This window comes from Strongylocentrotus purpuratus, unplaced genomic scaffold (assembly GCF_000002235.5).
Source record: "Strongylocentrotus purpuratus isolate Spur 01 unplaced genomic scaffold, Spur_5.0 spur5_scaffold_9, whole genome shotgun sequence".
Lineage (NCBI taxonomy): Eukaryota > Metazoa > Echinodermata > Echinoidea > Camarodonta > Strongylocentrotidae > Strongylocentrotus > Strongylocentrotus purpuratus.
In genome coordinates, this window is record NW_022145615.1 from 15844635 (window position 1) to 15988813 (window position 144179).

General features: G+C 38.0%; 4 protein-coding genes across 5 annotated transcripts; 2 read left to right on the forward strand and 2 right to left on the reverse strand.

Annotated features, from left to right (window-relative positions):
- The first annotated feature begins 8601 nt into the window (after positions 1–8601).
- On the forward strand, positions 8602–55869 carry LOC100890175. 2 transcript variants are annotated; one of them, XM_030976484.1, is made up of 11 exons: positions 8602–8741; positions 19058–19162; positions 20200–20352; positions 28979–29114; positions 29932–30144; positions 38422–38517; positions 39107–39336; positions 44821–44989; positions 47300–47545; positions 50300–50467; positions 51059–55869. In XM_030976484.1, the coding sequence occupies exons 2-11, from the start codon at positions 19091–19093 to the stop codon at positions 54313–54315; spliced, it is 4740 nt and encodes a 1579-aa protein (XP_030832344.1). In that variant the 5' UTR covers positions 8602–8741; positions 19058–19090; the 3' UTR covers positions 54316–55869. The 2 variants fall into 2 exon arrangements, with proteins under 2 accessions (XP_030832344.1, XP_030832343.1); XM_030976483.1 differs by lacking the exon at positions 8602–8741 and adding an exon at positions 8785–8836.
- Positions 55870–78126: 22257 nt separating this feature from the next.
- Positions 78127–108092, forward strand: LOC583162 (GPI mannosyltransferase 3). Its single transcript, XM_030976599.1, has 14 exons — positions 78127–78278; positions 85546–85793; positions 86442–86559; positions 87419–87523; positions 88149–88297; positions 89793–89942; positions 91421–91480; positions 92472–92523; positions 93564–93775; positions 101946–102010; positions 102540–102756; positions 103335–103515; positions 105992–106030; positions 106950–108092. Exons 2-14 carry the CDS (start codon positions 85564–85566, stop codon positions 107076–107078), a joined length of 1707 nt encoding a protein of 568 aa, XP_030832459.1. The 5' UTR covers positions 78127–78278; positions 85546–85563; the 3' UTR covers positions 107079–108092.
- LOC115920515 lies at positions 80243–83749 on the reverse strand. Its single transcript, XM_030976348.1, has 3 exons — positions 83708–83749; positions 81332–82274; positions 80243–81216 (listed from the first exon to the last, which is right to left on the reverse strand). Exons 1-3 carry the CDS (start codon positions 83747–83749, stop codon positions 80243–80245), a joined length of 1959 nt encoding a protein of 652 aa, XP_030832208.1.
- On the reverse strand, positions 98072–100519 carry LOC115920581. Its single transcript, XM_030976600.1, has one exon. The coding sequence runs from the start codon at positions 99916–99918 to the stop codon at positions 99343–99345; it is 576 nt and encodes a 191-aa protein (XP_030832460.1). The 5' UTR covers positions 99919–100519; the 3' UTR covers positions 98072–99342.
- Positions 108093–144179: the final 36087 nt, after the last annotated feature.

Sequence of the window (144179 nt, forward strand, 5' to 3'; positions counted from 1 at the left end):
TCGCAGCTACCATTGTATGGCCTTAGGCGCTACCGGTATCTGAAATTATCAAATTTACCAGGCGCACCGGTAAATTTTGATATTCAATTTTTCTCGAAACCAGAAGTGTTTTAGGGCTAAATTTTCTAGTGCTTATAATGCATCCACAGGGGCATCCAAATATATCAAAATTGTAAAGAATCACTATCCAGCCAATTTTAAAAACTTTGATGGGACTGCCAAGAGCCCTATAGACGAACTGTAAGTTTCATAACATTTATTTCTTCTTGGGTTCCCAAAAGTTAGTGGGATATGCCAGCTCATACACCACCATTTGCAGTTTTGTGGACCCACCCCTCTCTCTTTTGTCCGCAAGAACTTGGGGGATCCCGTTTAGTAACAGCATTACCTTTTCTTTCACTCTCTTTCTCTCTTGTTTAGTCTTCTCGATCAGCCATTTCTCCCACGGGGTCAACTGCGGGACTTTGTTGGATGTCGTTTGAGAGGTGGATGTTGAATGGGAGTCACTGGTCTTTGGCAGGGAGTACCTGGACGAATTGCTGCAACACTCCATCTGAGACTTTGAGCGAGAGGTCGATGAAGACCTCGATCGTGACCTTGTAGTTGAGGTCTGTGATCTAACAATAGAAGACCGTGAGCTACAAGTTCATGGAATACATTCCAAGATTTTAAAAGAGAAAAAGAAAATGTCAGTTGCGAGCAGATTTGATTTGATTTGGTTTACTGTTCTGGCATAATTTTGTTTAAATTATGCACATATTGAGCTTAGAACACATTTTTTTACGATTTATAAAAAGAAATCATGAAAATCTCAGAAATTAAGTCCACTATTGGCTTGAAATGAGGCCCAAGCATAAATTATTATATAAATAAGATATTCAATTTTCAAAGTACATTATTTATTATTTCATATTTTGTTAAGCAGTTATTAAAGTATGCGAGTTACATTAGGTTCCTTTTGGCTCTCAACAGACAACATTAGGTATTAGAGGTCTACCTTTTTGGATGATGATGATGATGAAGAAGTGGATATGTCTTCTCATCTTCTGATTGGTTTCCCAACACATCTGGTAAATCCTTGATGCTGCTATGGGATAGGATGGAGAGAAGGGAACGTGTCGATTCACCAGTCTCGTCTAGGGACAGGGATGTGGTAGCGTGTTTGCCATGATCTCCCTGGCCATCTGAACTTTGACCTCTGTTACCCTTAGGAGTCGAGTGGGATCTCTGGTGGATGTAGTCCCCCATAATAATCTTCATCCGGTATCTTTACACAACAAGAAAGAAGGTTTATTACAAGGCAACGATTTACAATAAGTATGCTTTTTAATATAGCTCCGCAAACCGTAGTAGCAGCGTGCGGTATACCAGTTGAGATCACACGTCATGGCGATCTCAACCGCACGCTCGCACGCTATGTGATGTGGGATGCTAAATGTTAGCGTGCTAGCTAAGGTTGTGCACAACAGTGTAATGATGTACCCGAGTACACTCTCAGGCTTACAAGCGAATACTTGGATATTCGGACGCCATGTTTTTTTATTTTTAAAATTTTTTTTTGAATTTTTTTGAATTTTTTTTTGTTTTTGTTTTTTGCCACCACCATACCTTTGGAGCAGTATTCCAGTTCTGTTGCTGAAACGCATTCAATTTTACTTCGACTTGCAGATTTAATAATAATAATAACAGTAAATAATGCTGTTTTAAAAACCAAAGATGGTAGAATAATTTTCCTACAAGACCAAACAGAAATCCAGACATTTGGTCCCAGTTTCTGAGTGGTGAGTTTGACAGTGCTTGAGTTGGGAAACATTTTTACCAACGGCACCATGCTAGCGCCGCCGCTCACCCAGGCATGGCTAAGCGTCGGCCTGGACAGATTTTTATTTTATTTTTTTTGCGGCCGAATATTCAGGTACGAGAATCGTACCAGAGTAGTTGTCAACCGTGCGGGTACTCGAGCATTCGACTACACGTCGCAGCCGTAGTGCTAGTGTGCAGTTGAGATCACCATGACATGCGATCTCAACTGGTATACCTCACGCTAATATTTAGCATCCCACATCACAACCATCAGAACATCCCAGTGTCGCACTGCATGCATTTCATCTATATACAGCACATTCAACGGAAACAGCTCTAACACAAGTCAGAGGTCAGCGCCATTGTAATGTAAAAAGGCGATTCGCATGGTACATGTGGACTTCTACCCAAGCTCCATCGATCTGGTAAGAAATTTGCTATTATTTCGTTATTTTTACCTCCGATTTTGAAATTCCGGAGTATGGAGTAAAGGCCCATAAAATTCATCAGGCCACTGTCCAATATTGGTCGGGTGCGGGAAAGTGTGATTTGGACACATTTTAGGTTTTTTTTACCTGCCTCTCCATGCGGTGGTATGGGAGCCGGTTCCAGAGAGCCCATAAGGCTAGTCTAGACCCTAGCAAAACTATGAGCTAATGAAGAGGCATAAATAGTAACTTTCACGAGAACACATATATATCAAATTTACTATACCCGAGGCTTGTCGAGGGTATAGTAAATTTGATATAAAATTTGCCTTGAGGAAGTTTGCTAGAGCCAAGATAGACATTTTATATCTGTTTTAATTTATATCCCTCATGAGTACTCACTTTTTAAAGAAAATATACAAAGCCTGCATGCATTGTTTTCTTGCTGTAGTATTCACCGTTTTGATTCTAAGCTCCAGCATAGACGAACTGCGTGAGAATGAGGTCTAGGGCCTTGTTATCCACAAGATCATCAAAATCAGCTTTTATTTCCTTACAAAGATCCTGAAACATATAAAGTCTGTACCTGATCTGTTTCTTCTTGTTTCTGCTGTCATTTCCTTCTTTAATTTCAACAATTCTTCCACATTTAACAGATGTGAACAGGGAAAGAAATATAACTTCACACATGTGCACGCCCTACAACCCACCATTGGTATGCACTTGTATTGTGCAGCAGTTTGCTGTGAAACCTGTGAAAAGTGTGTATACTAATATCAATGTTTTTCCGAAAAATACTCCAAAAATGACAAGAAAATTGACACGAAACAGGTAATAATAGGGAGGCCAATGCCCGGGCGTAAGGCTTCTACACCTATGATTTGTGCACTCGTCGTCCACTTCAAAAAATTAGCAGAGAGAAAAAAATGATGTAAAAATAAAAATTGATGAAAATAAGAAAAGAAAATACAATTATATATTCACAACATACCTATAATCACGGATCTGTAACGGCCTTTCACCATTTGTTGATGATCTTGCAGATTTTGACGTATTTGAATCCAATAATTGTGGTAGCAGAAGAACATGACGCGCACGCACCACCGACTAAGAAAATCCTAGAGGGCGTAGAGGTTTGCTCACTAAAAGCCTTCTCATTGGCAGAAGGTCTACACCTTAAAAATATGGGATCTGTTTTGAGTAAAGAACTTTTGATAGAGATCAACATTTCAGATGTTCACAATTGCCACTTCTAACAACTAGAAAATATAAAGAAAAAGATTATATCTTTTTAAATACAGGGTTTTACAAACTGAACAATCGAAGGTAGATAGAGTACGATGTTTCTGTCATTCTTGCGTTGGTTTGAGGCCGATAGCTACAGCCATCTCAAATTGAGAAGGAAAACTGTGAACAGAGATGTCATTGTTCCAGCTCCAAAAACAGGTCTTGCGACATCATAATATGAATATGTATCAGCTTTGGTCACATCGCGCGCAAAACAAATTTGACGTAGTCTCACACATAGTACCTTATTCTCAGCACTAGATACCAGTGTCGTGCAGTAATGTATGAGAAGTGTTAAAAAAGACATTTCAGTAAAAAAAAAAAATCTACGTGAGCAGTCTATACTTCAATTGAGAAGTGGAATGAATGCCATGATTTGAAGGTGTGTGTTTTAGTGTACGATATGATTAGTGAGAGAGAGAGAGAGTCAGAGAGAGGGAGAGAAATATCTCTGTTAGTACATACATGTCTACGTATGCAGTCTGTATTGTGTTCGCTGCAAGTTGGACTTATCGATTGCGATCGTTGATAATGCAGTGTCAGATTGATCTTTACTCATGAGGAAATAGTAATGGAATACTCTCGAAACTAAGGTAGGCCTATTTATTTATTAGGTGGTCTGTCGTTTTTGACAGATAACCTATTGTTTTCATCAGAATTTTCTTTCTTCTTTATTTATTATTATTATTATTTTTTTTATTTATTTCTCCCCCTTTTTTGTGCCAAGGATAGCTCAAGTTCGTTCTAGTCAATTTCATTCAATTTTGGCACAGTCATAGGTCATTGTCATGAGACGTGACAGAAACATTTTCAAGGTCATCAAGTTTTCATGACGTCATCCAGGCGCCATTTTGTGTTTTTTTTGGTACTTTCAACTCATGACCATATCTTCATAACGAAAAGGCATTTCTTATTCATATTTGTCATGATTAAGGTCAATATCCGTCCGGTCAATTTCAGGTCAGAAAACGCGCGTGCATGCGTACGTCCGCGCATCAGCGCGCGCGGCAAAAAATAAAAATGCTCCAAATCGTCTCAAATTCATTTTGCATACGTTTCAGGCCATTTTAAGCGTTTCGCAAAAAAAAGTTCGCACGCGCATGCGCGCGCGTTTTCGCGCGCGTACTGGTATTTTCCAACATAGAATCGCCAAATTTTCTCTGTCATCATATTTGGCACATTTTTTTCAAGCATTTTGATACCTTGTTCACCCTTTTCTGCCAATTAATAACGGAATGAGCGTCCGTTTAAGATAATTTCCGTGCGTGCGAGCTTTTGTATACATAGCATACATGGGCAAAACATGCCTTTACAAAATCCATTGTAGCTCTTTAGCATGCAAGGTTACCCCAATTTTTTTTCCATATCTTGATAAAGTGTGAGTCGAAGATATGATTTCATGTCTCATTTGACCCTCACTTAACTCATGACGTCATCATAATGGCCTCCGAACTCAAAATTTCAATTTGCATATTATGACGTTAGCATATTTTTGGAAAATTGACTGTATCTCTGTAAATATTGATCAATTTCCTTCCAAATTTTGATATGATCTAGCTTACACAATTCTCTACAAATGCAGTATCCATTGCGTATTTTTGCGATTAAAGGTGGAATGTCAATTTTTCACATTTTGCGTGTATTCTCTATGGGACATGACTTTTTCTCAAAACTGGATTCTACATCCTGTCTTTTGCGAGCAATATCTCCGTCGTTTTAGCTTTGTTTTCGCTGAGCTTTGAGTATGTTGTAGCTGAGACAATAAGCTATCACAAATGTGCCCTTTATTTTTCGATCAGATGCCGGGATCATGCTCATATCTCACTTGCAAAGTGGGATTTGATAATTCCATCTTCCGTTTACGTGTAATCTCTATGGGAAATGTTTTGGTATATCGGTAACGCACTTGACTTCCGACCTCGAGGTCCCTGGTTCGAGTCCGGGCATCTCCAACAATTTTTTTTTCTCACTTTTTTTCTTTTGACCTTTCACTGTACCATCTCCTTTGAATATTAAAACTCATAGAATCGCAAATAATATAATAAACAACCATATTTACTTAATTATTACCCTATTATCACTTGATCTATTACTTTTTGCGTGTAATCCTTATGGGAGATGACTTTTTCTCAATCTGGATTCTACATTCATGTCTTTTGCGAGCAATATCGCCGTTATTTCAGCTCGATTTTTGTTCGATTTTTGAGTATCTTGTAGCTGAGACTATACGCTATCTAAATGTCCCCTCATTTTTTCAATCAGATGTCATCATGGTCTGTTGATGATGATCATCAACATCACCATGATCATCATCATCGTCATCACCATTACTATCAAGATCATCATCATCATGATCATCATCATGATCATCATTGTTTACATGTCTATATAACTTCTACCTTTTTCAATATAGTACATATTATAATCTATCATAAGACTTGAATACAGACCACCTTATTCGTCCTCGTGACGAATTAAATTCTAGTTTTTTACTTTACTTTTATTTTCATTTCGGAGTTTGCAATGAGTGGCTTTCAAGCTTTCTCTCTATGTTTTGACCCTCCATGCCATGGCTGCTACCATGGCTCTATTTTAGGATTGCGTCTTGCATGCAATTACCGTACCTGGCCTGTAGTACTGTGTCGGTGTGTGCGACCGATTCAAGGCTAGCCGGTGATGATGAATGTACTTTCGCGCGAAGCTTTGGACTTGTTGTCCGGGCAATGACAAGCCTATTCCCTCGGGCCTGTCTAATTCTCAACGTAATGAAATTGATTGTTTCAAGGCTCTTACGTACGGCCAGGCGTAGAAGGAAAGACATAGAAAAGCGCTGGATATCTCCTATTTTATGGAACTTCTGGAGTCGGCAGATGGGTGAGTTGTCTTAGTGAAAGAAAATGCTTTCTTTTAATCTTTGTTTTATAATAAAAAAATTAGTAATTAAAAAGTTAGATTTTAGCATTGGCCTCCCTAATATCTCATTCATCGCGGTCCTGCTTTTTGGTTCCGTACAGTCCCGATAGGACAAACTTCAGTCTCTATAATCGGAGGTCTAGTGGAGCCAGACGTAGTCTCAGTGGAACAACCGACGATTAGAGAGACTGAAGCTTTTGGTCTACTCCCAAGTGTACTCTTCCTCCTCCTTCACCGCACCAGCAAAGAATTGGAACTCTTTGAAGAAAGACCCAAGACTAGAGAGTTTGTCTCACTCGATGCCTTCAATAAAGTGGCATTGAGGAATGGCACCGTCTAGCATGCAGACAAGCTACTTTTTATTTTTAGGCCTAGGCCTAAGATCTAGGCCTAGGCCTATAATATATCTGCGTAATATTGACTGTGCGCTTCAACCCACTCTAGTGCAGGCCTCGAATTACATCAAATTTAGGTCAAGGCCACTTTTTGATAGGGCACAAATCCACTGAAATGGGCACAAATCTATCCTAAGGGGCACTAAGGCCAAAGTGGAAAGTGTGCGTAAAATCACCTCCCGCCATTTTCATCATGGGGGAGGGGGGGGGGGGGGGCTGGGGCCCCCCCCCCCACTCCCAACTGAGCAACGTTTCTTTACACAAAGCGTGAGCACTAAAGCGTATAAGGCTGTTCTGTCTCTAAAGAGAGAGCCGACCCTACCCAAATCAGAGGCTAACGAACGAAAGAGACAAACAAATTCGGTCTAAGTCAGTTGGTGTATATTATGTACTAGACTACAAGTAGACCGAATTTTCCGTCTCTTTCGTTCGTTAAGCCTCTTATTTGGGTAGGGTCGGCTCTTTCTTTAGAGACGGAAGCCGACTATATACGCATTCCCTTGCTAACACCATGGCCATTTATTATGGCCATATTTTTATGCCCCGAAATCCCTCCAAATGTCATTTTACCTTGTGCATGTTATATTGTAAATTAGGCCTAGATCTAGGCTATAATAAATCGGTTCGACTTACCAACTTGACTGAAATAATCTGTTTAATGGTCCCTTTTTACCATTTTAGGAAATTATGGGTCAAAATCGAAGTTCATGTTGAAAATCTTGCAAGACATGGATTTCGATTTTGACCCATAATTTCCTAAAAAGGGACCATTAAACGGATTATTTCAGTCAAGTTGGTAAGTGGAACCGATTTATCGGCTCTCTCTTTAGAGACAGAACAGCCTTTTAGGCCTATACGCTTTAGTGCTCACGCTTTGTGTAAAGAAACGTTAGGGATCTACACCAAACTTGGCAAAACTACCGGCCAAATTCCATATTTCACAGGATGCATATCCGGTGCATTTCATTTTGACGATTAGGTCTAGGCTTAACTACTTCGGTTCCACTTACCTACTTGACGTTCTGCTTAGGGTTAGTCTAGCAGCAAAGAAAAAAGCTCGGCACTCCGCCTAGATTATAGGCTACTCCCGGGGAGACTTTTCTTTTTCTTTACTTTACTTCTTTTTGTTCTCTCTCTCTCTCTCTCTTTCTTTTTTTTTTTTTTTTTCTTTTCTCTTCTCTTTTCTTTTCTCTTCTCCTTTCTTTTCTCTTCTCCCTTTTTATATCTTCTTCTTTTTGTCCCCTCTTCTTTTTTTTCTCCCCCGCCACTGCATTGTCAGAAAAATATTCATTGTAGAATCTAGTTTAGGGCCTAACAGTTAGACCTAGACCCCTATGTTATTATTTTTATCGAAAAAATGTACCGGTATACTTACATGAATGCAAAAGAAAAGAAAAGAAAAATATGTGAGCCAGAGAAAAAGAAACAGCGCCATCTAATAATAGGGTCTAATCATTGATGATGAAGTCGCCCTGACCTACAGATTATAGACTACAATGTATTACGTATTAAATACTACAAAAGACAAAGAAGGCACTTACCGATATCTTTATGCTCGGATGTACTCTCAAGTCGTGTATCAGTGTACAGTGTCTTGTGTTCTCCGTCTGTCTTGCCAGTGGACGAAGACCAATGGCGCCCTCTTGTGTTAGGAGCTTGTCTGCCTTGCCATTGCACGAAGACCCATGGCGCCCCCTTGTGTTAGGAGCTTAATATAAGCTAGCTTGTAGGAGGGTGGGGGCAATTCCTATATACTAGGCCTAAACGAATTACTCGAAGAACTGTGGACTTTTCAGATGAAACAAACCCGACACCAATAACAACAACAAGCCAAAGTGCGCGACGGGCATTGGGGCGACGGTGCGCGAGTCGTATAGCTCGCGTAGCTCAGCAGACGGGCCAGGATCAACAACATGTTAACATAAATAATTTCTTCAGGTTTTGAGCTGTTTTACTACTAGGTACTACTAGACTAGAGTCTAGAATCTATGCCTGGGCTTGTTGACGCAGGTAATTTATTGTAGCATTCTCACTCATATTCATGTGACATTCGGGAGCTTCGTGTCGACGTCGGCGTCGGAGCTTCCTGGATCGAGTTACCATACCATTATATTCGTGAAGATTTCCTTTTGCGACAGCTACCCAAATTCACATAGATCTAGGCTAGTGATCTGGTGATATAGACTAGGTGCATTGTCCTGGCTGTGTATAAAAGCTGTGCTATTGAGTATTGACGTGATTCTCAACATATCAAACACCACTGTAATAATGACAAAACTCAACTGATTTCACTCAAGATCGGTACCGTACTTTAGTGACAATTTCGGCTTGCCACATTTTAGAACGAACGAAAGGCACCCCACTTCTAGACTAAATGTTATTTCAATTTACATGATTAAAGAGCTTTAGTTTAAATTAGACTATTTTCCTTCATCAAAATATCAAGGGTAGGTCTAGGTCTAGATCTAGGTCTAAACCATTATGTTGTGGATATATTTTGACAATTAAATTAATGCTTATTACTATTAGTATTACGATTTAATTGTAATATCCTTATCAACATTTTAGTCTTGTGTGTGGGACTTTCTTAACTTGCTCAGTCTTCATTGGGTCATATTTCCACATTCGTTTCTGATCGAACGCACTCGGTACCACGAAGCGTCATTCCATTCTTGCAGCCTCATTTTTAGAGCGATAAAATGCACATAGACTACCATCAACTGAAACGATATCCATTTACTTCTAAAGCATATTTATTTAATTGAATCTTGAATCTTGAATCTTGAATTTGTTGCACCCAAAAAGCTACGTTGACAGCTGTCCAGGGTGGAATAGTGGTAGTGTGTGAGTGCGTGATGCGTGCAAGTAAAAGAAGCCAGACATTGTGCAGAAGAAGACATGTAAACTGGAGAGTACGAAGAAGTAGGGTGCATCTGGTGAGAACATTAATGTCGGCTTCATGGCTTCCCTCCCTACAGGGCCCTGGTGGGCATGCCCATCATGGCTATGATGGACGGGACTGCGGAGGTCTGAAAACCAGCAATCGAGCTAGATGTTACAGCTACTGCTGGGAGTCTGTTCCATATGGGAATAACTCGGGGGAAAAAACTGTACTTATAGCAGTCCACTCTGCAGGGAAGCTGGTGAAAAATAAATGGGTGTGTGGTGTGTCCACGTAGCTCTCTCTGGTGCAAGACTGGGTGAATACCAGGTGTAAGTGGGATGTTCACCATGTTCTTGTGGATTTTGAAGAACATTCCACACTGGGCAAAGATTCTTCGTTGTTCAAGAGTATTCCAGGCCAGTAGAGAAATCATGTCTGAGACGCTCGATGTCCTTCTAAAGTCTTGGGTGAATTGAAATAGACTAGTCTATAAGTTTGTGAATTGCATATTTTTTTATTTTTTTTATTTCAAAATATCAGTGGGAAATTTAATTTTGAAAAACCTGAAAATCGAATTTCCAAACCCGGGTTTCGGCGCCACGGGCGGGGAACCGTTTTGACTCGGGCCTATTCTATTTCTAAAGAGAACCTGAACCACAAGGCAGTGGTTACAACCAAGCATGGCAATAACAATTAACATTTATTAAAAGAATGAGGCGATTACAATTACTCTTATGATACTAATCTAATTGAACCCTCCAAATTTAAGTACTTTATTGGTTTTTCGGCCACTTAAGACAAAATCCTATTTTTGGACTCTTTACTTCCTATCATTTCTTGTTCAAATCATGAAGCAAATATTATTATTATTGAAACAAAAAAAAGAATCCCAGAAAAAAATCACGAATTGCCATGACAATATTCATTTCAATTTTCACTGTTTCGGAACCAGTTATCGACCTAGCGAGGCAGTTTTCGACCGCATGTACAAAGTCAATAGGAAGCATGCGCGCTGCGCGTTTCCACGGAGCAGGTATCCCACGCCGGAGCTCCCCGGTGCTCGCCAAGTCGAAAACTAGCACTGCTGTGATCGGATATTGGAATCTGAATTAAACAGAGATAGTGTGTGTGCGTTGCGGTGTCCGGCTGCATTGATTTAATACATGCAATGAGATACTTTTGAGCTTGCGACTCGCACAAAATCGGGCTCTAAATCTGAAAAATACTTGAAATAAAGCTCATTTTATGGTACCCATATGTCTTACAGACACGCGTAAGATACTTGATTTTTCAGATTCGGGTACAGGATTGCCGATTACATCGCTAAAATATGATATTTTAGGATATATTTTCCATTGCAAATGTGGTTCTTCAGTGACTCTGGCATGGTATGGTACATGTGGGATATGTGAAATGCTATCATGCAATGTATTTTAAAGGGCTTTTACCATGCATCCAACGGATCGGCCGAAAACTGGAGATAGTCGATTACCCCTCCTTTACTCTACATGTATGTCTATTCAGTGCTGTGATAAAAACACTGATTATAGTAGAGAACAAAGATTTTTTTCTAGAAATAAGTGCAAAAATATTAAGGAGATTAAGAGCAGATCGGATTACCTTACGATATCAAATTAATTTGATTAATAAATTGAGTAACTGATTATAATATATTATGAATCAATTGATTCAGTTGATCCAGTTCGATGGCACTAACACGACACTACTAGACAGAAATCCTAACAATAATTACAGAGCTTTGTCTTGTTGCTCTGTTTGCCAGCAATTTGAGGATATGGAATCCCACGGCACATTACTCACAAGAGCTCTAACAATCCAAGTTTAAACAAAACCTATGATAAGTAATTTTGTGCCTGTACCACCCACCTGATCAATCTACAAACAATTATTATATAACAAAGAACAACAACAAAGTCGAAACATCAACATTCACATTCAAGAAAAGGATATGTGCACTTGGCTGAAAGAGAAGTAGACAATCTACAGTCTCCTATTATGACGTCACACTCGGCTGAGATGAAAAGTGCGCACTGTACTGTTGTTGTGCGTATATTGATACTGCGTTGCAGGTGCTTCTCCGCGTCATCAGTCAAAACAAAAACCCAGGAATACGCGAAGAAGCGCAAATTTGAAAATAAAGTCCTATAAATAGTGAAAAGTTTTGGAATGTTTTGTTATAAAATTAGGTCCATCGATGATATAAAATTCCAGATTTTCTCAAGATCGCCTTCCCAGTGCTGTTATCCACAGTCCGATATAAATTTAATTCTTTTTGTGCGCCCTAACCCGAGTTACGCCTGAAAGTTCGGGAGCCCACAGAAAACACGTCCTCCCCTCCCAACCGTTTATAAGTGTACGTACATTAGTAAAGGTCAATAAATCAGTGCATGCGTGGATGTCGGACTATGCTATAACAAAGTGATTGTCTGACCAAAAAGAAACCAAGCTGTGTTTAAATGAGTTGATGCTGGTAGCAGTTACTAGAGACACTGGTAAACTGTTCCAAGACTGGATGACCCGATTGCTAAAAAAGTTACTCCTGACATTCAAATGCTGCCTATTATTTAGTGCAGTGCTAGAGGTCAATACACATTGGCATTGACTCTCTTAGACAGAAAGAACCGTCTGATATGGGTCATTCTTTAATTTAACTGACATTTCGTCGCTGTTTTCACGAAGTGACGGTAGTGAAAAAAAATTGCATTCACCTTGCGTGGCGATTTTCCTCACTACCGTCACTTCGTGAAAATAGGGACGATTTGTGCGGTCAGAGGAGCCAGATGCAATCTCAGCGACTGAAGCTTTCGGTCTATACTAATTACTATGACTCTCTATGCTTTGCTGGAGTGCCCAAATTGAAAAACAATAATAATAATAATAATAATAATAATATAATAATAATAGCCTAATAGTCCACTCCAAATTTTATTAACCGAAACGGAAATTCTTTTTGCCCAATTGATCGTGAGCCCGGCAGCCACTGAGCAGCACAAGATCGACGTTGTTCTATCCCTTATTGTTGAACGCCAAACAAGGTACAACACTCCCTCTTTTAACTCTTTTGGTATGACGCGGCCGGGGTTCGAACCCACGACCTCCCGGTTGTGAGGCGGACGCTCTACTGACTGAGCCAAACACAAGGGGTCGACTATCTGGCGCTTGTTAAGAAATGTATCCAAAATTTGACCTGTAACTACGGCGTGGAGATGCCCTACTAAAACATACCCAAAATGAAGTAAATATTCATTAAATGTCCAAATAAAGATCATGAGTTTAAAGTTGTTATGTTTATTACCTGTTTCGTGCCAATTTACTTGTTATTTTTTGAGTATTTTTCGGATAAACGTTGATATTAGTATACACTTTTTCACAGGTTTCACGGCAAACCACGCTGCTGCACAATACAAGTACATACCGATGGTGGGTTGCGGGCGGGCGCGCGCCTGTGTGAAGTTATCTACCGTAATGAGGATATGAGACATTACGGTCTTACGATCTTCAGTCTATGTATAGAGGCGATCAGAGGAGCCAGATGCAATCTCAGCGGAACAACCATCGATTTCAGAGACTGAAGCTTTCGGTCTAATCTATGAGTACTTTATGAGTTGAATTTATTCTATTTTAATACAATGTAGGTGTCATCAAATGACACTAAAGGGCCGATTTTGAGTGAATTCTGGTGTATTTTGTCATTTGTATTTTGCCTAGTCCTTTATCATGAAACAAAAATGAACGAAACTTTAACACATCGTTCACCTCTACCTGCAGAAAATCCAATCCTTTTCTCTTACAAAAGTTTTTCCTTGACTTGATATAGGAACTATATGGTTTCTTTGTACCATCACACCTAGCTGCCGTAATTACGTCAATTGTTCTCCCGGCAAGCCCTCTAATTTCAAATGGCGTCCGGAGGTCCTGCAAAGCAAAGAGAGAAGGAGCAATAAAAAATGCTTATCCAGAAAGTATGCAGCACAAAAGATCAAGGCGTTCGTGCAAAGGGTGAGGAGTGTTCGAGATTGGTTGAGTTAGGAGGTTTATGTGCCTCTTCAATATTATTGGATCACCCTTCATCAAAGTCTGCAGTCTAGGGTACCACGACTGCGTTGGCCAATTGGGGGCTATAAAGAGTCCCTCTGCCCTGTCAGCCTTGATCTTTTGTAGGCATTGTGAAACTAAGCAGAATGGTGGGAAGGCATAGAATTCATATGTACTCCAGTCTAGAGTAAAAGCATCAACAGATTCTGCATATGGATCAGGGAACCAAGATACATAACGATCTAATTGAGTATTGAGCCTGGATGCAAAAGGTCTATTTCTGGGCGACCGAAATGAGCAATAGGTTTTCAAATTCTCTTTTATCAAGCATCCATTCTGTTCTGTCATTGAACTTTCTAGACCTCTCATCTGCTTCTACATTGTGCTTGCCTGGCAGATGAGCTGCTGTGATTCAAATGTCAAGCTCAATACACCAATTCCATATGGTCCTAGCCATGGTGTTACAATCTAGTGATTTTGTCCCGCCCATGGCATTTATATATGCAACAGCGGTGGTGTTATCCGATCTCAATAGTATGTGGCAATTATTCATATCTGAACACAAGGATTTTAGTCCCAGGAAGGCAGCTAGATTCTCAAGATAGTTTATTCCATTATTTCTAGCCTAACTTAATTCCTGTTCATTCCATCTTCCCCCTGTGTGGGTATTCATGTTTGAAGCTCCCCAGCCGATGCTGCTAGCATCGGTTCTAATTTCTAAGGTGGCATTTTTGCGTCTAATTGGTGAGGAAGCCTGCTTAACATTATCCACCATTAAAGATCTTCCCTTGACCCATTTGATAAGGTCATGGGCGTGTCAAAGTGCCCATGATTCAATTTTAGAGCTAGAATTTTGTCTCTTTCTAGGGTTCTGTAAAAGAGAGGGCCGTGCTGTACTGCTGGGAAGGTTGAAATTAGTTTCCCTATAACATGTGCAACCTGCCTTGTACAAGGCTTGTGGTTTTGTAAGAGGTCTGCACAAACTGCAGCAAAATCTTTAGCCTTCTCATTAGGCAAAGTAATTGTGATATCTACGGTGTTCAAGGTGAAACCAAGGAAGGTCAACTTTGAGTGGGTTTCAAAACTGATTTATCAGGATGCACAATAAATTCTAAATCAAATAATATCTGAGTGGTGGCTTGTAATGCACTTATTACAACAGCTTCATCATCTCCTACAATGATGGTATCATCCAAATAACCCAGCACTGTATGTCCTGCTTCCCTCAAATGTGCAAAGACTGGTTTTAAGACTTTTGTAAACAACCTCGGGGCAATGCTCAACCCATTTGGTAGGCATTTGAATTGCCACAATTTCCCTTGCCACATAAATCTCAGGTACTTCCTGAATTTGAGATTTATTGGGATATAATAATAAGCATCACGGAGGTCGACTGAGGCTAGGTAGCAACCTTGAGAGAGCAGGAGAGCAGCATCATAGATATTATCCATCTTGGAATGCTGACCCAAAAGATTTTTGTTCAGTTCAGAGAGATAATTAAGCGCACTCTCCTGATTTCTTGGGTCGAGTAAAAATATTTGACAAGAATTCCCCTTCTTCATGCTTAATGCAGGGTTCAATAACATTCTTACTAGCCAATTTTATGATCTCTGAATTGATGCTATCTTCTTCTTATGAGCTTTTCCTGAAAGGAAAGGATGGCTTGGTGCGGACTGGGGGCATGAGTGCCTGGTCAAATTCTATTTTATAGCCCTTTATAGCTTGGAGAATGATAGTGTCAGAAGTGATTGTGCACCAGTTCTGATAAAATAGCCTCAGTCGACCTCCAACAGGACGGTCATTGTGTATACTACTACCTACCTCATTCGTGGTAGTGTGAGTAGTTAAGTCCTCCACTGGAACGTCCCTGGCTTCGAGCGTCTCTGGTTCTGTGCTTGTACTGGCCTCGTTGATGTCGAGGCAGGCGGCAGGCTTCTCTGATTCTGAGCCGCCGAGAGCGCTGGCCTAAAAAAGGACGGCTGGGTGCAGAGCTTGAAGGGTATCTGTTGGTAGAGTTAGAGGTCCAACCTGCACTTCGGTATTGTCGCCGAGAGAAGCCGGCCTCAGGAAGTTTCTTGTAAGGATGGTAATGGCACAAGAAAATGTCGCTGAGACTGTCCTTTCACTACCTCTGAAGCAGCTCTTTGCTCATCTTTGAGATCATCCCCAAATAGAAAGTTAGTAATGGGGGCAGAAGGCTTACACAAATGCGTACACGCTGGATTCATGTCAGGTTTGATGCATTCATTGTGTAAGCAGTTCATCTCAAACAGAGAGTTGCATAGGAGGGCAAGCGCATCCTCCTTTTTATCAGTAATTGTCCGCTGGCAAGGATTGAACAAAAGCACTAAGTCCTCTCGATAGGGATTTCTGCTCTCTTTGCAGTTTCAAGTCCCTTCCACGTGTAGTTGGAGATAAGTTATCCCAAATAATCTGGTTAACTTTAGACGTGTCTGAGGAGCGACAGTTGCTTGGTAGGAAATATTTTGAGGATGTATCTTCCAAAGTTTTTTCCTCCAATTGATGGATAGTCATATAGGTGACTGAATTGGCAAGATCTTCCTCTACTGGTTCTCCAATACCAGTAGGCAAGGCAAACTAGGCTGCAATAGCTGGTAAAGTATCTGAGGCTGAGCTAGTAGTATTTGTTTGTTGGCCCATGTAATCTGATTGAATGTCATCGTAATCGTAGCAAGGGCCCAACTCCTCATCTCGTTCATCAACTTGATCAAGATGGCCGCCGTGGCCGTGAAAAACTTGGCTCTCCGTTTCCACGTGAGCAGACTTTCCGCCAACATCAACACGTGCTGGTTGGTTCGACATAGCCTCCATTTTGTTCATGACACGGGCAAACATATTTTCCAATTTATTGAGTCTGTCCCCAAAGTTATGCTCCTGGCTATCCGGTGCTTTGGAGACTGTGGATGAAGCGGGAACAGCCTCCGCTTTCTTCATTTTTGCGGGAACAACCTCTGCTTTTCTCTTTTTTGCAGGAAAAACTTCCGCTGATTTCATAGATTTTTCCTGCCCATCTGAGTGGACGAGCCAGCAGAGCGCTTTCGCTCCTCCAGTGCGCCGCCAGGGTTTTTTGTCGAAGGGACGGCTGGGCGGTCAGACACAGCCACTCGATCTTCGATCGACGACATAATCAAAAGAAGTTTCGGAGCTCAAAATTGCTCTTGAAGAAGTCGAAACAGATAAATCCAGATAACAACCTATAAACAAGCTTTGTTTCTCAAAGAAACAATTGTCTATGACAAAGAAAAAGTGTATTTTTCATGTAAAATTTGACTGCTCTGAGAAGTTACTTCTCAGTAAAACCATGCAAAGAAGTGAAATGACTGCGCATGCGCGAGGTAGGTTCTCATGTGAGCTCTTATGGAGACTCATGAAATAAAATAACTCCACACAACTTACCAACAATATATGTTGCATTGTTGACATGAAGACGAAAATAAACACCATAACTTATTTTTCTAATAAAATCTGCTATAGATCAAGATCTAAAGTCTGTACCATTGCATCGCCAAAAAGTAAAAGAAGGGACAGACCGTTACTTACGGAGCTAGCTGCCGCGCAACTCAACTGCGCAGATCGAAGTCCCAATTCCGGATTACACCGCACAACGTGGTATGGGTATGATACCAACTCTGCGTGCAATACAGTACTAGCTTAACAATCGACAAAGATCTGCTGAATTACGATCATTTTTTAGGTAAAATTCTTGGTCATTTATAAAGATTGATGAATTTGGTATCACTTTGTAGGAAAAATAGTGTTGTACAAGAAAATTACGATTATTTTGTTTTGTCCATTTGTTGTTTTTTTCTCTTTTTTCCTCTACGAAATGTCAAATTTTGGGGTGCGGCCTATGCGGTGCTGCGGCCTTATTGCCGGCAAATACGGTATATAGAATGATCCGTAAGCCACCCGACCTCAAGATTAGTTCAATCTATCAATTAATAAGAGAGAGTTACCGGTATACATTCAATTAAATCTAACCAATGACAAAGAACAATAAATAGAGTGGTTCTGACTGCGTACTGGAGAAAGTAAGAGGAGCCTAGAGCCCCGCAAGAATGTTCAATCCCCAGAAAAACAGTCTATTGTCTAACGTGTTTATCAAAAATTAACACCTGTAAATCTAATGCAGAAATTCAAGTCCATGGGGTGTTTCCCTTACCTGGCATACTATCGGGGACATAACTAATTCTGTTTAACTTTAGATGTATACAAATTAACTCAAACTAATAACCATGCAAATGATCAACTGAACCCAACATCTCTATTGCTATAGCCCCCTCCCCCCCCCCCCCGGTCAATGTTTTGCCCAAATCAGCGTGCCACTACAATACTAATAACATTGGACACCCCATAAGAACTACCGAAACTTATTTCTTTCTACTGAGAGCATGAATGCAATCAGAATTAGGGGATTCTGCTCTCAAAATGTGGTGTCTCAAATGTATACGTTGAAAACATATAATTAAAATGTTGATCATGAATAATATTAATAATATTGTCCAACATACATGTACATGTAAGTCTTAGATGAAATTATGAAATATTGCTCGTAAACTTCTTTAAATTGCTTTTTTAAAACAACTGTCTCAGAGACGCCAAGTTCAAAGATCGGCAATGCGTGACAATTTAATGATTCGGCACGCGCGTGCGAGGGTATAAGGTATAGCGTTTTTTTCAAAATCTAGCGCGCGCGTCGTGCGTAAGAGCCATTTCAGACCCTCAAAATGCATGATGTCACGCCTAATGCGTGATACTTGGTAGCTCTGCTGTCTGTGTATATGAAAAGTGTATTGTCTATAATTAACAGTGGCTTGTGAATTGTGTTGGCTTGTGCCTGATGCCATGAGGTAAGAAATTTTTCTGAGATTATGTTGCAGGGAATCAAGTATTAAAACAGATTTCCTGACAATTCTGAATCACTCACAATCCATACATGTACATTGTATGTGGCGCTGTGTCAATCTCGAGCAACTTCTATGTTGATGATCAAGGTAAAAAGTAAAAACATCCAAATATCCTGCTCATACCGGTACTTCATAGAGCCTACTGGTAGCCTTTTTTTTCTTCTCCCAAAAAGTGAAAGTCAGAATTAAATTTTCTATGACAACTCATTCAAAACAGCAATCTCTTCCCATAATTTGACATTTAAATGCTTAATTGCTCAAGAAACAATAATGACATGATAGTGATTATTGCTACATGTAATGTAGTGTTATAACTTTTGGACTCTAGACCAACTACTGTTTGTTTTAATATTGTGGTTTCAGAAGTAGAAGCTTTCACTTGATGCCTTTCTCAAGATGGCTGCATCAGATGATGCAGTTAAACATGGAGGAAGATGGACATTGATTGATGAAGAGGGAAATGTCCAGGTTGGTTGAAATAATCTTGTGATTTCAGTTCAATTAATTTAGTATGTACCAGTATTTCCAAAGTGTTCGATTGCATGTCCTTGTGATTGATATTGTTTGGCTCCAAAGAGCTGGAGATACGGAATTCATTCTTCTGACCTACTTACAAGTATGTGATAATAACAGATATACTATTGCAACCAACTTGGAGAAGACGATAAGTAAAATGTTGACAAGTGGCAACAAATTGTTAGAAATTCATGAAAGATGTGTTCAAGTTGTTGAAGATAGACAGTATTCATTTAAAAAAGATTCAAATAATCTTTTGGGGGGATTGAATTCAGGATCGTTTAGTGGATAGCAAAATAATAGCTATATTTAAATTGCACACACAACCATCCCAGGACATGCTCAAGGTCCCTACAAAGTATTGCCCTGTCTTTAGCCCAGATGCCTTAAAGGTAATACAAAGTTTTGGTAATATTTCAACAGGATTGAATTATTAAATTTAAAATTTGCATTACCATTGTGAAACCTAATGTTAGAATTTTTTTTAAAATGGGCTCTAAAACGCTTCAGATTTCGAGATATTAAAATATCAAATTTATCTGTGCTCTTGATGAATTTCAAATAGCGCCTACAGCCAGACGATGGTAGCTGCGACCATGAAAATCTCAGAATATGCAGTTCTGATATATAATTTCTAAAAACGGGAATAGAAAATCGGTCGATTTTGGTCAAGAAACATTGTTTTGAAGCTCAAGTAATATCAAACTTGAGGGGACTAAACAACATGAAGAGTTTATTATTCACAATTTTATCCCTTTAGACTTGTTTCCAACTGCGACAATGATCACTGAATATTGTACGTAGGATCGCTTATGCTTCCAATATGTTCATTTGAACCAAATTCATGATCCAATACCTTGTATTACCTTTTAGGCACTCAAAGCAGTCAAGGACTAAATTTCTATCAGGTACCGATTTATATGTACTACACCTGGGTGGAGACTGGAGAGTGGCAAATGTATAAAAGCTTTTCTCCTATGTGATTTCAGGGTTCTGACAGTGACATTGGGTCTGTATCTTCATCAGACTGTGTTGCTGTGGAAGAGGATGCAGTCTCCTACCATGCTAAGAGGACTAACAGCCAGAGCAGCACAGGCAGCCTACCATGGAACCAGAGAGAGCATTCCATAGACCAGGCACAGGTAAAGAACTTTTTCAGAACAGGCATAGATTACTTTGGGGCAAATAAAGTACAGGACAATTCATCCAGATAGTAGGTTAAACATGAACAAATGAAAAAACAAAAACACGATCATACTTTCATGTCTGAGCTAATTTGCATGAGCTTTTATATTTGCTGGTAACTCACCCAGATATTAGCCAAAGTTTGAGTTATTGCATCAATATTGATATAATTTGAAAGGCCTTGATTGGAATAGAAGGGTGTTTCCCATGAGCTGATGACTGATTTCAAGAGTTTGAATGACAAGTTAAATATCCTGAAAGTGAGTGCGATATATACCCTTACACATAAGAATAAAAAACTTATTTCTTCCTTATCCCAGTGTATAGCTAGGCTGCGTGCATACATCTGTTGTCGTAACTGTCTGCATTTTAACGCGTATTCACCTATTTACGCATTCACGCACCCCAAACCATGATATATTGAAAATTTACTGCACAGTCATGCAGGAACAATTTGCAGAACATGAGATACAGGGGAAACTTGATATAACGAGGTAAATAACGAGGATATCGCATGGGCCTGATCTAATTTACGTGTAATTCTGTGGTTGCAGGAACCTCTTATAACAAGATCGGCTATAGCAAGATTTTGGCTATGATGAGCTAAATCCTGTGTCCCTTTATCAAGGAAAAACATTGTTAATCATTCCTGTTTCACTGCTCGTCATGCATATGACAGTTCATTGGAGCTTAACTTTCTTTTGCCCCGAAATCATTCCACACAGCCTGCAAGCACGTATAGTGAATGATGTCGGACCTAAATGCTGGCTATGCGCTTGAAGCAGGAAGCTCTCATAGGGCGTGTTCACACCGCAAGGGGGACCCTGGGCGTGTTCACACCCAAGGGTAGCGCGACCCACGGTACGCCCATTGGCATTGGCCGGATCCACACCGCAGTGAGATCGTAGCACCCCCTTTTTTGAGAGGTCCTGTTGCCATGACGCGTGACGTCATGAGGTCAGAGCGGTCAAAGATTTCGCATGCTATTACGAACCCGGAGTGTTAAGTTGTACCGATTCAGATTCAGATCGCACCAAAATAGAATGAGTATAAAATTCCCCGCGTGTAGAACGATGACTTCCGGCGTGCTATCGTAGCTCGGGTTCACACTGGCAGAGATAGCGTGGTCTAGCTAGACCGCGCTATCTCTGCCGGTGTGAACAGCCTCATAGACTTGCGTACAGTGTACTGTAAACATACGTGGTACCTTAATTTTTCCAAATTTTAGAACTCATGAAAATATAAGCATGACTTCTTATGCATGTTTCGAACGGGTTGAATTGCTTGCGAATTTAAGAACCTGCAAATATGTTTTGGGGTCGCTCAGCATGTAAAATGAATCATTCGCAAATATCAGCGTTTACAGTTCTTACACTTCAAAGACACTGGCTATCTAAGCATGCTTGCTCTTGTTCTATCGAGCGGGTGCATGAGAAAGAGTGGTGGTGTGTCTGGGACAAAGATTATGATTGGACAGTCAATTGGGGAAGATTACAGCATGCACAAGACAAGCACGCGAGAAAGAGTGGAGCTGTGACTAGAATAAAGAGAATGATTAGACAGTCGATTAGGGACGACGGCAGCGTACACAAGACAGGAATCCAGTTACACATTTATCAGAGATGCAGATATGATTGGCTTAGACAAAGTCAGTCTTACTCGGAGGTGATTCATTTTAATTATGTACTGGGAGTAGCATGTGTGGGGGCACATGCCTCCGGGGCAACAGTGATGAACTTCACTTTTGTGCACCCTGACCCACTTGCTGCTCCCTTATCTCTTTGCATGTGTTTGTTTATTCTTATTATGTACTCGTCTCTTGCCATGCTGTATTGTATTTGTGCTTTTTATATGAATGGTCAAATAAATAATAATAATAATAATAATAACAATTATTCATGAGCAGGGGCAAAAATGGACAGGGGCCGGTTCATGAAATATTACGTCAGGTTTTTGCCTTTTGGATGATGTTTCTCTAAACTCAAAAACACAAGTGATGGGTGGATGTAAACAAAAATTAGAACAACAGTTGGCTGAGAGGCAATTTATCTATGCAAATGAGATTCCAATTTTCCCACTTCCTGATCAGTACTATTTACAAGGGTCTGAGGGCATTTAATTGTTTTATTTGATAAGATCATTATTATTTAAAATCATTTTTTAATGAATACTAGATCTTATTGATGAAATAATAAATTATGGTCAATATTTGGGCATGGGCAAAAAAGAATTAAGACTTTACCAGCTAAATTCTCGTTGATGTGCTTCTCCAATATTCTCTACCATGCATATTCTCATGGACTCTTCCGGATATTTCCACCAATCAGATCATTGTGGATAGGTAGTAATTAATCATGTTCAGCAAACAACCCAAAGTCTCTGTCCCGTCACCACTACCCGAACCATCTTATCTTAACCCGAACCAGCTTACGTAAGCACCATTACGATGTTTGTACAGAGGAGTTTTTAAGAAGAAAAAAAAAATCATCACCACGCCGTTACATCACACTCGCATTATGTATTTGTATCACACTCTCAAACTTCAGAGGCACAAAGGCTATCGCAAGCATAGTATACCCCCCCCCCCCCTCCCTCAATTAAGCCTATTGAGCCTATTATTTTGCCAGCCACAAAAATTACATATGCATTACATTATCCCCATCCACATGTCGCTTCTCTTTAATTCTTTGCATTGATTTTAAACACTTATTTACTCAAAATCAAATTTCCACTAATTTTCTATCATATGTGCATTGTTACGATTTCACAATGCACACTCCTGTTAAAAACACTATTTTTATAATTTTATTTAGATTTAAATATACAAATATGAAGGAATATGATGGAGAAAAAAAAACGAATTTTCTGTAAAATATCTAAATTTTCTACAAAATTGACTTATAAAACATAACGTATTGAAGCCACACTTTGTGATACAATGCATGGCTGGCTGCTTTAGTATATCCTTAATTGTAATTTAACCCCAAAAATCTCAATACAAGTTGCTCATAAAAAATATTCAGCCATTTTAACAGCACATTCTGGTATGCTGTTAGCATGTTTCGGACGTTACATTAAACTGTTAACAGACATTTTTATACTTTAACTAGTTCAAATGAGGGGCAAAGATAGATGTGAGAATAGCAAATTTCAATTTTTCAACCTCTCCTCTTGCTATTTACATTGCTGTGTGTTTGCAAATCATCAGGTTTTCATTTTTATAGAGGTTGTTCCAAATGATGTCATATAACCAAAGATTGTATGGTCAATTTAAACTATTAAGTAGGTTACAAAAGCTAAAGATCACCCACTTAACTGAGAATACCCAGTGTGTACATGACATGGGTATGATACAGGTATATAAAGTTGATGAAATCAATTAAATTAAAATGTTTTTCTAAAAATTTATGGGAAATATGGCTTTTTCATCTGAAAATACATTTTAAAAAGGGCACTCAGCACATGTAACTAATCTGTGTACAAAGGATTACTACTGCCATTATCCAATACTGAAAAGAGCATTAATACCTTATCTAATGATCCTAAACATACAGTATCTTCCTCAAATGTATGCATTTATTTATTTATTTATTTAAAATGGTTTATTTCATTCAAAAACATTCGCGGCCCGAGAGCCGAATTGCAGTTTCTTTTACAAAGTATACATCAATGACAGAGTAAAATTACACGTAAAACATTATGCATGGTAAAATTATGGTAGTAAAATTGGAATTCTTTTGTACATATGATATATAATTGTAATTGTGCTTTAACGACCTTGGCAAATTGCTTGGTACATGTACAGAAATTCGAATTGTATTACCATATTTGCAATAAAATTATATATTGAAATTATACAATATATGAATAGTAATACATTTTTTATATTAAAAAAAATTAAATGCTTTGGTTTGAAAATGCATAGCCAGATGGGTAAGGTATGGTTATGGTGTTTTCTTCAATAACAGAAACAGAGACAACAACAGAAACCAAATCCAGGAATCATAAAATCAAATAGATGCTACAATGATTTAAACAAGTATACATTGTAGTTAAAATGCAGAAAATTTTGTATTTGGGCCAATTTAGTAAAAGGTACATGTAGAATATTGCATAAAAATAAGATAAGTTTCGCATAAAAAACATGGTTAAAAGGTTGCCATTGTAATATTCGATATAATGTGCATCATCTTGGGAATTGTTAAAAAGTCAAACAGAAATTTTGTACAATTAAATCTGATTTAGTTTAAAAAAGTAAAATTCTATAGTAACATTATTCAAAAATGCATTCACATGTCACCCTTTTATTTAGGAAGTTATATCAGAGAAATAGACAGAGAGAGATGGAGAAAGAGAGAAAGAAGGAGAGTGAGAAAAGTAAGAGAGAGGGGGGAGGGTGGGAGAGAGATAGGGAGAGAAAGAGAGATAGAGAGAGAGGAGAGAGAGGGAGAGCGAGAGAGAGAGAGAGAGAGAGAGAGAGAGAGAGAAAGAGAGAGAGAGAGAGAGAGAGAGAGGGGAGACAAAGAGTGAGAGTAACAAGACAGAGAGCTAGAGAACAAGGAAGCCATGAAGAGGGTCTCCTCGCTCCGCAGCACAGCACTGACATAGAGGAGAAAATAGGGGTAATGAGAGAGTGAAAGTAGTAGAGAACAATGAATGTGTTCGTCGAAGGTGAAACTAGTAATTATTCAGTACTATGAACGTTTAACAATCTGACTAGATATGGCAACGGACTGTTTCTATACCGTGTCGTTTTGCATGGCATTTCAGTGAGCTTGCTTTTATTTCTCAGATTTCGAGAATGGGAGTCCCCACGTGTTTGGGGTAGCCAATGACTAAACTTTGACCCAGGCTCGAGCAGCTTCTTTGCAAATTTGAGGCACAGACATTCTCTGCGGTCACTCAAAGAGGACACTTTACACAGTTGAAGAGCGTTTTGATACGAGACAAAACGTGGCCCTAACATGAGGCGGCACGCTCGCTTTTGAATTCTCTCTATTTGTTCATTTTGTTTGGCAGACAAGCCGGAGTTCCAAACGGGCGCACAATATTCCAACACTGGCCTTATGTATGAACAGTAAATGAGCACTAGATCATCTAAGGGCAATCGAAATTTAGTGAGAACTCTCAGCATATGCAGCCTCATGTTTGCCTTCTTAACAATTTCATTGACATGAGAAGTCCATTTTAGATCTTTTTGGATGAAAACCCCTAGTAATTTGACACAATCTACTCGGCTAATGTCATGTCCATCAATTTGGATGACAGGCGGTGGGGGTGGTTCACGCATGAAAGTTACTGTCATCACAGAACACTTTTTGTGGTTCAGTTTCATGTTGTTGTCTACAGTCCATTCTTGTAGGTTGCTCACGCTTGACTGGATATTCGGTGGCGATGGGGATTTCCTGCAATCTAGCATGGTTAGGTCATCCACATATTTCCAGTAAGACGACGGTGACCTCCGGCATGCCTCATTGATGATAGCCAGGAAGATAATAGGACCGAGTCTAGTCCCTTGTGGAGCCCCTGCAGAAACTTCCAGCCAATCAGAGAGCGTCGTTCGATATTTCACGCTCTGTTGTCGTTTGGTGAGAAAGTTCGCTATCCATGCTACAGCACTCGGACGGACGTTCATCTGGAGCAGTTTGAGGACAGCTATATTGTGGTCTATCCTATCGAACGCTTTACTGAAGTCCGTTGTCACCATTGTAGTAATGATTTTGGGCTTGTCAGCGTTGCTGTGAATCATTTGTAGGAGATCAATCAAGTAGTGAGAGGTGGATACAGCCCTCATGTTCCCGAATTGTGCTGGGTCTATGTTGTTCTCCATGTCGCTGAAAGTCCACTTAGCAATGAACTTTTCGGCTATCTTGGCAAAATGATCAGTCAAAGATACTGGTCTGAGGTTATCGATAGATGCTCGAGATGTCTTGGGAATGGGAACAACATGCGCTCTCTTCCAACGCTCTGGTACAATGGACTGACTAAAAGATGCGTTTAGAATATCAGTAAGCGGAGAGCAAAGCTCATAAGAGAATTTCTTGACAAGTCTGGCCGAAATGCCGTCCGGTCCAGGAGCTTTCCGTTGTTTTATGGCTTTCAACTCGCGATAAACTTCCCATGGTTGAACAAGGGGAAGTGGTTGGTCAGCCGGTAGATATGACGGCAAACTAGAAGGGTCCAATCTAGGAATGTCGTTTGCAATGTTCACGAAGAAGTTGTTGATTCGCCGTTGCATCGAAGTCAGTAGGAGAAGTCCCTTGCATACATACATGTATATAAGCTAGTGTGAAATATAAATGGGCTTTAATACTGCTTGTCCCTTTTCTCTTGCCTATTCATTAACCATCGTTTATCGTTAAACCAGGCCTGATAAAAACTTGATTTAAATCGGTTTCCAGATTTTTTAAAAAAATTTCCCCGATTTTTTCCCGATTTTATTTTTCTTCCCTATTTTATCCTGATTTTCCTGATTCCCCCTTATTTTCTCTATTCTTCCCTATTTTGCCAAATTTTCTTACTCGAAAGGGGGAAATGTTCTTTTTTAGATGCCATACTTTCCCCGCGAATCCTCTTCTTTTTTTTTTTACTCAAGGGGGGCGTGGTTGAGGGGAAAACAAAAAACTTTTTTTTTTTAGTGCTCACTATCACCCCTGTTAAACAGAGACATTTGAAGGATCCTGTAAAAAAGTTTTATTCTATGAATCTATAATGTTTCACAGATAACTAGAATACTTGATTTACGCTCCGAACATCTAATTGGTATCCACATACCTGTTGGAGCAATGTGCAAGCTAAGATACATGTTTAACCTATACTGTTTGTCACCTGTGATATCGGCACAGCAAGAGTTAAGATCAATCAACCAACCCAACCAATCAATCCATCCACCCATCCATCCACCCATCCATCCATCAATCGGTCATCAAGTAAATAAATAGATACTTATTTAAGAGCATTTTCAAGTGTTGTCTTTTGAAACAGCCTCCTAATACAAATCGTGGTAAAGGATGATTCTTACTAGTATTACAATTTAAAACATACACAATTTTAAAATACATGTAAAATGTCTCATTCTCGGGATGTACAATGGAAAAGAATTCCCTTATTAGGTGGTCTGTCGTAGACAGATCACCTATTGATTTCGTCAGAATTTTCTTTCTTTTTTTATTTATTTATTATTCTTTATTTTTTTTTATTTCTCCCCCTTTTTTGTTCCGAGGATAACTCAAGATCAGTTTAGTCAATTCCTTTCAATTTTGGCACAGTCATAGGTCATTGTCATGAGACGTGACATGAACATTTTAAAGGTCATCAAGTCTTAAATGACGTCATCCAGGTGCCATTTTGTGAAATCACATTATCCATCATATCTTCATGATGCGTCATCAAAGGTCATTCATATTCATATCACATATACTTCAGGTCAAGGGTCAACAGGTCATGTCAGCAAAGGTCAATTAAGGTCATGACACACGCCTACGCGCGCGTCAAAATTTAAAAATGCTCAAAATCACTTAACTATTAAAAGAGAGTACGAATCAGGCCATTTTTTGCAATTCGCAACATAGAATTGCCAAATTTTCTGGGTCATCATATTTGACAAATTTTCTCTTTGAAATTCAGATACCGTCCGCCAAATGACTTTTTGGTTTCCTCTCTTCAAATTCATTTTAATCACTCATGCATGAAATATGCATTATATGAATTACATCAAATGAAAGAGGAGTATTTAAGCTTTCCAAATATGTGTCATTTATCAATTATAATTGTGATTAAGTTATGACAAAACATTGATAATTCTCGGTTTCGTTTTTTCTGGGACGCACTGTACATGTACCTGTATTTACCATGTTGACATGGTTGTGGAATTATTTGAATTGTTACTTAATTTGTCTTATAATTTATATATTTTTTTAAAAACCCTTTAAGTTTAACAAAAATTAGCTTTATGTACGGAAGAACCGAAAAAGGTTACTTTCAATAAGAATTAATATCCCAATAACATTAGAACCATCCATATTGGAACAACATGTAGAGGAATTATTCAGTAGGAAGTCAATACTATATTTTTCACCTGTTTAATCTTAAAAACATTTCAAACTTATTTTAAACATATACCAGTATTTAACCACCTAGTACATTACCTTTGATATGCATGTAATTTATTGACATTTTTAATCATACCATGATGACATACCTGTACACCTAAACAAAGAGAAAAAATGGTTGTATTATATCATGGTAAACCATGATTTTAATCCATTTCTCATTGAAATTACCATGTACAAGTGTAGCTTAATAATATGATTGAAAACTTTTATTTATTATGATACATTAATTTACATGTGAAATAAACACATTGAAAATGATAGATAATGGACCTCTAGAAGAACATGATTACAAATAACATCCAATCAAAATAATCATTACTCATTAAATCCACAATTTAATGCAATGTCCAAAAAATCCAAACAGATGTCCACGTTTCCTTATTCCTATCATTACTGTTCCTTATCCAGCATAGTTATTTATTCATGTCTTTTTTTCTTCCTTTGGTATTTTGTTTGTGTCCTTGCTCAGAATGTCCCATCTTCATCATGGTTAGGTGGAATAGGTGGTTTTTGGAGTCAGGGCAGGTCTCCAGCTGACTCAAACTCTCGACTCAATGAATCTGGAGAGAATGAATGCTTCTCACCTATATTCCAGCAGGAGAAGGGTAGGCTGTGCAAATTTGCGTTTGAAATTGTAATATGATATTTTTTAGTTCTCAATTTGAACTCTTCTTACAAAAAAAAACAAAAAAATGTTTCCATAGTTGACGATAAGTAGGGAAACGATGAGGGTAGTAGTATTCATTTCTGAGTAAGAATTATGAAGTGATATAATATGATTTTGCATGAATCTGAATTGAAATGCTTCTCGAAAGAGCATTATAGAAATTTTCAAGAAAAACAATTGTTCTTGTGTGTATTGTACATGCATGGGGGGGGGGGGTACCCATATTACTGTCTACCTTCATTGTTTATAGACAAATGTATGTCATGTTTTTGTTGATGCCTAAATGAAAAATTGCATCATAATCCTTTTTTTTGGTATAGATTTAGAAATGTAATGAGAGAAATCATCAGTTAGGCTTTGTATGCACAATATACAGTATCCCTTCTCCCCCGTGTAAAGGATAGAAGAAGAAGAAAGAAAAAAACAATCACAGCAAAATAACCATATTATGTTTACCCTATTGCACACTGGAACCAGGTGGGTCTTAATTGAAGTAAGCCTATGGGATTGAGAGAATGCAGAAATCAAAGGGCAAAACGAAGGGCGAAGGGCAAGTGGGGGTAAATTTAAGTACATGCAAGGCCCCTAATATCTCTGTATCTTTAAAGGCACAAAAATGTGACACTTCCTAGTACTACCTTTTTGACAGTTTAATTTCACTGCTGTTTTTTTTTCCTCTTCTTTTCTTGGGAGGTTTACTGTGTCATAGAGGGTTAGGAGAACATGATAATTCAAATTTTTCATTTTTATTTCAGATACCCTAGACACAGAATCACTCGAAAGTATAGAGGTATTATCCATGACATGTGATAATCACAGTGACAAAGACATCCATCCCCACAATCACCACAAGGAGACTCCTGATGCCTTTGACCCACAGGGAGTAGTAGGTCTAGGAACGGGCTGGAATCGTCATAGCGACGTCGCCAAGCCAATGTGCTCAAACAATGTGGTCTCCCCTGTGGAAGGTAAGTTCCTCCTAAATTAATTAATGTTTCACTTCAAGCCAAGATTTGATAAGATATTCAGTTGTTAATAAATAATGGTTGTATCATATCTATGTAAAACTTGATACTACACATGCAAGAGGTTTACATTCATGTATGTGTAACTAAATACCTTTTGACTTAATTAATTTCATGCACGTTTACATGTACCTATTTACCAGATTTTCTGTGTTAGTTTATTAATTAGTGTCTTAAATATGGTATTACAGTCAAACCTAGATTAGCGACCACCTGTCCATAATGACCACTTAAATCACCCCGTGAGATTTCATGTATAGAACCTGTCCACAATTACCACCTGTCTAACGCGACCAGCGGCCACTCATTTTGCTTCCGCATGCCACCAAAGTTTCCTACACAACGACCGCCAGGGCCAGCCGTATAGTGAACAACGGCAGCCATGTAGCGACCAGCCACAGCAGCGTTTGAGCTCACACAGAGCGGCTAACTATAAAGCTAGATCTAACTATTCAATCCTAAGCTTTTATTAAAACTTCAATCAGAACATTTAATTACCGACAGGATACTGTTTCTTGCACTATTCATTATGGGCTGTTTCTATTGAAAACATAACAATCCAGAGTCAGTGTCATATGAACTTCGCAATCGATGGCTTGCTTGTTTGTCATGCACAAGTACAGGCACTGCTGGCCTAGCTAGCCTGCAATCTAAGAGGCATAGTAAGTGGGCCCGGCCTGTCCGTCAATCAAATTTTCAGACTCATTCATATCATTTCTTTTAAATAATTTTTGATATGCGTTTTTTTATAAATGCCGGACAATTTCAAAGAGAGAAAATCATGTTTAATCATTTTGTATTTTTATTTTGACTAAAAAACATACCACTTTTTCTTTATTTAATTTTTAAACACCAAAAAATAAACTTGCGTTTGTTAGATTCATCGATCAGCTCTCCGCCTTGTTTTCGCCAGACTGAGCCCTAATTAAGCCACGGCGAATTATTTTTTTTTTTATCTTTTAAAACTTTTATTTTCTCAAGTAATTCTTACATACATCATGATAACAATAATCATAACAATCACTGCACAATAATTACAAAAGGTAAGAACAGATGAAAAACGTCCAACAATAGTCAGAAATAGTGGGTAACAATTTGTTTTCTACAGTATATATCATAGGATTAAAATCAAAATAATTCTTCCACAGGGGACCATTTCTTATAGTGCATTCCTTCAATCTTCTTCTGTTCTGCAATGTTAAGTTCTTTGTATTTCGTGTTACTGATAAAAGACATTAGCCCACTTAAACATGGTTTTGCGTTTTTGCATTTTTGGATATAAATATATCTTTTAAACATAAGCAACAAGTGATACAATAGCATCATATTGGGCCCTTTCCAATCTTTGATGAATCCAAACATTATCCTTTTCTTACTGAGATCTTCAAACTTCAAGATTTGTGTTTTGCCAATCAATGTTAGTGCTCTGTTTTTCCATTTAGCAAGTATATTTCTCATTTCTTTAATTTGAGTTTCAAAGTTTATTTTCCTTGCTTCTTCAAAGTCATATGAGAAATATATCCCCAGAACTTTTATGCCATTCTCAGGCCATGTATAAGCACTGTCCTTTTCACCTATATGCCTATTCTTACCGATCCACATGCCTTCAGTTTTAGATTTATTTATACAAAGACCAGACATTTTTGAAAATTCCTCAAACTCTGAAAATACAATTTTTTAGGGACTCATTACTTTTGCAAAAACATGTTATGTCATCAGCATAAGCTGTGTATTTTATTTTCTTTCCCCCTACTTCATAACCCACAATATTGCCATTATTTCTTACTCTATTCAAATATACTTCCAATCCCAAAATGAATAACAGAGGTGCAAGATGATCACCCTGCCTTACTCCTCTGCTAACTTTGAAGTAACCTGTAGTGAACCCATTTAACAGAACACAGCTACTGATATCTTTATATAGAATTTTAACCCACTGTATTAGTGAGGGCCCAAAGTTATAGGCTTCCATACATTGGAAAATAAATGAATGGCTTAATGATTCGAATGCCTTGGTGAGATCCAATGCCATTATTATACCTTGTAAATCCTCTTTATCTGCATAAAACATGAGATCTGATATTAATCAAATCCCTGCTCCAATATATCTCCCTTTAACAAAGGCAGTCTGTTGACTGTTGATCAAATTTTCTATAATTTTAGATATCCTTTTGGCTAAACATTTAGAAAGGATTTTTGCGTCAACATTTATCAGAGTGATTGGTCACCAGTTACCAAGTTTAAGTTTGCCCTTGTTGGGCTTAGGAATTAATTTTTATTACTCCCTGCCTTTGTGAAACTGACATACACTCATCATTGTATGAAGCATTAAAAGAATCAATCATATATTTTGAAACCAAAGGCCAAAATACCTCATAAAACTCTACTGTGATGCCATCATTTCCTGGAGTTTTATCTTTTGCCATTTTCATCAATTCCTCTTTTGCCTCATTGCATGATATGCAACCTTCACACGAGGCCTTTTCTGATTCTGTTAACTGCTCAAGTCTACTTTGACAAATATATTCCATACAATCCTCTTGATATACCATATCTCTATTCTCAAAAAATGGTTGAAAGGATTCTTTAATAAACATTTGGATGTTTGCTTGTTTTCGAATAAGCCCATCCTTTGTATCCAACACATCAATACATGTATTTTCAGCCAGGCTTTTCTCTAATGATAAAAAAATACTTGTTACTTTTCTCACCCTTTTCATACCAAGTGCACTTTGACCTCAAAATTGCCCCATCCGCAAAATAGTCGTAAATTTTATGTAATTTCTCTTCAATTTGTTTCTTTCTAATTAAAGTTTCTTCTTTCAAACTGTCCCCTTCCATTTCATATATTTTTTTCAGCTCTTCCTCTAGCTCTTGTCTCAGCTTTTCCTTTCACATTTTTTCTTTTTTAGAAAATGGGATAGTAAACTCTCGTATTTTATATTTTAGCCAGTCCCACAGCATTTTTTTTGTCATATTTATGTTCATATTCATCAACCCATAAAGGGACATTGTCACTAAGAGCCTTAACAAACTCCTCATTGTTTAATAAACTGTTGTTGAATTTCCAGTATGAAGGCCCCATTCTCTGTTTCTTAACATGTAAGTGCAATGTAACATAATCATGGTCTGACAGCACACATGGAAATATATCATTTCTGTGATTAGCCAGAAGTCTAGTCTTGATTGGACATATGGTGTATACCTCCTCCAAGTGAATCTTTTAGTTGTTTGGTTTCTTACTCTCCAATTATCGATAAGATTAAAATAATCTTTCAAACTGTCTACCAGGGTACAAGAATGCTTCCAAATTGTTTTCATAGCACCCCCTTCTCTATCCATGGCCAAATCCTGAATAAGATTAAAATCACCACCTATTATACATGTATGACCTTCATTATTAAATTCTTGCAGTATTGAATTAAAACCATTAAAAAAATCTACATGCTCTTTTTCATTGTTGGATGCATAAATATTGGCTATAACAAAAATGTTCTTGTATATTTCAACTTTGATACATAAAAAGCGTCCTACTTTATCTTAGTGCTGTAGCCCGGAAGGCTTACCGGGTTCCAACCCGCCGGGTTGAGCATTTCGGGCCGGACCAGTTCTGGGCAGAACTGTAGCCAGAATTAGATCTAGATCAACTCGGTAACAAAACCCGGCAGTAAAAAAGAGTTTTTAAATAGCTCATTGTTCGTTATTACATCATTACCTTATTCGTTAATTCCATCACCAAAATACTTCCTGACAAGCGGATTTAATTAGCAAACAAGATAATTATTGGGGTCCATTCTCTCTCTTATTCCCATGTCTCTCTCTGCCTTAATTCTTAACCAAAATTGAACAAAAAGATTTAGCCCAGATTAGAAGAAAAAAAGAAGAAAAAATGATAAGTTTGTGAAATGTTGATAGTCTTTAGAGATGAGAAGGAAAAAGTTATCTTCATCATCATTCATCATCATTCTTCCTTCCATCTTAACCTTTTTGTGTTTTAAACCTTTTTCCCCCCTCAAATCAATTTGATCTTCTTTCTTTAAAAAAAATAAAAGTACAGAATTATTTACGTAATGTAGCTTTTCTCATGTTTTCTTTTCTTTCTTAAGTTTCTTTCATTGAGTCTCTCGATCCCCCCAAAAATTCATTCACATCTGATATATCTCTTTCACTATCATGTCACAGAAATTTAGAATACTGTCAAAGATTAATGCATGCCAGACAGCTTGGGCCCAGCTGGGTGTAACATTACACCGCGGTTTCTTTGAACAGGGTTCAAAGGTTCAAAGGATCAACAAGCAGCCTTTGTCCTGCTATGCGCACATTGCAAAATATATGTAAATATTGGTTAAGCTATATCATGTGCCTTACATGTGATTATTGTTTTTAATTGGCAGACAAACGGACCAATCATAGTAGAGCATGTTGTATGGGCACTCTGACAGGGAAATGAGCTATTTTTAGGATGCCTACATACATGTAGCTAGCCTTACATGTATGCTTCATCTTTTTAGGGAGTGGATTAAGGGTGATAATTTATGCTGACCTGGGACTTATGTCTGGACTCACAGACAGCATGATAAACAAAATAAAGCGATGTGCCATCCATTCAGGACAAGGTTGGTAGATCACACAAGATGTGTTTGTAGTAGCTTTCAAATAGAATCTAGTCAATATTATTTCAGTCCAACTCTCACCGGGTTACCGGACCTTTCCAGGTCCCGTTAAGAAATGTGGAAAATTGCCGGGTCGGGCCGGGTCCGGGTTTTGGGTTCCGAGCTACAGGACTCCTTTATCTTTGACTGAGTCAATAAGTTTAACGTCCGAAGTTCTTCTCAATATTATACACACTCCTCTGCTCATGGATGTTCCGTGGCTGAATATTATGTTTTATCTGATTTGATTTCTCCACAAGATTTCGTCCTTTTCGGTGGAATGTGTTTCCTGTAGTAAAGTTACATCCTTTTTTAATTTTAACAGGAAATTGAAGTATCGCTTCCTAGCCTTGAAGTCCCCTAATCCATTTACATTATGCGTCATTAATTTCAAATCCATTGTCCATCATGTAAGCATCAAATGTTGGTCCCACTATTTCAAACAAAAAACATAAACAGTTACAATAGGAAAAAATGCACACAAAAGGTGTGCATGAGGTTGTTCCACCAGCCTCTTTCATCGTAGCTCCAGCGACGCATCGCGCTGTGAAAAAATGGTCTGATATAACCCTCCTTGTTCAACAAACTTAATCAAAAGTGCCTTTTGTTGCTTTATCATCTTGCTCTTTCCTTACTTGTTGCTTTAATTCTTCTTCTTTCTGTTGACGGTGTCTTTAATTTTCAACCTTTCTTATACTCCACTTCCTTCTGTGTTTGCTTGTCACGGTAGAAGAGCCTTGCTGGATATTTGAAGTAAGCCCTTCCGTGCTCTTCCTTCAGCTTCTGTCTGGTATGTGACATCTTCTTGCGTAGGTCTCTTATCTCCTTAGGTAGCATTTCATCAATTAAAATGGGGTTTTCCTTGTCCTCATACACAAAAGGTTTGTTTTTTAGGAGTTTTCTGGCACTTGCGAGGATGGCACTTCTGACCGTATACCGATTGAAAGCCACCATTATGGGGCGAGGAGCCTCTCTTTTACGTGCCTGCCCGGAGCGATGCGCTCTCTCTATATGTAGGTCTTGCCCCTGCATATCCAGATGTGACTCTGCAAAGGACTGGATTAGCCCTTCACAATTTCCTTTCTCACAGCCCTCAGGGAAGCCAAAGTAAACAGCTGTGCATCTCATTTCTCTAGCTGCAAGATCAACAAAACGTTCCTTCATTCTTTGATTTTCTTTCTCAAGCTCTTTTACTCTGTCTTTTGTTTCATTTATCTCAAAATCATTGTGCTGTTGTTTGTCTTTCAATTCGTCGATGTCTTTCCTGTTTTCGCCTATCTTCTGCAGAGCCACATCTAGTCTGTATGTCAAGTTATTATTCATTTTGTCCACTTTACTGTTTGTATATTGTCTATTTTGTTAATAATCCTGATAAGCAATTCCTTTGTATCATTAGCTGCGGTGTTACTTGCCTGATCTCCATTGCTGTTTGTTCGTCGTTTCTTGTCAACATGGTCCATCATACTTTTGGCAGATTCCACGCCCAGAGCTTCGGGGATAGATTTATCGATGTGACCGGCAGGTACTTCACTCATACTTTGAGTATCCATTTTGTCCCCGCTACTGTCCATAATTTCTGCTTCTTTATCTGATTTGTCTCCAGGTTGTTCAAAGTATTTAGCGATGGTATTTGGGTTCTCTAAGATCCTTTTCCTAGCAGACATTTCTGCTTTTTTTCCTCGGGGTTTTCTCACATCGCAAAAATGCATGTTGTCTCTAGAAGTGCGCCATCTTGAGCCCACGGCGAATTATTTGCGCACTGGCGGAGGCCTTGCGAGTGCTGTTAATCAGTTATTCAAAATCAAAATGGCCGCCAACGCATACCTGTCTACAATGGCCACTATTTGAGTATTTTGAATATAGAACCTTGAAACCACCAACGAAGCAAAATAATTATAAGCTCTCAAAATGAAAACTGATGTTAATATGTGATTGAATATCAGCTGTTCAGGTTTAGTGATTTTCTAGTGTGCTTTGTATTTCTTTTTGTTTGCACCCCCAAACCAATGAATAACTCCCTCGTGCATGAGGCGGGATCATGTGAATTACCCTTGTATTTTAGCTTTTGACATTTAATCTTCTGTTTGTTCTTTGGAGAGATCTCATTTTAGGATTTCTTTATAGAAATCTAGACTTCTTATGTGTAAGTATGTGAATGGCACAGAGTTTATGTTACCGCATTGATTTATAGTCATTCATGAACTACATGTACTTGTGCAAACATATAGAGAGAGATTAGTGAATGTTATGTATCCAAATTGCCTTCCATGAGTGCTGGTTCATGCATTGTGAAAGAAACGTTGTGGAATCGATCAGAAAAGGTTGATCAGCTAGCATATAAGTATTGTGTGTACTGCAAGGTTCTCGAATCATCAAAATGATAAGAAATTTGTCCCAGTCTTCGTAAAGTTACAAGCACTGTACACAGAAAGATGTATATGGGACTACACACAAGTGCACGACACATGCGTTTATCTCTCACAGTCCAATAGATAAACTAATTTACCAAATATATCAATTAGTAGGCGGTTTCCCAGCAAATTTTTTATCATCATGTATTAGTCAAAACATATTCTTTCACATGATTGGTAATGAGAGCTTCCATTTCATTTTTTGAAATTGGGGCGTTTCCAATACTGGTCTTTACCTTTACAGCAGTGATGAGGAAAACTGTTAATGATGCATTAACCAAGTATGCAGAGCTGCCAACATTGGAAACAGTTGAGAGTGAGATTATACGAGAAGTGTTAGCACGAGGGAGCGAAGCGACCAAGCCCGACCGAGCGCAGCGAGGGAATGGGGGAGGGGGCGTCCCCCCTCCCACAGTGTGGAGCTTTTTTTATTTTTCAAGGTGAAATTGTGTGATCTGGTGCATACTTTATAGAGTATTTTAACATTATAGCTAAAGGCAATATGGAGAGAGAAAATCATAAAGACTAACAGAAGGATAAAGAAAATTATTAACATGGAATACCTGATTGTTAGCCCACGAACGTGGGCCGCTGGGCTAGGTGTAGATCGAGGTGCTGGGGCCCCACGCGCTCACTCTCTGAGACAAAGCCACAGGCAAGTTTTCGTTCAACGTTACATAATCACAAGTCATTTTTCACTCTCAAAACTCACTTTATATTTTTATAATCCCTCTCATTCTATTCTAATGTATGAAGTAATAGTAGGCCCTCTTTAAAAACAAAACACAGAACCTTGAAATCTTTGCTGTTCTCGATCAATTGAATTGTTAACTGTTACCGTGAGGATGTACTCGAGCTCGCTGCTGGTTCGTCCAATCCATATTCGGGGTTGGGGCAGGCTCGCGCTGACCCGGCTAGCTGCTAATGATTATGGGTATGGTGCGAGGGTACATCATCAGGCTAGCTAGCTATATAGGCGCCGATCTTACACATCACGCACACGTGTGCGTGAGGAAAATCATTGAGAGCGTGAGAATTGAGTTAAATGCCTGAGTCTCACGCTCAATGCGTGAGTGTTGGCAGCCCTGAAGTATGTGAATAAATATGTCATTAATATTTTATATGAAATATCCTTCGTATTTTTTATACTGTTGTAGGTTTATCACCATCATCTCGTGTTGAAGATTTAACCAGTTCTTCAAACTCCTCTCAGTTAGATTTCCTGATAGTGGATCACCATGGACCAAAGAATGGTAAGAGGCCAAGAAATGTAATTGTCATTTATTATATCCGTATTGATTTGATTTAATTTGTTTGTCTGCTAGCCACAACTGTAGTAACAAGTAAGTTTCAATGAGCCCTTCCCAATAATAACTCTTGTAAAGCAACAATTTCTTGAATAAGATATAATTTTTTTTATAGAAGTAATTATTAAATTTGGTACATGTATATTTTATTTATCTTTGTAATTTTTATTGTAAAATGTTTTCTTGGTAATCCTGTAATCTTCTTGTAATGCAGACAATTGATCATATCTGATTATTTTGATATTGGTGCATTGTTATTAATTTTGTGTTTATCTATTTTTTCAAATGTTAGTTGTAACTGTGAATTCAACTGGTCAGGAACTACAAGTCTATTTTTTGTCACTCAGTTATGTTCACCAAGTTTCAGGATTCAAGTTTTGGGAAGATGTAACATAAGTTCTGTTGACTTCACTCATTGATCATCACTTGAGTGATTAATTGATGATTAAAGTGCTTATGTTGCTGTACTAAAATATACCATATATTTGTATCATGTATCATGTTAATTAATCCAATAATCTTCTCTTATGTATAGTTGAAGATGTAAAGGCAGCTGCCAATGAGTTGCCCAGAGGCGCTGTTGGTGGTATTGTTAATGATGAGGATCACCAGATGGAGCATTCTATTGGGATTCCAGGACCTCTCCCTATGATGCCTCCTGGACAGCTTCCATTGTCTTCTGTCTCTGTGGATAACATCCCTAAAGGAATGGAGGCTGGGTGTTCACCTAGGAGAGCTCAGTCAGAGGGCTGCATAACACATCAGGTCAGTTAATCTCATAATACTTCTTTACAAAATAACTACAGTCAAACCTGTCTATAGCCGACCTCGTGATATCAAGTTTCCCTGTAGTATAGTTCATTGCCATTTGCTAGGCTCCTTGTAATTTAATCTTTCTGACCCATTCATACATCAACAATCCTCCTCTAGGACAAATTTATAGGATCATCGATCACTGGCTGCAATGAGCAGTAAGCTGTGCTGCTAGGTACTCTTGAACGAAATTATGATTGATTTTTTGTTGTTGATCCATATAAACATATGCATCCTTTGGAAATATCTTTTATATTCTGTAGAATGAAATTCTTCTGATTACAAATTACATTATCTGTTGGATATGAACTTTTTAATGCTGATGGACATGTGTACCTAGCCTTGTGGATTAATTTATAGGGCAAAAAACATGCAGTAATTGTAGTATTTACTGTAAAATTAACTGTTTCTCCTGGAGGACTCAACTTGGTATTGGACTCCTATCTTCACAACTGGTCCCATATATTCACTTGTATGGTTGTTAAGTTTGCTTATATGCCAACCAGTACAATATATGCGCCTGGAAAATCTTCTTTAACAACCTTTTGAGAGCTTATTTTGTGACTAATCACCCATTGATATCAGCTTATACAGACACCAAAGACTCTGAGCTCTATTCAAGCTAAGGTGCTTGGGTTGAATAACCCTATTGAAAGTAAGTGTCCCGTCCATTGACTTCTAGCTTTATTCCATAAGCTGAAGTATTAAGAGCCATGCCACCTAAAGGGAAGAAATCTGAGAGAATCATGGCTGCTGCTTCTTCTGATGTATACCCTACTGATCATTGTGACCAGATCGGCGAGGAAGTTAAGGACTACTTCAGAAGTCTCGAGTTTCGGGACCTGTTCCAGGCATCGCTTACTGATGCAATCATGAAGCAGATGACGGAGCTTCGGGACAAGCTGGAGAAGGCTGAGGGAAATATACTCAAGCTAGAAAACGATGTCAGGGAAAAGGCAGCCATCATAGATCATCTCCAGGAGAAACAGTCGCGCATCATCGGAGACATCCGTGCACTTCATCAAGGACTGAATGATGCAGAGCAATACTCACGCAGGAACTGTGTAAGACTCTATGGAATCCCAGAGCAGTCCCATGAGAATACCGATGCCTTGACGCTTGACCTCGCCATCAACGATCTCCAACTCAATCTGAGAGCTGAGGACATCGATCGTTCGCATCGAGTAGGTCTTCCGCATCAACCTACGAGAGGGAAAGACAGCAAGTCACTCCCACCAAGACCCATCATAGTGAAATTCACCTCTTATCGCGCCCGCAATCTCATGATCAGGAATCGCAAACTGCTGAAAGGAAAAAGAAAGGGGGTTGAGGAGGACCTGACAGCAGCAAATAGACTTCTGTTGAAGGAAGCGAAAAAGGAGGTTGAACAGAACAATAGGCTGAATGCCGCATGGTCATCAGATGGAAGGATAATTGTATTGACCAAAGCTACCAATGGGAAGACGACAAGAAAGATAATACATTCCGTGAGTGAACTGGCAAACTTGTGAAAACTGATATACATTAAACTGACTACATGCAAATATGATATTTTTCATATTCTATGCCTATGCCCTTTGATTAATTACAGATCTTTTTGTAATTATCTTCGTTATTTTTACTGTATTTATGTTTTATTAACTACTTATTGAAAGTTAATTTGTGAATGTGCGAATGAGTGTATGTGTTCATTGTGGTATCTCTTCTTCCTTCTTTCCAACTCATTCATGGTTATGCACTCAATGTATTTCTAATATTTTTCCATTCAACCATATAGATGATGATAATGAATTTTATTGGACTATGTACGACTTTTTCCATTTAAATAGGAGAATTGATATTGACAAGTTATTACAATTGAAATTAAACCCATTTTGTATGAATAAATATGATGTGCATAGCCTTTTTGATTTAGATCTTGAACTTAAAAATTCATGTCAATACACATTTTGTGAAGAATTTAGTCTAAAATTTAGTAAATTGAATTCTAAACTGTCACTTCTCCATTTGAATGCTAGAAGCCTAAAGAAACATTTTGATGAATTACAGATTGTTCTGTCATCTCTTCAATTTGAATTTGATATCATTGCCATAACTGAAACTTGGTTCAATTCTTCTACAAATATTAATATGTATAACCTAGACGGATATTTTCTTGTTTCTAAGTGTAGACCCTCAAAATCTGGTGGCGGAGTTGCACTATATTTGAAAAATAATCTCAATTACAAAGTACTACCCGAATTTACTTATTCTGAATGCAATTATGAAACTATATTTGTTGAAATAAGTAAGAAACCTAAACCTATAGTTGTTGGTTGCGTTTATCGTCCACCAGATTCTGACATATCTTGTTTCAATGAGAAAATACAAAGTGTTCTTGAAATACTGGAAAGTGAGAAGAAAGACTTATATATTTTAGGGGACTTTAACGTAAACTTGCTTAATTATGGTATCCATAATAAAACAAATGACTTTTTAGATATGATGCTTTCTTTTAATTTACTTCCCTTAATAACAAAGCCAACTCGCATTACTGAAAATAAAGCATCCTTGATAGATAACATATTTTCAAATACCATACAGGAAGAAAAATATACAGGACTCATTTATAGTGATCTATCTGATCATTTTCCAGTATTTTCAATTGCAAGTGAAAGAATTGTAAAGAATGGTAACAAATACATAAAAAGACGCATTATTAATGATTCATCAATGTCAATGTTTAAAGAAAGTTTATCAACCATTGACTGGTCAGAGGTCTATACTTGTGAAAGTGCAAATGACTCTTATGATATCTTCTTTACAAAATTCTATTCCAATTATAATAACTGTTTTCCTATTCAATTAGTCAAACAACTCAATGGTAATTTACGGAAACCTTGGATTACGCAAGTAATATTGAATTCAGTGAAACGTAAACATAGATTATATGAAAATAGCTTAAAAAGACCTAGTGTCAATCATAAAAGAAAATATTTAGATTATAAAAATAAATTAACAAATATCATAAGAGCGTCAAAGAGGAAATATTACGAGTCTTTGTTTTATAACTTAAAGAATGATATGAAAAAAACATGGTCGCAGATCAATATGATACTTGGCAAAAAGAAACAGAATAAACTACCTCAAAATATGTATCACGGAAATATAAAAATGAGTAGTAGGAAAGATATTGCAAAAGAGTTTAATACATTTTTTATTGACATAGGTAAACAACTATCAAAATCGATTCAAACACCTAATTACTCTTATGATAAATACCTTGTTAACCCAAATTTAAATTCATTTTATGTTAAATCAACAAGTATTCATGAAATTATCAAACTGTCTTCTCTGTTAAAAATAGATAAGTCAAGTGGACCTGACTGCATTTCACCTAAAGTTGTTAAAAATTGTATTCATTTTTTTGTTAATCCATTGTGTGACATATTTAATAAATCTTTAAATAGTGGAATCGTCCCAGATAAATTAAAAGTTGCCAAAATTGTACCCTTATACAAAAAAAATGATGTTAAAAATATAGAAAATTATAGACCCATAGCCTTGCTTTCTGTTTTTGCAAAACTGTTGGAAAAAGTAATGCATAAAAGGTTATATGATTATTTACTGAAATATAATGTTCTTATTTCAGAACAGTTTGGTTTTCGTAAAAACCATAGCACTGATCTGAGTATTGTGAATTTTACTAAAAATATTCTACATGAAATTAATAATGGAATGTTTTGTTATGGATTGTTTATGGATCTATCTAAGGCATTTGACACCATCGACCACCATATTTTACTTAAAAAACTGTACCATTACGGTATACGCGGTATACCTCATCAGTGGTTTTCTGATTATTTGTTTAATAGAAAACAATATGTGGTGGTCGATGGTGTCGAATCTGATTATATGGATGTAAATACTGGAGTTCCGCAAGGATCGGTTCTCGGACCACTTTTATTTATCATATATATTAACGATATAATCAGTTCATCCAAATTACTTATGTTTTCATTATTTGCTGATGATACGGTTGTATATTATTCTCATTCTAATGTAGCATGCTTAGTTTCTAATTTAAATGAAGAGTTAATAAAATTGAATGATTGGTTTAAATGTAATAAATTATTTTTGAATTATGAAAAAACAAAATATGTAATTTTTCACACAAAGAAAAAGAAAGTTCCAAATGTCACCAATCCTGTTAAAATAGCGAATGTAAATATTGAACGAGAACTAAGTGTTATTTTTTTAGGTACTAATATTGAAGAAACTCTAGATTGGAAATGTCATATTGATTATGTTTGTTCTAAAATTTCTAGAAGTATTGGTGTTTTATCTAGACTAAAGAATTTTCTCCCAAGGAAGATATTAATGAATATTTACAATGCAACACTTCTTCCCCACTTAAATTATTGCAATATCATTTGGGGTAATACTTACAAAACAAAACTGTTCAAGATTTATATGTTACAGAAACGTGCAGCTCGGTTAATAACAAATAGTCATTATATGTCTCCAAGTTTACCATTATTTATTAAACTGAAAATTATTCCTGTATATGATTTGATCAAACTTAATACATGTATATTTATGTTTAAATTTCATAAAAACCTGTTACCATCTGTTTTTAATAATATGTTCCAAACAAATTCTTCTGTTCACAATTACACCACTCGTCAACGTCTAAAATTACATCACCCACTCTGTCGTTCAACTTTAATGTATAATTCTATATCATTTGTTGGGGTACGGGAGTGGAATTCCTTGAATTATGACCTAAGATCCAGTTCTACAATTACCAGATTTAAATCAATGTATAAAAAAATTATTTTTCAATCCATGCTTGAGTAAGTACTTCTCTTTCCCATCTTTTTTCTACTTTTATCTCTTTCTGCCCTATTTTCGCTTCCTTCTATTCTTTCTCTGTAACCTTTATGAACGTGCGTGTGTGTTGATGTACGGGTGCGTACTTGTATTATTTAAGTCCTTTACTTTGTATTGTTAATTTATGTGCATTATCTTGTTATTGTTTGTTTGCAGGGCCCCGATTACAAGCAGATTTCTGCTTCTTAGGGGTCCTAACCATTATATTGTATATTGTATATTGTATTTTCATTGTAAATTGTTTTTATACTGGTTAAATAAATGAAATGAAATGAAATGAAATGAAAAGGTATTATGCTTGAGATACCATTTACCTCAGCTTTGGGTCTACAGTCAATCAAATAGAATTTTGTTCAGTGGATTTAAGGGAATGATATGATAAAAATAAACACAATGGATCACTCCTTGGGTTGAATACAGAAGAAAAAAAGGCCTTTGTTTTTAAAACAGTCTATATGAAATTTGATATATGTGTACAATACATACATGTATATGAGTGACCACAAAATGACTATCAGCTATATATCTTTAACATTCCAATTATGCTTTGATTTGTTTATTCAGTCTGAGGGTTCATCAGGTGTTGGTGTCCCCATAATGACCCAGCGATGGCCTACAGAGGATGGTGGCTTCTTACTAGTTCAGCAGTTCCGTGGTGATGGAGAGCCCGCCATGTCAAGGTCATCTAGCTTCTCTGACCTCTCCTCTAGCTTATCATACCCTGGTGGACGAAGTAAGTTCAAGTGTACCGATGGCCTAAAAACATAATTTGTGTACATGTAGAATGAATCAAATCAGCTTCATAAAACTTTACCTGGCATTCTACAGGTAACCATTTAAGGACTATGAAGGAAAGAAAGGCAGTCTACTCAAGAAGATGCACTTGAACTGCATTTTCTCTTGTAGAAGAACTATTTGAAGCTCATAGTTAGACTTCAGTATATCAACATGGAAACCCTTACATCAAGAGCAAAACATGTTTTGTGGTTGGTACTCTTTTAAATTTTTCATCCACTAATCTCTCATTAGACTTCTATTCCAAACCCACCATTATCTCCCAGGGGGTTTCCCATACAACAGGACACCTGAAGTGTAGGGAAAGGAGGCACCTTGTATTGTTTATTCTAATTAATCAGTATAGCCGCTATTTTTTATGAATTTTTTTCAGATTTTTTCTGACTTCTGCTATTACCATTGTTTTGAACAATACTGAGTTAATTAGTTTGTTGCCATATATCTAAAGAACAATGACAGAGATCATCAACAGATACGCAAAGGTGGTATTTAAGATAATGTTGATGCAAACTAGTTTACTGACTATCCAATGCTGTACTTATTTTGATGAAAATAGTCTGTCTCTTTAAATGTTTTCAGTTCTTAATACAGACAAGTGATGCCAATGCCTACCCAGGTCAAAATTCCTTCAAATTGAGCAAGCCCTCTTTGACATCTATAAAGAGAGTGGTTACTACAATCTTATATACAGAGAGAAAAAAAAGATTTTGTGAAACAATGTTGCTTTGAAGGTTTTCATACTGAAGACATCTTTTATGTCTTGTAATGTACATCTTGTAACTCCCTAGCTAGGAAGTTCCAGTTATATTGCAAAGGTTCTACTTTGTGAGAAATGGGTCAATGGATTGAAAGATGGTCCTTGAACAGGAATGTCCTAGGCTTGAAACTGTTTTGATGCAACTAGGACCTTAGAACAAGCATTAACCCTCTATTTCTAAATCCCATTGACAGGACTTAAAGCTATATGTCCACTAGTTACTTACCTAGAGGCTTATACTTGTACTTGCTTTCTATTAGCAGTTGGTAAAGTTAAAGATAACAGCAGATATCATGACTTACACATACCTGCCAACTACTATGATTTTGGCGTAATTATTACGATTTTTTGTTTTAAATTACGCCTTACGATTTTGTGTCACAAAATTAAGATTTTTAAAATATTTTTTAATTTTAATTTTTATTTTATTTTTATTTTATTTATTTATTTATTTATTTTTTATTTTTTTTGCCCGTTCACCTGGCACTGTCCAGGCTGACACTTAACTGTGCCCGGGAGAGCACCGGCATGGTACCATGGATAAAAATGTTTCACAGCTCGATCACTGTCAGCTCACCACTCAGAAAGTGAGACTAAATGTTCGGATTTCTGTTTGGACTCAGAGGAAAATTAGTCTGTCATCTTTGGTTTTAAAAACAGCATTGTTTACTATTATTATTATTATAAAATCAGCGCCTTCAACTGCAACTCAAAGTAAAATCACATGAGTTTTCGGTGACGGACCTGGGACACATTATTATTCAAGTATTATTCGAGTATTCGCCATTAAAGCTTAAGACCAGTTATGGTCATGCAATTGCATAGTGAAAGAAACGTTGTGAAAAATCGATCAGAAAAGGTTGATCATCTAGCTTTGATGTACTGCAAGGTTCTGGAATCATCAAAATTATAAGAAATTTGGCCAAGTCTTCATAAAGTTAGAAGCACTGTACACAGAAAGATGTATATGGGACTACACACATGTGCGTGACACGTACATTTGTATCTCTCAACAGTATATAGATATACTAATTTACTAAATATATCAATTAGTAGGCGGTTTCCCGTCAAAATTGTTATCGTCATGTAATATTCAAAACATATTCTTTCACATGATTGGTAATAAGAGCTTCCATTTCATTTTTTGAAATTGGGGCATTTCCAATACTGGTCTTTACCTTTAAGCCTGGGAGTTTACTTGAGTACATCATTACACGCTTATGCACAGCCCTTTATTTTTCTCCTCCAGGGTCTATTTCATCAGGGGAATTTTGAGCTCTTAGTCCTTGTTTTGGTGTTTTTTTTGTGGGAAGGGGGTTGCATAAGTGTTGAAAAATGAGTTTAAAGTGAAGGAAAAGGGCATTCCTACATGTTGAAAATACAAAAAGCTCCCTACCATGGGAGGGGGGACAGCCCTCTCCCACACCCACCCCCCACTCGGAGCTACAGAGCTTACAGAGACAATCCTTCTTTCGGTCACACTTCCCCCAGGAATCCCCACCAACAGCATCTCAAGCCTACATCATCATAGCAGTGAGTCATCCTCCAGTGAAGCCTCCCATTACAACAGTGATACTTCTAATGATGCCCTCCCAGCTAACATGACAGTCAGTGGGATCAAGCCTGGTATCAGACAGTATCTTCATCAGCGGGATGAGACTCTGAACAGCAAACTTACAATGGGAGCTATGATCGTTATAGCTACAGCCTTTGCTCTCGTCCTGGGACACTACATAGGTATGTGTGTACATACGCACAAAAAAAATATTGGAAAAGTAGGTACTGTATTTATTAAAAAGTTCTGAAATTCAAGATTGAGCATTGTTATGTCTCTTGTTACTATTTTATCATATTTGATGTTTTTGACATATTTGATGTCCCCTTTACAATAATGCCCCATTCGTAATGATTGTGTAATCATGGACTGTGTAGTATACCTGAATATAGGGCCAAGTCAAAAAGTAAAATGTTGCAAAATGCATTCTGTGTTACTCCTTCAAAACACAATCCGTCTTCCAAACAAATGAAGAATTCACTATTGACATTATCAATGCATTTTGCAATGTTTCATGTGTGACTTGTCCCCATATTCAGGTGTACTACACATTCCATGATAACATAATCATTATAAAGGAAAATAAACAGGCTTTTTAATGTTACTAACCTCACGTGCGATGATATAATAACGATTTATCAACCCTAAAACTTGAATTGCAGAACCTTTTTATTAGGGATTTATTTCAATATTCATGTCAGTTTATCATACAATGCAAATAAAAGGTTGAACTTTGCTGAGGCATAATTAGATTTAATTAAATTAGATTCAAGGTTTTCAGAAGGTTGAATATATGTGTACCGGTAGTATCATGTATTATACAGTATATGCTGTAAATTTCAGCTTGAAAAGTAAACACCATCAGTTTTTAGGTCAAGTTTAAGAGTAAAAAATCTTCTCTTTTATCAAATTATAAAAACTCATAGAGGTCAACAATTTTGTTTTGTTGATTTTGCTGTCGATATAATACTGAGTGAATTACAGATAACCTTGCGTAAGTCAATCTCGACGGGGACTTAGTAAAATCGACTTAGGCGATCTTTAACTTGTGCGTAAGTCTTAGAAATTTGCTTAATGCATAATTATGTAATAAGTATGCAATACGAAGCCTAGCCAGTCTGCAGCAAGCAACATAATAATGCACTTCGTTGTATAAATCCATGCAAACAAAGTTCCTTTATCTGTGTGTGTGTGTGTTGTGTGTACATCGCGGGAAATAGCGCATATAGCAGTGATTATATATGCTAAAGCAGGAGTCCCAAGATATAAACAATGGAAAATTTGCAGCACGAGAACCGACAAGACAGAGGGAGAGACGAGGGAGCTACATGTACATGCTATATGTAGATAAAATAGGAAGGGTGCTCGGATTAAACACGATCCTATCATAGTATTTTTTTTAATTAAGAAACAAAACCAGCAATGTCGACTCGAAAATGATGGACTAGTTGCTTAAATAAATATTTTACAATATTCATGAACATGAAAGTCTAATCAGTCAATGAATCATAAATAATTAAATACCAAAAAGGTAGAAGAATGAAACCAAATATGAAAAAGGAGCACAAAGTTATTCAATTTTAAAGTGCATGATCATCCAAAAAATATTCTCTTTAAGATCGAGGGAGTACCAAAAAAAAAAGTCAGACTGAACGAGAATGAGTCTTAACTTACTCTCATTTAAATATAGAAAATTATAATAGTAAAATATAATAAACTCAGGAGAAGTGCCCATGAAAATATTGTGAGCTTTAAAAATAGAAAGCTTGTTGTAAATATTCATGCCATAAAATATTAGAAATCCGGCCAAGCTAAGATTTCGTAACATTCCTTACCTTTTTCATTACCAAAGAAATATCCTGAATATTGCTCAATCGGAGCACGTGTAAAAAATATAAGACCATGCCGTAACGCCACCTCGTGGCCAAACATCAGCCACTTAACAAGCCCTGGTAAATTTCCATGCAGCAGCCACCTCAAGAAACTCTGAAATTGTGATCTATTTCCATCATGATTGCCACAATTTGTTAATGGTTTCTGTGAATAGAGGTGTGAAATCAAAGATAGGATTGTGATTATTCTGGCCATACCCGGTATACTGAATTTCGATAATCATTTTGAAAGTAAATTTTTTACAAGAAAATCTGAGAAAATCATTAAGATAATTCAGTTACACGCGGCCCTGAGACCACACACAGCGCTTACAGTGTAACTGCTGTCAGAACCGCGAGAGTCAAAAAGACGTGGAATCGACTCCAGCCTAGCTTAGCTCTAAGTGCCTTGCAAAACTGTGTGAAACTGCTATCTGGTTTCATCATTATTGCTGCGATTTCAATTTAGTTTCAGGAATAGAGGTATATAATCGAAGCTTGGATTGATTATTCTGGCCATGTATATCGAATTTTGATAATCGTTTTGCAAAGTAAATTTTTCACAATGAAGTCTAACTTTGAGACGGTGTGAAAGATATCGGGGGGGGGGGCAGAGTGAGAGGGAGATAGAGAGAGGCAGGTACGAGAGAGAGAGAGGGAGAGAGGTGGATACGAGAGAGATGGAGAGAGAAGAACAGAGGAGCCCGCGCCAGCAAGTCTGGAAAAACTAGGGCATCAAGGGCGTATTGTGTAAACAATATTGTGTGCAATGCGTGATTTAACAGTGATTGATTTTGTTAGACTTTGGTAATGTGAATTTAGTGTTTTTTCATTGGAACGGTCCTGAGAATTTGAATTATGATTTATGAAAGATTGTGGCTTTTTATTCTTGTCGACTAAGGCAGTTATTTGACATCTACGAGGTTGACTTGTGCGAGGTCGACTGTATTATGTACAATACAGGATTTAGGCATGCCTCATCTCATCATCGGAGGTCAAAGGTTACTATTGGTTGTTGTTCACCTACAGTAGATGTTAATCATCCCGTTTATTTTTCCTACACAGGATCTATGCAGGCTACATCACACCACCTTGGTATTGAAGCGGGTCAGGTGTGGAGACTACGTTCTCTCCAGGACCAGCTGGTTACCTGCCTTGATAAGACCAAGACTTTGCTGAGAGCAACCAAGGGATCCACTGGAATCTCTCCAGCCAAAGCCACCAGTCCTCTGGGTACGTTCATACTATAGCATATTTAAAGAGGTAGTTGTGACACAGGTGTACACACTCAACTATGGTTCATCGCTCTGCCACACAAGCTCTTGACACTAAGAGGATCCAAGCACAACTGACCTTATAGAGTACTTAATGAACTCAATATTTTAGTAGTTGTTTATTAGAGGTGTAGCATGATCCCTTGATTTGAACGATTCCTTGAATTTACCTCTTAAATTCAAAGCTAATTAATGTAGAGCCCCGTTTATACAAATAATGAGAAAAAATGACAAACTTAAATTCTTGTTCAAAGTTTTAAAAGAATCTACTGTGGTATTGTGTGCATTATAAAATAATTTTAGGTAAATGTAGTTGTTATGGACCATGGATTACAAGGAAGCAATGCATTGAATAATTATAATGTCATTTTAAATAGGACTTCTGTTGCAAGCACATATTTCAAACTTTCATTTCTAGCAATTCACTTTGAAAAATATGTATTTTTCAAAATTTCATTCCCCTGTGTAGAAAATTGTTAAAATGGAAAGCAAAGGTATTCATGATTATGTATATTTCATGTTTTTCTTGGTTTCTTTATGAATTGAACAGACTCCCAACCATCTGCAAGGTTATCAGCCCCACCAGATGATGGGATCCAACAGTCTGATCCAGAAAGTCATGTCTCATGCTTAGTTTGTACCAGTGGGAACCAACCACAAGATCGCTACTCAAAGTTCTGCAACACTCATTGTAAATACAAAGATGGAAGAGATTTTAAAGAGCCTTTATCTAATAGTAATGATGTGTCAGATAATGTGTTAGAGTTAAGTCCTATCGATGGTAATTCTCTTGATATTGCTAATATAGGTAGTGATATGACAGGTGAATCTATGTCTGATGTCCATACTGATACACAAGGTGAACCAGAGGCACAAGGAACTGATACAGAGACCAAGTCTTTGACTGATGATGAAGGTATTACAGAGGCAGCTGTGTATATAATGCCTCTTTCAGACATGGAACCAGTCTATCATGATGGTGTTTTGATCTTAAGGGAGGAATTATTGTTGGATAGAAAACATGCTTTAGAAGCTAAATATGAAGAAGGGGCAAAAAACTTTCAAGAGATGCTAGGAGAGACGGAAATAAGTCATGAAGGTGGATCTGCTTATGAAGTGGATTCTGCAAGCATTGAAAAATATATTGTACAGTCTGTAGCTGATTTGGAGACTGAAGATACAAAAATGGAGGGATCCCAAAACCAAGGAGAAGAGAAATCACAAGACCAAGGAGATGAGAAGTCACAAGACCAAGGAGATGAGAAATCACAAGACCAAGGAGATGAGGATTCACAAGACCAAGGAGATGAGAAATCACAAGACCAAGGAGATGAGAAATCACAAGACCAAGGAGATGAGGAATCACAACACCAAGGAGACGAGAAATCACAAGGCCAAGGAGATGAGGAATCACAAGACCAAGAAGATGAGGAATCACAAGACCAAGGAGATGAGAAATCACAAGACCAAGGAGAAGAGAAATCACAAGACCAAGAAGAAGAGGAATCACAAGACCAAGGAGATGAGGAATTCTTTGATAAAAGAGAAGCCAAGTTCTCTGATTCATCAAGCAATTTAACCGAGGACGATGATGTTGGCTCACATGAAGAGACATCAGAATCACCAGATGATAGAGACTTTATGGGAAAGCTTACTTCCAAGTTCAGTGACTCATGGTTTATCCTCAGAAACTTCACCACTGATTTCATCGGCTCTGCCACAAACCTCTCAGTGAACAACGTCACGACCCAACTCAAGGAAAATGTAGAAACCTTGAGGCACCAGATCAAGGATGCTGTCTCCAACCTTCAAAAATCAAACATCACCTCTCACTTGACGGATAACGTTAACAGCATTGGAGAGCATTTGAAGGACGCAGTGTCTAATATCAAGGAGGGTAATTTCAGCCGTAAATTAAAGGATACCATGCAGGATCTTGGTGGGAAGGTTAAGCAAGCTGTCTCTGGAATCAAGGAATCAAATATCACATCCCAGATCAAGCAAGGTTTGCAGGGCTTAGGTGAAAATATTCAAGGAGCTGTTTCAAGCATCAAAGAGAGTGGTAGTAACCTGAAGAAACCATTCAAGAAGACGATGAAAGCAGTGAAAAACCTCATGGAGGGTAAATCTATCAACAGTGACAAAGAAACAGAGAAAGAGGGATCAGTGCAGGAAGATCTTGTTGAACCCCAAAAGAAGCCTTCTGGTAACAAAAAAAAAGGAAAATCAAGTAGACAGTCATCGGAACAACTTGTAAAACAGAAATCAGAGAAGAAGGAGGCAGCAAAAAATAAAGGGAAAGTAGAATGGAAAAAGAACAAGGCTTCTCAACATGACAAAAAGCACAAGGATGAAAGAAAGACAAATAAAAAACTAAATAATAAAGATAAAGACCAAACCAAGCACCGACAAACAAAAGTTGAGAAAGGTAAATCAAACGATCACAAAAACGGCTTAAAACTGCAAAGGCATGACAAGTCAAAAAATCCTGTAAAGAAACATGTGTCTAATCAGGTTAACCAACATACTGGAACAGATAAGCAAAAGAAGAGAAATAATAAAACAGTGTTGAATAAAAATGATAATGGCAGGAAACACAAATCAAAGGAGACTTCTGGGAATGACCAAGACCCCAAGCACAGACAGGAATATTCAAAAAATAAAAGTGTTCCTTCAAGGAAGAGACAAAGTGACATTGAATTTGAAAATATGAGGAAATTGGAAAAAACAGCTGATTTGGAGCTCCAGTCAGATAAACTAAATGATGGAGAAAATCTTCTCATTAATGAAGAAAGAAGATATCACAAGGATAAAGGGTCACAGAAAGAAAAGCCATTTAATGAGAAGGAACAGGAAAAGAAAAAACATGAATCTAAAGAGAGCATGTATCATCAAGACCATCAGTGGAAACAAAACAATTTCCAAGAAAGACATGATCGCCATGGTCACAAACATGAAGATAAGAAACCCGGAAAACATCATCAAGACAAGGAAGATGATGCCAGGCACAGATTTGAGGACATAGAGTGGGAAGATATTTCCGAGAGCTTTGATGTCCGTTGCTTTGGTGTCCATGACTGCCTGAGGAAGCACCGAGAAGCTGCCGTGAAGTTGTATGAAGAGCTTCTGGACTACAAGGACTGGCTGACCAAGCGCTGTTATAAGAAACATCTTAATGAACTCAAAGACTTCATGGAAGAGCTGGAAGAATTTCTGGCAGAACCGTTTTTGATGGATGCAGATCTAGAAGAGCTCATGGAAGACTTTGAGGACATGGCAGAAGATATTGAGGAAGCAACAACCAAGAACTTCTGGAAGTTCATGAAGTCATGGACACCTCGACATAAAGGAGGTGAGGAGTCAAACTCTAGGGTCCATTCCAGACAAGGATCAAACACAAAGAAACTGTTAGAAGAAGAAGATCAACAGAAAACATTGACTGTAACACTTGACATGAAGCACACATTCAACTTTTCAGAAACTTACGATGATGATGCTTCTGAATCAAAAGACCACAGGAGACATGTAGGGTATGGTTACCAAAGCAATGATGACTGGTTCATTCGCCGAATGCAGGACAGAGAGAACAGAAGAAACATGAAGAATCAGCATGGAACTCCAGAGGATCAGCATACTGAACCAAACAGCAACTGGTATGATCACTGGATGCAGGGAAGGCAAGAGGGCCGCACAGGAATGACCATTTGGGACCTTTATCAGTGGTTTTCAAAGAGACAAGCTTTGAGACATGAATGGCGACTCCATGAAATGGATGACAAGACCAACTGGTTTTTAAAAAGGCCCTAAAAATCAGTATAGATATAGTGGTTATTCTTACTTTTTTCTCAATGCATCTTAAAAATTGGTTCTCTTAATATACTAGATTAAAATCAACTAAAATGCCAACTACACTGTATTTTAATATATATTCCTTTTGTAAACTCGATTGAAAATCTAGATTTTATTTATGACATAAATGAATCTTACATTTTTTTAAAATCAGTTTGTTGAAAAATTGTCTAAATAGTAATCATGATTTTTCATGTTGCCTTAATGTTCAATAAGCATGTTGTTTGTCCAATAATTTATTTTTCTGTATAAAGCTCATGATTCTAAATCACAGTCCATAAATCAGAAAACCGAGTGGACTTGTATATTATCTGAAATAAAATTGTTTTTGCTTCTGAATTTTTTAACATGCTTGTGCACTGCTCACCATTTTAGGCTATTTCTGATATCATAGGAATTGCATTCTTATTCACTGTTTTGGTGCGAATACATTGTGATACATGTGTACATTGTCTTTTGTCCAAGAAAATGGTATTTGAAGATTAAAAAACATTGGATTAAATTTTATCTGCTATATTCTAAATGATTGCATGCTATACATTTTGGTGGTGGAGTATGTAACTGCTGTGTAAAGATCCCGACGATTGTCTACAAGTGCATCCAAAACAAAGCTCCAGTGTATCTTAATTCTCTCATCGTACCCTACCAATCTGCTCGTCCTGGCCTTCGGTCGTGTACTGACAGCACCCTGCTACACGTTCCTCGAACATTCACCAAAGCTGGTGACAATGCTTTTCATGCGTGTGCTCCTCGACTCTGGAATGAGCTTCCACGTTTTATTTGATTAGCACCTTTGCTGGATATCTTCCGAAAATGTCTCAAAACTCTCCTCTTTGACCATGATCAACAATAGATTCTTTGATAACTTTTATGTAAAGCGCTGTGAAACAAGTTAGTTTGTATGAGTGCTATAGAAATGACTTTATTGTATTGTTGTATTGTATCGTAGATAATTATCGAAATGTGTTGATAACAAGTTATCAACATGATGTAATGATAACTTCTAATAGTTAAATGCCCAGAAAAGCAAAAGAGATGATATTTGATTTTAGAAAGGCAAGGGCATCTTGTATTGAACCAAGTCAGATGAATGGTGTAGATATCGTCATTGTTGAAAAATATACCTACCTAGGTATAATCATAGATGACAAATTAACGTCGACAGAACAATGTAAAGTTACAACTAGGAAAAGCACAGCAAAAAATGTATTTCCTATGAAAAATAAAGTCCTTCCATGTGGATTGGACGATTTTGAGTTTGCTTTATGTTTCGATAGTGCAGAGTGTTATCTTCTTCGATTCTATTGTATGGTTTGCGGGTTGTAGAAAAGGGAATCTTGCATAACTGGAAAAAATAGCCAAACATGCAGAAAGAATCACTGGCATAACATGACAAAGCAGGAATTTTTATTTATTTATTTTTTTTGGGGGGGGGGGGATATTGTAAAATCGTAATCATTTGTCCATATAATTTTTATTGATAAATGTGCATAAAGATATGTAACTTAAAAAGAAGCCATTAGGATGAGTTTTTTGTGCAATTTTTTTAGTGAAATGTAATTTTGCATTAGAATATGTACGTAATCAGTTATACAAGTTTATGGAAAGTGCATGATCTACCATCGTTTAAAGGTACTATGTCCCATTTGCAGGTCAAAAAAATGAAAAGGTTAAATTCCAACGGCATTTGAAAGATAATACTAATTTAGAACTTCCCTAAAAAAAGGGGGGGGCTTGAAAATGTCTTTAAGGGGAAAATAACGACTATTAGTTGTCAAATCGACTTCAGAGCTGTAGAGGCCAGTAAGTAATAGTCTGATTTTCAGACCATTGTACCGAATGGTCATACGTTTTATGCTGCGCAAAGATTCAGTTTAATTTTGGCCATTACAAGAAGTGGGTTATTGATGTAGCAAATGCTCATGTACCCTTTACAGCTCATTTTATGTATGTTATTACCAAAGAAGAAAAAAAAGCCAGTCAGTCACTCAATAGTGTCTGACAGTGTAGTCTAGCAAGTAAACAGGTCCTTGCATAATTTGAATATTAGGACACTGCTAATGTTTACGTTTCACAGATAGGACATACACGACATGTTCATAATTCCTGCAAAGTTCTACATAATTTGATTTTGGCTGCAAAAGGGACACAGCATCTTTAATTATATCCAATTAGTCAAAGGGAAAAATTCAAAATTGGCATTGTCTTATATTGTCATTAGAAATTAAACATCAATGCAAACGTACACCATGAAAATGAAATTTTTACATGTTTCAATAGTTGTGTAAATTGAAAATCAGGGAAATATTTTGAATATTTTATAAACTTTTCTGCATGCTTCTATTTCTTAATCGGTTATATTTACAGTTTAAAATGTACATTTATATTAAAGGTATAATCAACCTTTTCAATCTTTATTTGAAGGCTTGCTTGCAATTGTATACATGTACCGGGTAGTCTTTTCTGTTAGCATTGATAGGAAGAGATCTTTTTATTTGTAAAGAGAATTAGTTAATATTGTGATTTCTTCATGTGTATGTCATAGAAAGAGCTACCCTATATTGAACTATGTACAATAAATATATACATATATTCTATTATTAAATTTGTCCTTTAAAAAGGATAGAAAGTTCCAGTAAAGATCTCAAGGCCAAAAGTGTGACATGAAGTGATTTAATATTCCTGACCTTAATAAATTATCTCTTCTTTTCAAGAGTGCTTGTGCACTGACAATGATCATTAAAGGGCCACTCTAACCCAACTAACGTAGCCTTTCAAAACATGAATACATCTCTACTTATTAATATTCCAGCCTCTGATTTTTCAGAAAATCTCTAAATTGATCAAAAAGTGATAATACGGTCACGTGGCTTCATGACGCATTTGACGTCATTGGCGGGCATGTCCAATTTGATAATTTCATAATTTAGAATGATGAAATTGCCAGAATCGTACTGGAATTATCAAGTGCATAGTATTTTTCGGATAAAGGTCTTTTTTTTCTTCAATTAATATCATAGTTTGCCTTTTTAAAGACATTTTAATGCCTACAAGTAAATCACCCTCCTTTTCACCAGAGAGGTGCCTGCAGTGACGTCAAATGTCTCGTCACTGAAACTGCTTTTTTTTCCTGCACGTTCTGAAACGTCATTTTAAAAGCTAGATCCCAGAATTGATGATTTCTAAGAAAAATCATTGTCATGTTCGGAATCTCCGCCAAAAATTATTCTACATGTCTTTTTTTCATTTTTTAGCCCATTTTGGTTAGAGTGGCCCTTTAACTTGATCAATGTATTTTTTTTTAATTCGGAACCACTTCATTTTATGGTACAGGTATTTAACTTCGAATACATCTAACCCTAACATTATGTAATGGTTTCTCATACAGATTTTTCTTCTTTTTTTTTTCTTCCATATTTTTCCCTCCACAGGGATTTTATTGATTTTCATTTGAAACACATACACAAATATATATTCAAGGTAATTTGCATTAGAACATTAAAAATTGGCTTTTCAAGATACAAGTATTGTTGAACTGTTGACAAAAAACTAACAAATCAATAATTCATTTCTGACACTCATGGAATGAAAAACAAATACAGAAAAAATATAATTTTAAGTAAACAAATTCCTGAATTGAAACCATTTTCTTGTGAATTTATTATTTCTACAAGTCGAATTTGCAATATACTTTTCGTTTTTTGAAGTAATTTATAATCAAAACTCTAATATCAAAGTCGGGCAATTGTTTCTTTATTTTGCAAGATTTTTCATTGTCTCTATATTTCCTGTAATTATCACATTTTACTACTGCACTTCTCCCTTGAGACGCATGTCTATAATGAAATCCTCCTTTTATCAATGGTTTGTATATTCAGCTTCATATTGTGATTATGGTAGAAGGTGCTATTGCAAATAAAGGCTTTTATGCAATTAACCATCTAAACACCCCAAAATCTTTTGTATTTTGTATAAAATATGTTTATTTGTATTATTATGTGTTCCTGCATTTCTCTAGTATTGAGAGCCAGAAGAATGATGACCCGCTTGTAATGATGTGAGTAGGCCTACAGTGAGTTTAATGCCCTGCTGGGTCTGAGCAGATATTTTATAGCTAATGTACCGGTAGATACAAATTTGTTGACAGGTTCAATCAGTGTTGATAAAGCATACTACAGGCACCGCATAGGTTAGTCCAGAATCTGGCAGATTTAATTTTGAACAATATCCACATACCGTAACCGCGATCTTCCCCTAGTTGCTGCAGTAAAAAATGGTGTGATCCCCGAATTACTACACCCAGCTACAATGTAGTTGGGCGTACCATTGATGTGTATGGACTTGTGGATCACGCCATCTTCGGCTTGCACCAGGTAGGGGATGCATGGAAGAGATCACGATCACAAAATGAATTAAAACTATCCACATTCTGGACTATTCTAAGGTCAGAAAGGCTAAAATGGGTCATTACCGGTATATAAATCTCTGATATGCCTTTTACACCAAATACTGCTAACTGTTGCCAAAAGTCTGTAGATTTTAAATGGGGTATTTAAAAAAATAAGCAAACTTACATAGCACAATTACAAATGATTTATTAACGGTCCAAATTTAGGCTCTATTCCAACGGCATTTGAAAGACAGTTCTAATTTAGAACTTCTCAACAAAAAAAGGGGGCTTGAAAATGTCTTTAAAGATAAAGACCAGTTATGGTCATGCAATTGCATTGTGAAAGAAACGTGGAATCAATCAGAAAAAGGTTGATCATCTAGCATATAAGTATTGGTGTGTACTGCAAGGTTCTGGAATCATCAAAATGATAAGAAATTTGGCCCAGTCTTCGTAAAGTTACAAACACTGTACACAGAAAGATGTATATGGAACTACGCACACGTGCGTCTATCTCTCACAGTCCCATAGATAAACTAATTTACAAAATATATCAATAAGTAGGCGGTTTCCAGGCCAATTTTTTATCATGTATTAGTCAAAACATATTCTTTGACATGATTGGTAATAAAGAGCTTCCATTTCATTTTTTGAAATTGGGGCGTTTCTAATACTGGTCTTTACCTTTAAGTGGGAAAATAACGACTATTAGTTGTCGAATCGACTCAGGAGCTATAGAGCCAGTAAGTAATAGTCTGATTTTTCAGACCATTGTACCGAATGGTTGTACGTTTTATGCTGCGCAAAGATTCAATCAGTTTAATTTTGGCCATTACAAGAAGTGGGTCCCCTTTACAGCTCATTTTATGTATGTTATTACCAAAGATGAAAAAAGCCAGTCATTCACTCAATAGTGTCTGACAGTAGAGTCTAGCAAGTAAACGTGTTTCCTTGCATAACTTATATATTAGGACACTGCTCAAGTTTAAATTTCACAGATAGGACATACCGGTACATGTATTCCTAATTCCTGTAAAGTTCTACAGAATTTGATGTTGGCTGCAAAAGGGACATAGTATCTTTAAGAAAGACTTGAAGATGATGTTTTACAGGAGCGAAAATAAAGAATAATGCTCAGAGTTGGTAAAAATCTGTACATGTTTATCATTCTCATTTAATTCATTCAAGTATTACAGATGCTGTGATTCCCAAGGAATGGTTTCACAAACTACAGTAAATGGAGGTCTTTTGGGTAACCCATGCCAACAGATTAGTATCCTGAAATGAGTTTTCAAAATTGTAATTACTTTTAATAAAGAAGACAAAATACATGTACATGTATGTCTAGGTTTTATGAACTGATTACATGAACAATTTTCACTATATTATTTCTAAAAGGTATTTGTCACCACAAGGATAAACATATGTATTATGTGTATGCGTAGTACATGTACATGTAGCTCCTAAAAGCATTTGGACAGAAAAGGCATTGTAAAATTACAAATGTGGAATTTCTACCTAATTTTCAAACATGTAATATATTGCAAAAATATTATCGGTAATAATCAATTGAGGCCTACCGTATCTATGTTTAGAGTTTATTACATGGACAAAGGATAACTTTTAGACACTTCATTATAAGTTAATATTGATACCTTCACACACTCTGTACAATACATCTAGTGATATGGCTACCGTACTGCATACCGGTAGTGCACATATTTTGATGAAAACAAAAATTACCAGTATTCAAAATGCTGAGGCCTTCACATACAGTATATGGGGGCAGGTCCAAGCTATTGTCCCCTCTGAGGGTCAAATTTCATCTTTATATATATTTAACAAACTATACCTCATTTTAAAGCTGAAACTATGAATTTTATGAATCTGATAAAAAAAATTAAAAATTATCAAAATACGAAGAGTGCCAAGGTCGCGAACTTCGATTTTTATTAATTAGCGTGACGTACGGGACATTACATTTTTATTTTTGTATCTCCTTTGAATTATTTGTTTAAAATTAAATATCTCAGGACATGTAGACCATCATGCTAGAAAATAGGAAAAAAATATCAAAACTTTCAAAATTAATTAATTATGCAAATGAGGTAGGTTCCGAAGTGTGATGTCCCGTACGTCACAATTTGATCATAATTTGTTTAATTTTAATTATGAAAATAATTTTTTTTTTTAAAGATATTCTAGGAAGTTCTAATTTAGATGAATACCTCACAAAAAATAGGTTTAACAAAAATTACAAAAATTCTGTGTTGATTACATAATCAAATTAAGAAATGTGACGTACGGGACAAGTGTGTGACGTACGGGACAACCCCATACAAAACCAATGCAAGATGTGAAAAAGGAAATGACCAAAAGGAGAATACATACTGTGTAAGGAAACTTGTTGTATACAGGGATATATGAACATTCTAACTGGGTCCCTTCTAGGAATTTACTTGTTTGTACTGAATTTGATGTAATTAGTCTTTAAGCCAGACCCCTGGTATTATCAACTTTGGTATTTTGCCAGTTGATATCCCCAACATTGGCAGGATGCTAAATATGTAAATCATAATAGTGTACTAGTTCCTGGAATGAGTCTAATGAAATTATATGGTAGTAGATGCACCAGAAGCTGGCTTTTACAACTCATAATTGCTGTAGGTTATAATAGCACATGGTATCAAGCTCTCCACATGAGGTTGTTTTAATATTCTATTTAAATGACATATTTAGATGTCATATATGATGGTAAAGGATTACAGCATACACTGTACATGTTATGGAGCCAGCTCAGGAATTCTGATCTCCTAAAAACTACATGTAAATCATAACTTTTAAGAAAGGATAGCCTTTTTGAATATTTCACACTCTCACCCACTTAGGATTTTTATCACTTTTACACCCATGCATTTTTGTTGATTTCACTTTAATCTTTTGAATTGTGGAAAAGGTCACACAAACCTTTAGGGTGTTAATTTCTTATATCTGGTGGTGTTAACAAGATGTCTTTAATCAATACGAAATAAATTCAAGTTTTACATGTATATTTTTGTATCCATCTTTCACAAACATGTAGGCTACATTAATGTACATCAAAATTCTTGAATATCTGACAGCAACATATGTACATGTTCTAATCTGTGATAAAAAGATTTAGAAAAGACAATATGTTCAGCATTATCTTTGAATTCCTTCAAAATTCTATGATATTACTATCAAGTAATTCAAACAAGCTATGAAGAAAAGACTTCATATTTGTAATGTATCTTTGTTCACAAACACTTAGAGCATAACAAATGTTCTTTGACAAAATATGATGTGCCGAGCGTGCCCCTGTGTTTCAAACAAGTTTAAATAAAAGTTTTCAAATTCAAGTTCATCTTCTTCATTAATTATTATCTAAAAACATTTAGCAATGTTGAATGGAATGGATCAAAGAAATAAGAAAAGATTGAAGCATGACTGCACATGATAGATGGGTAAATGGAATAAAAATGGTAATATAGTGTATATGAATGTAAATCAATTTGTTTTCTTTATTAAAGTAATATTTGTATTGATTTACCTCATAAATTATCACAGAGGATATAAGTGATGGTCAGAGGATCTAATTGGGTTCTGAAACACTCTAATTGCCACTGATTTAAGTTAAAATTGTTCACATTTAACAAATTTTGACGAAAATTCTTCATTTCAATGCATTTTCCCATAGGGAAAAGTTGTCCCGTACGTCACGTGTCCCGTACGTCACATACACACATTTTTGTTTTGGTATATTACATAACAACGAAAGGTCAGAAAATATGGTAATAGTTGTGATTAATGCTTGATTCCATAATGAATTAAGATATCATTACCATAAATCTCATAACTTAAAGATAAACTCCAGTACTGGTAAAAAAAAAAATTAATTCTCACAGAATCAAACGAAACTTACACTGAATGTTCAAGATTACAAATAAATGACATGTGCCAAACAATTTTGGAAGAAAAGGTATACTGGCTGAGTAATGAGCATAGAAAGACAAGGAAACCAAGGTAGTACCATCCCCGACACCATGTGTGTTGTCCCATACATAGCTTTCTATGTGAGTGTTTGTTACTTTACCAAGACTCGGTCAAATTTATTATGATTTTGATGACTCCAGAACCTTGCAGTGCACACCAATACTTACATGCTACATGATCAACTGTTTCTGATCCTTTCACACCTTTTCTTTCACAATGCAATCGCATTACCAGTACTAAAGTTTAGCTTTAATAAATTCAGAGAACTTTTATGATGAACTTATTTTTGAAAAGTCAGAAATTCTCTGGTCCCGTACGTCACGCAGCACATTAATTACATTAAAAATTAATTTATGAATTGGTGAGAACTAAAACTTTTCACGAATGAACTAGCCCATAAAAGCCACAGACTCATACCAAAAGATAGCCATATAAATAATGTCATCCATTGTTATTTCTTGTTTAAAGTCTCTGAATGTCCCGTACGTCACAAAGCAAATAGCTTGGACCTGCCCAAGGTATAATTAACATACATGTATAAAGTCTATGCTCTGTCTACTCAAAAGCTTGCCTTACTCATCAAAAGAACAATATCATAGATATCAACAATAACCATAGATCATAAATGAAGAAGAAAAAAAGGAATTTACTCTGGCCATGGATGCTCCTGATGAACATTTAAAAAATTTGTAACAGTTAACACATAAGTATTTACTCAAATCTTCATCTGTAATGACCATTCCAATTTCACACAAGCAACACCATACAAATTGCAGTTATTTTGCGAGATGAAACTTATCAATTGTGCTGTGTTGCATGCCTCTAGTACTTTTCTAGTTCTTTTCATCACCTCTGTTTTTCTGAACACACAGTATATCACTGGATGAGTCTGTAGATGCTGGCTTCTCTGTGAGTTTGCTAAGTTTACTTGCTTCTTGTGACTGTCCCTCCTTGCTATCAGGTGGCGCTGTATTCACTTTGTATTGTTGCAAAGGTGATCTGTAGATGTATATTCCACTGGCCATTCCAATTGTTAGGGCAACAGCCATCTGGGGAAGTGATAGTACTTTGCGGACTCTAACCATTGTGTGTAATGCTCTCTGATGCTCTTGTCAGACTGACTGAAGAATATGTTTTAGAGGAAAGGAAATGAAAATTGAAGTTAGGTCAATGATAATCATTTATACCAGCAATGAAGTATTTTTCTAACTAAGTCAATAAGATCATGTATAATTACTTTGTACAGGAGTAGCTATTTATTTACAATCTATCATTAAAGATAAAGTCGAGTTCTGGTCATGCGATTGCATTGTGAGAGAAACAGTGTGGAATCGATCAGGAAAGGTTGATCATCTAGCATATAAATATTGGTGTGTACTGCAAGGTTCTTGAATCATCAAAATGATAACAAATTTGGTCCAGTCTTTGTAAAGTTACAAGCACTGTACACGGAAAGATATGAGACTACACGAATATGTGGCGTAAAATCTGTCCACATTTTTATGCTTTTACATGCCATATTTAGAATATTAAGGCATTTGAAGAGCCATGCTTTTCAGGAAACATTTTTAATCTGATGTTTTTCCACACTTGCATAATAGCAATGTTAACGCTCACAAATTATTTTTCAACTCTTTAATAATTCCAAGAACTTGTTCTGGTCATGCGATTGCATTGTGAAAGAAGCGATTGACAACTTGGCGAGCCGTAGGTAGTCTTCTCCCCCCCCCCCCCCCCCTCACATACACACTCATGCAGTACGTGTACACACCTGCATTTTTGCAAAAACAAACGAGCATGCAATCAAATCAGTAAAAAAAAAAATCAGGCTTACTGTTTTAGTGTGATTTCTCCCCGGGGGGATACTCAGATTTGGTTTGGACGAGGGTATGCCGCTCATAAGGTGTCATTGGGGGAAATTTTTCTAGAAAAAAGACCCATTTTTCACAATTTCCAGGTGTTCTTAGGGTATTTGCATGGCACACACTCGAAAATTTTGCAAATTTTGAATTTTTTGTGAAAAAGGGACCCATTAAGAGCGGCACAACCCCGTATGTCCTAATGTGCCAGGGGGGATTAGCGAGAACTTCATAACAGCCAGTGTGACCGCATAGAATGTCACCCGCACCGATCGTCCCCCCATTAGAGATCGATCGAGAGCGGACGATCGGTGCGGATTTTATCCGTGCAGAATGTCCGTGTCGGACATTCCGTGCGCGCCTCAAATGTCCGACGGACAATCCGTGCGGAAGAGGTCTCGCACCAATAGTCCGCCTGCCGCACCAAATGTCCGTACTCTAGTCCACACGTATACATATTCAATACAAGTATAATTATACTTAATGAATGAAACGACTGGTACCCATATTCAGCTTTGCCAGCTAACTAGGGATGACACTCAGTGGCGGATCCAGGGGAGGGGGGGCGGAGGCTCGGCTCGCCCCGCCCCCCCCCCCCCCCCCCCCCCCCGGGAAAAAAAAGGAAAAAAAAGAAGAAGGGAAAAAAAAGGAGGAAAAAAAGGAGAAAAAAAAAGGGAAAAAAAGAAGGAAAGAAAAATAAAAGGGAAAAAAAGAGAGAGAGAGAGAGAGAGAGAGGGAGAAAAGAAGGGAAAGAGAAGAGAAAGGGAAAGAAAGAAGAGGAAGAACATCAAAGGGGGGGGGGGGGCCTTGCCTCCTAGACTGTTGCCTCCCCCCCCCCCCAATCAAAAAAACAATTTTCACACCAACAAATTGTGAATCGGGGTGGGGGTGGGGCAAAAGGCCCTTGCCTCCCCCCGCCCCCGCTAAAAAAAGAGAGAAGGAAGGAAAAGGAAAAAAGGAGAGCTAAAAGGGGCTGAAAAAGAGGAAGAGAAAAAAGGGTGAAAAGGAAGGAAAAATAAATCATTTGCGATTAATCTCGCCAACAACGTGTGTAAAAGGGTGGGGGCCGAAAGGACCTTGCCTCCCCCTCCCCCCCCCCCCCCTCCAAGCAAACCTAAAAGAGAGACAAGGAAGGGAAGAGAAAGGGAAAGAGGAGAGAAAGGGAAAGAAAAAAGAGAAAGCAGAATGGTATATAGGGGAGATCAGTTGCGATTTTCCGCCAACAAAGTGTAGATCGGGGGAGGTGGGGGGGGGGGGGGGGGGGGGGGGGCTCGTGGGAAATATAATTTAGTCGTGGTTTATTTCTAATTCCATAACGGTGGTTTACACATAATGCTGAAATGACATAATTTTGCAAGATTTTTCTCATTTTTTAGTAAATTATACTTTTGTATGCGTTTGTTGTAAAATGACAAATTCCTAAATTTACAGTCAGGAAAGAAATATGCCTCTTGAGATGCCTACATGTCAGGGCCTGCAGAACTGCGGGGATCGCGAGCCTAAAGCTCCCCCCCCCCCCCCCCCCCCGAATTTTTTGAAAAAATATTAAAGAGAAATAGAAAGAAAGAGAGCAAGAAAGAAAAAATAGTTAACTGCCAGTGTCACAACAAAATAAGGCATCAAAAATGCTCATCTGACCGTAATTAAACGCCTAAAACACCTGAGCTTACGGGGGATCTGCCCCCGGGACCCAACTAAGGGCCCTAAGGCGGGCCCCTTGATACTCATCTGACCGTAATTTAGTGCCTAAAACCTTGAGCTTCTGGGGGCTCCGCCCGCTGGACCTCACGCCAATAAGTGTCCTGCCAGTGTCACAAATAAGGTATAAAAAAATATGTTCATCTGACCGTAATCAAATGCCTAAAACCCCTGAGATTTCGGGGTTTCCACACCCTCGACCCCACCAGGGGCTCTAAGGCGGGACCCTGAATGCTTATCTGACCGTAATTTGTTGCCTTAAACCCCTGAGTTTCCAGGGGCGGACAAGGTATCAAAATATGTTCATCTGACCGCAGGCGCGTGACGAGGGGGCAGTGGGGGCGGCCCCACAAAAAAAGCCGACCAAAAAAGAGAGGATAAAAAAGGAAGAGGACGTAGGATAAAAAAGGAGCAGAATTTTTTTTTTTTTTTTGAAATTCAGACAAGGATTAAGAGTCGAAAACGGTACACCGATCGTCTTCTTTCTCTAATAATTTGATGAAATGTCAATGCCTTCGCGCAGGAGGGGGGGGGACTGAACTGAGACACAGATTAAGAGACGAGAACGTTACAGCGAATCGTCTTCTTTCTTAAATAATTTTAATGAATTGAAAAGCTTCCGCGCTTCGCGCAAGAGGTGGGGGAACTGAATTTAGGCAATGATTACAAGTTGAGAACGGTACAACGAATCGTTTTGTTTCTCTAATAATTAAATGAAATGTCAAAGCTTCCGCGCTTCGCGCAGAAGGTGGGGGAACTGAATTCAGACGAGGATTAAGAGTCGAGAACGGGACAACGAATCGTCGTCTTTCTCTAATGATTTAATGAAATGAAAAAGCCCTATTTCGGGCCCCCCCAAAAAAGTCCTCTTACCCCTCCCGCTTATTCAGCGGCTGGCTGAGCCGTTGCGATTTTTCAGGACCACCCCTCCCCCCCCCCCCGAAAAAAGTGTCCTCTCCCCCCCCCCCCCCCCCCCCCGCTTATTCAGCGGCTGGCTGAGTCGTTGCGATTTTTTCGGGGACCCATAATTTCAAATTTGGGCCCCCCCCTAAGAAATCCTGGATCCGCGCCTGATGACAAGGTCTTCCCGGCGCGGATCCAGGGGGGGGTGGCAGAGGGCCTTGACCCCCTAATCGCCAACAAAAATGAAGAGAGAGAGAGAGAGAGAGAGAAGGTAAAGTGGAGAGTAAGGGAAAGGAAGAAGAGGAAGAAGAAAAGGGGAAAGAAGGAGATCAGGGGCGAAAGGCCTTCGCCACCCCCCCCCCCCCCTCAGTAAAGAGAAAGAGAGAGAGCGAGAGAGAGGAGGAAGGGAAGTGAAAGGGAAAGAGGAGAGAAAGGGGAAAAGGGGGAAGAAAAGAAAAGGAATTAGGGAAGATCAGTTGCGATTTTTTATTGGTTCTTCTATCATCATTGTACAAATGTATTCATTTATTTATTCCTGTTTGATAACAAAAATATGAATATAAACTCATAACAGAAACAAAATTAAATGTGGAACGAAACTATCTTGCTCGGAGCAAGAAGCGCAAAAATGATCATGCATTTGCATGTACAAGTAAGTGCATCATTAATATCATTCATATTGTTTGATTACATCTTGTGAAATAGTATGCATTAAAGCTTTGGGGATTTTTGTTGGTGTATTTGTATGAAAAAAAGCGTTTGGAGCTTATAATGCACATATTGCAATTTCAGGTGCAACTTAGGGTTCAAATATGGGTTAATCAGGTATATGACTAAATTACTTGTCTGTTGCCTTACAAAAAGAATTATATTTAGTCAGGGCCTGAATTTAGTCGCAAAACAATCATTGTGTTAAAAGGAAAAAACATATTTGATTACATTCGAAATTCCCTAACAACCAATACGATTGGAGAGCGTGTACTCGTTTTGTTTTTCTTAAAAACTTACTCAACTATAAATAGCTGGCCCGGATAATTGAGCCTCTCACAAAACGCAAGTATAGGCCTGATGTGTCGTCAGGGGCGTCGCTAGACCTTTTTCAGTGTGGGGGGGGGGGGGGGGGTATAGAGGCCAACGATTACCGACAAAACAAGCCACCAATTACGGACAAAATTAATTGTCCCAATATCTACAAATTTAACCCTATATACCCGGGCCGATGGCTAAATTGTTATGCACAAATTGTCATTTTCGTCAACGACATAAATATACAAATTATTTCGTCAACTTAGTAAGCATCATAGCTATATATTTTAATGCAGGCGCGTAGCTATGATCTTATTTTAGGGAGGGGCGGTATTGAGCAAGCGAATCATTTAAAGAGCGCGCAAAGCGCTCCCTAGGTGGGGGAGGGGATGGGTGAAAGGCCTCCCTAGCTTAGACGTTTCATTAAATTATTATGAAAAGAAGACGATTTGTTGTACCTGAGCCCCCCAATATATATATATTTTTTTTTTTGGGGGGGGTGCCCTCCAAGCCCCCCCCCCCCCCCAGTTCCTAAGCCTATGTACAGGTCAATGAAGTCTACTTTTTGAAACTTAAAGGCCCGAATTCAAAAGGAGGTTTGTCGACAAACCAAGGTTTATGTACGTCACGTTTTGACGAATTCGGGCCAAAGGGATTGGGTAACTTTGTCTCAGGTTCTGAAACAAAATCCTGGAATGATAGTTAGGGCTAGTTCTGATCGGAAAACGACCCAAATATCGGAGTACGACTAGCTGCCCCAGGGCCTTGTCCTATATACGGATCAGGGAAAAAAAATACTTAGACAATTTCGGGGGCAACTTTATGACTTTCGGGGGCTCTTTTTGGCATTTCGGGGGCTAATTCACCTCGAGCCCCCGTGTAATTTTTCCCCTGATACGGATAAGTGAGCGCCCTGATGGGTCCACTTTTAACTCGTGTTTTTAGCCCTTCTTTCTTTACTTTTTCCTTTCCTTTCTTTTTTTTTTCAAAGAGGGGGCGGAGGGAGGGGGGCGGGTCCGTCGCCCCGTATATTCGCGCCTGAGTGACACCCACATAAACTGACCTTATTTATTACCGAACAAAAAAATAATGAAAGAGCCCCTCGACACCATAGGTGTAAGTATTCAGCCAGTTGCTAACCCCCCCCCCCCCCCCCCCCCCACCAAAATAAACTTTAAAAGTGTTTTTTTTTTTTTTTTGGTTCTAATTTGATACCAGTGAGTTACAGATGTTGCTGAAATGGCCTAATTTTCCGGGATTTTTTTCTCACTTTTTAGTAAATTATACTTTTTATGCGTTTGTTGGAGAATGACAAATATCAGAATTTACAGTCAGGCAAGAAATGTGCCTATTTAATATTTAAAGGCCTACATGTAAGGTCCCGTGGAACGGCGGGCTTGGGGGCTCAATCTGGGATGCTAATCTGACCTTAACTTGAATGCCTAAAACCCCTGCGCTTCCGGGGGCTCCGCCCTTTGGACCATACGCCATTTAGGTATTAAAATATGCACATCTAACCGTAATTAAATGCCCCTACCCCTGAGCATCTGCCAATTTGTGCTACGCTCTACCCTATCTTAAATACTCTAGCCTCCCCCACTCACTTTCAACCCCATTTTTAATCACTTTTATTTCCCATTTAACTCCTTCATTAAACCTCAAAACGCCCCCAAATACTTGGGTCGGGGCGTGTATCACGAGTATATATATATATATATATATATATATACTAGTAGTGAGTTGGTTGAAGTACGAAGCCACGTTTAAAAGTATAATCGATTACAACAGTTGTGGGGCCGATATCACGAGTATGCCTTCATAGAATAAAAGTTTTAAAAGAAAATATTCACTTCTACTTTCAAAAGGACTGGCCATTTGCTTTAAAAAAATTGTAGAGTTATTATTATGTAATTTCTAGAAAAAATGTCAACCACATGATTTACCGTGAGTCTATACATGTAGACATTGATTTGCCGAGTTGCTTACTTTTATCAAATATACACGTAAAACAATGGGGGACAGAATGTGCGGATAGCATACCGCACGGATCGTCCCTCGGACGATCCGTGCGAGCAGAAAACCCGCATATTATGTCCGACGGACAAACGAAACTGGTAGGACAAACGGCGCGGTCACACCGGCAGACTTGCCCGCTTCTTCAGCGAGTCTGGCCAGTGCCAGGCTAGATCTAGGCAAAGTCTAGACAGAAATAGGTCTAACCGTCTGATTTGGTCATTTCTTTTATAAAACTGACATTTGTTGACATTCCCAAATACACTATAATCGGAGGTCTAGTGGAGCCAGACGTAGTCTCAGTGGAACAACCGACGATTAGAGAGACTGAAGTTTTCGGTCTAGGCAAAGTCTAGACTAGACCGAATTTTTCTGTCTCTTTCGTTCGCCTCTGATTTGGGTAGGGCCTAGGGTCGCCTCTCTCTTAGAGACAGAACAGCCTTATACGCTTTAGTGCACGCGCGTTTGTGTAAAGAAACGTTACACAAAACTTGGCCAAACTTAATCCCTAATTTTGATATTTTACCGGATGCATATCCGATGCATTTATAGTCCACAATTAGCTATGTTTTACTACTTCGGTTCCACTTACCAACTTGACTACTTGAATCCGTTTAATGGTCCCTTTTCAGGAAATTATGGGTCAAGATCGGCATCCATGAAGAAAATCTTGCAGCCGGGTTAGTCGCCCTCAATAGGTCATGTCGCCTCCCGATTTTGTTTGCCGATTTTGGGATTCTTGGTCAGCTCGCCCCCAGTTTTTTGGTCAGCTCGCCCCCTAATTTGTTGTTTTAATTTGATGTCTTTGACAAGTTCAAAGTCAAGCCATTTTTAGTTCCTGGCATCTCAGTTCTATGATATTACTAAATATTGAAAATTTCCTCGAGTTTTTCATTGTAACGCATATTTTCGAGGATATTTGCATCTAAGTTTCCACCAGCTTACGTACTAACCAGTGGCGTACCTGGGGTACTCCGTCAGGGGGGGCAAGCGACCGAAACAAACAAAAAAGGCGATACTAATTTTCACTTCTGGCGAGCGAGCGAGCAAAAAAAATCTTTAAGTAACGTTTGGTATATAAACTGGTATTGTTGCAAGTTGGGGGTGGGAACATTCACTTGTTAGCGACGTTAATTTCATTTTTTTTGCAAACGAGCGTAGCGAGCAAGAAAAAATCACTTCTTTTTTAATAATTGTCACTTAATTAAACTTGGTTCAATTGTCCCATGCAGGGCGCGTGAACAATATTGTGTTTAGGCTAATTTTATACCCATTTTAGCTAGCGAGCGAAAATACATCTTTCTCTCAATGAATTGCTATATCAAATTTGTTTCATTGTTGCAGGTCGGGGGCGGGCACAATCGTGTTTAAGGCAATGTCAATCCCATTTTGGCGGGCAGGCAACCCCCTACATTTCTCTTTTTAATGATATTGTAGCAGGTTAGTGGTGGGCACATAATTCCACGTGCTAGCGAGCGTAGTGAGCGAGCGAAAAAAAATCACTTCTCTTTTATAGGGAAAATATGGTACATAAACTTGGGTTCATTGTTCCATGTCAGGGGCGTGATTATTAAAAGCGGTGTTATTTCTATTTTGGCGAGCGAGCGTAGCAAGCGAGGAAAAAAAAATCACTTCTCTTTTATAGGGAAAATATGGTACATAAACTTGGGTTCATTGTTCCATGTCAGGGACATGATTATTAAAAGCGGTGTTATTTCTATTTTGGCAAGCGAGCGTAGCGAGCGAGGAAAAAAAAATCACTTCTCTTTTATAGGGAAAATATGGTACATAAACTTGGGTTCATTGTTCCATGTCAGGGACGTGATTATTAAAAGCGGTGTTATTTCTATTTTGGCGAGCGAGCGTAGCGAGCGAGCAAAATTTTTGTAATGATAGTTGGTTCATAAATTTCAGATTTTTTTGTTGCAGGGCAGGGCTTACACAATCATGTCTAAGGTGATGTTAATTCAGTTTTGGCGAGCACGAGCACACCAAAACTTCTTTGAATAACGTTTGGTACATAATTATTAACTGGTTGTTGCAGGTTGGGGCGGGCACGTTAGTGGTGTTAATTCCATTTTGGCGAGCACGAGCACACCAAAACTTCTTTGAATAACGTTTGGTACATAATTATTAACTGGTTGTTGCAGGTTGGGGCGGGCACATTAGCGGTGTCAATTCCATTTTGGCGAGCGAGCATAGCGAGCAAGCAAAAAAAATTCTCTTTTAATAGAAATTAATAAATAACTTGTTTTTATTGGTGCAGGTCAGGGCCCCGTCTAACAAAGAGTTACGATCGATCCAAATCAATCGTAAGTCCTCCAATCAATCGCAAGTTTGCAGTCTCCTATCTCTTATGTACATAGTTACGATTGATATCAATCGCAAATAACTTACGATTGATATCAACTCTTTGTAAGACGGGGCCCAGGATGGACGCAATCGCGTTCAACGCGATTCAATTCCTTTTTGGCGAGAGGGCGAAAAAAACTCTTCCATTTTTGATTATATTGTTGCAGGTCAAGGGTGGGCACAATTGTTTTCAAAGCAAGCGAGAAAAATGAATTGGTCTCTTTTAGTAACATTTGGTACGTACATTGTGTGTTATTGTTGCCATGGTTGCAGGTCGGGGCCCGTCGGGGCAGGCACAATTGTATTCTAGGCAATGCTAATCCTTTTCTTTTTTCAGGGGGATGAGCAAGTGAAAACATTTAATACAAAATAGGCTAGCAAGCAGTTCGCGCCAGCGAAGAGTTTCAAATTTGTTATATCACTTATATTTTCCCATTTTCATTTGTCTTAATTTTTCAGGGCCGTATGCGGAATATTTTTCTGGTGGGGGAGGGAGAAAGATGCGTTAAAAGTTTTCGAAGAATCTCAAAAGCAAAAGGAGTGAAGGGAGTTCGAGCGACCGAACTAGTCATGAGGGTACTTTTGCATTTTCAAAAGTAGAATTGAAGGATTTGGTATAGGCCTACACTACATTTTCAGGAAAAAACTGTACGTTTTCAAAATATCTGGGGTCAACTGCCCCCCCCCCCCCCCTGGTGCGTACGGCCATGGTCTTTTTTTTTTTAATTTCCCCATTTTTTCCTTTCCTTTTCTTTTCCCTTTTTCTTCCTTTTCTCTTCTTCCTTTTTTCTTTCCTTTTCCTTTTTTTTCCTTTTTTCTCTTTCTTTCCTTTTTTTCTTCCCTTTTCCTTTTTCTTTTTCTTTCCTTTCCTTTCTTTTCTTTTCTTTCCCCTTTTTCTTTTTTCCCCTGGAGCCCGTCAGGGGGGGCACTCTGCCCCCCCTGCCCCCCCCCCCCCCATAGGTACGCCAGTGGTACTAACACATCGATCACTCTCTCAATATTATTGTCTCCTCTCTGTCAGTGCTGTGCGTGCTGCGGAGCGGGGAGACCCTCTTCATGGCTTTCTCGCTAGCGCTCACTGTCTTGTTACTCTCACTCTTTGTCCCCCCCCCCCCCCCCCCCCCCTCTCTCTCTCTCTCTCTCTCTCTCCCTCTCTTTCTCTCTCTGTCTCTCTCTCCTATCTCTCTCCCTCTATCTCTTCCTATCTCTCTCCCACCCCCTCTCTCTCCTTATTCTCACTCTCCTTCTTTCTCTCTCTCTCTCTCTCTCTTTCTCTGGTATAAGTTCTTAAATAAAAGGGTGACAAGTCATGTAAATGCCTTTTTTAATAATGTTACTAGGGTTAGAATATAGAATTTTACTTTTTTTTAAAACTAAATCAGTTTTAATTGTATAAAATCCTGTTTGACTTTTTAACAATTCCCAAGATGATGCACACTATATCGAATATTACAATGGCAAACTTTTACCTATGTTTTTTATGCGAAACTTATCTTATTTTTATACAATATCATATTCTACATGTACCTTTTAGTAAATTGGCCCAAATACAAAATGTTCTGCATTTTGCCTACAATGTATAATTTGTTTAAATCATTGTAGCATCTATTTGATTTTATAATTCCTGGATTTGGTTTCTGTTGTTGTCTTTGTTTCTGTTATTGAAGAAAACACCATAACCATACCATATAGTAACCATACCCATCTGGCTATGCATTTTCCAACTAAAACATTTAATTCTTTTGAATATCAAAAATGTATCACTATTCATATATTGTATAAGTTCAGTATATAATTTAATTGCAAATATGGTAATACAATTCAGATTTCTGTATATGTACACTCTAAAAACTGAAATGTTAAATGTAAATTTAAAGGGCCGAGGAGTGACCACTCTTTTAGAATGTCAGATTGTTTCTTTTAACCTGCTAGATTCGACCTTTATAGTGTTGGATCCAGCATGTTCAAAGTGTTAATCTACCATTTTGAAAGAGTGGTCACTCCTCGGCCCTTTTAAATGGTGATTTAACATTTCAGTTTTCAGAGTGTACCAAGCAATTTGCCAAGGTCGTTGAAGCACAATAATTATGTACAAAAGAATTGCAATTTTACTACCATTATGCTACCATGCATAATTTTTATGTGTAATTTTACTTTGTCACTGATGTATACTTTGTAAAAGAAACATTACTGATTCGGCTCTCGGGCCGCGAATGTTTTTTAATGAAATAAACCATTTTAAATAAATAAATAAATAAATCGTTCTGGCTGGCTTAGTGACGGAACTTAATATCCACAGGCTATAGAGATAATAAGGATTTAATAGATTGGCTTTCTTAGATTTTCTCAAGTATAATTTGTACACGCAAGCAAATTAGAGCATTTTCAGATCCCTTTTTAATCACTACTTACAAGACCCATACTAGAACGTGTCGTCATGAGATAGTTGTAAAAGTTTAAAAATAGAAATAGAAGAGAATGTCTCTACATTGAATTAAAAGTGAGCTATAAATGATATGACTTATATAAGTTTATTATGAAGCAAATAGATCGAAATAAAAGCAGTTTCGGCGGTAAACCCAAATGAACGAAACGTTATCTAATTTTACTCTCAATTCATAAGTGCGTGATTTTGTTTAATGAATATTGTATATAAGGGACGACCATGCGTGACCAACATGAACATCTGCTCATCTTTTCAAGTATTCGAAAGCACTAGTAGGTTCCAACCTTAACCTGTATAATAATTTGTGTTTATTATGTGTATAGATGTCACTTTTCTTTTAATCTGTGCACAAATAAAAAGCAGTTATTCTTCCAAATACATACCTTATTACTATGTCGCGGCGCTTTTGTCCTTCATTATTATAAAGCGCGCGGAGGATAACGCTGAAACTAATAACAAAGAAACATTTTTGATAATTCAAACAATGATGAAGAGTCGGTACAACGATTTGTCTTTTTTGTTCTTTCTCTAATAATTTAATGAAACGTCAAAGCTTCCACGCTTCATGCGGAAGGGGGGGGGACTTAATTCAGACAAGGATTAAGAGTCGAAAACCATTCTCTAATAATTTAATGAAACGTCAGCGCGGTGAGGAAAAACTGAATTCAGACAAGGATTAAGAGAAAAATATCATAATAATAAATACAGTACAGACTACGTCCAACTTTCTATCTCCCGCCAACCCACTCTCACCCTCTCTCCTCTCTCTGTCTATGTCCATCTTCATCTTCCATAATGTTGTCTATTCCGCCATTTGCTTGTATCCCGGCATCATCCCTTCCTTGAGATTATATTCCTGATGGTATACGTCGGACATTATACTTTAGCTAAAAGATATAATCACACCAAAAGAGAAAAACTAAAGAACAAAATCAGAGCCGGAAGGGAGTGATTGGAGGAGGAGAGACAAATATCATAACAATAAATACAGTATATAGGCTACGTCCAACTTTCTATCCCTTCCCCCTCTCACATGTTATACCTTATATCTAGTTTAGGGAACGAAATAGAGAACGAGGGGCTGATAATATCGAAATGAGAAGAATATTACTGTAAATCTCTGTTAATTCAAACTGATAAATAAAAATAAAAAATTATTATGCTATATTGACGGTATAAACGTCAGATATTATACTTAAGCCAAACGATATAAACAAACAAAAAAGAGAAAAACTAAAGAAAAAATATGAGCTGGGGGGGGGGGGGGGGAGTCGGTGAGACAATTATCATAATAATAAATACAGTACAGACTATACGTCCAACTTTCTATCTCCCGCCAACCCACTCTCCCCCTCTCTCCCTCTCTCTGTTTATGTCCATCTTCATCTTCCATAATGTTGTCTATTCCGCCATTTGCTTGTATCCCGGCATCATCCCTTCCTTGAGATTAATTATTATAACATATTCCTGATGGTATACGTCGGACATTATACTTTAGCGAAAAGATATAATCACACCAAAAGAGACAAACTAAAGAACAAAATCAGAGCCGGAAGGGAGTGATTGGAGGAGGAGAGACAAATATCATAACAATGAATACAGTACGGTCTATACAGGCTACGTCCAACTTTCTAACCCCCCCCCCCTCTCACATATACCTTTTATTTAGTTTAGGGAATGAAACAGAGAACCAGTGGCTGATAATGTCGAAATAAGAAGAATATTACTGTACAATTATAACAAGTAAAACCTTTGAATGTAAATCTCTGTTGCATCAAAATAAAATGAAACGTTTATCACATCATACTTTAGCACAAAATAGTTATCTAGAAGAAGGTGGACATCATTATATTAAATAACCTGCTTCTGACCGCTGCGCTAGCGTACTGCCTTTGTACGTAGGGGGCGACTGTGTATATAGGGGGCGACTGTGTATAGGAGGCGACTGTGTATAGGAGGCGACTCGACCACACAATTTGGGGGCGACTACGTTAGGAGGCGACTGCGTATAGGAGGCGACCGGCTTGGGGCGACCTGACCAGACACCTACTACACTCACACTCACTCAGTGTAGTACAGACGTGTATCAATCAGATATGATTATTTACGTCTGGGGACCGACCTTTAAACGTCACCATCCGAAAGACGTGACTCAGTTTCGAACCTGCGTTCTCGGCAAAATGATTATGAAGGAAAAACTGTGATTACGAACTCGTAGCTCGTGCAATAAACCTATCGTTTTAATGCCTTGGTTCTTGAAATGTTTTATAGGGGGGGGGGGGGGCTATGTTATGTCATTTATTGTAAATGCTTTTTTTGTGTTGCGAGGTTGTAAAATCAAGTAAAAACTTGTATAATACATTGAATATTTATATTTTAGTGCTTACAAATTAATACTAAACCTATTATATCGTTTTAATGCCTTGGTTCTTGAAATGTTTTATGGGGGGGGGGGCGGGCCGGCTTTATGTTAGATATGTTCCTGTTCTATGTCATTTATTAATTGGCCCGATTTCAAAATGTTAACCCCCCCCCCCCTTAGTTTGAAAGAGGCACACCCCAATCATTCGAACTTCTCCAATAAATATGTTTTTATTTTAGAGTTTCGCAGTCACTCTGTATATATTGAATTGAATTGTAATTCCATTTGCACAAATATTGCACGTCGCGATCGGGTCCATGATTGTTTATGAACCACACAATCAATGTGCACGAGGTATGAGTTTGTAATGACCTTAATGGCATAAAATAATGCCCCCCCCCCCCCCGGGCCGTCAGAAAAAAAAAGGAAAACTGTGGAATAACTTGACGACAAGAAAAAGAAAAATATTTCAAGAACCAAGGCATTAAAACGATAGGTTTAGTGTTAATTTGGGAGCACTAAAATATAAATATTCAATGTATTAATACAAGTTAATGATTTTACAACCTCACAACACAAAAAAAGCATTTACAACGAATGACATAACATAATGCCCCCCCCCCCCTATAAAATATTTCAAGAACCAAGGCATAATTAACGATAGGTTTATTGCACGAGCTACGAGTTCGTAATCACAGTTTTCCCTTCATAATCATTTTGCCTTGCGCGTAGACTAGAAGAGATGAGATTTAGATGACGTCATACGCAACCCGGCTTCAAGATTTTCTTCATGGATGTCGATCTTGACCCATAATTTCCTGAAAAGGAACCATTAAACGGATTCAAGTAGTCAAGTTGGTAAGTGGAACCGAAATAGTAAAGCATAGGTCTATAGCTAATTGTGGACTATAAATACATCGGATATGCATCCGGTAAAATATCAAAATTAGGGATTAAGTTTGGCCAAGTTTTGTGTAACGTTTCTTTACACAAACGCGCGTACACTAAAGCGTATAGGGCTGTTCTGTCCCCAAAGAGAGAGCCGAACCTACCCAAATCGGTCGGGCTAACTCGGACCAGGGACAAATCGGCCCAGCTGTAAAAACGGTCATTTTTTGCATGTTTAGGTTTAGGGTTAGGTTTAGGTTTAGGGTTAGAATTAGGGTAACATGACAAAAAATGACCGTTTTTGCAGCTGGGCCGAGTTGTCCCCTGGTCGGAGTTAGCCCGGATCCACCCAAATCAGAGGCTAACGAACGAAAGAGACAGAAAAACTCGGTCTAACGTTAGACCTAGGCAAAGTCGGGCCAGTGCCAGTGGCCATGCAGGGCCATCCCGTGTCATTTGATATTTGATTCTCAACATTTCAGACACCACTGTAGTGTACAAAACTCAACTGATTTCACTCAATACTTTAGTGACAATTGATGACACCTAATTTAGATCTAGATCTAGCAGTGAAATACAAATTGTTTCAACTTAACAATGTTATTGTTAGACTTGTCTCTACTCTAGATCTATCCGAGGTGCCCCAGGGGACAGTGCTCGGGCCGTTACTGTTCCTGTTACTGTCTCACTAAGCACTAAGATGCGTCTTAAGCGGCCTTAAGTCCCGTTATAGGACTTAGTGTAAGATGCTTCTTCTTCTTCTTCCTCCGCTCTATCGGAGATCAGCAGCTACCAGGGTACTGCAGTTTGTCATAGCAGGCAGGATTGTCATGTCAGGTAGAAAGTGTATTAGCGATTGCATTAGCACGAGCAGAGTGGATATTGTATAAAAATGACAGTGATGCATTAATAAGAAGGTTCTTTTGGTTAGGGCAGACAGTTAGAACATTCGGAAGTAGGACTGCCCGCGTGAAGGTCTCAGGGTCATCTGGACTGAATAGAGCGAGTGTCGACTGCTGTACGCCCCTGTGGTGGAGATTGTCAACTAGCTTCTGGCGATGATTCCTGAGTGGTTTGCACTTGGCTATGAAGTGTGTGATGTCCTCCTCTTCCGCTTTGCACACTTGGCAGAATCGGATCGTACCCTTCTTGATTTTACACAGCTGGGATTGAGTTAGGTACGTCTGAGAGAGAAGTTGTGAGCGTACAATGATGGCTTGACGTAGAAAACTTGAGGAGATGGACTTCGGGTAAAGGTCATGGGGGGAGCTGGTGTTATTCTTGAAGAAGGCGAGAGATGATTTTGCATTGATGGCCTCACGGACTTTCTTCTGCATAGCCAAGTCAATTGCAGACCTAGTGACTGACTTCCATGTAATGTAGGGAATGGGCTTGGAGAGGAGGGAGTGAAGGTTGGGGAGCTCATAACTTCTCAAAGTTCTTTCCCAGGTCCTCGCCAAGGGAGTGAAGTTAGTGATAGCATGATGTAGTGTGCGTACCTCATATCTTGAGTGTGGCAGATTGATAAGTTGCCCTATGATGAGGAGAGTTTCTTGGTCAACTCGCATGCTCAGGGGAAAGAGGCCTGTGAGAAGATAGACAGCATCATCGGCAGCACTGTTGGGGAGCCCGAGGATCTTCTTGAAGAGCTGGTATTGGGATCTGTCCAGTTTATTTAGCCTTGTCTGGTTGAGCTTCATGATGGCCACTCCATACAGCATACGTGGGATGCAGTATGTTTTCCAGAATCGTGCACAGTGGTGTGGTAGAAGACCTCCTGTGTATGCACCCGCTCCAGTGAGGGCATAGAAGGTTTTTGTGCCTCTGGAGATCATTAGGTCTGTTGGATCATGTTTGGAGGAGGATTTTATGATTCCCAGATGCGGGTGTTGGGTCACTGATTCGATTGGCATCTGTCCAAGGATCCACATGGGTTAGGCCGTTGACTTGTGAGCTTTGTTATTGAAGGTAACAATCTTGCTTTTCTGTGGGTTGACGCGATATCTCCAAGTTTCTGCATATTTACATGTAACATTCAGCATCTCTTGAAGCTCTGTTGGAGATGAGCTGACTAGCGCTACATCATCGGCCAGAACGATCACACCAGCATGCTGGCTCAGCAACTGGCAACCTAGCCTCTTGTCTCTCAGCTCCTTGATAAGACCGTCAACAAAAACAGTGTACAGCAGGGGGGAGAGTACCCCACCTTGCCTGACACCCTGGAGTATTGGTATGGCTCCACTTGTCTTGTCAGACCACAGAACTCGGCTTTCCATGTTTTCATACAGAGATCTGAGGAGGGCTGTGTATGCAGGGTCAATGTTGGTTTGATCCACTTTGTAGAAGAGGCCGTCATGCCAGACCTTGTCGAATGCCTTCACTGCATCAAGGAGAGCAACATAGGTAGGCCGTTTCTGGCAGGTATTGATCTCTATTATGAATTCCATAGTGCATGAAGTCAGCATGCAGGAGTGGTTTTTCTGGAACCCGAATTGTAGCTCATCTGGTATACCATTGCCTTGAAGGGTCTTCTCTAGCCTTGGTTTGAGGATAAGCTCAAGGAGCTTGGAGAAGGATGAAGACAAGGTAATCCCTCGATAGTTCCTAGGATCGCGGGGGTCCTTTCCTTTGCCCTTGTGGAAGGGAAGAATCAATCCATCTTTCATCTTCTGCGAAGTATGAGCGGTTGAGAGGTAGTAGTTGTAGATGAGCAGAATCAAGTGCATGGTGGCTTTTCCTATGTATATGAGGTGCTCTGGGCTGATGTTGTCTGGACCACTGGCTTTGCCCTTCTTCAGTTTAGTAGTAGCTTCCTTGATGTCATGAGATGTTATGGTGAGGGCATACATGGGTGCTGAGAACGTGGGCTTTTCAGGGATGTCGAAGGCAGAGCTGCTAGAGGCATCTCCTGTATGGTCTGGTAGGGAGAGGTCAGTAAAATATAGCTCCCAGCCCTCAATGACTTCGCCCTCCCCTTGATATGTTCTACCATCGTACTCTAGTGACTCTGTACCATACCCCGCTGTCTTTGGAGCGCTGGTTCTTGACAAGTTTGTGGAAGAGCTGCTGGTTCGTCTCGCAGGCGTTCTCGATACAGTTCAGGAGTTTTCTGTTGTTGTGAGCTCGAGATTGGCGGAGCTGACTTCGAAACTTCTTTCTGCATAGGAGGTAGTCTGTGACGAGTGTACCACTGCGAGGCTTAGCAGCTGTTTTCCATCTCTTCCAAACTTCAAGGGCAGCGTTGTATGAGTCTTCGACTTTCGCGGTCCATTCTGGTTTGCCGTGTTTACCTGTGGAAGGATAGCTGTGTGGGAGGCTGAGTGAGGTCTCAATCATGGCCGTGGTAAGCTTATGAAGCAAGTCGTCCACAGATGTGTTGTCCAGCACTCTCTTGTGGAATGTAGTAAACAACTGCCTTGCTGTAATTTCAAGGGGATCAGTATATTGAGCCGCTATCTGATCTTTGGATGCTTCTGTCCATTTGATTTTCAATCTTTGCAGTTTCTGGGCTGGCTGAGTGGTTGTTGCATGCTTTGGACGATCTGTATGTCCTGGTAGCACTATAGACCATTTGATCCTTACCAGCAGGTGATCCGAAGTGTTCAGAGGTGTGTCAGGGCCAATGGTGAGATCAGCAAACTGGTGGAGTGATGAACTAAGCGTAAGGAAGCCATCGATAAACGATGTCTTTGCACCATCATCCGATCTATAGGTGAAATTTCCTTGGCTTCCAAGTTCTTCTGTTATGCTGATTAGGCCAGCATCTTCCAGGAAGGCTCGAAGGTATCCTAGGGATCTTTTGTTATTAGGGTTGACTGTGTCAGCATTGAAGTCACCTGAAATGACAATGGCGTCGTCAGTGTGGGTGGATAGGATGTTGGATATGATGGCAAGGCTCTCCTGGTATTCTACAAGATCAGTTTGATTGACGCCAGATGGTAGGTAGCAGTTTATGGCCAGGATGCACTGTTTTGACTGTTTTGCATCTTAGCGGGAGTTTCACAAAGCCCACTAAGACGCGTACCGTACTTAGTACCCATTTCACTAAGTTGCATACAGGTCGTAGCCTACGTCTTGTCGAGACGAGAAATAGGAACAGTTCTTAGTGTAATGTCATGTGTTAAATTTCGCACCAAATTTGTAAGTTCTAATTCAATCTCGATGATGGTCGATCTTCAAATATTGATGGCTTTGACGTTTCATTAAAGTATTTGAGAAAGAAGACGATTCGTCGGACTCATTGTCTGAATTTTCAAAAAAAAATCTTCGTCCGATAAAAAGTCACAGTTCGTAGGGGAATTTTTTTTGCTGGCCGACCGACATAATACATCTCACTAGCTTCAAACTTCTGCATTGATATATATGTAGCACACAAGGATCGAGCAAGACTTCACCCAATAATCCCCTCTCTCTCCTACTGCACCCGGCTCTTATTCCTGTCTCTCTCTCTCCTCTCTTTCACCCCCCCCCCCCCCCCCCCCCGTTTCTTTCTTCTTTTTTTTCATTCTTTTCTTCTTTTTTTCCTTCCTTTTCTCCTTATTTTCTTTTCTTTCTTTTCCTTTCTTCCTCTTTTTCTTGTTTCTCTTTCTTTCTTCTCTTCTCTTACTTTCTTGCCTTTCTTTTCTTTCCCTTTCCCTCTCATTTTCCTTTCCCTCTCATTTTCCATCCCCCTTTCTCATTTTCCCGACAGTAGCGCAATTTTACCGACAATATCCATACATTTCGCTTTCAATATTTTACTTCTATGTTGTCTTAAGAAAAAGTTTAATAACATACCTTCCCCATTTGTATCCAACAGTAGTCGAAATAATGTTAAACAATCACTTAAAGTGACAAAATTCAGCCTCCTTTCACTTTTTCGCCCCAAACGACGCGATGCAGACGAAAACTTACAGGAAAAAATTACTTTTAACTCCGCACAAGTTCGAAGGTCACGAAATTCAGCTTCGTAAAATCAAAATCCAGACGTTTCATTGTTGAAGATGCTCCGCACACAGGACTTAGTAAAGAACGGTTTAGTAAAACTGAAACACCAACAGGACGTCAGTAAGACCCGTCTTAGTGCATGACGCGTCGCAGCGACACTAAGTCCCGTTACACTAAGTACTGTTTAGTGAGACAGGCCCCTGATGTATATCAATGACCTTCCAGACCTGCTGAAATGCCAGACCAGACTATTCGCAGATGACTGTTTGGTATACAAGGAAGTAGAGAACGAGAGGCACACAGACTCCTTACAGGCGGATCTTACATCTCTGGAGTCGTGGCAAGATAGGTGGAACATGAAGTTCAACGCTTCCAAGTGTTCAGTGATGATCATCTCGAATAAGAAAAAACCTTTGACAAGGGATTATATCTTCTGTGGACAAGACTTACAAAAGACAAGCTCTCATCCTTACTTGGGAGTAGAAATAGACAGTAAACTGACGTGGGCGAACCATGTTGACAACAGCCATGAAAGCCAACCGCACGTTAGGATTTGTTTAATCGCTCTATGGCGGAGGCATCATTTTCAACTGCACGCAGTCGAAGTTCCATCTAGTTTCTATCTGATTTATAAATCAGAAAATTAGAACTAAATATTGAAAATCGGGGGAAGAAAGTTTTTGTCACAAAGAGGAACAGAAATGGGCCAATCTATCCCCCGGTGCGAGTGGTCTGGATTACCATCTGTGTATGGGGAATGTCAACAAATGTCAGATTTATTAGAGAAAGGACCCATAATATCAGATGGTTATTTCTGTCTATGTTTTAGTATACATTTAATATAATATACATGATCATGATGAATATACTTTTTAATACTCTTTCTTCTTCTTCTTCTTCTTCTTCTTCTTCTTCTTCTTCTTCTTCTTCTTCTTATTCTTATTCTCTCTCTCTCTCTTCTTACATACCCTCCCTTTTCTTTTATTCTATGCTCTAATCTGAAGTAGGTATTTTATTTTAAAATTATTCCTTGATATGTTATAACAGTAGGGGTACAACAGTAAAGTAAGTACGTGAAACAAATTATATTCATGTAACATGTCAATAAGGTATTTTGTACAGTTTTCACGTTCTCTACCATTCTTGCCTTCGTTCAGAACCCTTCTCTTTACTGGATTTCATTAACAACTCTTATGTTAAGTGGAATGAATGAATTTATGTGGCGACTGTTTCTTGCTTGTACAGATCTCAATCTTCGTCTGCTTCTCAGGTGTACATGTATGTACTGGTCAATAAGGGGGTGGGGGTTAGATCAGACATAATGGATAGGGCCTTAGATATTCCTCTTTCCTTACAGACTTCATCTAGGTCAACAGTATGGTTCATTATTTTGCTGGCTTGTTTTACAACCCTTCTCAGCTTTTGTTTGTCACTTTGCTTTGTATTATTAAACCAGATAATGGAATCAAATGTGATAGTACTCTGAATGATTGACTGAATGACTGGCAAAAGAGAAACAGAATTCTATCGTTTACATGAAAGTACTTCAACTTTCTAAGAAAATACATACGCTGGTTGCATTTTGTGCACCGCTTTGTCTTGTCTTCTCAAGACAGCTTTTTGTCCATTTCTGTGCCTACATGTAGGTATCCAAAAATTTCAACAAATTCTTAATGGTATCATTATTAAAGTACATGTATACAGGTCTATCAATGGGTTCAAAACATTTCTTTTGCCTAAAGTCAAAAACAATTTCTTTTGTTTTCTTTGAGTTCAGCAGTAAATAGTTTTCCCTACACCAATTTTCGAACATGGAAATGGTAGCTCTGTAATCAAATTCGTTTTCATTTTCAATCAAAACTACCATTACTGTATCATCGTTCTCCTTCTATTATCCTCTAGTCATCCGTTTTAGTCTCTTCTATTTTTTCTCAGTCTTTTCTTTTCTTATCTCCTTGATTATTCATTGTGAATTGCCATTCATATTTTGAAATCCAATGTAAACATAATTGTATTTTTATTCATTTGTATATATCAATCTTTTGTAAATTCAATTTGTTTCAGCCTCTGGCTACTATTTTTAATGTACGCTTTTATCAATAAACCATATCAAATCAAATCAAATAAAAAAAATCATAGATAAATTAATGTACAGTACAGTAAGGGGTTGAAAAGGAACAGTTACAATATTTCTGCTGTGAACAATTGACTTTGGTATCCAAACTTAACACTTGGTCACCAAGTACTTGTCAGAAGCGTACAAGTAGTCTAATTCCCTTCTGATGGCCTTTATGTTTTATTCATATTACAGCTCTAGAGATGTTCCATCATGGCTTATAACTTGAGACCTAGGTCTAGTGTTCAAGTGGAGACTCTGGGCCCCTTGGATCAACAGGAATCTGCTCAGTCTTCGGTAAAAGAGAAAAAGAATTGGTCTGACTCTGGGCTCCTCATCCTGTTAGTGCTCTTCAGATGGATGAATGTAGGCTTGGTCCAGACCTCATTTGTTCCTGATGAATATTGGCAATCTGTGGAAGTGGCCCACAAGGTTGTCTTTGGATATCCTTTTTAGAAACTTTGAAAATATACTTGAGGAAATGCATCAAAAGAACGTTCATGATACTAGACCAATGGTGAATTGAATAAGTTTGAATATTAGTTTGAAAACACATTTGATTGTTTTTTTAAGGATATAAATGTTAAGTTATCATCGTTAAAAGTTTTTAAAATAAAAGATTTGATTATTTTTTACTACTTTGAAAGCAAGTACCTACTACAAGATAAGCAAGCCAGTCTCTAAGAGACTTGGTAATTGAGGATTAATGCCTTACAAAAGGAAACTAGAGCACCGACTTGGTTGAGACTTGAGACCTTCCAGGCATGATACAACTGCTCCTACCACTGAGCCATCATGCCTTTTCTAATACTACATGTAATAATAATAATAGCTAGTTCTTACATGTACATGTACATGTATATAGCGCTTTTCAGGACCGAAAGCCCTCTCAAAGCGCTTTACAGATATATATATATTATTACCCCGGTCATAGGATTCAGGCTTACCCGCACACAATGTAGAAAGTGGAAAGTAAAGAAAACATGTTGTGACAGTGTAGAAGTTTTAAGCTGCTGCTTCAATAGTAGGACTAAATTACTTATTGCTAAGCATTATGGAAGGCTTGGAAGCAACCCTTAACCTCCAATTACATATGGGTACCTGACATGGGAATGGCAGACTGGTTTGAGGAGTTTTGCCTATCCTGCAATCTTTGTGGTTCTATATAAGATGCTTGCTATACTGAGGCTAGACTACCCAGTGGTATTGGTAAGTAAGAATGTTGTTTTTATATTCTGCTCAGGAATGAGGAATATTCAACTGTTAATCACTTCAATTCTTTGTTATGCCTCTGCTACAAAGTAGCTGGAGGCATTATGTTTTCTGGTTGTCCTTCCGTGTGTCGTTTATTAAAAAATCTGAAAAATGATGTATCCCTCAGAATTGATTTTTAAATTGATTTGAAAGCAGTCACTGTCATTTCTGTCGCGTTATTAGTTCAGCATTTTAAACTTAACTCCGGCCGCTGCATGCACACAAATTTTGGTGAAGGGAAAATTCCTGCTCGGGGACCTGGTACCCACCCAAAATTTTCAAGTTAAACCCGTGTTCAGCAAAACCCGTAATGACTCGGGCCTAACCTAATTGAAATGCATTTCTGCAGCTAAACTCTAGTGGGATGTAGTGAGAAAGCTTTCCAATATATATAATTATGATAGTTGAATATAATTGCAAATGTGGTGTATTGGGTTTTGTGAATCAATCACATCTCATAACTGATACCTCAGGTCATCATCAAAAACTTAATTCAAATAAGCTGTGTAGGGAGACCAGAGAAAACCACTTGCCTGACTAAATCTCCTTGGGTAACCTCTGAAAAATAACTGTTCCTACATAGGGCCTACAAAGAACAGCTGATGAATTTATCTTCCAGTCTTTGGTCTATAATCTAAGCAGATAAATTGATTCTTAAGGTCTAATATTAATTTTTTAACAACATTTTTCCACTGATAACCCAGGCATGATTGTTGAAAAATCCTGTAAATTTAGTTCTCAATCAAGCAAGTTGTTATCCTAACTGTTTAATTGCATACATAATACATATTTTGTTTATGACCACCTTTGCCAGATTCTAGCTCCTCGTCTATTACAAGCCACCCTATCGGCTGTAGGTGATTTTTGCCTGTACAAGACCTCGGCCCTCATCCATGGCAAAGATGTAGCACGATGGACAGTATCCTTTCAATTGATGCACATTTCGAGGAAGCAAAAAGTCAATAATTACCTGCTTCCATTCACATGCCTCCATCCATTCAAGTACATAGGCTAGCACAAACTTTTATTGTTTCTCAGCATTGTTGGTCTACAATGTTCTAGAAGCAACAAACACTCTCTCTCGAACGATAACGCTCTTATTGGTCATCTTTATATCCCTCTTGAGGATCAGGACCAGGATCAGAACAGAGTCAGAATCAGAATCTATGCAACTGTAATTTAACCTGCTTCATGTATTAGGGCTAAAATCAACCAGCTTATAGCTCAGGAAGCACTCAACTTCATTTCTTCTATAAGAGTAGGGGGAAACCCAGGTGTAGCGGTTCACCTGCATACTCCCAATCAATAATACCGGGAGGAGAGACTCAAGGGTTACAGTGATTCAGTTTGCTTTACGCCTACCAGGCACAGGTGATGCCTTATACTTAATAATAATAATAATAACATGGAATGAGAATATTATTTTGTATTTATCATTAGTTCTAGTTATTCTTCATGAACATTATACTGATTTGAATTATGTAACTGTTGTTCAATGAACCTTGTGTAATGTTAATTTGTACCTTAACCCATGCACCTGTCAGCTTATAATGAATTTATCCTCCTGGTTTGTGTTTTACAATGCAACTCGTACTTTAACCAACACCATGGAAAACATCTTGACCTCTGTTGGTCTTTTCTTCTTTCCTTGGCCAAGGGATTGGTTGCATGACAAGAATGAGAAACAAGATAGGTAAGATGACAGTTTTTACCATCATCATCAAGGACAGGAACTTTTTAGTAGGGTTATGTGGATCATTATGTCTACTCTTTTAATAGGCAAAATTTATGTTTTCTTCTCTTTAGACCACAGATAACAAATCTGTGGTGAAATATATATGTAAACTTTATGTTACATATTGCAGGTAAATTGTAAGGGGCACTTCAGACAGGGGCGGATCCAGGAATTTCTTCCCGGGGGGGGGGGGGGGCACATGGTGGGAAAGAATATAAAAAAAAAATTTAGTCACAAAATTTTTAAATTTGACATTTTACTCCATTAAGGGGGGAGGGGGTAAGGTCACCTTTTTAGGTCAGCCATTGGCATATTTTTTTGCCGGGGGGGGGGCACGTCTCTGTTACAGTACATTTTAGGCAGATTTAGGGCTGATTTTAACATATTTTTTCAGGCCTTAAATTTCGTTTTTTTTTTTTTTTTTTTTTTTTTTTTTTTTTTTTTTTTTTTAATTTAAAAAAAAAAAAAAATTCTTTAGGGCAAGGCCACTTTTCTGAAGAGCACATTCCTATATTACAGCACAAATAGGAAGAGTCCTGTTTTTTTGGCCGGGGGGCATGTCCCCCCCCCCCCCCCTCCCTGGATACGCCATTGTCAGAATTCAATTTTTGGAGATATATTGCCAATTTCAAAATGTAAGGTTTATTTTATGATATTTATGTGCCTTGTCAAAATTAGGCATAATTTTTTGTTTTTCTTCAATTTTTGGTCTTCCTGCTTTTGTACATGGGTGGGTCCAAAGGAAATGTATTATGGAAATGTAAACATAAATTGACCTAACAATGTCACTTCATAATGTGATGTGTTGTCTGATTCAAGGTCTAGTGGAGCTATCAGCTTAAATCAGTCATCAGATAATATATTCTGAAATCTAGGTGTGGTAAGTAAAAAAAAGGACCAAATAGCTTGAAATAGCCCATATGTTTTGTAAGATTATTATCCCCTCAACGACGAAGTGGGAGGGGATATAGTGACGCTGCCGTCCGTCCGTGCTTCCGTGCGTGCATGCGTACGTCCGTAACAAGTTTGATTTCCGATCGATAACTTCAGTAATGTGTGACAGATTTTAATGAAATTTGATATGAAGGTACATCATATTAAAATACAGGCTAAGTTCGATTTTGTAGTACGCACATGTAGGTCAAGGTCATAGCTCATTAAATATGTGAAAAATACACATCTGGTTTCTGATTGATAACTTTAGTAATTGACAGATTTTATATATGTGAAAATGTGGTTAACTTTCTTGCCAAGTAATATAATAGTATAGTCCAATGGAGGTAACTTGTTCTAACGTACATGTAGGCCATTTGTACCCTGCGAGGGGATGCTACGCTTTGCGCTGACTTGTTTGATATGGATTTTGTTTTGAAAATTTAGTCCATGAGTCCATGTAAACTCTTCTAGTAACACCAGTGTTTGATTTGATGTAGATTTTGTTTCCTATATGTAGGAACCCGTGGGTGTACATTGTCATAGTTGCCTTGGCCTGCCTGGTGAGACCAACTGCTGCTGTGCTTTGGCTTCCTTTATGTCTGTGGCATATTAATTTCAGTCGTGCTACACTTGGGAGTTTGGGTTTCACGCATTTCCATCTGTTGAGGTAATTGATTCATTTCGCACCATTCTTTATACAATACAATGTACTAGTACCAAAGTAGTTTCCAGTTTGGACATTTATCATGCTATTATCAGCGATGCCAACCAGTAAGATTAAATCGTATTTAGTACGATAATAAGAGTGAAATACGATATCAACTCTTAAAATATGATTTCATCTTTAGAAAAAAAAATATTAACAAAAAATAATAATAAATATAAAACATTTAAAGAAAAATATTTTTAAACCCCTAAAAACAGCAGAATCGCATAGAAACATGTACAAGTTAACCCCTGCAACCCCAACATAAACTTTGCTTTACAATTTTCTCATTAAATTTTAATGAAAGAGTAACATTTTACTTGACCGTACTTACATGTACCAGTAAAACATTTTTCTGAAATTTTACTGGCCCAGGGCCGACGGGCCAGTGGTAGTGTCAAGTTTTGGTGAAAATCTGATATTTTTTTTTTAGGATACTCAGTCTGTTGTTTTTTTGTGTGTCAAGAGGTTGGCATCTCTGTATTATGTTCTTATTATTTCATTTCTTCTGTACTCACTTCTTGATTTTCTTCTATTTCCAGAGCGCTTAGAGACTTAATTGTAATTTGCGCTATATAAAAACTGAGTATCATTATTATTGAGTAGAGATGGTGCATACATTTTCAATGACTGAAGTTATAGCAGAGGCTCTTATAAACTCCTAAAAATAAATTTTTTGCAATTTAAGCTGAGAGAGCTCTCAGTGAATGTTTCATTTGTTTGGAGGATGGATTGTGTTTTGAATGATGTTGAGATGGTCACCCTTGACAATAACAATGCATTTTGCAACATTTCACTTTTTTACATGACCCCTTATTCAGGTGCACATTCCATGAGTACATTCCATGAGTACATAATCATTACAAATGGGGAATAAGCATGCTTTTCATTGATACTAACAAGAAGTATGATAATATATTAAACAAGAGAGATATCAGTGCTCAAAATTGAAGTGTGGAACCTGTTTTGAGGAGTCTAGTAACCACCTTTTCGGTATTTGCCTTATTGGCACCAGCAAACAGAGAGACTGGAATGAAGATCAGTTCAGCTTTGGAAAGATACAGAAGGGGCTCTTACAAATTGGCAAAATTGGGAAAATTACTATTCAGAACTTTCTCTTTTACTAAGGAAAGTTTTAAGAGAACTCCCAGAGAAGAAAAAGAATCCTATTACTTTTTATTTGAATCTTCATCTGGTGCCTAGTTACTTACATTTCTTTTCTTCTTCACTTTGGAGATTTCTTTGACACTCGTTGCGCTTCATAATTATAACTCCTATTCCCCGGCTTTAGCATGGCTGCCTTTATGGCACTCTTGCATTTTAAGTAATATGTCGTCAGTGTCAAGTGTGGCAAATGTAGATTAATATTTTTTCGATGTGTTGAGCTGGCTGTATTTAGCTATTTAACATTTACTTCTAATATTTTCTTTTCCTGGCAGCATAATTATTATTACACATGATGTTATCAGAGTGGCAGTAACATTATTCCTACCAGTTGGGTGAGTTACAATAAATCTTCTATGATATCAGAATTACTCTGCTATTATATCTGACATATGTGTAATACCGGTAGTAATTTTGAAGTGTGATTGTGGAAATGTATTTCAAGAAATAATGAAAATGTATTTCTAGAAATAATGAAAAAGCATTTCAAGAAATACTGTATGAAACTTATTCTGAACTGTTCATAATGTAGGTTAACAATCCAGATAATTATATATAAAACTTGATGATTGTTACAAAGTACTAACTTAGACAGGCACACAAGGGACTGAGTATTACATAGATGGGCCTGATTGGTCATTAATTCAGTAGAATACCCTCTCCAAAAACTTTGATTGCCAATATTCTTGAAAACTAGCAGTGAAATTTTTGTGAGAATCTTTTTTTTCTTCTCACCACTATAAGAATGCAAGATAACCATGTAAAATTTCCCCGTTAATAGTGTTCAATAATGCCATATGGAAGTGGTATTGTGAATTTGAGGGAGAGGGAGTTGAAAAGAGAGAAATGACAGTACAAGACTTTTTTCAACCATTTTGTGTTGAATTGAAAACAAAATTCTTCCCAGTATTAGAAGGCAATGTATTCTTTGCGCAAATATGGATGATTGATTAGACCAACTACTTGACAGAATATTCAGTAAATCTTGGATATAGACATGAATACAACAATATCATTCAAAATAATTATGTATTCTGGTACTTTCTTTAAAATACGTTGTGAGAAAAAATTGATACTGCCAATGAATGACTTTTGATTTCTTATATTCACTACAGCTTTCCTAGGGTCAGATGTGTTTAAATATGATTCATTTTGTTAAAATAGATTTTAAGAAGGGGGAAAGATAAAGTACTTGTATAGGCATAAAGTAGGCATGTGCCCATATTTTTAAATGCCAAACATTATCAAAACAAATTGGTAAAGCAAGAAGTAGTTTGAATAAGTATAAGGTTAATTTGAGTTCTCTCGTTTTGATTTGTGCTTCAGATTGATAGCCATCTCCGCTTCTCTTCTTATGGACAGGCTTTTTTATGGTTATGTGAGTATGATTTTTATGCCTCCGTTACGAAGTAGCCAGAGGCATTATGTTTTCGGGTTGTCCGTCCGTCCGTACGTCCCGTTCTTGTGATCGTGTTATCTCAAGAACCGACTGATGGATTCCTACCAAACTTTGGTCATGTATGTAACTTGCAGAACCAATGAATTGATTAGATTTTGGGGTCACGAGGTCAAAGGTCACAGGGCTCATTATGTATGCAAAAATAGCTTGTGATCATATTATCTCAAGAACCGATTGATGGATTCCTGCCAAACTTAGGTCATGTATGTATCTTGCAGAGCCAATGAATTGATTAGATTTTGGGTTCAAAGGTCACAGGGCTCAGTATGTATGCAAAAATAGCTTGTGATCACATTATCAGAACAGATGGGACAGATTACCTTGAAACTCAGGACATGTATGAATCTTGCTGAGGCAATGAACTGATTAGATTTTGGGGTCATGAGGTCAAAGGTCATGGGGCTCATTATGTATGCAAAAATAGCTTGTGATTGCATTATCATTAGAACCGATGGATGGATTACCATCAAACTCAAGATGTATATTGCATTTGGGGTCGTGAGGTAAAAAATCAAAGGGTCATACATGTATATGAGAAATAGCTTGTAATCATGATATTCTGAGAACCTGTTAATGGATTACAAACGAACTTGAATTTGAAAAATTTCTTCCGTTTTGGTTTTGTAAAATTGCTCTATGACGGAAGCATCACTTTCGACTGCACGCAGTTGAAGTTCCATCTAGTTTTTTCTTTCTTCTTTTGATTTAATTTTTTAAAATTATATTCCTGTAAATCTCTGTGTATAAGACGGACCCCTATTTTGGGGGCAAAAAACAACTCTGTAGGCAGCATGCCAGGTCTGTGTTCAGGTAATTGCTTCTTTTTTTTGGGGGGGGGAAGAAAAATGTAGATCTTAGTCCAAACACATTATACAGAACTCAACTATTTTGGGTGGTATTTTCTGCTGTGAAAGGGGTTAAATCAGTTTTATAATGTCATTTCTGTGTTTTATTTTCAGTTTGTGTTGGTTCAGAAGAATTTCATTGAGTTCAACTTTATTAATGATTTGGGTGCATTATATGGGACCCATCCATGGCATTGGTACTTCTCACAAGGCTTTGCAGTCGTCATGACAACTCATATACCTAGCTTTGTTATGGGTGCCAAGATGGGCTACAAAAAGAATGGCCTGCTATTATGGACAGTGTTATGGACGTTATGTATTTACAGGTATGTGTTACAGTTACCTGCTGTTCTGCTCATGAAGGGCTTATTCCTTCATACTCGAGAATTAGGAGTTTTTTCTTGTTAACCAGTGTTGCGGGGTTCAAAAAAGAATTTTGTTTAGGGGATAAATGAGAATTAAAGGGATAGTTGAATTTTGTTGCAGAGGGCGCCACTCAAAATAATTTTTGTGTGAGAAAGAAATTCGAATGTACAATTTAAATGACAAAATCATCTTTGTTTGATCAAAATCGGTTCAGAAACGGCTGAAATATCCAGGTAATTTTGAACGAGCCATTGAAAAACGAGATAGCACCTTATACGTTTTATTCCAGCCAATGCCATTATTGGCTTTTTGTTGGCTTTTTTGTGTTGGTTATAATACGCACAACCAGCCAGCCTATGTATTGTTATTATGAATTAATTAATTACTTAATGGTCACTTTTTTGAAGTGGAGGTGAATTGGTATGATCGTATTCAATCTAAATTCACTCATTGTGGGGTCTAAAATTACCTTCATATCAATTTTAGGTTCTAAAAGGGCACTAGAGATGTCATAAATATGAATAAGAGCAATAACCATGCACTTTGAAGGCATTTGCAGTCTTAACAAGAACTCAACTATCCCTTTAAGTACATATTTTGTTGTATAATGGAGAGACTTGTTGATTAGTGTCATCTGCCATAAGTTGATCCAAAGTCTTTATTTCCTAATTCGCAAACTCAAACGTAAATAAATCTTTTCCTATTGATATTACGACCTTTGCTATACTATACAAACATATATATATATATAATGAAACATTATAATTACCTTAGGGAGCACCGAACTTCAGCTACGAGCACAAGACCGCGCGCGATACAGGCAGAAAGTAGATCAGTAAGACATCATGAAACGGTTTCAAGATGGAAAACAATTAACCTGTATAAGGAAGAAGCCACACGTCTTCCTGTCGAAAAATTAGATGAATCTTTAACAGCGAAAAGTGTATCTCCTAAAAATATAAAAAGGGCAAATGAACGAAAAGGCTTACCAAACCGACACAACAAAGAACGCCACCATATCTATATATTCAATCATTTCCATTTTATTCCAGGTAAACGAAGCAAGATATAACATTATATAAAAACTAAAAAACTAAAGCGGCCATGTAGCTCGAGGCGAAAATGGTCAATGGCTAATCCATTCACTCTGGACGTACGTGTAATGTACATGCGTACACACCCCCGGACACACCCTGACCTTCATTTGCAAAGAATGCAAAGCATCTTGTAACCTACAATAGGAAATTACATTATTTCCTAATTCGCAAACTCCAACGTAATTAATCTTTTCCTATTGATCTTACGACCTTTGCTATACTATACAAACATACATATATATAATGACACATTATTATTACCTTGGGGAGCACTGAACTTCAGCTACGAACACAAGAAACTTAGTCTCCCCAATATCAAGGAAAAAAGAACGGGGAAAGAATGAACGTGATCCTCCACATAGTGTTCTAATATGTTAGCAAACATCTATGATGCGTTAACCACTTATTCCAAGTAATATCATAACTTCAACATTTCATTAAATTATCCATCTTACTGTTAATGCATAGTCATCATACTTTATATATTCAATTATGCTTTCAAGTATTCAACTTTAACTGAGTTGTAAATACTTTCATGTACCACATGCAACTAATTATAAATATAATGCAGTCTGAACAATCCATTTTAGAGAACAATAAAGATCTTAATTCTTCCTTTGGCCCATTATAAAAGGTAATTACATGTATCTGGTCATCACCCATTAACTTGCTCTCTAAATACTACAAATAATGAAACACATAATAATGCCTTTACTGCCTTATAGTGTTAGCAATATGAACTAAAATCAAAAGATGTCCAATTAATACATTCCAAGAATAAATACCAGATGTCATATTCATGTTTAATCCCATTCAGGTACAATCAAATTCCCAAGTTAAGCGAAACAAGCATCTTATTAGAAAGTGATTCTTTCACGTACCTATTCTTGGAAGAGTCGGAAACCCATCTTCCATGTCTCTTTAATAATCTGTCCGAGACACCAATTGCTGCTGCTGCAGTAACTCCTCCTGCTCTGAGGCTGTGGAGACCGAACAACTTGGAATCCACTCCAATCGCTTCTAGCGAGTCCTTGAAAATTTCCCTGCATCGTGTGTACGATAGCTTACCGCCTCTAAGCTTGTATGAATTCAAGGATTTACAGAAAGACAACTGTCAAAAAATAAACTCATCCATCGACAAATCAACAATACCTGCACTATTCAAGTATCTATAAGAATTTTTCTTCATAAATTACGTTTTTTAATTTATTTATTTATTTTTTTTTTTTTGTACATACTACACGTCAAACAACTGCCATAAAATGGTGATTTGATCACAAATGCAATAGAAAACTAATTTTAAAACATACTTGAAGAGAAAAATATTCTCAAAAAGAATGAAATGCCGATAAAACCAAAATAACCTGCTTGTATGGAAAAAACATTCTGCATTGGAAGTGTGTCGCGCATGGTTGTAAGTTTCGTTTTTATGAATTCCTTTTTTTGCTTGAAATTCCTTTTTTTTGCCATCATGATTCCTTTTTTTGGTCGCACAAGGTTGGCAGCTCTGCACAGATTTTGAACATTCATTTTGTGTGCTGTCAAAACAGTCAAAATGCCACTTTAAACCGAAAATAGCAGTTTCTATCCTGCTAAAGGGAGCTTCTTGATTATAAATAGAAACAAAATACTCTACTACCTCTTCCATTGTTGGGTTCACACTAGACATCCTGTTTTTCACGCACCACTGTTTCCATGTGCTTATGGCTCCTTTGTACTTTCTCACTGTGCTCTCTGCTCTTGAATCATCCAAATGCTTTCCAGTGTCGCCTGGAATCCTGAATCCTGAAAAAATACAATCCCACCAAAAAATGTACATCCCTCCAGTGAGGAACTGTTGCGCCAACAAAACTTTATCTGATATATCGCATCATCACATTGCATAACATATATATATATGCTCAATATCATATTGCATTCCGCAATTCATGTAAGACTATGCCAGTGCCTCTTACATTAGTATACTTCTCCAGTGAGACACTGTTAAATACCCTTTTCTTTCTCGTACGGTATCACAATTCTCCAGTGAGTATAAAACACAATATGAACGTCTTCTCTGTGTCGTTTAAAATTTAACTCCTCCTTCCATCCAGTCTGACACAAATTACTTCACTTCTGAATTTATCTGTACCAAAAATAGACTTAGAATTTTTACCTTGAACAAATATAAGTGTGGGATCAGTAAATCTAATTGTCTGGATTTCCATAGACGAAAAAGAGCTGGATCTTGAAAAAAAATCAAAGGCCAGAAAGGAGCAGATGGCCAACGAGGAACCACCAGAGTGGTCAGAGCATTACATGCCTTGACATGCTTGATGGCTTGACCTACCGTGTCAATGGGGGGAACTATCCAATTATTATCTGACTGCCACGAGACAGAAAAGGCGTCAACCTGACTGGAATTGGGGCAACAAAACTTTGAATTAAAACGAGGTAACTTGGTGTTATAATTGTCTGCGAACCTATCAACTGTATGTGGACCCCAGATACTATCCATAAAAGAAAAGAACAATTGTGATACACCCCAGTCATCTCTTTGCTCAAATAATCAGCTGACCTACATGTAGGAATCCATTGAACAAGCAATTGAGCATTTAAATAAAAACAAGATTTTGCAACATCAAGACTCAAACATTGAAGATCACATTTCATGCTACCTTTTCTCAAAATGATTTCCACTCCTGTATTATCAGTAAACACTTTAACTGTCTGACCTTCCAACTTAGGAGCAAAAGCTCCAATTGCCAGTGCAACTGCCTTCAACTCTCTCCAAGTGGAGCTTTTACCTCTTTCTTCTGATGACCAGACCTGTTGGAACTGCATTCCACCACACTCTGCCGTCCAGGCACCGCAGCCGACGTGGCTAGCATCTGAAAATATAAGTACCTGTGGTACGGAATATCGAAAGATTTGCCTCTTGTTAAGGACTTTCAAATATTCTCTCCAGAAAAATAACTCTACAATGACTCCACTGTATTTACATAAATTAATGATCTTATCCCAGTGGAAGCTAGCTGCAATGATCATACACGTAAATCTTGTTCTCAGTTGTGCAATATGTCCTGTTACATGCATAGTAGAAATGATCTTACCAACAAAAGAAGCCAATTTTCTGGCTGTGATATAAGGTAACATCGTAATAACATTTTCGATGCATGACAAATTATCTGATACTCTCCGATCTGTCACTTGTAACGTACCATGAGCGGTGTCCCAGGTTAAACCCAACCAGTCCATTTTTTGTACAGGTGTCCACATGGACTTCTCTACATTAGGCACCAGTCCTGCTTTCAACAAATCTGATCGTATAGATCACTGTAGATTAAGCAATGCGTTGACATTCTAACAGGAATGGAGCTCTAATCCAGCCATCGTCAAGAAAAACAACAAGAAAAATGCCTGAATTTCTCCAGTGCTTTACTAAAGGCCTAATAAACTTAGTAAAGATGTATGGGGCTGTAGATAAACCAAAGGGCAGAACTTGAAAGGAAAAATGTCTTCGAACTGTATCTTCGAACTGCCAACTAAAACAAAGATATTTGCAATGATCTTTAAACATGTCTACATGGTGGTAACCTGATTTGAGATTTTAAAAAAATCATATAATCACCCTTCTGGAAAAATTGTAAAGCAGTTTCCCAATCTTCAAAACAAACTTTTTGTTTCCATACAAATTGATTTATGTAACGCAAATCTAGAATCAGTCTCTTTTTTCCAGAATTCTGAACTGACACAGACAAAGGATTAACAAAATCGGGTACATGATCTAACTCAATTACTAAATTCTTAGTAAGGAGATCTGAAATGGCTTCACAAACAAACTCCGGGTTGTCTCTGGCAGACTTGTTGTTCTTGAAATTAGCGGTAGCCGGGGTCTGTATAAATGGAATTCTATATCCTGTTACAACGACTTTAATTATCTCATCCGGTGCACCGATGTTACGCCAAAAGTCTATGTTCGCTTTCATTCTGCCACGTACTATAGGCTCTGCAGATCCTTGTTCGTATTAAAAAAATTATCAAGATAAAATTGTGAATCATACCGTTCCTTCAACTCATGTGAAACTCTCTGAGAACATTCAATCTCTGCACTGTTGGAATTTACCGGTAAACGAAAAACTGTCTCCTCTGTCTTGCTCTCGGTGTTTGACTGTGGATACACTGCAATTGCAAAAACAAAAATAACAGTGCATGACAATAAGCATTCATAAAAATCAATATTATCAAGAAATTAAACCTTCCACTGAGCACCATACTTCATTGTGTTATCATATATTATGAACATGCAGGCACATTTTCAAACTGCAGAAAGAAACAGGAACTCATCATAAAAATCAGCTGTTCTTATAAAACCCTGTATTTTCTATAAAAAAAAAGGGTTTTACACGGTCATAACCAAAATAGAACGCTTACCGGTCCCAGAACTGCATTTAGTGACCAGCGCCTTCCTTGGAAGCGTGTTTGCCTCCGACGAACGAGCAGTTACGGCGCCAGTGGCCTGACTTGCCACAGGCGAAGCAGTGGTCGTTGAACCTGGGGAGACCTGGCTGAGGTTGGATACGCTGCTGTTTATTCGCGAAAATATAGCGGCGAAAAGAAGGATTAGAATCAGGATTGGAATACGTCTCAGCGGAGCCTGAGCCCAGGCGTCTGTAGGGCACAAATTTACCTCTGACGGATCTCGATTTACGGCGCTTTGTTGCTGCCCTATTTTGGGCAGCATGAATCCGCTTATCATCGTCGGAATCACTAGCCAACTCTTCTGAAAGGTACTCCTCCACGACCTTCCAACCATCTTCAGATTTGTCAGCAATCCAAATAAGCTTGTTTCTTTTGCCGATGTCATCTTCTGCTTTCACTAGTTCCTTCAGAGCGGAACCGTGCTCACCCTTCTCGATATGACCAATAGCTCTTCTTATGCTTTCTTGAAGAGAATTATTAAAATTAAATTGAACATGGTTACCTTTGAACTTAAATTGAACTTTGGAAGTTTCAATACTCTTCATGGTTTGCTCTTTCTGTAAAGCGAGAGCTTCGTCAATGTAATTTTTTACTCCACCTACCGCTTCCTTCACAATGGCTGAAAGCCCTTCTGCCGAAATAGCGTGATGTGGTGGTGGTTGAGGAACCGAATTTAGAAGACCAATTGGAAACTACCGGAAAGTCAGGAAAAGGGCTGCATCCGCCATAGTAGAAAGCGAAAAGAAACCAACCGATTCCTCTCCCTAAAAGCAGGTATTAGGGAACTTAATGCTATAAGTAAACCCCAAGAGTGAGGCGCATATTTACGAGAGCAAAAACTAAAGCGGCCATGTAGCTCGAGGCGAAAACGGTCAATGGCTAATCCATTCACTCTGTACGTACATGTAATGTACATGCGTACACACCCCCGCACACACCCTAACCTTCATCTGCATAGGAATGCAAAGCATCTTGTAACCTACAATAGGAAATTACATTAATAAGCATGTACCTGTATGTGAAAGTCTGACCCTTCATTTCTTTTCATTCAACATTAATTTTCTGGTGTTAAAATAGTTTTTCATTAGTGTCATATACAGAGTGAGTCAAAAAAAAGTTTACACCTAGACAATTGCTAATTATTTTAAAAATCATCTATGAACAGTAAATTATTATACATCTTATGAAAGAGTGTTTTATCTCAAATCATTTGGTACCATTTTTGTGTGGTATGTGTTCACGCTTGGATGAACACGAGGCATTGTTTGCGAGAGTGCAAAAATCGACTTGTGCCAAAGTTGCTTATGTGATGTTTGAATAAAACAATTTGGATTTGGGTATTAATTTGGTCTTTGCAGATCCAAATAACATCCCCAACAAAATTAATCATGCCACACATATCAATATCGAATATCAAATATCAACGAACATTTGTGCGCGTGTGTGTGGGTGGTGTGACTTTGCCCTTTGCAAAAAGCATATGCAATGCATTTCATTTGATACATTTAATTCATTCTCTCACTCCACTAGTCCCAACATAATACATACTGTACGCATCACTTTGGCGCAATTTGATTTTTGCACTCTCGCAAACAAGGCCTCGTGTTCATCCAAGCGTGAACACATACAACACAAAAATGATACCAAATGATTTGAGATGAAACACTCTTTCATAAGATGTATAATAATTTACTGTTCATAGATGAATTTGAAAATAATTAGCAATTTCTAGGTGTAAACTTTTGTTGACTCACATGGTAGTATGCACATTTTGAACATAATGTAAATGTGCCAGTACTGTTATTCTCTTCTTGTCTTAAAAATTTAATTCAGATGATTAATTTGATTATATAATTGAATTAATGCAGCTTATCATGATTTTAAAGAAAAGGTTGAGTTCTGGGGAAGAGGTGAAAATAATTTGTGAGCATTATCATTGTATTATGCAAGTGTGGAAGAACACGAGAAAAGAAATGTTCCCTGAAAAGCATGGCTCTTCAAAATTGACTGAATGCAACATAAATGGTCTCATTTGACAGTAAAAACATAGCAGTCTATGAAACTGAACAGTATAATTTGATAGATTGTGTTTCTGTGTACTGACAAGCTATTAAAGTGTAACCAGTGGCTAATTTAGCATTTTCAAAATGCTAAGTTTGAAATGAAAACAACTTGGTTTTTATATTGTGAAATTTGTCATTACTAGTAAATATGGCATGTAGCATCATAAAAATCGGGACCGATATTTATGCCACATGTTGGTGTAGTCCTGTATACATCTTTCTGTGTACAGTACTTGTAACTTAACCAAGACTAGCCCAAATTTCTTATCATTATGATGATTCCAGAACCTTGCGGTACACACTAATAATTTTATGCTAGATGATTAACCTTTTCTTACCGATTCCACACCGTTTTTTTTTCACATTGCAATCGCATGACCAGAACTCAACTTTATCTTTTAATTACTATGTCAGTTTATATTTAGTACTTGTTTTCTTTGTCCTTCTTTCTTATTATCAGTTTTTCTCAAATTGAACTTAAATTTATATTGTCTTAATTTCATTTATAGCTTTACAAGTCATAAAGAGTTTCGTTTCATATTTCCTGTTGTTCCCATCTGTATGCTATTTTGTGGTAAGTAAATGCATTAAACTTTGTATCTCAAAAAAAGATTGTTATATTTCATTGATTTAAAAAACAATTCCAGCCCAGTTTACAAAATGGTACCAGTGTAGTAAAAATCTGTCTTGCATACCTCACACACATTGAGAATTTCATTTTTTTAATTTTTAAATCTATGGGAGAGGGGGAATTTTCAAATTGTGGTCTGCTAGTCGAGGCAAATTCTTTATAAAATTACAATCAATACTGAAATTCATGTTAGGTAAAATCCTTTATTATAACTATTATAAAAATGTTGATAATGTTCACCCCCATTTTATATTGAAGGCATCAGGTTATCTGCTGCAAGTAAAAACAATGTCCTTTGACTAGCAAGAAACAAAGTTACTTCTAATTTAATCATCGCATTGTAACTCATAAATGTGTCTATTTGCAGTTTTCTTGATAATGTCCAATTGCACTTTTGATACCATTCTAAATCTTCCATTGCAACCATCATTTCTACTTCTGATTTGATGATCTTATTATTCCTTCTCAACAGGTCTATTCATGGAAGATATGCATCGTAGCGGCAAGTCCAAACTTCTCATATTGTATCTCCTCTTCAACATTCCGGCTAGTATCTACTTTGGACTGTTCCATCAAAGAGGGGTCTTGGACGTGATGGGGTATGTTCAGGAGGTAGCGGACCAACATTCAACAGGAGAGCAGAGATCTGTCATGTTCCTAATGCCTTGCCATTCTACACCTTTTTATAGGTAATTCACAATGGGGTTTGTGTGGGGTTTCTTTTGTTTACCATTCCATCAGAGAGGGGTGTTCAGGATGTAGCAGACCTACATTCCTCAGGAGAGCAGAGATCTGTCATGTTGCTCATGCCTTGCCATCCTACACCTTAACTATGCATAAGTCAGGACTGGGTCAAAGATTTACAAGCTAATAGGTAGCATGGTCAATCAGTAAAGCCGGCCTTCAGGAGAAATTAATTTAATTGTGTGAATTTTTCAGGCTGAAAAGTTCTCTTGAACAGTCCTGTACAAGAAGTGGTTCGTGTCAACATTTTTTCAGGATTTTAGTTACATGTGTGACTAAAACATAGCTCTATATCAAGCTCTTCTGGTTATAGATTTTCAAGAAATTTCTTCATGTCTCATATTATTTATTCAGGAATATTTATTAACATTCCATGTAGGGAAAACAGACGTTCAAATGACTGATTGATTGATAAACTGATGGCTTAGTGATTGATTTTGTTCATACCTATCTTGTTTTGAGGTATGCCAATCAAGGGAATCTACTTTGATCTTAAAAAGATCTTTCTCTGTATTTTTTTCAGCCATGTTCACAATAATCTACCAATGCGCTTTCTTGAGTGCCAACCCAACCTGAACCAAGAAGAGGATTATGTAGAAGAGGCATCACTGTTTTATAATAATCCCGTGGATTGGCTGAAGAAAGAATATGAAGATTCAGCCTCTATCCCAACTCACCTTATCATATTTGATGTTCTTAAACCAGTGAGTATGGCACAGCATCAACTACTAAGGCACAGTTCATATGTCGCAGTAAACAGTGGCGGTGTTTAGTGTACTACCCTAAATCTCTGTGTATAAGACGCTTTTTTTTTTACACCGGAAAAATTCAAAAGTCGAGGGTGCCTCGTATACACAGGTACAGGATATTTTGAGTTCTCAAAATGCTACTTTTTAGTGGTTTTTCGAAAATCTCTGTGTCTCGACATGAATTACAATTACAATTACCATGAACCCCTCCTACCCTCCCTGTATGATTGCTGGTGTCTGTTGGTGACTTGGTGTAGTGTGTTAACTGATTAATCTGCTTACTTTTGTATTTTGTTATTGTAATTGTTTATACCATGTATTTTTTCCCTTTACTGGGAACTACACCATACAAGTTTTGATAAACTTTTTTGTAGTTTCTGTTTTTTCTCTTACTATGAATATTATCCATTTTTATGCCTCCGTTACGAAGTGGCCGGAGGCATTATGTTTTCGGGTTGTCCGTCCGTCTGTCGTACCGTCCGTCCGTCTGTACGTCCCTACGTCCCGTTCTCGTGATCGCATTATCTAAAGAAGCGATTGATGGATTCCTGCCAAACTTTGGTCATGTATGTATCTTGCAGAGCCGATGAACTGATTAGATTTTGGGGTCACGAGGTCAAAGGTCACAGGGCTCATTATGTATGCAAAACAGCTCGTGATCGCGTTATCTGAAAAACCGATTGTCTGATTCCTGCCAAACTCTGCTCATGTATGTAACTTGCAGAGCTGATGAACTGATTAGATTTTGGGGTCACAAGGTCAAAGGTCACAGGGCTCATTATGTATGCAAAAACAGCTCGTCATCGCGTTATCTCAAGAACCAATTGATGGATTCCTGCCAAACTTAGGTCATGTATGTTACTTGCAGAGCCGATGAACTGATTAGATTTTGGGGTCATGAAGTCAAGGTCATAGGTCATGCGGCTCATTATATGTGCAAAAATAGCTTGTGATCGCATTATCATTAGAACAGATTGATGGATTCCTGCCAAACTTAGATCATGTATGTATCTTGCAGAGCCAATGAACTGAGTAGATTCTTGGGTCATGAGGTCAAAGGTCATGGGCTCATTATGTATGCAAAAATAGCTTGTGAACCATTCTCATTGACAGATGGATTACTATTTAACTCAGGACATCTTGCAGAGCCAATGAACTGAGTAGATTTTAGGGTCATGAGGTCAAAGATCAAAGGGTCATATATGTATATGAGAAATTGCTTGTAATCACGATATTCTGAGAACCTGTTAATGGATTACAATTGAACTTGAATTTTATTTTTTTTTTCTGTTTTGGTTTGTAAAATTGCTTTATGACGGAGGCATCATTTTCGACTGCACGCAATCGAAGTTCCATCTAGTTGTATATATTGTAATGTTGTTCTTATGCTTGAGAAAAATTAATAAACTGAACTGAACTGAATTACATAATGCAAATAGTGCAAAAAGTTAAACTACATGCATATTCCTAATTTGAAGGGAAAAGAGTTTTTTTTTTCAGTCAAATATGCCCCTTCACAAAGCAGTTTGCGGCCGAAGCTCTCCCGTGTCTTCAGCTTAACCACCCGTATCATGCAGCTCACTCACACAGGGGATATCGACTCACTCGATATCTAGCCTGTCCAAATTTCTGTTTGGACTTGGATGAAAATTTCTCTGTCATCTTTACTTTTAAAAACAACATTACTATTATTTGTGACAAGTTCACAAGCAACTACAACTGCGCCGTGTAATAAATAAAAGTCCTTCCTAATTCCCTGCATGGCTTGGGTTTCTGAACGGGACCAAACGCTGAAATAAGACGCGATCTGATCTGGTTTGCTGTCGGCACAAAAGCAAAACCAAAAAATAGGGTGCGTCTTATACACAGAGCTTTACAGTAAGTGAATGGCAAGTGGGGATGACAAAAGCAGCTGTGCATAACAAAGGTCCTGTACATACCATACTCAATAATAATATGGCATGATAAGATACAAAAATGTGAAGTGCAGTACTGTACACTTGAATACCCTTAACAAAAACCTGCAGTATTACAGTAGCACATATGAACAAGCCTTTAATTTTTTCAAAGGAAGAAGTTATAAAGGAAGGCGGTCATGAATAAGAAATTGACCTTCTACCCCACTAATGCAACACAGGTTAGTTCTTAAAAATGTAGGGTTACATGTATTTTTATGGTCTGTTAGCCAGTGAGTGAGGGGTAGAGACAGTGTATATTGCAGCAAGTCTATATAACTTAAGAATGCATATTGAATGCCATCATAACAATGCACATGTATGTTTGTCAACCAAGCCATGCCATTGTCTTTCCAAGTACTGAATCAAATAGCCTTCAGCATTCATCTATCACCTTCACATTTAGGTGAAGTGTTCTGATCGCTTTTTCTGATGATTTTCAATTTTTTTTTCTCCATTTCCATTTCCCCCAACAGAGCATTGAAGACTTTCTTTGTTCACATCATTTCCATGAGGTGAGTCTGAAACAGGAAAGATATGATACCTCTTTGATGATGCTTTCCTATTCACTTTTAAATGGGTTTAAATGACACGCTGTGCCTTGGTCGATGTAATAAAATTTGATTTCTATGCCTCCGCGACGAGAACCAATTGATGGATTCCCGCCAAACTTGGGTCTTGGATGTATCTTGCAGAGCCAATGAACTGATTAGATTTTGGGGTCAAAGGTCACAGGGCTCATTATGTATGCAAAAATAGCTTGTGATCACATTTTCATTAGAACCGATAGGCAGATTACTATCAAACTCAGGACATGCATGTATCTTGCAGGGCCAATGAACTGATCAAATTTTAAGGTCAAGAGGTCAAAGATCAAAGGTTCATACAGGTAAATCAAAAATAGCTTGTAATCAGTTTAATCACGATATTCTGAAAACCTATTAATGGATTACAATCAAACTTGAATTTAAAAAGTTGCTTCCGTTTTGGTTTGTCAAACCGCTCTATGGCGGAGGCATCATTTTCTACTGCACGTAGTAAAAAATCCTTTTAGTTTACCTCTGAAATTTGTTATTAATAGCACTGAAAATTAAAAAAGCTTGAGAAAACATACCCATCTCCTTTTGAAAATGATTATAACAGATAAAATAAAAAATTATCTCCAATGTACATGCATATTAAACCAAAGTCATTAGTGGCCATTCCACTGGCTCCAATCTAGAGAAATAATGTTTTGTTCCCTTCTGGTGATTTTTTTGTTTTATTAGCAAATTTGGCTCGATTCTCAATACTCAATACTCAAATTACTGTACAGAGAAGTAACAGCAAGCAGAATTTTTAAAAAAAATTCATTGTTTATCATGGATCATGATTCAGAAATTGTTTTTCATTGTATCCTTTCATCTCTTATTTTGGTGTTGTTTGTTTTGATAGGTTACCAGTTACTTTCACACACACTTACCAGAGGGTAAAGTAGGCAGTCGAGTCCTCGTCTTTGCCAGAGACAGTGATGAAGAAGATGACAATAAGGATTCATGTTCTACAACAAATATTGTGACATAGTGATACTGTGAGCTTCGTATGATGTATGGAATGTCTTTCCCTTTGGTCAGATTGGTTTCCTAGTGCCTGTTTGGTGCACATCATTTAAAGTGTACTACCAATCACCAAAAAATACTTTGATCTGTATGTTTGGGGTTCAATGTCGCTATACTACTGTATACCTACGCCATATATTTCGCAGACATAAATGCTCGCAAATGGGAATAGCTAGACCATTTTGTGAGTGATTTTGCAATGACCTGGCATTGTGCAATACCGGTATGGGAAAAATAAATGCCATCTAGTGTTAGAATAAACCCAGCAATGATTTGTAATAGACATTATTTTAAAATCACATTTTATTTTGGGGTCATGTAGTTTCAAACGATAACAAGTAAAGATTAAAAATTATAACTTTCAATTCTAAACTGGGGCATGTCCTCGTACAAATGTTTGTTTTGTTTAATGATGAATGGCTTCTCACTCTGATCGTTATTTAATCGAGGACAATATTCTATCCGAATTTGTAGTAACCGAATGTAAACACTTTAAGAGTTACCGGTACTCAAATAACAAAACATATTACTGCCAATTTCAGTTTCCATTACATGGTGGTTGCCATCATTTATCGCAACAACTTTTTGTTCACAACCTAGCTGGCCCTAGCCAACTGACTCAACTATTCAGATACCAAATTTCCTTCCCTGTCACTTTAGGAAACAAGCATGTTTCTGTTCAACATTTCTAGTCAATAAGAACTTCCAAATTTTTCCAAAAAGTAAATGGTGTAACAAGTAATAACGGTAATATGTTGTTACCCTTTGACAAAAATTGAACAAATTTGAAAGACTTACTCAAATGGTTTAAGTAGATGAATCCAATACCCTTTTACTTCAAATCTCCTTTTCTAAAATATATGGCGCACACAGTATATTCAAGATTTAAGCTTCAAATATTATTTCTATAAAGAGAAAGTTTAAATACACTCTCAATATTAACCCTTACTGTACTGGGCTATTTTGAGCACCTCCTGATTAGGGGGGGGGGGGGCCTGGTCGGCCCCCCCCCCCATGATCTCGGCCGTCGAAAGGTCGATGAACACAAAAATTTGCATGTTTGTTGATTTTTACGTAAGGAACAAGATGGTATAATTAATTTTTTCCTAATATGCAAATTTTTGTTGTTATAGCCTAATTAATTATGTAAAATGCTAATTTTATGCATTTTACAGAAAACTCTACATTTTTGTCTGTAGACTTGCGAAGAATGTTGAAAATGTATTGAATAAATGTTTCCTTCATCTCAAATTCATGAGGTTACATTATCTTCATGATAATTGAGAATGTATATCAAATCTGGAAATATACAGGGAACTAGAATCATAACAAAAATTGTCAGACTCCACTTTTTGAATGTTAATTGAAACTCATTATTCATATGAAGCTTCTTTTCTAACACAAAATAGTAATTTTGATGTAATTAATAATGATAATTTAAGCAAATTTGATGCAATTTTCAAATATTTATTTTCTTTTGTATTTTATTGTTTTTTATTTCTTATTATATCTATTGTTTTATTTCTAAAGCATTCTTTTGTTCTGGAATACATCAAGTTACTTTGAGAAACATATAAAAGCAATTTGATATCAATTCATAGGAAGAAATACATTTAAACCTGTATTTACATTTCTGTTGACATGTGCATACTAATTGTTATGTAACACCTTACAGGTACATGTATATCCAATTTCGACGAAAATGGTATCAAAGTGTGCGCAAGACTTGAGGGGAAAAGTCATGGAACGACAATTCAAAATTCCAAGCGGTTGTGGCGCAATCTCCGAAAATGTCGAGGGGGGGGGCCTCCCAGCCCCCCCCCCCCCAGTACAGTAAGGGTTAACAAAAAGTGACTTGTGAATAGACTACTTGTTGCACCTGTACACACTTGAAGGTAAAGGCCTGCACGGAACCCAAACTCCAACTTAGGTTCCATGTGCGGGTTTTATGTGTTTCTCTATTTTATTCAGACTCCTTATCCATAGAATTCTGGAAAAGTTTTTTATGTTTGATTTTCTACATTCTAACCATACATGACATATTTTCTTTAGGTACAGTTTAAGCTGTCTAGAAATGAAGATCTTAGTACCATTGTGTTACCCAAGGGAGAAGTTTGGAGAAAATATAAGCCTGTTGTATCTCAAAAATTCAATTATGTTTCATATTGGCAGAGATTTATGTTATTATTTTAAGATATGATGTAAGTACTTTGAGTCACTTTCAACTTTTCTTGAGGAAATGTTAACAATTTCTCACCAAGTATGGGTAGTGCAGTATTGATAACTTAATGATTACATGATACATGTATGTCAAGTACCAGCGAAGCCATCCACATTGGGTGATCCCTAAAATGTTATGACTACGCCAAGTCTAGAACACCCTCCATTATATATATTTCTCATATACAAACTCACATTTTGTAGTAGCAGCAGCAACATTTGTTTAAAGAGAAGGGGTGGTGAATTTAAAGGCAAAGACCAGTTTTAGAAATGCCCCCCTCTCAAAAAATGAAATGGAAGCTTTTATTACCAATCATGTGAAAGAATATGTTTTGACTAATACGGGATGATACACATTTTGCAGGGAAACCGCCTACTAATTGGTATATTTGGTAAATTATTATATCTATTTGGACCTGATAGTGTACAGTGCTTGTAACTTTACCAAGACTGGGCCAAATTTCTTATCCTTTTGATGATTCCAGAACCTTGCAGTACACACCGATACTTATATACTAGATGATCAACCTTTTTTGATCGATTCCACAATGTTTCTTTCACAATGCAATCGCATGACCAGAACTGGTCTTTAACTTTAATGGAAGGAAAATATTAGTTATATTTTTAGTTTTATCTTCAAATGAAATATATATTGGATTGTTGGTCTTAGTGATATTTATTTTAAGAATGATCCAAATATCAATAGGCCTACTATTTGATTTTGTGTGATTCAGTGTTATACTGTTAAGGAGTGTTTCCCCATATTCAATACCGGTACTTCTCAAAATCAAGTTAAAGATAAAGTCGAGTTCTAGTCAGGGATTGCATTGTGAAAGAAAAGGTGTGGAATGGATCAGAAAAAGTTGATCATGTAGCATGTAAGTATTGGTATTACTGCAAGGATCTGGAGTCATCAAAATCATAATAAACTTGGCCCAGTCTTGGTAAAGTAACAAACACTGTACACAGAACGATGTATATAGGACTACACAAATGATGTCGGGTTACCTACCTTGATTTCCTTGCTATGCTCATCACTCAGCCAGTATACATTTGCTACCAAAATTGTTTGGCAAATGACATTTATTTGTAATCTTGAACATTCAGTGTAAGTCTTGTTTGATTCTGTGAGAATTCATTTTCTTTTTTTTTTTCCAGAACTCAAGTTTATCTTTAATGCTCTTCTAGATCACAGCAGATGTCTGAATAATACAGCTGTAATTGATTTGTCATACTTTGTATCTGCCTTGCCTCCTTTATAGAGAACTTTTATAGCAAATGTTGTGAACTTGTGAACCCAAAAACTATTCAGTTACCAGTAAAAAAAAAAATTGCCAAGGATCGAATCAAAGAGCCTTTGTAATGATAATATCTGTTTTTTTTAATTTAAAAAAAAAAATTTTATTAAGGAAAAGCATGAATGTCAATATGTGTGATCTTTACTTTCCATTTAATTAGTGTGTGGGGGGGGGGGGGTGTTTGAGGGAGGGAGTGCCCAGCTCTCCCTACCTCTCAGTCTCTGCCCCCCCCCCCCTCCCCCTCCCTTTCTGTCTTTTAATCTATGCTATTAGTCTCTCCCTCTCATTTTGTTATCAGTCTCTCTCGCTCTCACTTCTTCCTCTTATTCTCTGTTATTAGTGTCTCTCTCCCTCTCACTCAATCTTGGTTATTAGTCTCTGTCTCCCCCTCCCTCTCAGTCTCTATTATTAGTCTCTCTCCATCCCTCTCTTTCTCGCTCTCTCTCTCTCCCACTCTCAGTCTCTGTTATTAGTCTCTCTCTCTCTCTCCCCCCCCCCCCCCTTCAGTCTGTCTCTCCCTCCCTCCCTCTCATTCTCTGTTATTAGTCTCCCCCTCTTTATTATTAGTCTCTCTCCATCCCTCCCTTTCTCTCTCACTCAGTCTCTGTTATTAGTCACTCCCTCCCTCTCTAATATTGGGAGAGAGAGAGACTAGTAACAGAGAAGGGGGGAAAGAGGAGTCTTTTCCCCCTTCTCTGTTATTAGTCTCTATCTCCCACCCTCTCAGTCTTCCTCTCACTCACTCTCCCTTGCATTCTCTATTATAAGTCTCACTCTCCATCCCTGTCAGTCGCTGTTATTAGTCTCTCTCCCTCCCTTTCGGTCTGTTATTATTTTTTCTCTCTTGCTCTCCCTCCCTCTTGGTCTCTTTTGTTACTTTCTCTACTCCTAGTTCTGCCCAGCTAATCATAAAGCATATAAAGTAGCCCCCAGCCGCCGACTTATCTTGCGCATTCACTCTCGTTCCGCCTTTCCAATTCTTTATGTTGTCTATCCATCTTGCGGGACACCTACCAACAAGGAATGTGTTTTTTTGTATAAGTTTTGTTACAGTTTGATATTATTGTCTATTTTTTACAGTAAATTCCTTTAAATAGTTAATGAATGGTAAACATAAATTTGAATAGTACACATGTAGTGTCTAAAAGATCATTCATATAAGGACAATGGAATAACAAACAACACACTTTCTATTAAATATTTCCAAATACCAATTTACTGCAACATAAGCAAAACTTCAATTCATGAGCATCTGCATTTTCAAAGGGAGATACCACTTATAAAAAATTTAAAGCCTTCATCTACATGACTGCACAGGAGACCAAAGGTATATTTCAATGTTCACAAATCCTCCAAATCTCATATTTTGTTTGTGTTACTGCTTTCCATGGTTATGTAATTGTAACAAAGTTCATCTTAATAGAGATTTCCCTCAGCATATTGGTGGCGATTGTGTAGACTTCAGTCATTTGCTTATTAAATAACCTGCAGGAAACTGTTTTATTTCTTGTTCCTTAGATAAGGTTGTGGCTTCTTCATTAATGATGTATCCAACTCCAGACAACTATCCACTGCACAAAGGGGTTGTTTTAACTCTGCTGGCATCAGTGATAATAAAGTTGGTTTGATGATGGGTGCATGAATAAAGGTCTAGTGAAGACAGGAGAATAAAAAAAAAATGGAGATACATGTACATGTATTAACATTTCATTTATTAACATTTCATTTATTTGACATGAGGTAATAAGACAACATAAGATTAGCTAATTATTAATATGAAAATCAAAACACATCCCTTGGTTTATAAATAAGAACACAACCGGTACTCGTAAACTTCAAAAATCTATGTTTAAACCCTAATGCATTTCATTTATATCAGTTTTTTGTTTGATTAATGGTGCGAGATCAATGGCATCTATCAATTTAACTTGCTCATTTTCTGGTAATAATTTAATGAGTTGGCAAATAAGGTAAACTGCAATAGCATACTACCCAGTAGCAACTGACTTTAATATAAAAAAAAAGGTGCACAGACCTTGCAAACTGATGCCAAGCATGATAATATTGTATTAAACAGTAACTAAAATAGTTTAAAAGCTCTGAATAGTGAATAGCCACTTAAAGGGATACTTAAGTTTTGGTATAGAGGGTGCTACACAACATAATTTGTTTGTGAGATAATGAAAACCTGAGTGTCAAATCTGAAAAAGCATACAATTTAAATGACAAAATCATCTTTGTTTGATCAAAATTGGTTCAGATACGAATAAAATATCCATAAATATATAAACCATTTCTAACATTTGTGGGGCCCCACAAATGCTTACACTTTTCAAACCGATGTTTTTGAATAACTACACATCTATTTAATAATTATTTTAACAAAAAATAACATGCACTAATTCCTTTGGCAAGACATTTAAATGGGTACCGGTAGGAAGGAATTCCTTAAAATGCTGTGAGCATCGAAATCGGCAGCCTAGCATAGCCGGGTAATATGTTGGAGCGCCTTGAGGACCTTGCAAGGTCGATACGTGCGCTATACATGTATATAAGAATCCAATATTATTATATATTATTATTATTATAAAACATGATTGAAACCAATGACTTCTTAGAGAATGAGCTAATGTGGTTTAACGGCTCTTTTAAATGTTCACAGGCTTGTTCCCAAGTCGCTTGTAATTTTTGTATACCTTTCGAGCATGGTGCAGTTTTAACTATTAGCTATAATGTAATGGTGCAGGTTTTGGTTACTTAAATTTAGTTTCAGACCAAAACTGTACTCTCTTCTTTTTTTGAAGGCATTTCCGTCATAAATTTAATAATAATAATAACAATAGTGGGTTCTTGTATAGCGCTCGTGTCTGTCAGACTTGACACTCCTGGCGCTCCTGATTATTCCCCTGGCTTTAGCATGGCTGCCATTACAGCGCTCTAGCATTTCAAGGAGGCAATTCCTGCCAGGTACCCATTTACATCTCCTGGGTTGAGTATGGCAAATGTAGATCAATGTCTTGCAAAAGGACATTAGTGCCGCGGCGGGACTCGATTCGCGAACCTTGTGATCGACAGTCCGGTGACATATTATTATGCCTATAAGCATTGATTTCAAAACTAATTAAATGTATTCAAAAGAGAAAATCTTACCTTAAATTATTATATTTCCTGTACATCTACAGAAGACATGGGTTATGAATCTTCTGTCTTTCTGTATTTCCAGTTGATAACAGGAACATACTTGAGCACTACACTCCAGTCTGTCATGTACAAGACACCAACACCTAGGAATCCTCCCCAGATTAAACCTGTTCTCCTCCTGTTATTCAATCATAAAATTGAAACAAAATAAAGATTGTAATCACCATTTTATATACCGGTAATCAAATTGTGTTTCTGCCTTTTCTCAAAAAACAAAAAATCTCACATAAGTCAAATCTGTTGAAACCAGAAATAATATTTTGACTTAATAGTTCTGGTAAGAGTTTTACGATGAGGATAAAGGCAATATCTATAAGGCTTGCGTAAAAACAGCAATGGTACATTGTATACTGTTCAGAAACTTGGAATGTGAAGACAACTTAAAGAAGCAAGTACCTTGAGAAAAAACACAAAGACCCACGATCCTGAAAAAATTTGTGGTGTGAAACTAATAGAAAGAATACAAGTGAGCTCATGGAAAGGTTGGGTCTGGAAGAAACTGATGGAAAAGGTAAAGAGAAGTGGATGGAGATAGATGGGTCATGTGTTCAGAAAGAAAGATGAACCTGTGAAGAGAGCATGAGATCTGGAAGTGGGTGGCATAAGAGGGGAAGGAGACTGAACATTTCACGAAAGATATGGTGAAGACAAAAAGCAGTAAGGTTGGTCTAAATGAGAAGGGTGCTCGAGACAAGAAGTGGAGTGAGGGAGTGTCATCATGGCACGAAAAACGGTAAGGAGGTGGTGTATATTAATATCAGTAATGTGTAGATTGTATTGATTTTCTTCTTTCCCCCAGATTTCAATTTAAAAAAAGTTTTTATTTGGGTAGGTCGTCAAATGAGAAATATTTTTGCACGCTTGAAATTTGACACCAGGTGTGGCTAATTAGTATTTAAAGAAATACATTAAAAATATTCTTATCATTTTTCATTCATTAACTACTAGCTGGATCATGTTCAAACTTTTTGGAGTTGTGAATTGTCCATTTGGTAAAAAAAAAAAAAATTCTCTTTATTTTTTATGATTTTTTAATGATATTTTTCTGACCAATCATTTTTCAGATTACCTAATTATATATTCATAAGCTAATTATGAGGAAAGAATTGCTAAATTTTTTTAAATTAAGCAATTCATTGACAAGAACAGTCATTCAACAAACAAAAGACCAATTTTGGACTCGATCTACTATTGCATACTCTCACAATCCATATTTCAATCACACCATGCAACTGAATCAAACTTGATCAAACAAAGAAAATAAAAAGCTCTCCATTTTACATACACATGTTGCCGACAATCTGAAGAAAATCTTCAAAATAACGTAATTTCTTAATTTTTTAATCAATTTTTTAGAGTAAGATATCAATTTAAAGATCTCTTCCTGCTCCACAAGAATCACTCAATGTAAAGGTATTTGCTGCCATCTGTGGGTAAGGGCCTGTACAAAATTCATTTCTCCACTGAGCTGAGTCAACATTTTCAGTATTTCTACACACAATTTTGTATTCGCTAAAATGGGTCGAAAAAGTCCAAAATACGTCCGAAAGAGGAATGGTTTTCATAGAGCCAGATGGGGTGACTTGAAAAAAGCCAGGATTAATGAAGAGCCAAGCCCTCCAGAGCAGACAGCCTCTGAAAGAAAGCTGAAAACTAAAGAACTCCTCCAAATTCCAAGACTGGTCCTACACGGCTAGATCCATGTCAGTCGCTAGAAGGTCATTCTTTTAGACAAATTGAATGGCTTTGAACAACTGTTAAAGGTATTTCAAGTGCATTTTTTTGCCCCAAACTCAGGGTTCAGCTTGACTAAATATCTCTGAATCAAATGGAATGAAAATATAATCAATGATTTTGGACCAATTTTGTTGCATCATACAAGGCATACATACCTGCCAACATTTGAAAATGAGAATTAAGAATTTTTAGCACGGTATGTCTTCGAAAATAAGAAATTTGTACACTTAACAGGCGTTTGCACATGGCATATGATAAAACAAGCTTAATTTGGCTCAGGCAACACACACCAAAAAAAAATTGGAGTCCTAAAAGTCCAGAAAAACGGAATATTCCGGATTATTCGGAAGGGTTAGGAGGTATGTACAGGGTATCTTCTCCCTTGTCTTAAAGAGGGAAAGTCCTGACTTTAATAAATGATGATGATGAGTATGCGATTTTTTATTTATGCAACTTTCAGTCTGGTCTAAGCTCAACTTCATCTGCTTCCTCATAGTTTTAACGAGTTATCTCAGACAGAATGTTCTCTTAAAAGTAATAAAAATTATTATCAAACTAAACATAAGCAAAGAACGTTGAATCATGTTGGAGCTGATCGTTGCCAAAATTTGGACTTGTCTGCAGGTCTCTCTGAGAAAATTGGCTAGTTTAGCAGTCATGCACAAAGAAGACGAAAGACCTGATGAATGGCTGACCTTCAAAGATACGGAGTTAAGTCTTTTGTCAACTCTCTTTGTTGCTAAGGCAGGTAGCCAGTGAAAACGAACTTGTTTGATCAAATTATGGAAACGGAACTTTGTTATTCCTGGCTCATTTTTCCTGATTGAGGTGTCATATAAAAGAGCAGAAATTGAACTTTTTAGAAATGTGTGATTTTCTCCTTGAAATTCAGATACCGCTCGCCAAATGACTTTTTGGTTTCCTCTCTTCAAATTGCTTTTAATCACTCATGTGTGAAATATGCATCATATGAGTTACATTAAATGAAAAAAGAGGATTTAAGCTTTCCAAATATATGTCATTTATTAATTATAATTGTGATTAAGTTATGATAAAACTTTGAAGGTTCTCGGTTTCGTTTTTTCTGGGACGCACTGTATAATAGCCTAGCCTAGGCCTAGGATCAGAAGTGGAGCTTGCAATGAAACAACTGAAAAATGGCAAGTCCCCTGGCTTTGACAACTTGACTTCCGAGATGTGGAAGGCTACAGGTGAAGAAGGTACTGACCTGATGTGGCGTCTCTGTTGCAATATCTGGAATAGCAGGGAGTGGCCTAAGGACTGGTAAAGAGCTGTTTTTATACCATTGCCAAAGAAGAGAAATCTGAAAGAATGTGCAAATCACCGAACGATCAGCTTGATTTGTCATGCAAGCAAAATACTTCTGAAGGTGATTAGCAGAAGAATGAAAATCAAACTGCAAGCCGAGATCTCAGATGAGCAAGCAGGGTTCCGTGAAGGTAGAGGGACAAGAGAACAGATCGTCAACATTCGTAACATAATAGAGAAATGCAGAGAACACAGACATCCCCTCTATTTGTGCTTTATAGATTATAGCAAAGCATTTGACTATGGCACTGGTTTTTTTAACATATACCAAATGTGTCCACAATAGGGTCTGAAATGAAATCATGTTTACTCACTTCAAACATGTATTTTTAGGATCAGGACTATTCATATTTTTGAGAAATGCAAATTTTGGACCTTAATCTATCTTCTTATTTATTCACCAGATATGAATACTTTGAGTTTTTACAATTTTATTGTGAACTATAGCATATCTAATAACTGTGATATAAAACTCATTTGCTATTAACTTCACCAACAAATATGTTGGTCTTTAAGAATATGTTTCAGAGATTATTCATGCAAATTTTTGAGTTTCTATCTTGAAAAATACAGATTTTGTGTCCCTTGAAAGTGAAAAATAGCTCCAAATTAGGGTTTTGACAATAACAAGTTTTTATTTCAATAGGTAAAATGCTTTTTTCTTAGGTCAAACTTATTTTATTATAACAACTGATGATATAAGTTAAATACATCCCAAAAAATTGGGGAACCAGTGCATTGCCTAATAATTTTCATATGTCACACCACTGGTGTTTCGGACGTTACACACTGTTAACATCATAACTTTATTCAAGTTAATTGCTTTTCTTTAGGTATTATTGACCTAAGTTACATTAATTGTTTGCAGAAAAATATTTCTTTAACATTTATTGAAAAACTTGTGCAGTTTTAATTAGTTTTGCACATATACCTAGTTTGTCTTCATCGACTACTCAATTTATGTAAGGTATACTGTTCATTTCAGGAACGTGTAGTTAAAAATACTTATGTGATCTAACAAAGTGAAATATGGAGCTAATAGCAATTGTAGTCACCACAACTCCTAGAAATTTCACTTTATACAAACATACTCTCTTTTGCAGGTTATGAACAACAGTGTACAATATATGCTATAGTTTGTTTCGGATGTTACAAGATGTGAACATTTCAATCAGATCATCAATTTCTTCAAACTTTACAACATAGATGTTTAATCTGCTTGCTTTGTACTTTGCCTTAAACTAGATTCATGTAGTGTGTCATTCAATAATATCACTATCACATACATGTACAGTATGTACAGTGTAAGCAAAACATTACAAAAATACTTTTAACAAATAAAAGAATACAAAAGTATCCCCAGCCATTTAAGTAATAAGAAATATGGGAATCCTAATTCATTGTACATCCCGATATTTTTGCATAAATTTGAGGAAGTTACTAGATCATGAAATGATCATTAACATGTACATGTTGTTATGAGGGTCAAGCATTTGAAAAGTATTTGTACATAAGGCTAGTACATTTGAGGGTAATTCATCCAATGAAAGGAAAAAATTATGAATCAATTAATTTTGAAGAGGCTACACCTTATTTTCATGTTCATGCTTTAATTACCCCCACAAATTGGTAATCCATTTTCTTGTCATTTGGAAATTTGGCAGATCTACATCTATGTCAACATTATGTTGTACAAGTTTCTATAATAGGTATTGGATACTGATTACTGATTATTGTTTTATAATGGAAGCCTTTGTGCTCATCAATTGTACATTCATGCAACCAATGAGTGTGTCATGTAGTGTGCAAGCCAATTTCATAAATCTGCTTGATAAATTGTTATCATTATTAAGCGTAAATGCCAATTCCAGTTTTGGATAATGGCAGTAGCAATTCTTTCTACATAGATTAGTTACATGTACTGAGTGCCCTTTTAAAAAGGTATTTTCAGATGAAAATACATATTTCTCATAAATTTTTAGAAAAACATTTTAATTTGCTTGATTTTATCAACTTCATATACCTGTATCATATCCATGTCATGACCATGCACACTGGGTATTGCTTAAGTGGGTGATTTTGATTTTTGTAACCTACCAGATAGTGTAAATTGACCATACAATCTTTGGTTATATGACATCATTTTGAACAACCTCTATAAAAATGAAATCCTCATGATTTGCAAACACACACCAATGTAAATAGCAAAAGGAGAGGTTGAACAAATGAAATTTGCTATTCTCACATCTATCATTGCCCCTCATTTGAACTAGTTAAAGTATGAAAATGTCTGTTAACAGTTTAATGTAACGTCCGAAACGTGCTAACAGCATACCAGAAAGTGCTGTTAAAGTGGCTGAATATTTGTTATGAGTCACTTTTGTTGAGATTTTTTCTGATAAATTACAATTAAGGATATACTGAAGCAGCCAACCATGCCTTGCATCACAAAGTGTGGCTTCAATATTTTATGTTTTATAAGTCAATTTTGCAGAAAATTTAGATATTTTACGGATTATTTGATTTTTGGCATCATATTTCTACACATTTTTATATTCAAATCTGAATAAAATCATCAAAATAGTGTTTTTAACAGGAGTGTCCATTGTGAAATGGTAACTTGCAGATATGATCGAAAATTAGGTGAAATTTGTCGACTTTGTGTTAACAATATAATTGTGTAACGTCCGAAACACCATTCTTGTGAATACAACAAATTAATGGATTTGAAAGACCTGATTTGTGTTTTGACTTGTGTTAAGACTTATAATAACTTATTTCATAATGATTTATTCACTCTAGATACGTTAAAATATGGATTATTATCATTTTATTGGTATTTTTTGTTTCGGACGTTACATTTGTTTCGGACGTTACAACTGTTAACGGAAAATTGGTTTTAACTATAAAATAGTATTGTAGTAATGTATTGCAAATTTCTTTGTTTTGGTGGGTAGCTATCATGAGATGTTAACAAAATGTTATGATAGATATATCCTGCTGTTCATATATTTTCTGCTACTTCAACTTAAAAATTGTTTCGGACGTTACAAAACTGTTTACGGAAAATGAGACAACTTTTTCAAACTTTGAGTATATTTCTAATATAAGCGCTACTATAATTAAATTACATTTTCTTTTAATATTATCACTTGGAGCAACTAATAAACTCACTCAAACCATATACAATCTCATTAATTTGTTGTTCTAGTGGGGTAAATGAGGGTCTACATTGTTTACGGACAATGTAACGTCCGAAACGCCATTTTCAATTGCACTTTTCCATTAAAATAGGGGAGTTGATTCAGATTACTGTTAAGTTTCTTTAAGATCCACTCATGCTCATTAATCATCAATAGAAAAAAAACATATTGTTTGTGGCTATATATTTTTTTCAGCTCCGACCAAAGTGGCATGTCAATTTTGTTACAAAATTCCGTAAACAATTTGCTGTTCAGGGATATCTCATGCGCATAAAGCAACGATGAAAATTTTTCGTTAAGCTATGGGAGGTTAACCTAGGTCCATGCTACAAGAAAAAGTTGTTACTGATTTCTAATTCTTTATCTTTGGAAAGTTTCAGGCTCTCAAAGGGCCATTTAGGTATTTGGTCATAGTTTAAAAAAACCAGTGCCCTATGTGAGCCACTCTCAATTGTGGAATACAATGGCAAAGGTGGGGTTCCCAAGTCACATCATCGAACTGATCAAAAACCTCGATCATGACCAAGAAGCAACAGTGAGAACCAGTAACGGTAATACTGAGTGGTTTGGAAAAGGTAGGGGACTTTGTCAAGGCTGCATACTCATACATGCCAACATTTGAAAATCAGAAATCTGTACAAATTATGCTATTTTCAAAAAAAAGAGGAACAATCCTAACTCTCCTATTCAATACTACAGACAAATTTGTACAGGAAGAGGAACACCTGCATTAAAATGATAATTATCTTCTCCCAAAAAGAGGAATATTCCTCTTTAATCTGAACAGTTGGCATGTACATATGCATACTGTCTCCGAACCTTTTAAATATTTATTCTGAGGACATTATGAGAAATGTTCTGGAAGGATTCAATGGGGGAGTCAAGTTTGGAGGTAAACGGATCACGAAACCAAGGTATGCTGACGACACTACTCTCGTTTGCAGCAGCAGAGAAGAGCTGATTGATTTGTTGAATCTTATCAAACAGGCAAGTGAAGAGAAAGACCTTCTAAACACCCAAAAGACAAAAATAATGGTTGTCGTTAGAGATGATAATAACACTGACTTCACCGTAGCTGGAAATAAGATTGAAGTAGTAAATCGGTTTGAGTACTTGGGTTCAATCATCACTAACAAAGGAGAGAGCACCACAGAGAAAAGGAGAAGGATGGCAATGGCAAGATCAACAGTACAGAATATGTCTCACATCTGAAAGAGCCGAGGCCTATCTCTCAGTCTGAAGGTTCGTCTGCTTCAAGCAACTTCTTTCTCTATTGCGACTTATGGAAGTGAGTCCTGGGCCATGACAAAGAATGACAGAAAGAGAGTTGATGCCTTTGAAATGTGGTGCTACAGGAGGCTGTTGCAGGTGTCATGGAAAGATAAAAAGACAAATGTGTGGGTCTTGGAAAAGATTGGAACAGACTTGACCATCAGAAGGGAAATCATGGAAAGAAAACTAAACTATTTTGGGCACATCGTTAAGAGATTTGAAGGTGTTGAGAAGCAAATACGGCAAGGAGCAGTCGAAGGAAAACGAGGTAGAGGTCGTCCACCAATATCTTGGACTGATGATATCAAGAAAGTGTCTGGACAAGGAATGAAAGGTGCAACACAAATGGCAGGTGAAAGAGTTGCATGGCGTGCTCTCGTGAAGACCACAGCAGCGCTTTACAGCCTGAAGTTGTTGATGATGACGCCTAATTTACAAAATGAAATGCATCGGATATATATGCATCGGGTAAAAGGTAGTATTTTGGGCAAAGAATATGGCCATAATTTTGCAAAATGTTTGAACCAGAACGCCTATGGTCAGTTTCTGTCTCTAAAGGGAGGAGCCGACCCTACCCAAATCAGAGGCAAACGTACGTAAGAGACATAATTTTGGTCTACTCTTTCATATGACACCTCATTTATTGAGTATCACCTTCAGGATCTCAACAAATAAAGGTTTGAATCTCGATTTGTTCAAAAAAACTTTGACCAATTGTGCATGATCGCACGATAGACTGATTAGGGATGCGTGCAATCTCTGTGGGAAAGATTTTAGCACACAACATCGGGTGCGCGATCAGACACCCTATTAATACATCTCACAATACACCCTGTTACGCTTAAAAGAGTGCGCATGTGCAGACATGGGCGCCAATGTAAATATGATGTTAGTGCATAGCGCAAGCAGTGACACAACATTACATGCGCATCTGAAAACATTGATGAGGCAATGTTTACGCGCATATTAAAATGGCGGCCTTAACTGTAATGGGTGTAGGTCTATTGAATTCTTACTCTTAGTATGACTGGTATGAAGGGACGACCAAAGTTCAAGGACATTTTAGAACATATTACAAAATGTGATATTCGATCTATGATTCCTCATAATTCTACAAAAATTTATTTAATTCAATGACCGGTATTACCAAATGGACGGCAAAGTTTTTTACTACAGATTGGTTCAGCTAGAAATTTTATCGACGAAGGATTTCGGAGATATCACGATCTAAAAATCTTACCGACTTTTAAAGATAGCAAATTATAGCTCATTATATGGCGCTAGTTCAGTCTAGCCTAGTCTAGCCAAATTTAACCCGTAACTCTGGTGTGGAGTTGGGGTGCGGGCGCGCACGTTTGTTCAGTTAGCGACTGTAATCTTAGTTGCTATCTGAAGACACACGCGCACCCGCTTCGTTTTTTATTGTAATCAATTTTTATTTTTATTTTATTATTTTCTTTCTGCTAATTTTTTTAAAAACGTGTATTACGCCCGGGTATTGGCTTCCCTATAACGGGTCAAATTTGGGCTAGACTTATGAACTAGCGCCCAATATATTCCAACTCATTTCTCCCCTGTAAATCCAAACATTAGTAGAACGCAGCCCAGACGAGGACTTTTAACCTCCCCCTCCCCCTCACACCAACACAAAACGCAATGTGTTGGACTTGGTCTTCTCTATTTTTAATTTCTTTTCACTAGCCTAGACTAACCACACATAGGAGCATCACTATCCTGGCAACACTGCCCACCAGTACATTAACGCAACTTTTTTCAAAGACTGCGGTATGATACTTTTAAATGGACTAGAGTAGAGTCTCCAGTGAGCGGCATAGGTTCTGCTTTGCCGAAAACGTCCGTAGCATGAGTATTTATTGGTACGGAGTATCCGTCAGTGTTGTCGGAAATCTATGACACCAGTCGCCGATTAAAATTCCAGCAGGTGCTAACTTTTAAGTTGTTTGTTATTTTTTATATTTTAATAATCCTATTGTAATATTGCAGCAAAAGTGCATTAATGAGGATGTATTTAGAGTGAAAATCTTGTTGCATATCTCATTCATCGCGGTCCAGCCGAACCGAACCATTTGTTCCACTCAGTCCCCATAGGCCGTATTTCAGTCTATGTATACAGGCGGTCAGAGGAGCCAGATGCAATCTCAGCGGAACAACCGTCGATATCAGAGACTGAGGCTTTCTGTCTAGCCCTGCGGCACTCCAGCAAGAGTCAATGCTAATGCGTATTGACCTCTAGCACTGCATACTTGCTATGAGACAGGTATTACTAGACCTATACACAAATATACACAACACACAATATTGCATAGACTGGACACAATCATGCCGATGCGGCTGTAAGCAAAGTTTGACAGTAGACTTACAATTTGAATTTTTAAATTATTCTTTTTAACATCAGTAAGTTGAAAAAATGTATTTTACTGCTATTTAGGTGTCATCAATTGTCACTAAAGTACTGTGGTGTTTGAAATGTTGAGAATCAAAAGCACAGCTTTTACTACACAGCCAGGATAGTGATGCTCCTATCAAAATTTCTGCGATAGGAAACAGACCACAGCCATCATACTTCCACAACAACATAAAATTTCACCTCCAATCGGACAAATAGAGCTACAATATTGACCTAGTCATGCCTCGATCTCTTAACTTAAAAGTTAGCACCTGCTGGAATTTTCATCTGCGACTGGTGCCGTAGATTTCCGACATCGCTGACGGATACTCCGTACCAATAAGAACATCTGCTACGGACGTTTTTGGCAAAGCAGAACTTACCGGGGAATCCACGGTAGGTTTCAATAATTATTATCGAGTCACATATATTTTTTTTTGTAGATCTATACCCCTGGCTATGCTTGCCGCCCACCGGACTATGCCACACACCAGAGAATCTACTCTAGGTCTATTCTAACATTAAATTTAGACACGTTAATATCATAAAATGTAAGACAAATATAACATACGGTAACCTAGATCTATGTTATGTTGTATTTGTCTTACGTTTTATGATATTAAAAGTTTTCAAAATCCATTCCGTGCATACCACATAGTCTAGGTCTATTCTACATGCAGTGCAGTGCTAGAGGTCAATACGCATTAGCATGGACTCTCTTAACTCCAGGAAGCTCCAACAACGGCGCCGCAGATGTCGGAGCTTCAGTTAGCGAATCCTGGGGTAGTAAAACAGCTGATTAGGCGATATTATCGTTAAATCTGCAAAGGGATTCATAGGTTGCTCGACTAGAAGGTACACATGCGCGGCAGTGGCGCAGAAAATATGAATATTCATGCTATCAAGCGCCGATCACTCAAAATCGCTGAATATGCACAAGGTTGCGAAGGGCCGAGGGACCGCTCTGTTTGTTCGAGTCGTGCATATTCAGCAATTTCAAGCGATCAGCGCTCGATAGCATGAATATTCATATTTTCTACGCCCCTGCCGCGCATGCGTACCTTCTCTTCGCCATTTTGAATCGATGCTGCAACATGGAAGAATCGTTGGTGTAGGAGACCGAATAACCCTTTTTTCCCCATCGAAGACTTTTTCAAATTATAATTTCAAGTGGTCATCCATATGCTCAGAGGAGTCGAGCAACCTATGAAGACAAAATTGTAAGGAGAACTCCCTTTGCAGATTTACATGTAACTATAATATCGCCTAATCGGCTATTTTACTACCCCAGGATTCGCTAACTGAAGCTCCGACGCCTGCGGCGCCGGTGTTGGAGCTTCCTGGAGTTAGGACTCTCTATGCTTTACTGGAGTCATGGAGTGAGACGACTAACTCAGTTCAGTTTCAAACTTTCAGTCATGATAAGTCAAGTGCACCGAGGTGGCCATTCAAATATCGTCGGCCTTATGCCAAAAGGGCCTTAACCCGGTTTTGAGTTATTAACATCACCTTGTAGATTTCAACATTTTCTTTAAAATGATGTGCTTCACTTGTTGAAATTCGATTTATTTATGAAGATAATTATGAATTTCAAAAGGCCCTTAACACATATCTCATGTTTTCCTTACGCCAAAAGGGCCTTAACCTACACAGCAAATTCTTTATCAATGACAGATTATTTCGTAATTTCCATTTAATTCAATAAATATCAGTAGAAACACCATTAAAAAACATGACTAGTCTACAATAGACACAGTGAGTGATTTCAAGTTTGGTGTTAGTGTTAGTGTTAGTGTTTAGAGCACCAGCCTTAAAGGTACTATGTCCCTTTTGCAGCCAACCTCAAATGCTGTAGAACAAGTTTGCAGGAATTATGAATATGTCATGTATGTCCTATCTGTGAAATTTAAACGTTAGCAGTGTCCTCATATTCAAAGTATGCAAGGAAAACTGTTTACTTGCTAGACTTCACTGTCAGACACTATTGAGTGCCTGACTGGCTTTTTTTCTTCTTTGGTAATAACATACATGAAAAGAGTTGTAAAGGGTACATGAGTATTTGTCTACATCAATAACCCACTTCTTGTGATGGCCAAGATTAAACTGATTGAATCTTTGCGCAGCATAAAACGTATGACCATTCGGTACAATTGTCTGAAAATCAAGACTATTACTTTTGGGCTCTATAGCCCTAAAGTCGATTTGACAACTATGATCTTTATTTTCCCACTTGAAGACATTTTCAAGCCCCACCTTTTTTAGGGAAGTTCTAAATTAGTATTATCTTTCAAATGCAGTTGGAATTTAACTTTTTCATTTTTTTAGCCTGCAAATGGGACATAGTCCCTTTAAACACCCAACTTGAAATCACTCAATGTACTTAGAATAATCACTGTTATAAAATTGCTCTAGTATTTTAAGCATCGTGATTGGTCAATACGCCTCACATGACATGCGCAAAAAAAAAGTTATATCGCACGTTACCATGGATATCCAGCACGTACGTGCTAATATTGTACGCTCCTCCATGATCTGCAGCATACGCGTAGCTAAGCTATATAGAGCGGGGTATTATTAGAAAGCAAATTTTTATTTTATTTTTGCCTTGGATTTAGGCCCGTTTTGACTTTGGATTTTATAATGAAGCCAGGATTAGGAATGTCAGCTGTCTGATGTAGACTCGTCTCTAGACTTGAGGACCTTGCAAGGTCGATACGTGCGCTATATAAGAATCCAATATTATTATTATTATTATTATTATCACATGATTTTCAACAAAATGCGTGTTTCTCCATTTCTGTTGAAAACTGACACATTCCCAAATGGCCAGGAAGAGCATATGTTTTGTAATAGTCACTAAGGGGCCGTGGCCACTAATAGTAACACTAGTAAAAAAAATCCTTTCCAGAAGCAACTGTGACAAGCACTGCCGGGCGTTCCATACTTACATCATGTAACACTGCACATGTACCGTTAAGGGGCCCAGTGGGGAAAATGATTTAGACCAGATTAAGAGTAGTGAACGGTACAACGAATCGTCTTCTTTCTCTATTATTTATTGAAATGGCAAGGCTTCCGCGCTTCGGGGAGGGGGGGGGGATGGGAGCAACTGACTTCAGACTAGGATTAAAAGTCGGGAACGGTACAACGAATCGATTCCTTCTTTAATAATTTAATGAAGTGTCAAAGCTTTCGCGCAAAAGCACGGGAGGGGGGAAACTGAATTCAGACAAGCACACGATACAACGAATCGTCTTCTTTCTCTGATAATTAAATGAAACATGAAAGCTTCCGCGCTTGATTAAGAGTAATAGTTTAATGAAACGTCAGAGTTTCCGCGCTTCGCGCGAGATGGGCGTAAATGAATTCAGACAAGGATTAAGAGTCGGAACCGGTACAATGAATCATTTTCTTTCTCTAATAATTTAATGAAACGTGAAAGTTTCGGGGCTTCGCGCGGGATGGGCGAAAATGAATTCAGACAAGGATTAAGAGTAACAATTTAATGAATCGTCAAAGCTTCCAGGCTTCGCGCGGGATGGGCGATAATGAATTCAGACAAGGACTAAGAGTAATGATTTATTGAAACTTAAAAGCTTCCACGCTTCGCGCGAGATGGGCGAAAATGAATTCAGACAAGGATTAAGAGTAATAATTTATTGAATCATCAAAGCTTTCGCGCTTCGCGCGGGATGGGCGAAAATGAATTCTGACAAGGATTAAGAGTAATCATTTGTTGAAACGTCAAAACGGCCGCGCTTTGCGCGGGAGGTGGAAGGGGCAAACTGGATCCAAACAAGAATTAAGAGTCTAGAATGGTACAATGGATCGTCTTCTTTCTCTAATAATTTAATGAAGTGTCAAAATTTCCGCGCTTCACGCGGGAGGGGGGGGGGGGAGACTGAAAAATAACTTAGGTCCTGGCCCCCCCGTCTATAGGGTTAAATTTGTAGACATTTGGACATTGGCATTAATATATTTTTCGGTAATTGGTTGCTCGTTTTGTCGGTAATCGGTGACCTCTACACCCTCCCCACTCCCCCACTGACAAAGATAACTCACAGTTTATACACTCGAGAAAATTTTTGCAAGTACTACTCATGAAGTACCGGACCACCGTTTTTGTGCATTGTGCGGCATCAAAGCATATACAACGTCTCAAGACGTGATAAATCACTTTTCTCTAACTTCTAACCAATCAGAAGGCCTCGTTTTTTTTCCAGGAAGTGCCGGTGGACATTAATGCGCCAAATGTGGTTCTCAAATTGCAAAAGATCCCTACTCTTGGAAGTGGTAGGAGAAAGCAATTTTACGTCATATTAATCCAGGAAGTGCCTGAAAATGCGTCTAATTTGGTTCTAAAATTGCAAATGCTTCTTACTCTGGGACCGACCCAGACCCACCCCGCTTGGTCGCTCCGCTCCCCCGCCGCTAAAGCCTCGTTCTGTCGCTTCATCGTTAACCCCATACCATTTTGTGCCCCCCCCCCCCCCCCTGGTAAGAAATTCCTGGATCCGCCACTGATGCCCATACCCCTCGGGGGCTCCACCCCTTGATCCCCGCGGGGGCTTTGCTCCTAGACCCCACTTTGCGAAACGTTCAGCGGGGCCTGCATGTTAAGAGTGGGGTGCTGCAGATTTTTTTTGTCAGCCTCCCTAAACTTTTTTGCTCATTACGCCACTGTCTAGAACCAACATAACTCTAGATCGAACTCTCGATCTCGTAGACGTAGACTCTAACTTAAGATCTAAAATTTTGTTTGTTTGTTTGGATTTGTGTCGCTATTTTATAAAACAAATAACGCACTACCCTGTTGTGCTAAACGTAAATGCAGTGTACGCTCGGTTTCTTCAGATGGTGCGTACTGTGAACTCACCACAACGGCTCATTGCACAGAGAGGCACCAATCTAAAGAAACCTTGCTTGTACTACATTCACTGCTATTGCATGCTGGGACGTGCGTTACTTGTATAATATTATATGTCATGAATTTAGATCATGAATTCTGAGTGAGATTAATTTTAAGTTAGATCTAGATCTAGATGTGGATGCATGAAATGCGACTGACTCATGAAATACGCAGATGTCAACGTATGGGACTGTAAGTAATATAGGCCTAGATCTAACCAACGAAAAAGGTGTCCTAAATGTATGATTTTATTTACGTGCTTCTGATTGGGCGAGAGCACTCAGGTACGGCGCGTGGTGAGAGAGAGAGAGACACACAGAGAGAGAGACAGGGTGTTTACAAGATTAGAGCTGGCCGATCTGGCAAGAAACAGTGGAAAGGATAACGAACAGTTTATGTCGTTAAATTTGGGTTTGTTGTGATTTTTAAACTTGTTTTCTCCTCAGCATCCTGTAAAATTAGAGGGGCACTGGAATTGATATAAATGTTTAAATATATCTTGATGTCGTGAGGGGGGGTCAATCGAATACTGACGAGGAATGCGAGTGCTACGATAGTATGAAGTTAGAGTGGTGAAAAAATCTCAAATAAATTGTGTACGAGAATGACTGTAATTTTGTATGCGTTGTGCAAAGATGTTTAATTTTGGAAACTAAAAGATTACAATCAATCAATCATGGTTCCACTTCCAGTACAGTGTACATTTCTTTCACTCAACTAATTTTTTTTTTTAATGGGGGTTGTCTAATGGACTCCAACTAATGAATGGAGTCACATTTTAGAAACTTCTCCAATCGGTGCCTGTTGGTCTTATTGGTCCCCCATGATCCTCTTTTTTGTTTGTTAGTTGAGAGCTTAGTTAATGAGATAAGATAGCCACCTGTCGCTGCGTGGTCTAATCCCTTCTGGCCCAGTAGCAAATAGACGTATTTCAGACTGTAGATAGTTCCGTATCCATTTTTGGGGGAGTTTTATTTCCTTTCTTAGCACAGGAAATTTAGCCCAATTTTTTACTAATTTTAATCATAATCATATATCACATTTTCCACCTGAATTTAGGATCACCTCCTACATCGAGAAACCTCCGTTTAAGGCTTCGATGTCAACGTCGTCGCTCAGTACCGTCCCTACGCTATACATGTAGCTTTGAAACTCAAACTGAAGCTATCAGTCCAAAATTATGCAAACTTCTTGTATGGTTTATGGCATCGTGCATGCGCGTAATACCATAAACCATACGAGAAGTTTGCATAATTTTGGACTGATACCTTCAGTTTGAGGTGCAGAGCTAAAGCGTAGAGACGGTACTGAGCGACGTCGACATCAAAGCCCTAAACGGAGGTTTCCCGATGTCAGATGTGATCCAAATTCAGGAGGAAAATGCAATAGAGTCTATATGATTATGATTGAAATTAGTAAAAAATTGGGCCAAATTCCTTTGCTAAGAATGGATATGAAACTGCTAAAAAAATGGATACGGAACTACACTAGCGCCCTGTAGATTATCGGTGATGTCATTATGTAGAGCAAGAACAGCAAGGGGCAGAGGACTGTCCCCTGTGGTACGCCTGACTTCATGTTGTGCCAATCGGAGCTTGTACCATTAATGACGACTCTCTCTGTCTTCATTTAGTGAGAAAGTTGATAATCCAAGTTAAGTAATTTGCCACGAATTCCATACATAGACTAGATCTAGAGTCTATAGACTCTATGTAGTTTGGCCGCCAGCCTTTCATCAGTTTTCTGCGGAACAGTGTCGAATGCTTTCGAGAAGTTGAAGATTGCTATGGCCAAAACTTAATAGCTTAACATACAGCGTGTTTCTATTAGTTATACTGAATTATCCGGTTGAAGAAATAAGCGTACTAAGCCAGGGAAGGGCAGTTAATATTTACGCGCATTATCAGGATAAAAAATACACCGCTCCGATCTAGCCAGAAAAAAGGCCGTGAAAAAGTTCATCGAACTCGGCTAATTAGGTCACCGCAAAGTATTGTGGGACTGCTAGGTCAACCTGGGATTGTAGTGTCGCGCGCGTTGGGGTAAAATATTCCGATCACATGATCACTCCTATTTCCGGTTTCTCCCCGGTATGTGCACTCAATCGGAACGGGGTGTGTTTCTATCTACGTTATCCGGTTAGCCTCCCCTGCATTATCCTTCTAAAAGAAGGATAATTTTGCCGGTGAACGCGTAAAAGTTTTCCCCGGCATTATCCGGATAATGCCGGAGAAAGTGTGTTTCTATTAGGAAAACTTTTTCCCTTACCGGCCATTAACCGGATAATGGCGGATAATGGCTTTAGATAGAAACACGCCGATAGACTAGATCTAGTCTAGATCTCTAGACCTATTTATCGAAATTGACTTTAAAAACAAAAAAATCGACCACAAACTTTTGATTATTAGAGAGGCCAAAACTTTAAACGCGATTAGACTAGGCCTAGGCCTCAAAAGTATGGGTATCCCAAACAACCCAACCTGGCCAAGCCAACAAAAATTGTAAATACTGTAACACCCCTGAAACAATAACACACTATCTGATGGAATGTCCAAAATATACAATAGAAAGAGCAATGCTGATAATGGAAAGTGATATAACGAGCCCAAACTAAATAATGAAACTCCTAAAATCAACAGAAAGTGCGACCCAGAGAGCACTGATCCGCTTCGTTCGTAGAACGAGGCGTTTTGAGTGTTCCTAATAAGTTGTTGTTTTTTTTTGTTTGTTTTTTGCACATATCGCACGACAACCAAATGCCCTAAGATGTTGATACCTACTTTGATAGAAAAATAAGGTTTTACAAAATGGAAAAATACTAGAAGAGAAAAGGTAAGAAAGAGTAAAGACGGATTGAGGACGGTGCGCCCCCTCCTTGAGTATGGAAATGTAATCTGGTCGCCAAGGTACATTTCAGACGCAAAAGCTGTGGAGAGATTACAGAAGAGAGCAACAAAGATGATCTCCACAATGAAACACCTACCTTACATAGAGAGACTTAAATGCCTAAACTTGCCATCCCTTGAGTACAGGAGAAGGAGAGGAGACATGATTCAGGTGTACAAGATCATTTATGAGCATGACAGACTCAACCCTGACCACTTCTTCCAACTAGCAGACACACCAACAAGAGGGCATAGTCTCAAGCTTGCAAAGCCATGGGTAGGACAAATGTAAGGAAGAACACAATTAGTCACAGAGTGATTGACGACTGGAACTCTCTGCCTGAAGTAGTAGTTCAGGCTCCCACCATAGACGCCTTCAAAACCAGGCTTGATCGTTGCTGGAAGGAACAGTGTCATATCTCTCAATACTCGAACTGATTTTTTCAATTTCTTTGCTCCTGGGACATTGTACTTGGTACATTGTCCAGTCAAGATGCAACCTCTTGCCCCTCTGCCTCCCTGACTTGTATATAGATCTAATGAGAATTATTATTAAAGAGTAGACTATAGTCTACAAGAAGATAGACCAAGAAGATAGACCTGGAAGCTCGACTGCTGTCTCAGCATTCTTCCAGTATTTGCGGTAAAGCCTAAGGTAAAGGGTAACAAGAGACTCTGAAGATCTAGTCTACCCCAGAATCCTCTCACCGGTACCAGAGTTGCAGCGAAGCCAATGATGGCCGAGAAGATTGCGCAATGTACCGCGCCGGTCTGGCAGGAAGGTGCCAATTACGGTGAGGGGTTTTCATGGATCAGAATCTCAGAATTGGTGTCCAGACATCGCTTAAAAGCACTAGTATAGTAGTAGGGTGTCTGAACGATTTTTCAATTTTCAATTTGGGATCGTTTTTCACCATTTTTGTTTGATATTTGAATTAAAAATGTAATCAGAATAATACATTTCAAATTTCAAGTCTCGCCGATGTTTCTATCAAAAGATACAGCCCCTTCAAAACGCTGAAATATTCATAGCATTTTGCTCAGAATCGACGAAAAAGACGTACACGCAGAGTTATGTTGTTTTGCTAAATTTAGCCAAACAGCTGTATCGCGCGATATGCTAGCGTATGCATATCGTACGCAAGTTGCTCAGCCAATGCGCGACTTGCAAGCTTGAGCCACGCTGTCTCCGCGATATGTGCCATTGACTAGTATGGGTGGCCGTTCCCGCCATAGAACCCGGAAGTGAATACACGTTGTAGTCAATGGCAATCTCGGAGACAGCGTTGTCTCCGCGATATTGCCATTGACTACAACGTGTATTCACTTCCGGGTTCTATGGCGGGAACGGCCACCCATACTTTCATTCACTATAAGCGCACATGTTACGCGATGTAACCATGGTTTGGACTGAGCGGAGCTCACGCCTCCCTAATTAGCCGATTCCAAAAATGTGGGAAGGGTATTTTCAAACTGTTATAACAAATGATCCCTTGGGGCTAGCGAAAAAAAAGCATCTGGATATTATCCTTACGTCTAGCCCTGCTTAAGCCGCGGGGGCGCAGCTCAGGAAAGTGGCAAATTTTGGAGCTAGGATGCAAACAACATTTCAATCGCTGTTTTGACCAAGATATTTTTAGAATTCTGGGGGTGGCCCCCTATGGGGAATATGGAGAAAAACCTGCTCTTTCATATGACACCTCATTTATTGAGTTTCACCATCAGGATCATTTGTTATAGATTTCTAAAGGTTTGAATTTCAAATTTTTCAATTTTTGAAGGAAAAACTGTGCGCCATCTACACGTTCGTAATGGCGTTATCACAGTTTTTCCTTCATAATCATTTTTGCCTTCGGCGTAGACTAGAAGGGATGAGATTGACGGCAGCGAGAGTTTAACACGGCTTGCAAGATTTTCAGCATGGATGTCGATTTTGACCCATAATTTCCTTAAAAGGGACCATTAAACGGATTATTTCAATCAAGTTAGTAAGTGGAACCGATGTATTATAGCCTAGGCCTAGGCCTAATGTAAAATTGGATATGCACGAGGTAAAATGACATTTTGGGGGATTTTGGGGGCATAACAATACGGCCGTGGCAAGTTTGTTCATGTTTGTGGGAGGGGCCTAACGCCGTAACGGCTAAAATCTAGCCGTGATATCTTCAACATTAGACCGAATTTTCCGTCTCTTTCGTTCGTTAGCCTCTTATTGGGGTAGGGTCGGCTCTCTCTTTAGAGACGGAAGCCGTTTATACACATGTCCTTGCTAACGCCACGGCCAGTCCTGGTCGTAGCGTTTTGCCCCCAAAATCCCCCAAAATGTCATTTTACCTCGAGCATGTTATATTGTAAATTAGACCTAGGCTATAATAAATCAGTTCCACTTACCAACTTGACTGAAATAATCAGTTTAATAATAGTCCCTTTTTAGGAAATTATGGGTCAAAATCGAAATCCATTTTGAAAATCTTTTTCAACATGGATTCCGATTTTGACCCATAATTTCCTAAAAAGGGACTATTAAACTGATTATTTCAGTCAAGTTGGTAAGTGGAACTGATTATAGCCTAGATCTAGGCCTAATTTACAATAGAGGTCTATAACATGCTCGAGGTAAAATGACATTTTGGGGGATTTTGGGGGCAAAACGCTACGACCAGGACTGGCCGTGGCGTTAGCAAGGACATGTGTATAAACGGCTTCCGTCTCTAAAGAGAGAGCCGACCCTACCCCAATAAGAGGCTAACGAACGAAAGAGACGGAAAATTCGGTCTACTTCAAACATAGGCTGGCATAGGCGATCGTTCAGTCTCTATAACCGGAGGTCTAGTGGAGCCAGACGTAGTCTCAGCACGAAGCAAATATATCGTTTATCCATGTACAATGAGTTTACGAGCACCCATTGGGTGATCAATCTAGCAAAAAAAATCCCAAGTAACGCCCCCGGGCGCTGATCCAATCAGAAAATTGATGCGTAAATCAGCTTGACCTTAGTTTGACTTGGGCGGCTACTTTGCTCTTCCGTTCGGGCGTACGATCGACTCCTCGGTTTTCCGAACGATTCCTCGGTTAGGTTTTCGGGTTTCGGATAATACCGGCAAGTTTAATGACCGTGGGAAAGCGAGCCAAGTTATGCGCATTGCGGCATGATTTGAGTTCATGGAAAGTTCAACTGCGCGTGCCTCGCCAGCTCAAGGAATGCAGTCTAGTCATTGGTGTTATAATTAGCATTGGCGAAATGAAAATCATAATCTAATGGAGGAGATTAATTATGTGCAATATTAATTGTCATGATGATTGGCACAGCAGGTTCTTCCATTCATTCATATTTTGATGTTGCATGTACTTTTATCCTTCCTCTCACTCTCTCATCCCTTTTCTCTATCTGAACTTGCTACTTTCAGATTTTCCTTTTCTTCTTCAGTTCTGGTCTTTCCTCTCTATTTCTATTTCACTCCCACCCCCTGTCTCTCTGTCTGTATCTCTCTCTCTCTCTCTCTCTCTTTGCTCTCTCTGCCTCTTCCTCTTTCTCCCTTCGTCTCTCCTTCATCCCCTCTGTTTCTCTCTCACACTTTCTGTCCCTCCCTCCTCCTCTCCACCTCTTTTCTCTTATGATGATGTTTTACAGTACAACATTCTATAATTATATGTTATTTTTATCATATTTTGTGGGTTGCACAGGAGCAGGGTCCACGTCCCGCAACCTGGGTGTCATGATTTCTTGAAGCCATGATAGCTGATGCTCCTACATGTATGTAAATAATACATTTAAATATCAATTTACCAATTAAAATGGAAAACAAGTTCATAAACATTAGACACGATTGTCGTAATGAGCTGTGCTGCTCATAATTAGGAAATGTATTAGTTGTACAAAGCAAAAGAGATGACTCAATGAGTGCGGACAGGCGCGGATCCAGGGCGAACGGACTTTGCCGCCCCCCCCCCCCCTCCCGCAAAAAGAGAGAGAGAGAGAGAGAAAGAAGGGAAAGAGGAGAGAAAGGGAAAGAAAGAAGAGGAAGAAGAAAAGAAAAAGGGGAAAGGAGATCGGGCGGCAAAAGGGCCTTGCCTCCCAGCTGTTACCTCCCCCTCCCCCCCCCCCCCCATCACAAAATAAGAGAGAAGGAAGGAAAGGGAAAGGAAAAAGAGGAGGGAAAGGAAAAAGAGGAGATAAAGGGAAAGAAAAAAAGAGAAAGAAGATAGTTAAGGTGTAGATTGGGGGGGGGGGGCACTGTCGCACTGATGGGGGGGGGGGGTTGGGCTTGGGGAAGGGGGTGACAGATGCCCCCAAAATATAATTCAAACGTGGTTTATTTCTAATTCGATACCGGTGATTTACAAATATTACTAAAATGACATGATTTTCCTAGATTTTTTTATGAGTGTTGGGAAATGGCAAATTCCTAAATAAGGAAAAAAGAATAGTGACCTGCCTTTGTCACAAAATAATGAGGAGTCAAAATGTGCTCATCTGACCGTAATTAAAAGCCTATATAATAATAATAATAATAATAATAATACATGAGATTTATATAGCGCCATTATCCATTTTGATTAAATGCTCAAGGCGCTAAAATGCTTAAATGCTCATATTCCCTGAGCTTCTGTGTGCTCCTCCCCTTGACCCCCGCCGGGGCTTCGACCCTAGACCCCACGCTAATTTACGTTACGTTGATCGTTTCTACCCCCCCCCCCCTCAAAAAAAAAAAAAAAAAAAAAAACACCAACAACAACATCAACAATAACACGTTTTTGCTCATTTCGCCACTGCTGGGTCACCATTACGTACCAATATTTGGCTTGCATAATTTCAAATCCCCCCCCCCCCCTAAGAAATTCTGGATCCGCGCCTGAGTGTGGAGGTATATGTATGTATTGATTGATTGAGTTTTATTCGACAAGCTTCGAACATACAACATTATACAATAATAACAAATCAACAAGTCAGCTTGAACAGGATAACCCACGAGAGCTTATTTCCAGTGGGGTCCCTTACAGACATATTAATAAGTAAAAATAGTCATATTTACAGACAGATAAGAAAAATAAAAGAATTACCTTTTAAAGATAATAATAATAACATTAAACTGATGATAGAAATGATAATAAGTACAAGAAGAAAAGGAAGAAGGAGAAGAAGAAAATAATGATGAATTAGTAGAATTTCTATAACGTACGAAAACATAAATATATACAAAATGAAAAAGTATGAACCGGCAGAAGAATACAAATTTCAATCACATGTCATTCACTTCTCCGACTGTTAAGTATTAGGTTTTCCTTTAATTTCCTCTTAAAATGAGCATAGTTTTTTTTTTTGAGCTTTGAAAATTGACATCCAACACAAGGCCCCCCCCCCCCCCCCCCCCGCTCTCTCTCTTTCTCTCTCCTTCTCTCTTTCTCTCTAATTATTTATCTCAATGTCATACCCCCTTTCCATCACATCTCACTCTGATCTAATAAGAAATTGGACTGAACAGGAAAAGAATGACCGCATCAAAGATGTATGCACTTACATAAGTTATACATTTAATGATACCCTCCGACATCTCTGAATAACATATTTGAATACATAGAGTAGAATAGAATAGAAATGGTTCTTATTAGAAAGATCATCACAGCCAATGGCTGAATTGCGATCCATTTCACAAACATACAATTGCAATTTAAATTGAAATAACACAAAATATGACATAAATCAAAAATCAAACATAGACCCCCGATAGGCATTTAAAAAGTCATTGATCAAATTCAAATTTTTGTTAAATAAAAGACAGAGAAAGAGAGAGGTGTAGAGGAGGGAGAGTTGGAGTGATGATAAAGAGAGAGAAAGAGAGGAAGAGAGGAAGAGAGAAAAAGAGAGAGAGAGAGAGAAGGGGGACGAAAGAGTGAGACGGAAAGAGAGAGAGATATATATATACATTTATGAATATAATAAGCGATGACTGAAAGCATAACATTGATAATAATATGATACTACAAATACAAAAAAGAAATATTAAAAAAATAATTACCAAAAAAAAAAAGCTGCCCCCAACCCCACTAATTTTTTTTTACCCCCCCCCCCCCAAAAAAAATGCAACATTGTTACTGAAAATAATTTGGGAAACTCAATTATATAATACTGTCAAACGATCAAAATCCTCTCAAGATTTAACCATTTTTATCAAATTTGTCAGTTTTGTTAGCAAGTATACTAACCTGCCTCTCATTTATGAAACTATTACTGATATGTTATTTTATTTTCATATTACAACTTTCCATTTCGGACTTGTATTTGCATTTAATTATTTGACAGAGTGCTTTAATTATTTGACAGAGTGCTTTAATTATTTGACAAAGTGCTTATTATTTGACAAAGAAATTAATGTAGGAATGGAGACCACCAAATCTCGGTTGAGCACCCTTCGGAGCTTAGTTAGTTCCTGGTGTGTTTTTACAAAACGCCGAAATCATATTGCCGTTTCCCCCAGGCCAGGCAATTTCCCCCAGGCCAGGCAGTTTCCCCCAAGCCAGGCCGCGCAAACGCGTAACCATGGAAATACTACGAACGCTGACCACAACCAGTTCAAAGTACAACATATACGCAGTCACAATCAGACGTAAACACGGCGAACGATTTCATACGACACTCAGCTGTATGGTTCGGAATTATTACCGAACAAAGGAAGCAAACTTCGGCTCTGACGCCCTAGCTGTCAATCATACAAAAATGGATACCAAAAACACTGAAATTTCAGGCTTTAAACAGGTGACGCACTTTACACATAGGTGACGCACACATGGCGTTCCATACACATGCAAACGAAACGTGAACGGACATTTCAGGAAAAGAATCAAGTTTGTACCTTAAATATGACTTTTTTGATAATTTTTCTTAGTTAAGTAAGACTTATACTTAAGTGAAATACTTAAGTGAAATACTTAAGTGAAAAAATCATTAAAAATAGAGGGTTTGACTGAAATATCACAATTTTGGTATTGAAAAAACCGGAAAATAGTATGCTCTCTCGTCGCACTCAAATTTGTAACGTTAAGCGAATGGCGGGTCTTTTACATCCAATCAGAAGGAACAAGAACGTTGATTCGTGGGCGGGGCGCGGGCGGGTAATTCAAATGAGGCGGAGACCGATTAAACGTAACTGCGCAAGCGCTAAATGTAAGGAATATTGCTTCGTGCTCAGTGGAACAACCGACGGTATAGAGACTGAAGCTTTCGGTCTAATGTAGGCATAGGTCTAGTCTATAGATTCTAGACCTCTAAAAGATCTGAGATTAGTCTAGACCTAGATCTATATTAGATCTATCCCAAAAAAAGAGAAGAGTATGAATTTACAAATAGTACCAAAAAATAGAAGAAAAAAAGAAATAGATCTAGATCTAGGTCTAGATCTAAAGTGAAAGGCGTAAATACTCTAAAAAAGAATGAAACGCCGATAATACCAAACAACAACAACAACAACTAACTGTTACTGTTAGGCCTAGGCCTATCTCGGAAGGCCATCTCGGAATGGCCAAAACTAAAGCCTAAAGGCAAAGCAGTTGGGCCTTTCGTTTCGGCATCATCTAACTGAATCCGGGCTAACTCGCCCCACGGGACATCTCGCCCCGGCCTCAAAGACTGGGGCGAGATGTCCCGACAAATTTAATCGATCGAGAGATACCAATGTGTATATGTTTGTGCTCATTGTGACTTAATAATGCCATTTTCAACCACAATCTGTAATGTAATTGTGTTAAATGATACTATTGAAGACAATCTATAACTTCTCTTTAGGTAAAATGACAAAAAAACGGCATTTCGGACCATTTACTCACAGCTCGCAAATCGCATTGCCGCACGTACATTAAATGTGCGTTGTATCTACTCGGACCACTGAAATTCGAGCAGTGTTTTTGTCGGTAAATCACTGCAAAAATATCATTTTTATCTCGTATGAAGGTCTATTTTTATTCCTGACACAGATTTCATTATCGAGAAGTCGAATATAATACATTTTAGACGAGATGGTTGATGTTTGTTCACATTCTTTCGTCCTGGCCGTAAATTAGCAGACTACTGCCTAGTGCTACCGCAGCAGCTCAGCTCAGTGTGCAGCTAGCAGTACAGCGCCGCCGGCCGGGTCGGCGGGGGAATTCACTGACTCGTGCCGGGCTGCTGCACTGCATTGCATGATTGTACTGCCCAATTTGATCGAGTGATGTGTGAGTATAACTAATCAAACTAGATCTATATCTACTGTATTATCATTATTCATTCCGAGTAGAATATCCAATTTGATTTAAACTAGACCTAGACTCTAGATCTATATCTACTGTAGCTACATCATTATCATACACTAGATTAGTCATTCAGAGTAGAATATTCGATTAATAAAGGAATGGAATTTTTCTTTTTCATAATCAGATAATCATATTTTACTCCTAAAAGTTACCCAAAAAAAATGTATTTGGTGGATCTCAGATATCATTAGACCCCCAATTATTTTTGGTAAGGCTAGGATAATATCACGGAGCCCCCCGATATTTGTGAGGGGCTCAGATATCATTGAGCCCCCCCCCCCAATATATCTGAGACCCCAATATTTTTTTTCAGATCCAGTGTTGAATTGTCGTCAAGCTGACTCAGCTTGACGACAATTCAACACTGGATCTGAAAATGCTTACAGCTTAGTTATATTCTTATATAATAGACTGTTGCATAGGCTTAGGAACCGGGGTGGCTTGGGGGGGGGGGCACAGCCCCCAATAAAAATATTGGGGGTCTCAGATTTCATTGCGCCCCCCTAATATTTTTGGCGGGGCTTAATATAGATATCATTGAGCCCCCAATATATTGGCTGGGCTCGGTTATCTTGAGCCCCCCCCCCCTAATATTTTGTTCGGGCTCGGATAGGCTATCATTGACCCCGCCCTCCCCAAATATATTTGCACACTTATGTTCTGGGCTGGAAGCTTCATGCGTTTCTATAATCTACTGATCGACTTGGTATTCAAATTATTATTAAAACAGAGTTTATGAATTTTGGAAGATTGATTGAGGGTGGCTCCTTTGTCAACAACCAGTATTGTCTCGACACACGTACTGCACACCAGCCAGAGGCGGCCCTCCCGGGGGGCAGGGGGGCACAATGGCCTTCCACTTTTTCAAGCACCCGAAAAGTGCCCCTTTTTACATATGAATAGTGCCCCTTTAACTTTGACAAGTGCCCCTATTAATTTGTAAAAGTTCCTCTTCCCCTTTTCAACTCTGATAAGTGCCCCTTTTATTTGGACACGTGCCCCTTTTCCTTCGACAAGTTCCCTTTTTCCTTTGAAATAAGTGTCCAATTTCCATTCTCATAAGTGCCCTTTTCAATCTCTAGTAAGTACCCCTTTTCAGGTACGAGAAGTGCCTCTTTTCACTTTTGATTAGTGCCCTCTTCACCTCTGATAATTGCCCTATTCAAATCTGAGAGGTGCCTCTCTTACTTTGACAAGTGCCCCTTTTCCTTTGTAATAAGTGCCCCTACCCCTTTTAATAACTACCCCCATTTTAACTCGGATAAGCGCACCTTATATTTTCACATGTGCCCCCTTTCCTTTTTAATAAGTGCCCCATTTAAAAAAGAGCCCCTTCTCCTTTTCATAAATGCCCCTTTTCATCTATGAAAATAGTTCCTTTTCATTCTCATGAGTGCCCCTTTTCATCTCTTGTAAATGACCCTATTCTATTCTGAGAGATACTCGATTTACTTTGACAAGTACCCCTTCCCCTCCTGATAAGTGCTCTTTTCATCTTTTATAAATGCCCGTTATTTTAACACTCCCCCTTTTCCTTCCTAATAATGCCCTTTTTCCTTGTAAGTGCCCTTTCCCCTTCTCATAATTACCACCTTTCGTCTTTGATAAGTGCCCCGTATATTTTAACATGTGTTTCTTTTTTTTTTTAATAAGAGCCACTTCCTCTTCTCATTACCCTTTGAACAATATGTGCCCAATTTCCTTTCAACATCGTCTCCATCCCTCCAATCAACTGCATCACTAACAACCCTCTCATCATCTGTATCTCTTATCAACAAACATTATCTCCATCCCTCTCGTCAACATCGTCTCCACCCCTCTCATCATCTGCATCGTCAACATCCCTCATAATCTGCATCTCTCATCAACATCGTCAACACCCCTCTTATCTCCATCCCTCATATCATCAACGTCGATCGTCTTCATTCCTCTCATCATCTGCATCTCTCATCAACATCGTCTCCATCCCTCCAATCAACTGCATCACCAACATCCCTCTCATCAACAAACATCATCTCCATCCCTCTCGTCAACATCGTCTCCATCCCTCTCATTATCTGCATCGTCAACATCCCTCATCATCTGCATCTCTCATCAACATCGTCTCCATCCCTCTCATTATCAGGCAAAGTATAATACACCTGAATTACTCATAACTATAGGATACAGTCCATGAAAATCAAGATATCAAACTTTGATCGTCATCAGTGGCGAAGCTATAGGGCACCGGCATCATTATGGAGCATCAGTCTTTCTCGGAAAATAATTGCAAATTTAAGGGACCGAGGATGATGGAGAGATGTTCATGGCCCTGGGAAGCGGGGGTGCTGCAGCAAAATCATATAAAATTACCCCTCAAAGCGTTTTTTTAATTTTTTTTTATACAAAAATAAAAAAAATTGTGGTAATTGGTGACCAAAAATGACAGACCTTACCCCACGCCAATACCGATCGACCAAATTTTCAAATTATGGAGATATTTTGCGAGATTTTGGGGACCAAAAAAAATAAAAATGTCCTCTTCCCCCCCCCCCCCCCCCGCTTATTCAACGGCTGGCTGCAAGATTTTTGGGACCAAAAAAAAAAAAAAAAAAAATGTCCTCTTACCCCCCCCCCCCCCGCTTATTCAACGGCTGGCTGAGTCGTTGCGAAAATTGCGCAATATATATATCTCAGCGGCTCCCGTGAAAAAATCGTTCCCAGGACCCTGAGCACCCCCGGTGAAAAAAATCGTTCCCCAGGCCCTGGAGATGTTGCGGGAAAAATAAAGGTCCGGACGTCAACTATTCTCTCCCCCCTCCCCCCATAATCTGTTTGTCTTTTCTAACCCTCCACTCGATTCTACGGGATATAGGTGCCCCCTAATAACCTACGCCCAGGGGCCGCCGAGCGACTTCAAAAGTTGGGGGGCACCAAAAAAAAAGGTCACCTACATTGGGAAATCTCAAAGCGAAAATATACCATTTTTTAGACATTGGTATATACCCCTACATTGTGATTACATTATTAGGGATGATTTCATTATTTTTTTCTCTTCATACATCATACAAGATATCGCTTAAGCATCATACTGCACAGTTGGGTGTGATGTCTGAATATGCATTTACGAGCGAGCGAAGCGAGCGAGAAAAATTTTAAAGATCTGTGAGGTCGCAGTGCGAAGAATTACATCTTTTAAAGACGAAAAAGCCAATCGTGATGAGGTTATAAGCACATTCTCATTACGGAAGACTGAACAGTAACATAATTATATCATCTTTAAATGCGAGCGAAAAAGAGGAAAACGGCAATCGTGATGAGGTTATAAGCACATTCTCATTACGGAAGACTGAAAAGACCTTTGATAAGTAACATAATTATATCATCTTTAAATGAGAGCGAGCGCAGCGAGCGAACTTTGGGTTCAATGGCTGGCTGAGTCGTTGCGAGATTTTTGGGACCAAAAAAACAAAAAAAATGTCCTCTTACCCCCCCCCCCCCCCCCCCCCCCCCCGCTTATTCAACGGCTGGCTGAGTCGTTGCGAAAATTGCGCAATATATATATCTCAGCGGCTCCGGTGAAAAAATCGTTCCCAGGACCCTGAGCACCCCCGCTGAAAAAATCGTTCCCAAGGCCCTGGAGATGTTGCGGGTAAAATAAAGGTCCGGACGTCAACTATTCTCTCCCCCCTCCCCCCATAATCTGTTTGTCTTTTCTAACCCTCCACTCGATTCTACGGGGTATAGGTGCCCCCTAATAACCTACGCCCAGGGGCGGCCGAGCGACTTCAAAAGTGGGGGGGGGCACCAACAAAAAAGGGCACTTTCTGGAAGAAAAAAAAGGTCACCTACATTGGGAAATCTCAAAGCAAAAATATACCATTTTTTAGACATTGGTATATACCCCTACATTGTGATTACATTATTAGGGATGATTTCATTTTTTTTTTCTCTTCATACATCATACAAGATATCGCTTAAGCATCATACTGCAAAGTTGGGTGTAATGTCTGAATATGCATTTACGAGCGAGCGAAGCGAGCGAGAAAAATTTTAAAGATCTGTGAGGTCGCAGTGCGAAGAATTACATCTTATATAGAGGAAAAAGCCAATCGTGATGAGGTTATAAGCACATTCTCATTACGGAAGACTGAAAAGTAACATAATTATATCATCTTTAAATGCGAGCGAGCGCAGTAGACAGTATAGGCAGTAGACAGTATAACAGGCATGCATGGTAAAATTGGTAATTAAGGAGTATCGAGACAGATTGGATGGGTCTCACTCAGAGTACTCAGTCCCTTTCTGCTGTGCTATACAATTTATTTAATACCAATTTA

Excerpts from the sequence above, each read along its gene's own strand:
- LOC115920515 (XM_030976348.1), bottom strand. The coding sequence starts at position 83,749 with ATGGTTCGCCCACGTCAGTTTACTGTCTATTTCTACTCCCAA. Across the intron at positions 82,275-83,707 it reads CTGTCTATTTCTACTCCCAA|TGCATCCTGGCCATAAACTG; the intron begins GTAAGGATGAGA and ends CAGTCAAAACAG. Across the intron at positions 81,217-81,331 it reads GAACCAGCGCTCCAAAGACA|GAGATGCCTCTAGCAGCTCT; the intron begins GCGGGGTATGGT and ends CAGACCATACAG.
- LOC583162 (XM_030976599.1), top strand. The coding sequence starts at position 85,564 with ATGGCTTATAACTTGAGACCTAGGTCTAGTGTTCAAGTGGAGACTCTG. Across the intron at positions 88,298-89,792 it reads AAGAATGAGAAACAAGATAG|GAACCCGTGGGTGTACATTG; the intron begins GTAAGATGACAG and ends TCCTATATGTAG. Across the intron at positions 103,516-105,991 it reads TATTTGATGTTCTTAAACCA|AGCATTGAAGACTTTCTTTG; the intron begins GTGAGTATGGCA and ends TTCCCCCAACAG.
- LOC115920581 (XM_030976600.1), bottom strand. The coding sequence starts at position 99,918 with ATGAAGAGTATTGAAACTTCCAAAGTTCAATTTAAGTTCAAAGGTAAC.
- LOC100890175 (XM_030976484.1), top strand. The coding sequence starts at position 19,091 with ATGGCTGCATCAGATGATGCAGTTAAACATGGAGGAAGATGGACATTG. Across the intron at positions 44,990-47,299 it reads ATCATACCCTGGTGGACGAA|GAATCCCCACCAACAGCATC; the intron begins GTAAGTTCAAGT and ends CACTTCCCCCAG. Across the intron at positions 50,468-51,058 it reads CAAAGCCACCAGTCCTCTGG|ACTCCCAACCATCTGCAAGG; the intron begins GTACGTTCATAC and ends TGAATTGAACAG.